The sequence below is a fragment of the Dromiciops gliroides genome, chromosome 3 (genome assembly GCF_019393635.1).
Source record: "Dromiciops gliroides isolate mDroGli1 chromosome 3, mDroGli1.pri, whole genome shotgun sequence".
Classification (NCBI taxonomy): Eukaryota; Metazoa; Chordata; class Mammalia; order Microbiotheria; family Microbiotheriidae; genus Dromiciops; species Dromiciops gliroides.
In genome coordinates this window covers 146,706,777-146,850,955 of record NC_057863.1, presented here as the reverse complement: position 1 = coordinate 146,850,955, position 144,179 = coordinate 146,706,777, and the positions used below count along the sequence as shown (strand labels likewise).

The 144,179-nt window shown below is 34.7% G+C and overlaps 1 non-coding gene and 3 pseudogenes across 1 annotated transcript; 3 read left to right on the top strand and 1 right to left on the bottom strand.

The window, feature by feature from the left end:
* Nucleotides 1-1,880, bottom strand: part of LOC122747262 — a 2,173-nt pseudogene extending 293 nt beyond the window's left edge.
* LOC122752026 lies at nucleotides 1,588-1,728 on the top strand. The gene has a single exon (XR_006355832.1). It is a non-coding gene; the product is annotated as a U4 spliceosomal RNA (small nuclear RNA).
* A 4,992-nt stretch (nucleotides 1,881-6,872) lies between the features above and the next one.
* On the top strand, nucleotides 6,873-7,336 carry LOC122745466 (annotated as a pseudogene).
* A 27,880-nt stretch (nucleotides 7,337-35,216) lies between these two features.
* LOC122747261 lies at nucleotides 35,217-111,520 on the top strand (annotated as a pseudogene).
* Nucleotides 111,521-144,179: the final 32,659 nt, after the last annotated feature.

Genomic DNA, 144,179 nt, shown 5'->3' with positions numbered 1-144,179 from the left:
GGATTTCATCCTCCGGGCTGCAGACAGTGTCTTGGTAGTTAGGAACTTCAGCTTCAAGGGCATAGTTCTCCATTTCACGCATCTGGCATTTGGGGGATTCATTAGTTCCTTTAAGTGCATCCATCTTGCAGGCGAGGGACTGTATCTGTCATTGGTATTCATTAGATTCTTGTTTAGCCTGGCATCATTGTTTCTATTAGCAGCTTCAGAGAGATCAACAAACTTGGACTTGTACCATTCCTCAGCTTCCTGATGGTTCTTGGCAGCCATACTTTCATACTGCTAAGGGACATCGCCCAGGGCTACAGTGAGGTGGGGCTTGGCAACATCCACATTGATCTGAATTTGTTGTTTTTGAATATGGGCCTGCAATTTTGGGATTTCCTTATCTTTAATTTTCTTCAAGAAAGCAATATCTGGGGCAGCTAGGTGGCGCAGTGGATAGAGCACCGGCCCTGGATTCAGGAGGACCTGGGTTCGGATCCTGCCTCAGACCCTTGACACTTACTAGCTGTGTGACCCTCGGCAAGTCACTTAACCCCAATTGCCTCACAAAAAAAAAAAAAAAAAAAAAAAAAAGCAATATCTTCTTTCAGGGATTCAATTTTAAGCTCTGGGTCTAGACATGCTAAGGAAGTGTAATCAACATCCTGTCTGAAAGACTGCAAGGTGCTCTCAGGTTCCTTTCTATGTAGCATCTCCTCTTGCAGCTTCTCAGAGCTGCATGACGTCCTACACCAGGTTGTCTCACTCCACCTCCACCTGGGCCTTGTTGTTGGTGACCTGGTGCATATCCCAGATCATCTGCTATATCTAATCCTCCTACAGGTCCCCCAGCCATGACCTGCCCTGACCTTTGGGCTACTCCAACTTGGCCAGCAAGACCTTGTTCTGCTGCTCCAGAAAATGCACCTTGTCAATGCAGTTAGTGAAGCATTCATTCAGCTCCTGCAATTCTACTTTCTCATTGGTGTGAATTTTCTTGAACTCCATGTTGATGGCATTAGCCAGGGAGAAGTCCATTGAGTCCTGGAGCAGCCTCACCCTGGGGATCTGGGCACTGCTCCTCAGGTGCCCACTGCTGAGGAGCATGTGTGATATGCAGTGCCCAGGAGAGGAAGAATACATGCTGCAGGTGGTATAGCTGGTCAAGGTCACATAGCTGCAATTGGAGCTGGGCCACCTACGATAAGTGAGGATGAGGATACTGACCAGGTAGACATAGCTGGAGGGCTGCTGAGGCTAGTAAGCAGTATCTGTTGAGTGGAGGGAGATCTATGAGGAGAGGGACAAGGGTGGCAGTGCTGGCTGCAGCTAGGAATAAAGACCTGGATGACTGGAGAAGCAGAGACTCTGATGACTCTAGGAGAGAGGCTGATAACTTCATGCAACTCTTCCTCACTTAAATCCAATTTATTCACACACATTTACAGACATCTCTACTGCAAATGTTCTTATGGATTATTTGTGCCCAACTTATGGTAGAGTCTCACAGGCTTATATTGGTCTGGTGAGCCACATTCAGACACACTGTACCTTATCTCCAACATGTCATTTTGGTCCTTTTTGAAAATGAAGGACAACAATAGCGTTGAGCAGTGGCAATATTGTAACCAATGAGGTTTAACCAAGGCATGATTATTGCTAATTGAAAACATTTCCCAATACCCCATGATGATGACATCAAATATAGTCAGCATTGGCAATTTTTGATAGTCTCTATGGAGACTGAATTTTTAAAAAGAAAAAGAAAGTGAAGGACAAGAGCCAACCAACTTGGGGTGAGATGTCCCTTGGCAGGGGTAGTGGTATAGTTTGAGGGACGGCAAATGCAATGTTTGGCCAGGCTTCGCTCTCACAGAAAGTTGGGAGCCACTCATAGCCAGAATTTCCTGATGCTATGAGATACAGGCTATAGAGAGATTCCCCAACAATTTATAACATTAGCTCTTCGCCTGTTCCATCTCATTGCCCAACTATTTTAGGCTTTTTATATGGAAGATATAAAATTGATGAGTCATAGCAATTGGAGTTGTCTATTCTGGTGCAGATTGGGGAAAATAATTTACATGGAGTCACATGAGACTGTCAGAAGGAATTTAGAAAGAATTTCCAGGAATTATGGAATCATGGGCAAGAAAATGAAGATTATAGATACAGCTGTGCTATTTGTAGCACTGCTTCCATGTGAATACAGGATCTTTTGGAAAGAATAAAGACCTGCTTAAGAGAATGGTATCTGAGAGCAGGATTTGGCTATCTCATCACTTGTCTTAAAATATGTTTACTTAGCTTGGGATGGAGTATAGCTAATGTGCACTAGTAAAAAAAAAATATATATATATATATATATATATATATGTACATTATAAGGGCCAAATTTAGTATGAGAAGAGTTAATTGGGCATCTCGCCTTAATATTGGGGTAAGAAAAGAAACAGCCTCTTTTAAAAACACAAAACACAGATTTATTAATGGTAACAAGTTTAAAACACAAGCGAGATTAATATAACTAGAAACAATGTATCAATGTCTGGTTTAAAAAGACCCCAGGCACCCGAACCTGCCTCCAGCCCAGCTATCTCCAAAGCTAGCTCTGCCTAAAAAAAAATAAAACACAAACTCACCATATCTGAAATCTGTAGCTATTAGCTATAGTCTCTTCTGTTTATCTCCTAAGGTCAAACACCAGCAGCTCCTCTAATTGTCTGCCTTCCTTCCTTCCCTGTTTCCCTAAGAACCCTCTCTAACTGCCTCTTTAACTGTCTCCAACTGAATCTAACTGACCCCCCCAAAGGAAGGGAAAGGGGCGGTTCTTAGCCATACTGAGTCTCCAATTGGCTCAGCACACCCACATGAGCTGTTCCCATTATAATTCGGCCAGACCCACCTGGGCGTGGGGAAGCTATTATAGGAGCAATTAGTTACTTAGTTTCAATAAATGTTCCCTGTGATCACAGTTCCTCTTGTTTGTTCAATTATCTCCCAAAGTAAACACATAAGCTTCCATTTTTTTTTCAGTCTGACCATAATAAAGCAAAGATAGGGTTATAAAAACCCCAAATCACAATTAATTCCTTACAACATACATATAGATAGATAGATAGATAGATAGATAGATAGATAGATAGATAGATAGATAGATAGATAGATAGATAGATATAGATAGATAGATATATATTTGTTTTCAGTTCTGCAAATCTAATCAAGAAACTTTTAAATTGAAAAGGGAGGGGGGAAGATGAAATTGCTCACATATAAAAAGAAGGCTATATATCACAGAAAGTAAGCATGACATAGGAAGAAAAATAATAACATAGATGTCCAGTAATTCACAGGAGAAAAAATCCAAGAAAGGTACCAAGGAGAAAACACATGCTATCAGATGTCTACACAAATTCACAAAATATGATTAATAACAGCAAAGTAGGGATTCTCACACAAATTTAACTTTACATGTATCACTGAGATTGATCGGGAATTTGTCTCTGAAAGATCATACTTTACTCATAATGAAAAGGAGGTTCGAGGGGCATAGTGTAGTATTTTAAATTAATAAACTATAAAAATTAAATTATCAGTTATGCAACACTTATCATTGTACTAAGTACTGTGCTATACAGATGAAATAATGCAATAATCTTTCAAGGAAGAATGAGAGAGTATTTTGGGGAAAGGTCAAAAGAGAGAAAAACAGAAATGATACTGTGCTAGAAAAAATTACAGGGCACCTGGACAGAAAGACAAAAGTAAACACATCACAAGACTGCTAGAAAAGCATTACATAGTTATAATGGGAGACTTCGATTATCTGAACATCTGCAAGGACACTCTTTGGGAAATGCTGAATAGCTTAATAAACTCACCCTTGATGGGTGAATTTATTGGCTTAGGGGGAAATAATCTTTTTTAATAGCCATATAATTTATTTGCCCTATTACAGATAATAAAAATGCAGATAAACATTTAAGCAAGATGGAGAAGATTGTGATGGGGTTTGGAGGCAGTTATCTGTTTCTCTTTTTCTACTCTCTTTAAAACCAGCCTGAGGTTTGGCTTTTGAAGAGAAAAAACTGTGATTTAAACTAAGAAATTTCCCCATTCTTCAGCACCGAGGAAACAGAAAAAAGTAAGGTGCTATTAAGTAGGTTATGATCCTATGCTTTCTAAATGTTATAATTGCAGTACATGTCTTGTCAAATCCAGTGAACTTCAGCTATCTGCCTCACTCCTCAAACCCTTCTTTCACTCTCATATGCCTCACTATCATTCACCCCTCCTTAAATCTCTTTTCAAGGCCTGTCAATTTCATCTTTGTACCACCATTCCCATATCTCTCCTCTAACCCTGCTTCCACTCTGGTGCAGCTCCTCATTGCCTTATGCCTAAACTATTGTTAATATCCTTCTGGTTGGTCAGCTTTCCATGAGCTTCTCACCAATCTATTCTGTTCTCTATTCAGTGACCAAAGTGATTTTCCTAAAAAGTAATTTTAACCATGTCAACCTCTCCCTAATAATAAACTCCAGTTGATCCCTATCATTTCTGGGAATAAATGTATAGTACTATGTTTAGTGTTCAAGGCCATTCATAACCTGTTCGCTTCTCTACTGTTTTCTATCTTAAACCCCACTCAAGTCGTCTTATATCTAATAAAACTGACCACTTACTGTTCTTTAAACAAGACACTTTATTTATCACTCCAGACGTTTTCACTACCTGTCCCCCATTCTGGGAATTACCTTCGTCCTCATCTCAATCTCTTGACCTCTCTGTCTTCTTTCAAGTCCCAGGCAGAATCCTACCTTTTATGTGGAACTTTTCCCAGTATTTCTTCCTTCTGTTGATTACTTCATTTTTGTCCTATTTAGAGCTTAATTGAATGTAGTTGTTTGTTGTCTCCCCTATTAGACTGTGAGCTCTTCTGGGGTAGGGACTTTTTTCTTTCTTCCTATGTAAGCTCCCTTCCCCCACCCCCACCCCCCAGCACTTATCATAGTGCCTTGTTTACAACAAAGTCTTAACAAATTGCTTCTTTATTGACTGTACTCTCTACTCCCTATGCTCATCTGCTTGTGGCTCACTTTCACTTGTCTCCCCTATCTGGTGCCCCCAGACTAAACAATTTAAGAAAATTCCTCAGGAAGACACAGAGTTGTTTTTTTTTTCTTTTTTTTCTGAATGGCTGAGAAACATTTAGCTCAAAGATCCAGGAAGGTCTTTGTGATCTTGTGGAAGTCTTTGAAAACCACACTGACATATTGCTACAATAATCTATTTAACAAATTTGGAGTTTTTCTTCTTCACAAAATGTCCATTTTAGGTATTGTTGGATGAAGTAAATTGAGACAGGATTAGGAATATACTTTCATTCTAATAAAAATTTTAATTGCAATAAGAGGCTAATAAATGTTCCAGGAGATGATTGATGATGGATAGATAGACAGACAGAAAGACAGACAGATAGATAGATAGACAGACAGATGATAGCTAGGCAGACAGACATACAGATAGCTAGAACAAATATTAAGTATCTGTTATGTGCCAGGCACCTAGCTAAACTCATGTAAAGCAGTAAACATGGTTTCTATCTTCATGGAACTCACATTATAAAGGGACACTAGAAAAGACATGGGGATGCTAAGTGGCACTTTATAGACAAAGTCAGGAAATGAGGGAGGTTCAGATTAAAGTAAAGTGAAAGCTCACTTATTAGAGCCTTAAGTGTTTCAGGGCACAGAATCCAAGGGAAATAGGTTGTAATGATGGCTGCAGTGGTAACAGTATAGTATGATAATTTATGGAATGACTTTCCTTGTCTATATGGCAGTTTTCTATTTATGCTAGAAGCAGAATGAGAAAGTTAAAGAGTTTGAAAGTTTAGAACATTTCTTTGTGCACCAATACACTTAAAATTTAGATATTAACAAAATGTTTGCAGTTTTCAAACAGGACATTTACTTTGTAACTGATGAAACAATATTAATATTTTTTCCCTTCTTTCCAATGAGCAAGTATTTATTCTCTCCCTCCAATGACTTCCCTTATTGCAAAAAATAATAATAACAATAATTTTCAAGACATATGAAGAGTTACATAAAACAAATTCCACATAAGCTATATTCAGAATTTCTTTTTAAAAATTAATTTAGTATTCCTCAAAACTAATTAAAAAAACTAAATCATTGTTCCATATAACTGTTTTAAAATGTTCCTCTGTTGTTAGTACCCAGACAGCACCAATGAAGGGAATTGATGCCCTTGGGCTACACCAAACAGCTGGCCTTTAGGGGACTAGCAGCTGCCATCTACAGCTGTGAAAACAGATGAATGTCTACTAGTCAGCCTGCTCCAACTGTTAGAAGGAACAAGTATTATAGAAGTCAGAATTCATCTCTCTTTCTCTGTTAGCAAGAACCACAATCTTATTATATATGTAACAATAAATCAAAGAATGTTAAGGAGACTGTTATGCTCCAAATGTATTAATTACTGGAGCTCTGAGGATCTTGGCATTTGGGAAAGTGGAGTAATGGAAAATACTATGCCTATTGAAGTAAGTCCTAGTACATAGACACATGTTAGTCATGTTATATAGAGGTAGAAATCAATCCAAATAGTATTTATTAACTAGCAATCATATGCAAGACAGTGTTGCTGATAATGGAAATGTATGACCGAGACAAAAATTGACCTCTTGCCTTAAAGTAGGGTATTGCATTGAATGTCATGGCTGGTCTAGATTTTAATATGCAATTCAGCTCAGGTGAGATGCATGGAGAATAAAAATTACATAGAATATCATGAAAAGAGTAGGCATTGAGCATATAGCCTCTTCAAGGAGGCCGGGGTGTATAAGAACTGAGGAGCAGATGGCGAGCCAGGTGAAGGACAAGGAGGCTTTTCAGAGACTCAGCTTCCTCTACCAAGCTATCCACTGCATCCTAGCCCATAATGCTGATAATCAGGAGCTGGCAAGGTTTTACTGCCACATGGAGAGAACCATTGAGAAGCAGCTCATCCTGTGACAGGACCCCTTGGTGAAGAGGACCCTCTGTCATGGCTGCTCCTCTCTCCTCATCCACGGTGTGACTGCACCCAGTGGCAGAGGCTTTGCCTAGGCCAGTGCTAGATAGTATAGACTTGTTTAACATGCCATCAAAGCCACAGATTTCTCAATGACCCCAGACACCAGCTTTGGGGGGACCGACCTGAGGCCTGGCTGGTGAACTAGGTGGACCCCAAATTGCCTAGGTCTGTAGCACACACAAGTCATCTAGTCTCAGCCCAGCCTTCTGAGGAAAAATTACAACATTAAGACCTCAAAATTCAATGACTTCAAAGGCTTAGGAAACATGAGCTGACATTCAGATAAAGTAGTCAAATAAAGTTTTGTCCTGCCTCTTAAAAAAAATAAATAAAAAAGAATATCATGAACATTTCTAGTCCAGTAAAATATTTTTAAAAAATCTATCAAGGGGCAGCTAGGTGGCATAGTGGATAGAGCACCAGCTCTAGAGTCAGGAGGACCTGAGTTCAAATCTGGCCTCAGACACTTAACACTTACTAGCTGTGTGACCCTGGGTAAGTCACTTAACCCCAATTGCCTCACTAAAAAACAAAACAAAAAAACAACAAAAAAAAAACCCTATCAAAATGAAATAATAGAATGTTAATCTAATTATCAATAGTAACCCCAAAGACAAACTACTTAAACCTTTCTAAAAGTGGAATCAGATATATTATTAATCAACACCTTTCCTAATATATGAGAGTCTCCCCATACCCTTTGCATAAAGGAAGGCATGCATGTTGTCTAGAAAAGAGAAGTTATGTAAAGTGGCAAAAAAGGACTTCTCAGGTAATGGCAAACATGCTCTTTTCTCTTGTCCTATTCTAGGCTAATCATATTAAAATTTCCTTGCTTTCTGTTCAGATCCTCTCTCAGAATTCAAAGTCTGGGAAGTGGACCAAGATGATGGAGAAAAAGGCTGGGACTCATTTGAGCTTTCCTAAATAACCCACCAAATTTCTTTAAATCATGGCTCAAAATGAATTCTGGAGTGGCAGAATCCAAAAGAGGACAGGGTAAAACAATTTTTCAGTCCAAGATAACTTACAAAATTGGCAGGAAATGTCTATCACACCCAGGTAAGACTGGAGCACAGTCCAGCATGGGCTCTGCCAGGTCAGGCCATGCCCCAGCAAATCAGCAAGGGGCCATGGGAACAAATGTATCAGCAATAGAAGTGGTGGCACAGATTATAAAGGGCTCTGACAATTAATTCGAAGATTATATAAATCACTTTCCTGGCAATTACTGTAGGATTCTTTTGCATTGCTCATTAGTATATTCAATTTTCAATCCTGTATTATAGTCTCAGGGTGACCAGGAACACTAGCACACCTGAGCTTTCAGCCACAGGAAAATGAGGATCGTTGTTATAGTTCCAGAAAAGAGGGCTTGTGGTTGCTCACAGAGCAGAATACAGAGAATAGGAAACATACTTCTTCTTAGACCATATCACTTTGGAAGAAATCAAAACCTCAAACTAACTCTAAAAATTGTTGCACAAAAAACCCTAAAACTTGGGACAGTGCCCCCTCCACCACTGGAACAGAGACTAATTTGAACATCAAGTTAAAAGTCAAGAAATTGAGTGAGAAAATGTCCAAACAACAGAAACAAAAAGAACCTAATAATAGAAAGTTACTACAGGAGCAGGGAAGATCAAAATACAAATTCAGAGGAAGGCCATAAAGGTAAAAACTGCTACACCCAAAGCCACAAAGAAAAATGTGACCTGGTTTGAGGCAAAAAAAAAAAAATCCAGAAAGATGTTTAAAAGTTTTTCAAAATCAAATTTAGAGAAGTTGAGGGAAATTCAAAGAGAAAATGAGAGTAATGCTAAAAAAAATCATGAAAAAGAGTCAATAGATTGATAAAGAGGAACAAAAATGCTAAATAAAATAACACCTTAAAAAACAAAATAGGCTCAATAGTAAAAGAGGTACAAAAGTCCACTGAAGAGAACTTCTTAAAAAGCAAAATTGACGAAATTGTGTATTGTGTGTGTGTGTGTGTGTGTGTGTGTGTGTGTGTGTGTATATATATATATATATATATATATATATATATATATATATATATATATATATATATATATATAATTTTTAACTGGACCCTAATCTGTCAACTTCTGTAAGCTTTTAATTTAATATGGGAAGAGCCAATTGGGAGGCTACCCCTCCCTCACTGCCTCTCCAAGCCTGATGAGAAAAAGATTAGGAAGCCTCTTTAAATTGAAAACAAAACAGGGTTTATTGAGGTGAAGCAATTTAGAAATAAGAATAGAAGAGAAGTAGGATAATACAACCAGACTGTGTCTTAATTTGCTCCCTGCCACTGTGAAATCTCCTCCCATGTCTCTCGCCTGTGGATGTGACTAGCCACTGCCAATGCCACTTACAACCCCAAGCCATGTCTCCTTTCTCAATCCTCCCTGCTGACCCTTCCTCAGTCTTTCCCTTTCACTTTCCATAGTGTTCCTCTTTACTCCTCCACTCTCTCCTTCACTCTTCCTCTCTCTGTGTCTGTCTCTGTAGCATCCTCCTCACTGTCTAACTTCCCCGTTATATAAAAGACCTCTCATTGGGAACCCAGGGCCAAGCCCCACCACACACCAAGCTAATTGGCTGACACCCCCAGGCTGTGTAGAGTTCCTGTGCTGGGGGTGACCTGAGGCAGCGTTCCTGAGTCCCTTCATGCACTTCCTGCTGAGCAGGGTGTGGGCATGTGAGGCTTCTGTGCCTGGGGCGTTTTCAGGGAGAGCAGTTTTCAGGGGAGGGCCAGCCTGTTTGGGAATCCTGAAGCTAATTTTAGCTGCTTTCTCTCTCTCTCTCTCTCTCTCTCTCTCTCTCTCTCTCTCTCTCTCTCTCTCTCTGTATGTGTATATATACACACACACACACACACACACACATATATATGTATATATGTATATATATGTGTATATATGTATATATATACATACACACACACACACACACACACAAATAATTGAAGAGAAGAACTCCTTTAAAAAGTAGAATTGGCCAAATTGAATATATATATACACACAAAAAATATACTGAAACAAAAAGAACTATTAAAAGCTAAAATTTGCCAAATTGAAAAAAAAAATTTCATTGAAGAAGATAATCCCTTAAAAATTAGAATTGAACAATTGGAAGATGACTCCATGAAACATCAACAACAAAAAAAGACAAAATAAAAGGAGAAAATGTGAACCATTTCATTTGAGGGGGAAAAATCATACCTAGAAAATACATCATGGATAGATAATTTAAGAATTATTGGACTATTTGAAACCCATGATCAAAACAAAAGCCTTGACATCATCTTTTAAGAAATTATCAATGAGAACTGCCATACTATTCTAGAACCAGAAATAAAATGAAATTTGAAAGAATCCACTGATCACCTCCTGAAAGAGACCCAAAAACAAAACTCCCAGGAGTATTATAACTAAATTCCACAGTTCCCAGGTATAAGGGGGTACAATTCTAGCTATACTGCCTAAAATATCTAATGAGCGGTCACCAATAAATTATAAGCTTTAGCAAGAGTTTAGACTTTTAAGCATTTATTAAGGAGAATAAAAATTTGGTGAAGAGAGAGAGAAAGGCCTAGATTCATCTATCTATCTTGGGGAGCTACAGTTCTCCTGCTTCGCTCTCCACGAGAGTCCTGGCGAAAGAGAGCGAGAGAACCAGTGTCACCCCCTCTTCCTCCCACAACAAACGTCACTTCCTGATGCCAAAGAGAAGCCTCATGGCTTGCCCTCAGATGCCTTTTCCTCATGGTGGAGCTTTCCTACAGTAAGTCTCCAGCAGGTGGCGACATTCCAATCATTACACAGGTCAAGGAGAATATATTGTAATCAGCCAGAAAGAAATAATTCAAATATAATGAAACCAAGTCAGGAGAACAGATAATTTAGGAATTTCTACATTAAAAGACCAGAGACCTTGGGATATCATATTCTGGATGGCAAAGGAGCTAGGATTCCAACCAAGAATCAGCTACTTAGCAAAACTGAGTATAATAACTCAGGGGAAAATGGATATTCAATGAAATAGCAGACTTCCAAGCACTCCTAATGTAAAAAAACAAAAACCAAAAGACAGAACTGAATAGTAAAAGAATCAAGAGAAGCATAAAAATGTAAACAGGAAAGAGAAATCATAAGGAATTCATTAATATTAAACAGTCTACATTCCTATATGGAAAGATAATACTTGTAACTCCTATGAATTTTCTCATAAGGGCAGTGAAAAGAAGTATACATAGGGCAGCTAGGTGGCACAGTGGATATAGCACTGGACCTGGAATCAGGAGGACCCGAGTTCAAATCCAGCTTCAGAAACTTAACACTTACTAGCTGTGTGACCCTAGGCAAGTCACTTAACCCCATTTGCCTCACCAAAAAAAAAAAAATGTATACATAAGCAGAGGTCACGGGTGTGAGTTGAATATGGTACTGAGAAAGAGGGATCTACTGGGAGAAGGGGGAAGGTACAGGTAGAGTGAAGTAAAATATCTCACATAAAAGAGGTTAAAAAGACTTATTATAATAGAGAGGAATGTGGGAGAATTGGAGAGAGCTCATGAACCTTATTCTCATCTGACTTGGCTCAAAGAAGGAATAACATATGCACTCAGCTGGTTATATAAATCTGTCTTTACCATATAGGGAAGTAAGAAGTTAAGGAGCAAAGAGAAGGGAATAAGACTGATAGAAGGGAGAGCAGATTGGAGGAGGTAGCAATCAGTGGCAAAAACCTTTTGAGGATCTACAGAGTGAAAGGAGAGAGAGAGTAGGATAAATGGGGAAAAGGGGATGACAGGAAATGTGCAATTAGTAATCATAACTGTGAAATGAATTTAATAGTAAGTTTATCTGATAAAGGCCTCATTTCACAAATATATAGGGAATTGAATCAAATTAATAAAAATAAGGCCCATTCTACAATTAATAAATGCTCAAAGGAAATGAACAGTTAATTTTCAGACAAATTAATCAAAGCTATGTGTACTCATTTGAAATAATTCTTTAAGTCATTATTGATTAGAGAAATGTAAATTAAAAGAATTCTGAGGTGTGATGTCGCACATATCAGGTTTACTAATTTCACAGAAAAGAGAAATTACAGTTGTTGGAGAGGATGTGGGAAAATGTAGAAATAAATTCATTTTTGGTGAAGTATTGAACTGCTTCAACTGTTATGTAATTTGAAAAAGTGGCTATTCAACCATGTATATAGCCTTTGACTTAGCAGTACTACTACCAAGTATGTAGCCAAAAAAGATAAACAAAAAAGAATACACACATATATGTGTATGTATGTATGTATGTATGTATGTATATGAATACACAAAAATTCAGAAAAGTTCTTTTATTGGTGACAAAGGTTTGGAAACTGAAGAGATCTTCATCCTTTGGGGAATGTCTGAACAAGTTATGATATATTATTGTGATGTAATGCTATTTTGCTATAAGAAATGATGAGCAAGACATTCTCCAAAAAACCTGTATTGACTTACATTAACTGAGGCAAAGTGAAATGAGCAGAACCAGAAGAACATTGTTGATCATAACAACACTATTGTACAATAATTGATATGGATGACTTAGCTTGTCTGATCAATATAATGATCTATAACAATGTTGATGAACTTGTGATGAAATTTACTATCCATCTCCAGAGAAAAAACTGATGGAGTCTGAATGAAGATAAAAGCATACTTTAAAAATTTTCTCTATTTTTCTTTTTCTTTCTTTTTTGTTTTTTTTGGTCTGTGTTTTCTTTTATAATATAACTATCGGGGCAGCTAGATGACACAGTGGATAGAGTACCGGCCCTGGAGTCAGGAGTACCTGAGTTCAAATCTGGCCTCAGACACTTAACACTTACTGGCTGTGTGACCCTGGGCAAGTCACTTAACTCCAATTGCCTCACTAAAAAAAAAAAGAAAGAAAGAAAGAAAGAAAGAAAGAAAGAAAGAAAGAAAGAAAGAAAGAAAGAAAGAAAGAAAGGAAGGAAGGAAGAAAGAAAAAAAAGATAATATAACATATATTTTGCATAATCACACATATATAACCTATATCAAATTGCTTGCCTCCTCAATAAATGGGGAGGTGAAGGAGGGAAGGAGTGAATTAAAAAAAATGAAAAGGAATGTTAAAAATTGTTTTACATGAAATTTGTTTTTGTTTGGTTTTTGTTTTTTCAACAACAAACATTTATTTTGTTTTTTCCAGTTACATGTAAGGGTAGTTTTCAACATTCATTTTCATAAGTTTTAGAATTCCAAATTTTCCCCCTCCCTCTCTCCCTTTCCTCCCCCCTCCACAAGATCACAACCAGGTTATATATGTACAATTCACAAGTGTTCTTTTACATGGAATTTGTGAAAAATCAAATATTAAAGTATTTAAAAAATAAAAAACCCTCTAAGTTCTGATTACTGAAAGAGATGGTATCAACAACCCCTTACTAACATTCCTTTAGGACATGAGTGAGTTTGGACTCAAGACAACCCAATTCTGTTAAAAATGGAAATCTACTTATTTTACCTTATTTAATCTCATTTAGCCCACTGATATCACAAGATGGGGATGATGGGCAAGTTATTTTTCTCCCCTCCCAATTATGATTAGCTACAAAGTACTTTGTTGAAAGTTGTAATTACATATTTCTAAGAATAGTCCAGCAAATGTGTCCCTAGGATAGTAAAATTTTTAAAAATGAAGGACATTTGTAGGAAATGAGGTTTTTTTCCAATATAAATATGATAATTTTACCTGTTGGAGTGGGATGTATGATGTGTACAAGTACAACTAGCACCTTTCATGTGAAGTTTTGTCAAACTCTTTTCAGAGTTGCTCATCTACTTTTGGTGTGAACCTGTCACCCAACTGTCACCTGTGACTCCAAGGATCTGTAGCATGAACAGTGGCCACACCTTGGTAAAATGATCTCATCTGTTGGCTTCAACCATGTTGAAGGTAAAAAACAGGCCTCAAACATATCAGTGAGTTAGGGGATGTCTACCCCAATTATGCAAAATTTTCTGTTGGTGGTATTAGTAGATGAGAGCAATTTGTTCCAAAAGCCCTAAAGGCAGCTGAATCAAGTAGTACAATGCACTTATAGCTTGCCCAAACATGAAAGACAGAAAAGCCATCCAGTGCATCCTGAGCCATCAACAGTCTTCTTGACTTTTGTCCTGCCATTAGATTTTGATTAATTTAGAGAGTGAGGTTGATGACTATACAACTCTGACTCATTTAAATCCAGTTCATGCACAAGTCAAGATATCACTCATCATCCACTATTTTACCCTTAAATCATGGTGTTATTGGTTGTCTTCAAAAAGGAAGGATGAACAACATCAACATGCTGAAGACCTCAGGAATTAATACTTTCTTTTCTTTCCTTTTATTAAAGCCTTGATTAGTAGAAATATTGAAAATAAATTCCAAAATGTCATCTGAATTCATAGTGCAAAGGGACAACAATAATCTCTAGAATCAAAGTTAATGATCCACTTCACACAAGAAAGTGTGAAGATGTCAAGTCAGGACCAAAGTCTACTCCTCTGTATAATTTGTCTGTGTGCCACTCCTGAGGATCCTTAGCTAATAAGGTGAATAAACCAGAGTAAATCCAGGGAAGCCACTAGGATCAACATACAACAAAATTTAGGTATTCATACTTCATGTCAACTTTAAAAAAAAAAAAGAACATTCCTAACTCCTGGTGTACTGTAGACCTTGTGCCCTCTCATAGATTGGCATAGAAGGTTACCAGACATACTTTGTCACCCATTTATTTATATATTTTACAACCAGATTATAGGCACCCCTTGATTTTAGAAAGATTATTTGACTTTTAATTAAAAGTCTTGTATTAAAGTCTCATTTTTGCTGCTTAATAACCATATGGTATTAACATTGACCTGGACCATAAACAAATTGTTGGACTTTGAATTTAGAGACCTATATTATATTCCCAACTCTGCTGCTGAAATAAACATGTGACTTTGACCAAGTCATTTTATATCTCTGAATAACATCTTGTTCTAAAGTTAAATGAGGAGGTTGGAAATTTAGTAAAAAAAAAAAAAAGAAAAAAAGTAGTACCATTCATAATGAGATTCCTTTTTTTCTCTTCTTTTCTATATTCTACTTTCCCCAATGTTGAAAAATAGGTAGTTTGGGGGCAGCTAGATGGCGCAGTGGATAGAGCACTGGCCCTGGAGTCAGGAGTACCTGAGTTCAAATCCAGCCTCAGACACTTAACACTTACTAGCTGTGTGACCCTGGGCAAGTCACTTAACCCCAATTGCCTCACTAAAAAAAATAAAAAAGGTAGTTTTTTTCATTTCCAATAATAAACCTGTACTCGAACCCTTTATTACATCCCATTATATCCCATCCTCCATAATAATTGAGCAGATCACTCCCACAATCATCCCCTTCACTCTCAAAATTCTAGTCTTTCTCAATCTACTTCTTTCCTTACCATTAATAATGTACAAGTCTCTCCAACCTTAAAAAATAGTCTATTAGGAATTCCTAACACTTTTTTAAAGCACAATGGACCCTCTTGGCAGTTAGGTTATACTTATAGATGCCTTAGAAGAACACTTTTAAGTAATTAAAATAACCCTAAATTTCAGTTAGAAATTATTGGAACTTCAATGAATTTTCTCTTCCTAGGGATCCCAGAAATACATTCATATTTCTGGGAAGTCTCTAGACCTCCCAGTTAAGAAGCCCTGGATTAGTTTATCTCTTTGGAATCCATCCACATCATTCCATAATTAATGATTGTGCCTTATAGTGTTATAATGTCCTAATACTTTAAACATAAAGACTACTCTTATCCACTGTAACAGAAGAGTCTGTCATACTGATTTCATCCAAATAGTGGCCCAAAACATTTATTTTACTTTCTATTTAATTTTCTTGGAGTTTTAGGTCTTGAATTACACTGTGTGGTGGTGAGGAATGAGTTAGGCAAGGATTCATGAAAGACTGAAGAACTGAATGGATTTTTTAAATAATAAACATTTTAATTTAAAGTTTGAGTTGCAAATTCTATCACTCATTCCCTTCCTTCCTCCCTCCCTGAGTCAATAAACAATCAGATAAAAGTTTTATATGTGTAATTATGTAAAACATTACCATATTAGTCATTGTGTACAAGAAAACTCAAAAGAAAAAAAGTGAAAGAAAGTGAAAAATATTATGCTTCAGCCTGTGTTCAATCAATATAAGTTCTTTGGAGGTGGTTAGTATGCTTCATCATTAATCCTCTGGAATTGTCTTGAATCATTTTATTGCTGAGAATAGTTGTCATTCAAAGTTCTTCATCAAACATCTTAACTGGGAGGTCATTTTCTTTTTTTGGGAGACATCTTTGTTATATAAACCTAGCAGTGACTGCTGAATCAAAGGGCATGCAAAGTTTGATAGCTCTTTGGGCACAAGAACTGAATGGATCTGCAGAAAGGTATGGGTGGACATGTTGAAAGGTGGTTTTTTTTTTTATTATTAGTAGTAGAATTTGGTTGAAGTACATGCCCAATCTAAGTAAAGGCAAATATATGGTAAATTAGTAGATAGTTATCAGTTGTCAAGCTGTGTACCCAGCAGAAAAGAAGTAAAAGCATCTATAAGTCAAAAAAAAAGCATCAGAAAGTCAACCTGCATAGTCTTTGTTAGATCTAGTATTTCCTGTTTGGTACCCCAGAGTTGGAAGAAATGTGATCCTCAAAGAGTATTCTCTTACTATCAGTGTCTATGGGTAATTCATTTTCCTTATCTAAGTCTGTCTGAGATAAGAAGAGATTTTCAAATTTTCTCTAACCTAGTGTGAAAAACTTTTCTAGGACACTCATTTACTTCAGCAACTTCACAGAGTCATATGTTGGAACTCTCTCACTTGAAGTAAAATGAGTTTGAGGGGAAGCAGAGAGGCAGAGATATGAATGAGGGATCATGAAGGACATTTCAACTATGAATACACTCAAATTGGGAAAAGGCAAAATTTGTTCCCTAGAGAAATTGACTATGGTTGAGTTGACACATTAATGAGAAGCCCCACCTCCTCTTTTTTTATTTATCTGTTTGTTTATTCATTCATCCATCCTTATTTACATCCATCCATCCATTCATTCATTCATTTGTTTATTCTGTGTAGTAACAGATACTGGTGAGAACCCCTTGAGAAGAGTCATTAGGATGGTGGATATCAAAAGCAGGAAATATACTGACATGAAGGATTGAATTCAAGAGGGGGAAATCCTATTCACCTTACAGTGGTTATGGTCATGCCTCTTCATTTAGAATTCTTAGCTCTAATGTCTTATCTCCCTCCAGAGATGGAATTAAGGAGATCTCTGCATTGCATCTTGAAAATCTACTTATACTACAGGGAAAATATATTAAATTCAGTCACTTTGAATTTGCCCTACATCTTTTCAACAACTGAAGAAGTTGTATTACATTTGGACAAACAGATTCACTGGAAAATTAAGCTAATATTCATATCTATTCTAAACAGAAATTATCCCCTTCATAATGAGTATAGTATTCACCCAACTTCAAAGAATTTTTCACTTAATACTAGCAAAGTTTAGCCTTTCCATAAAAGTTAAGCTTTTAAACTCATGGAAATAGCTGCCGAAATTAGGTTATGAAAAATCTTTGACTCAAAATCTTTGAATGTATAATGAAAATTACAAAGCTAATAAGAGACCCTCAGCAAATTAATTAAATGTCTGTGAATCTGGTTTATCAGATCCATTTGATGTAGTTTTTCTGTAAATATTACTTATTCAACTTATAAATTAGCATTTCAAATCATTTAAACACTTAAGGACCTACTATGTGAAAAATTCTGATAAAAATTCAAATTCCAAAAATAGGTCAAGATATATTGATGAAATTGTTTCAGAGCAAGTTCATTTTAATAATTTTTCAGTAAATAAACCCTTTTCAAAATAAAAATATTGCTTTAAATGGCATGTTAATTTGATGATTAGTGAATCAAAGAAATGTCTTGGGCTCAACCTTAAGATATTCCTCCTGCAAATAATCTGTATAATATGTGTCTGTCTTCAACCAAAAGAACTCTGTAGCTATGTGAATCTGAAAAAAAATCTAGTTTTGTTCTAGGGCTATTCAGTTCTCTTACAAGTACTCCAAGATAATAAGGCATAGAACCAAGAAAAAAATTAGCTACATAAAGAAAAAATAGAAATTCTCATACCTTGGTACACAGTCAATGAAATTTCTCTTTTACTGTTCTTCCTCTCGTATAAGATCGGCAGTGGGAGGATTGAGACAAATATGACAGTCTCCCCTTAAGGGAGACTGAGGCTTATGGAATCTATGCAAGGAAACTATCATTATAAGATTAGTTCTCCTGGTCTTGAGACCATCATGCTTGTCTCCTCTTAAGACATGTTGTAAGATTATGGTACCTATTTATAAAATGATGTTGACAATAGCAAGTTTTTTTTTTTTTGGCTAATTACTTTATTTTTTTTAAATGTATGAGGTATTTTATTTTTTCCATTACATGTAAAGATAGTTCTCAACTTTTGTTTATACATGCTTTACAATTTCAGATTTTTCTCCCTCCCACCCCTCCCTCCCCCCCTCCCCTAGACAGCAGGTAATCTGATATAGGTTATATCTATATATCTCTATACATATACATATAGATATATAGATATATACACACATACATATATATATATACACATAATAACATTAATCCTATTTCTGCATTAATCCTGTTACAAGAGAAAGAATCAGAGCAGTGATGCAAAACCTCAAAATAGAAAGAAAAAAAAAAACCAACAGCACCCAAAACAAAAGAAATAATATGGTTCAATCAGCATCTATACTCCACAGTTCTTTCTTTCTTTTTTTTTCCTTGGATTTGGAGATCCTCTTCTATCATGAGTTCCCTGGAACTCTTCTGTACCATTGCATTGGTGAGAAGAATATAGTCCATCACAGTAGGTCAACACCCAATGTTGATGATATTGTGTACAATGTTCTTCTGGTTCTGCTCATCTCACTCATCATCAGCTCACGTAAGACCCTCCAGGTTTCTCTGAACTCTTCCTGCTCATCATTTCTTACAGCACAATAGTATTCCATTGTATTCATATACCACAACTAGTCCAGGCATTCCCCAATTGATGGGCACCCCCTCAACTTCCAATTCCTTGCTACCACGTAAAGAGCAGCTATAAATATTTTTGTACATGTGGGTCCCTTTCCCCTTCCATGATTTCTTTGGGCAAAAGACCTAAAAGTGGGATTGCTGGGTCAGAGGGTATGCACAGCTTTATCGCCCTTTGGGCATAATTCCAAATTGCTCTCCAGAATGGTTGGATCAGCTCACAGCTCCACCAACAATGCATTAGTGTTCCAATTTTCCCACAGCCTCTCCAACATTTATTATCTTCCTTTTTTGTCATTTTAGCCAATCTGATAGGTGTCAGGTGGTACCTCAGAGTTGTTTTAATTTGCATCTCTCTAATCATTAGAGATTTAGAGCATTTTTTCATATGGGAATAGATAACTTTGGTTTCTTCATCAGAAAACTGCCTGTTCATATCCTTTGACCATTTCTCAATTGGGGAATGACTTGGATTCTTATAAATTTGATTTAATTCCCTATATATTTTAGAGATGAGGCCTTTATCAGAAGCACTGGCCTCAAAAATTGTTTCCCAGCTTTCTGCCTCCCTTCCAATTTTGATATGCATTGCTTCTGTTTGTACAAAATTTTTTTAATTTAATATAATCAAAATCATCCATTTTGCATTTTATAATATACTCTATCTCTTGTTTGGTCAAAAACTGTTTTCCTTTCCAAAGATCTGATAGGTACACTATTCCTTTCTCTCCTAATTTACCTATGGTATCACCTCTTATGTCTAAATCATGTATCCATTTTGACCTTATTTTAGTATAAGGTGTAAGATGTTGGTCTATGCCTAATTTCTGCCATACTATCTTCCAGTTTTCCCAGCAGTTTTTGTCAAATACTGAGTTCCTATTCCAGAAGCTGGAGTTTTTGGGTTTATCAAACACTACATTACTAGTATCATTTACTACTGCATTTCCTGAGCCTAGCCTATTCCATTGATCTACCGCTCTATTTTTTAGCCAGTACCAGATAGTTTTGATGACTGCCGCTTTATAGTAAAGCTCCAGGTTTGGTACCGCTAACCCACCTTCCTGTGAATTTTTTTTCATTATTTCCCTGGATATTCTTGATTTTTTGTTTTTCCAGATGAATTTTGTTATTATTTTTTCTAGCTGTATAAAATAATTTTTAGGTAGTCTGATTGATATGGCACTGAATAAGTAAATTAATTTAGGCAGTATTGTCATTTTTACTATATTAGCTCTGCCTATCCATGAGCAATTGATATCTTTCCAATTATTTAGATCTGATTTGATTTGTGTGAAGAGTGTTTGGTAGTTGTGTTCATAGAGTTCCTGGGTTTGTCTTGGCAAGTAGACTCCCAAGTATTTTATATTATCTACCGTTACTTTAAATGGAATTTCTCTTTCTATCTCTTGCTGCTGGACTTTGTTGGTCATGTATAGAAATGCTGATGATTTATGTGGATTTATTTTATATCCTGCTACTTTGCTAAAGTTGTTAATTGTTTCAAGTAATTTTTGACTTGATTCTAGAGGATTCCTTAAGTATACCATCATATCATCTGCAAAGAGTGATAGTTTTGTTTCCTTCTTGCCTATTCTAATTCCTTTAATTCCCTTCTCTTCTCTGATTGCTAAAGCTAACATTTCTAGAACAATATTAAATAATAGGGGTGATAATGGACATCCCTGTTTCACCCCTGATCTTATTGGGAAGGCCTCTAATTTATCTCCATTGCATATAATGCTTGCTGATGGCTTTAGGTAGATACTGTTTATTATTCTAAGGAAAGCTCCCCCTATTCCTAAACTCTCTAGTGTTTTTATTAGGAATGGGTGCTGTACTTTGTCAAAAGCTTTCTCTGCATCTATTGAGATAATCATATGATTTTGGTTGGTATTCTTATTGATGTGGTTGATTATGTTAATAGTTTTCCTAATGTTGAACCAGCCCTGCATTCCTGGTATAAATCCCACCTGGTCATAGTGTATTATCCTGGTGATCACTTGCTGTAATCTCCTTGCTAATATCTTATTTAAGATTTTAGCATCAATATTCATTAGGGAGATTGGTCTATAATTTTCTTTCTCTGTTTTTGCTTTGCCTGGTTTTGGTATCACCACCATATTTGTGTCATAAAACGAATTTGGTAGAACTCCTTCTTCACCTATTTTTCCAAATAATTTGTATAATATTGGAATTAATTGTTCTTTAAATGTTTGGTAAAATTCACCCGCAAACCCATCTGGCCCTGGGGATTTTTTCTTAGGGAGTTCATTAATAGCTTGTTCAATTTCTTTTTCTAATATGGGTTTATTTAAGGATTTTATTTCCTCTTCAGTTAACCTGGGCAGTTTGTATCTTTGTAAATATTCATCCATTTCATTTAGATTGTCAAATTTATTGGCATACAGTTGGGCAAAATATTTCCTAATTATTGCTTTAATTTCCACTTCATTGGTGGTAACATCACCCTTTTCATTTTTGATACTGGTAATTTGGTTTTCTTCTTTCTTTTTTTAATCAAATTAACTAATATTTTATCTATTTGATTGGTTTTTTCATAAAACCAGCTCTTAGTTTTATTGATTAATTCTATAGTTTTTTGGTTTCAATCTTATTAATTTCTCCTTTAATTTTCAGGATCTCTAATTTAGTGTCTAATTGGGGATTTCTAATTTGTTCTTTTTCTAACTTTTTAAGTTGCATGCCCAATTCATTAATCTCCTCTTTCTCTTTTTTATTCATGTAAGCATTTAGAGCTATAAATTTTCCCCTAAGCACTGCTTTGGCTGCATCCCATAGATTTTGGTATGTTGTCTCATTATTGTCATTCTCTTGGATAAAGTTATTGATTGTTTGTATGATTTCTTGTTTGGCCCATTCATTCTTTAGAATGAAATTATTAAGTTTCCAATTGATTTTCATTCTACTTTTCCCTGGCTCTTTCTTACATGTAATTTTTATTGCATCATGATCTGAGAAGGATGCATTTACTATTTCTGCCTTTCTACATTTGACTATGATGTTTTTGTGCCCTAATACATGGTCAATTTTTGAAAATGTGCTATGTACTGCTGAGAAAAAGGTATATTCCTTTCTATCCCCATTCAATTTTCTCCAGACATCTATCATGTCTAACTTTTCTAGTAATCTATTCACCTCTTTCACTTCTTTCTTATTTATTTTTTGCCTAGATTTATCTAATTCTGAGAGGGGGAGATTCAGATCCCCCACTAGTATAGTATTACTATCTAATTCCTCTTGTAACTCATTTAACTTCTCCTCTAAGAACTTGGATGCTATACCACTTGGCGCATACATATTTAATATTGATATTACTTCATTATCTATAGTACCTTTAAGTAAGATGTAATTTCCTTCCTTATCTCTTTTAATGAGATCTATTTTTGCCTGCACTGTCTGAGATAAGGATTGCTACCCCTGCCTTTTTTACTTTAGCTGAGGCATAATATATTCTGCTCCAGCCTTTTACCTTTACTATGTGTGCATCTCTCTGCTTCAAATGTGTTTCTTGTAAACAGCATATTGTAGGGTTCTGGTTTTTAATCCACTCTGCAATTCGTTTCCGTTTTATAGCAGAGTTCATCCCATTCACATTCACAGTTATTATTACTGACTGTCTATTCCCCTTAATTCTATTTACCCCCTTTGTACTTTTCCCCCCTTCTTTCACCCTATTCCTCCTCACCGACGTTTTACTTCTTACCCCTGCCTCCCCCGATCTGCCCTCCCTTTTTATCACCCCCCTCTCTTTTCTTTACCCTTTTCTCCCTTGCTTTTGTCCTCCCTTCTATCAGTCCCCCCTTTCCCTTCCCCTTTTGTTTCCCTAAAGAATGAGTTAAGTTTCTTTATCCCAATGAACGTATATGTTATTCCCTCTTTGAGTCAAATCTAATGAGAATAGGGTTGAAACCATGTTCCCCCCTCCTTTCTTTCCCTCTATTGTAATAGGTTTTTTTCCAGCTCTTCATATGATATAATTCATCCCATTCCACCTCCCCTTTCCTCTCCTCCCCATAGACTCCCTTTTTATCCCCTTAATTCTTTTGTATCATCACATCAAAGACAATTTATATTTATACCCTCTATATAAAGTCCTTCTCTCTGCCCAAATACATTTACAATTCTTAAGAGTTATGAGTATTATCTTCCTGTGTAGAGATATAAACAGTTTAACCTAATAGGGTAACTTTTTTTCCCCCTCTGTTTACCTTTTTAAACTTCTCTTGAGTCTTGTATGTTGAGATCAAATTTTCTATTCAGTTCTGGTCTTTTCACCAGGAAAGATTGAAAGTCCCCAATGTCATTAAATGTCCATCTTTTCCCCTGAAAGAAAATGCACATTTTTGCTGGGTAATAGATTCTCGGCTGCAATCCAAGCTCCTTTGCTTTCTGGAATATCATATTCCAAGCCTTGCGGGCCTTTAATGTTGAAGCTGCCAGGTCCTGAGCAATCCTGACTGTGGCTCCATGATATTTAAATTGCTTCTTTCTGGCTGCTTGGAGTATTTTCTCCTTCACCTGATAATTCTGGAATTTGGCTACAATATTCCTTGGAGTTTTCCTTTTGGGGTCTCTTTCAGGAGGTGATCGGTGGATTCTTTCAATGATGATTTTATCCTCTGATTCTATGATATCAGGGCAGTTCTCCTTAATAATTTCCTGGAATATGGTGTCTAGATTCTTTTTCTGGTCATGGCTTTCAGGCAGTCCAATGATTCTCAAATTGTCTCTCCTCGATCTGTTTTCCAGATCAGTTGTCTTTCCAATGAGGTATTTCACATTTTCTTCTATTTTTTCATTTTTTTAATTCTGCTTGACTGATTCTTGGTGTCTCATGGATTCCTTATCTTCCAACTGTCCCACTTTAATTTTTAAGGCATTGTTTTCTTCAGTGAGATTATGCACCTTTTTTTCCATTTGGCTAAGTGAATTTTTTAAGGTATTGTTTTCTTCAGTGAGATTATGCACCTTTTTTTCCACTTGGCCAAGTGAATTTTTTAAGGTATTGTTTTCTTCAGTGAGATTATGCAGCTTTTTTTCCATTTGGCCAAATGAAATTTTTAAGGCTTTGTTTTCTTCAGCTTCCTTTTCCAAGCTGCTGATTCTTTTTTCATAGTTTTTTTGTTTTGCTTTCATTTCTCTCCCCATTTTTTCTTCTACCTCTTGCAATTGATTTTTAAAATCCTTTTTGAGCTCTTCCAGGAAGGCTTTTTGTTCTTGCGACCAATTCACCTTCCCTTGTGAGGCTTCAGATGTAGCCAATTTGAGGCCATTGTCCTCATCTGAGTTTGTGTTGGCTTCTTCCCTATTGATACAGAAGCTCTCAATGGAGAGGGCTCTTTTTTGCTTCTTACTCATTATTGCAGCCTATTTATTTATTCTTTAAGTTGAGGTCTGCTCTGGGGGCACCAGGGTCCCTGTTTTGGGCTTCTTGTGCAGGTGTATAGGTGCTGTGTGACCGGGCTTTTACTCTAAGGCCTTTATGGTGTGTGGAGATCCCCCGCCCTGCACTTCCTGTCTGATTGTGCTCGGCCAGCCAGGCGCCAGACCCCGGCGTCTGATCCCGCCGTTCGTGGCCCTCTCGGCCGGAGCAGGTAGGTTTTTCCACTGTCCTTCTTGGCCACCAGATTTTTGAACCAGGTTCCGGGAGCCTCAGTTGTTCGGCTGTGGCCCACAGCTCCTGCTGACTTCCCCCGACCCCCTCGGCGCTGGGTTGCTGCCCTGCGCTGGGCCTCCCTTTTGCCCGAGTCAGACCGACCTTTTCCTGAAGTCTTCTAAATTATCTCTGGTTGGAGGACTGTGTCTCTCTGTCTCTTTGCAGGTTCTGTAGTTTCAGAATCCGTCCAGAGGCTTGATTTAATGTTCGTTTTGAGGGAACAGAAGGAGAGCTCAGGCAGCTTGCTGCTTCCTCTCCGCCATCTTGGCTCCGCCCCCCAATAGCAAGTTTTTGATGTTTAAGAATAGCTGTGACCTACAAATCATACTTTGTCTACAACCAGCTTGTTCATTTATTTTCCTTGATAAGAAGGACTCAAAATATTAATTTGCCCTGGCCTTTGACATGCAATTTAGGCAGCTCCAAGTAATCCATCCAAAACCAGGATATAAGAACCCATTCTTATAACAGAAACTTGCAGGACACCCTTTCCTCCATCAGGAGCACACCTTGTTGGAGCATCCTTTTACTGTTGAATGCATTTGTTTTTGTGGTAGCAAATGCAGACCAACCTTACACAGGTAACACTTTATGTTAGTGTATATGCTACAAGTGTATGTTGTGTACCCTTTTTATCTCATCTGTGGTAAAAAGTTTTAACAGTCGGTTAGCGATAATGGAGAGATGCCAGTTTTTTTAAGGACCATCCTTTCGGGGAGGAGACCAACGGCATGAGCTACACATGCCAGTCGGCCTGCTAAGCACTCCATTTCCGGGGTGTGAGCTTAAAAGGGAAGGAGAGAACGGAAGTGGGCTATCTCTTGCCTGCTCTCCTGGTACAATAACAGGCGCAACAGACAGACAGACACGAACTGGAGTTGGACGCGGCCCGGCTCGCCGTTAGCAGCACGCGTTTGACTTGGCTCGGCTCTCTCTCCCCAAAGGTGGCCTTGGGCTTTTGGTGAGTTTTATACGGAATATAGACTAAGCTTAGACTTAAGATGATTTGTTTTGTATTTCTACTTTCTTATCCCTCTAATCAACATCACCTGGTAACTACCACACAATAAAAGCTCTAACTAGAAAACCAGAAGCTTCTTCCATTTACTAGTCTGGGAGATAAATTAAGGGAAAGGTTAAAGAGGGGAGATTTATGATCTAATATCCAATTTTAAATCTCACACATCCCTTGACCATCTCCTCATTGTTTGCAATAAACTGCTACATTGAAATGATTCCCATTGTTTTACTTGTTATACTTAGCACACGGTGCATTAAATAATTGTTTACCACAATGTTTCTGACTGTCACAGGGGCCTTTCTTTTCATATAAAGTAAGTACCCAGATAAGGACTTAATGTATTGATAGTTACACCTACACTAGAAGAATGGATAACTGTGATTCCAGTTTTAGAATACAAGGGCCAATAGGACAATCCTAAATCCTGCCATGAGGGACTCCCTATGCCAAAGGAGTGCCACAAAACATCCAAGAACTCTTCAATATTAACTACAGACTCATAATGCCACCCAGGATTGAGGCCAAAGTGGTGAAAGTATTCAGGCTTTCCAGAAAACTATTCTCTAGATGGCAGAGAGAAGCAAGGAAGTTTCCTGAGCTTTTCCAAATTTCTCTCAGAAACAACATTAAATTAATCCACTAAACAAAATCTAGAGCTAAAAAACCTACAAAAAAGATGGAGTGAAACAATCTTCCAGCTTAAGTTAACCTAGAATGTCTTCAGGAAAGGTCTATCTCACCTGGGTAAAAGGGGAGTGCAGCTCAGTGCAGAGGCTTTCTGGGTGTGGTAAAAATTATTGGAATTTTAACTAACTCATTTGGGATGGGCCACACCTAGCCCACCCTGAAGTTATGTATGCTACTAAGGTCAGAAAGAGAACTCTCCATAGGCAGTTTTTGAAGGACCTCCCCTTTTGGAGGAGGAAGATTGAACACTCCCTGAGGGAAGGCTGAGGCACTTCCAGAATGCTAGCTCTCTCTCTCTCTGTGCCTTCTGCCTCCCAGTGGCAGGAGTAACTGTAAACATTCCAGGTTTTGGTGAGTGAATGCAAATTCCTTTGAATTAGCATAATTGGAAATGATCTGGGGATTGTATAGGCTAAGTTTAGAGTTAAGAGAATTTATCTGTATTTTCTTTTTCCTACTTCCTTATCTTTGATTTTTATTAATTTCACCTTTGTTATTTAATTAATTCCCAAGTAATAAAATCTGATCATTTTGTGGAAAAGAAGCTGTAAGGCTCCTTTCTTATTGGCATGGGAGAAATATCTAAAAGGGCAGTTGCAGAGGGGAGGGAGCTTTGAACCTAAAGGTCCCACTTTATTTCCGGGACCCCAATATTTTGGTGAGTCACCCAAATTAATGCTCCATATATTAAATTTCAGCCCTCACATGGACAAGCCAACAGAAAGCTCTTAGCTACAGCACAGATAAGCAGCTGAGAACATTTGGTCCTAGCTAAGCAAGATTATTAGACAGCAGGCCAATTGTGAGGCCCAAAGCTTCAATGCAGAAGGCAATTTGCCAACTGGGGTATCCACTACCCAATAGGTAAAACTAGGCTGAGCCACACCAACACAATGAGCAAGTTGCAAGCTGCTGAGACTTCAGAGCAGAAAGCCACTGACTGGGTCTCTGGACCTCTGGGCCTCTGGGCCTCTGGCCCCCAGTCAAATAATCTGGGGCAGTGCATGCCCCATAAGCAGAGCTCAACTTTAAAAGGCATAAAATAGGGTAAAATAAAAATAAGAAACAGAAAAGAACCCTCACCATAGAAAATTATTATGGTGGCAGGGAAGACCGATACAAACTCAGAGGATAGTGGATTAAAAATCAGAATCCTACAATATGTTGTTTACAAGAAACACATTTAAAATAGAGAATTAGAAAGAGCAGGGGTAATGATCCTTACCTCAGGCAAAGAAAAACAAAAAAATAGATCTAATTTAAAAAAATAAGTAAGTAAACTACATCTTGCTAACAGGTATCACTTTTTTTTCTTTTTCTTTTTTCTTTTTTTTAGTGAGGCAATTGGGGTTAAGTGACTTGCCCAGGGTCACACGGCTAGTAAGTGTCAAGTGTCTGAGGCTAGATTTGAACTCAGGTCCTCCTGAATCTAGGGCTGGTGATCTATCCACTGTGCCACCTAGCTGCCCCAGGTACCATTTTCAATGAAGTAATATTAATACCAAACATATATGCACCAAGTGGTACAGCATCCAAATTCTTAGAGAAGTTAAGTGAGTTACAGGAAGAAATAGACAGCAAAACTATATAAGTGGGAGACCTCAATCACCCCTGCTCAGCATTGAATAAATCTAACCACAAAACAAATAAGACAGAAGTTAAGGCGAATAGACTTTTAGAAAAAAAATATGATAGACCTCTGGAGAAAACTGAGTAGGGATGAAAGGAATATAACTCTTTCTCAGTGGTACAGGGCACATTAACAGAAATTACCATGCATTAGGGTATACAAACCTCACAGTCAAATGCAAAAAGGCAGAAATAGTAAATGCATCCTTTTTAGATCTTGATGCAATAAAAATCATGTGTAATAAAAAGCCATAGAAAAATAGACCAAAAGATAATTGGAAAATTGAGTCATAATAAGGAATGAGTGGGCCAATCAACAAATCATAGAAACAATAATTTCAACAAAGAAAATGAAAATAACAAGATAACATACAAAAATTTATGGGATGCAGCCAAAGCAGTTCTTAGGGGACATTTTATATTTCTAATTGCCTACATAAATAAAATAGGGAAAGATGTGATCAATGAATTGGGCATGCAACTAAAAATGCTAGAAAAAAAGAACAAATAAAAATCTCCAATTAAATACCAAGGGAGAAATATTGAATATCAACGGAGAGATTTACAAAATTTAAAGTAAGAAAACTGTAGAATTAATAAATAAAACTAAGAGCTGGTTCTATGAATAAAATCAATAAAATAAATAAACCTTTGGGTAATTTGATTTTAAAAAAAGAAAGTAGAAAACAAAATTACCATTATCAAGAATGAAAAGAGTGAATTCACTACCAATGAAGAGGAAATTAAAACAATAATTAGGAGCTATTTTACCCAGTTATATGCCAATAAATTTAACAATCTAAATGAAATGGATAAACATATAAAAATTGAAATTGCCCAGATTAATAGAGGAGGAAATAAAATCCTGAAATAAGTCAGTTTTCGAAAAAGAAATTGAACAAGCCACCAATGAACTCCCTATGAAAAAAAATTAAAGGGACAAATAGGTTTACAAATGAATTCTAGTAAACATTTAAAGAACAATTAATTCCAGTACTATACAAACTATTTGGAAAAAAATTGGTGAAAAAGGAATTCTACCAAATTTCTTTTATGAGACAAATATATTGCTGATATGTAATGATTGGAATGATGCCACCGGCTAGAGACTTACTGTAGTAAAGCTCCTCCATGAGGAGAAGGTCTCTGAGGACTAGCCATGTGGTCAAGGTCCTTAGCATCAGGAAGTGATGTTTGCTCATGGGTACTGTCTATCAAGGCTACCAGGCAATCAACTTGAGGAGCCTCCCATTTTGGGGAGGAGGATACATAGTAGGAAGCAGACACTGGTGGAGGGGTTCTGTCTCTTTTTTGGTTCCTGACCTCGCCATGGTGGGTCAGATGATAGGATCTCTTAGAAATAGTTAGATTTTTACCTTTCTTTCTGATCCTAATGCTCTTTAATAAATACTTAAACATTTAAATACTCTTGCTAAGGCTTATAATTTATTGGCGACCACTCATTAGATTTTAGATAGTTTAGCTAGAATTTTAGCCCCTTACAGATACAATAGAGAAAGAAAATTATAGACCAATTTCCCTAATGAATATTGATGGAAGAACTCTAAATAAAATATTAGGAAATTACAACAATTTATTACCAAGATAGTACACTATGACCAGGTGGGATTTGTACCAGGAATTCAGGGCTGGTTCAATATTAGGAAAACTATCAAGATAATCAACCAAATCAATAATAAAACTAATCAAAATCATATGATTATCTCAATAGATGCAGGAAAAATCTTTTGACAAATTATAGCACCTGTTTCTATTAAAAACATTAAAGTCTCAAATACATAAGATTATGTCATTCCTCAATTGAGAAATGGTCAAAGGATATGAATAGACATTTTCCAGATGAAGAAACTAAAACTATCTAAAGGCATATTTTAAAAAATGTTCTCAATGACTATTGACTAGAAAAATTCAAAATAAAACTACTCCTAAAACCCACCTCATATCTATCTCATTGGCTAATATGACAAAAAAATAAAATAGGAAATATTGAAGGAGATCTGGGGAAAATCGGCACACTAATGCATTATTCATGGAATTCTGAACTGATTCAGCCATTCTGGAAAGTAATTTGGAAACATGCCCAAAAGAGAATAAAAGTATGCATACCTTTTTATTCAGTAATACTATTACTAGGTCTATATCCCAAAGAAATCATGAAAAAGGGAAAAGGACCCACATATACAAAAATATTTGTAGCTGCTCTTTTGATAGTAGAAAAGAATTGGAAATTGAGGAGATGCCCATCAATTGGGGAATGGCCAAATAAATTGTGGTATAAGAATGAATGTGCTATAAAAAATGATGAGCAGGCAGGTTCCATAAAAAACTTGGAAAGGCTTACATGAATTTATGCTGATTGAAATGAGAAGAACCAAGAGAACATTGTACACAGTATCAACAACATTGTGTGATGATCAGCTGCGATAGATTTAGCTTTTCTAATCAATACAATGATCCAAGATAATGCCAAAAGACTAATGGTAGAAAATGCTTTCCACATGCATAAAAGAACTATGAAGTCTGAATTCATATTGAAGCATACTATTTCACTTCGGTTATTATTTCTTCTTTCTTGTGTTTTTTTCTCTTTTTTTCTGATTCTTCTGTTACAACATGACTAATGAGGAAATACATTTAATATGATTGTAATGTATAAGCTATAGGGAAGGAGAGGGAGAAAATTTTGGAACTCAAAATCTTACAACAATGAATGTTGAAAACTATCTTTATATATAATTGGAAAAAAATAAAATACTATTTTAAAAACATAAAGTTATTCTCCATAGATACCATAACGGTTTATATAGCTCATAATAGTAAACGAGGTCTTGGCCTAGATTTGTGACTCCACATTAGTGTATTATGTATCCTTGGCCTTATGTACAAATCCCTCCTTTTCAATGGAATTTAGGTCTAGCCTTCCCTTTTGAGGTTTTTGGTTTTTTTTTTTTTTGGTCCCTTTTGAGTTTAACTTTTTCTTCTCTTTAGTTCTCTAATATTCTTCTGATGCTGCCACTTAGGCATAACTTTCTTTCTACCCTATGTGTGGCTTGACATTATCTTTTTTTTCTTTTTCTCATGCAAGGCTTAGAGTCTCCATTTTTCTGCTACATTACTGCTGCCATTTATTCCCTTCTGTGATTGCTGTCTGCTTTCCCTTATTCATAAAATGTTAGAGCTCTCACCATGAGAAATTCAGAGCCAACATATCATTGGACACATCAACAATCGCTTTAGTTTTGTTCAGTCCCATAGCCTTGCTTAATCAAATAGGGTTTCTCATACAGCTATGGAAATCTTCTGAATCAATTGTTTTATTAATAATCCCCTGTAGCTACCTAAGGGTTAATGAATTCTGTTCACATTTTTTGAGTTCTATCTTTTCATCGCCTGTGTATGAGTTCCTTCTCTGTAAAATGGTGATGATAAAACCATCCTACTTCACAAAGTTGCTGTGATGATCAATTGAGTTAATAAAGCACTTTGCAAACCTTAAAGACTTTTATAAATGCTAGTTATTACTATTTTTATGTTTTAAAGATTATAAACATGGAAGGATGAATGGATAGAAAAATAGATAAACAAATTGATGATAGATAAATGATTAAACAAGATAATATGTTTAAAATGCTGTGTAAAACTTAAAACTATATAAATTTGACCCAGGATTATTATTGTAGATTTAGAGATAAGTATATGTTTTTTTTATTTTTTTTTGGGGGGGGGATGAGGCAATTGCGGTTAAGTGACTTGCCTAGGGTCACATAGCTAGTAATTGTTAAGTGTCTGAGGTCACATCTGAACTCAGGTCCTCCTGAATCAAGGGCCGATGTTCTATCCACTGCGCCACCTAGCTGCCCCCAAGATAAGTACATATTTATTAGAATTTTCATGATGTAAAATATTAGAACTGGTTCCAGTACTTTCTTTGTTCATGTCATGTTCTGGTTTTAATTTGTCTTTCATCAGAAGTCTCCACTGGGGGAAAAATTGTCTTTTTTGTAGTGACCCTACCTTCTCTTCGGAATATTTTTTATCATACAGTAGGGAGTTCTGTCAGGTTGAACAACTGTTTTAAATATAAGATCACTTGAAATCTTATTCAACCTCAGAAACTATCATTATAGCAAATCTGTGAATATGGTTACTTGAAGGAGAGGAAGGCATCTTTAAATGCTTTATATATAAAAGTCCATTGGAGAGTTGGGTTATACTTTTAACCTTGAAAGAGAACTTTGAGTTCATCTGGTCTAATTCTGTTTTGTTTTTGTTTTTGTTTTTCAGATTAGAAAATTTACAAAGGACATACACCTTGCCTTCTAGAGTTCTAAAAGTAATAAGATATATGAGGGAATAAGGAAATGTGACATGCACACAAATAAGCACGATGCAAGATAGAATATGATAAGGGCAAAAGAGGAAGAACAAATGTCCTAGGAAAATTTATTTAGAGAATACTTTATGTGTGTGTGTGTGTGTGTGTGTGTGTGTGTGTGTGTGTGTGAATCAGGGAAGGCTATCGAAGAGGTATTTTCTTAGACAGTTCTTCCAATCTTATTTAATCCATAATGTTCCTAAGTATAATAGTATGCTATTTTAACCACATCCAAGAACATTCCATAACTTTTACTTATTTATTTTTTATGGTCAAAATTGCTTGTCACCTTAGGTTCCAATATACAATTGTTACCATGTCTAGCTGAAGGGAAGAAAGGAGAAGGTATATAGGAGGCAGTTCTGGCTTAGACCTCTAGACTTGTCTTCAGAAAGACTTTGGTTCAAATTCTTCTTTCTAAAACTTACTAGCTAGCTATATTACTCTGGACAGTGAAACAATAAGCATATATTAAACACCTTTTATATGTTACCTAGTATGCTAAATGATAGATGGACATGTAATTCAACCTGTTTAGGCCTCATTTTCCTTGACATAACAGGTAGTTGAAATAAATGATCTTAAAGGTTCTTTCAATCTTTCTATCTGTAATTTGGATCTTAATTCTAATTTTATTATTAAAGGAACTCTGGGGACTATAATAATTCTATAATTATGATTTTATTGTTTGAGGTAAGGGACTAAGAAGTGTGGCATTTAGCAAATGACAGTAATTTAAAATTATTTACCTAAGAAAATTTCTTTCCTTCCCCACATCTTTTGAAGAGGTAGGATATTATGAGTATGGAAATGCATAAAATATTAAAGTTTTTTGATGTGCCAATCAATTTTGTTGAATTTATTTATCCTTTTTATTCTTTGTCATAAAGGACAGCTTTCTGGGAGGGAAGCAAGATACATTTGGACATGTAAGTGAAATAAAAAGGAAAAATATATCAATAAAATTCATTTTAAAAATGAAAGTTGCCTCTCTAGACCAATAATTATATAGGCTTTCTTATAGAGGGGAAAATATCAGTCTTTTCAAAAATGATATCTATGCCCCTCACCTATCCCCTGAGTCAAATAATCAAAAGGAAATTATTTCTATATAAGAAAGTCTTTGCATTTTAAAAGCAATTAATTTAGAAAAAATCATTCATGAAGAATATCTAGCAATTTTGTTGTTATTGTTTAGTTATTACACACATACATTTATATATAAATGCATACATGTATATATGTATATATAAATGCATGCATAAATTATGTATGTATATAGTTGAATTGTTATTTGTTTAGTTGCTTTCAGTCATGTCTGACTATTTGAGACCCTTTTTGGAGTTTTCTTGGCAAAGATACCAGAGTGGTTTGCCATTTCCTTCTCCAGCTCATCTTACAAATAAGGAAACTGAGGCAAACAGGGTTAAATGATTGACCAGGATCACACAGCTTGTGTCTGAGGTCACATTTGAACTCAGGTCTTCCTGACTCGAAGCCCAGATATACTGTGTCACCTAAATGGCACCTTTATAATTAGGACACATAAAATCCTGAAATATATTTTCCCATGTATCCATGTAATTGTTTTAACATTGGATATCAAATTTGGGTATGTGGAGTTTTGAGATCCAAGTACATGGACATATTCACTCTGGATAGGTTAGGAAAATTGCTCAAGGTCATGCAATGAGTAAATTTAAGAACAGAACATGGTTCCCTTGATCCTCCTCTTTTTCTAAACCCCAGGTTATACTTCTTTTCTTTGAACTAGTTGGCAGAACCACAAGTTCATAAAGAGAGAAGCATATGTGAAGCTGGCTAAGCCTGAGGGAAGAAACTTCTGGCAGCTGACTAAAAGGAAGATGTTAGAGGGACCAAACCAGCTGTTCTCCTTTTCCTCTAATATTGACCCTTAGGGAAAAGCATCCAGTCTCATTGAGCTATTGCTGTCTTGCTTCTGGCCCAGCTTTTCTGGCTGTAGTAATTTCTGTTTAGAACAAGTACTGTTAGAGCAGATGAAGTTGTTGGCAGAAATGAATAGAAAAGAAAGGTGCCTCTTTTTCACATTGATGAGGAAGGTTTTGAGACCACAGGGTTAATTAGCTCATTTATGATGAGCAAATTAAACTCTCTGAACCTCAGTTTTCACATTTTAACAATGGGGATACACTACCTACTTCACAATGTGGTGGCAAGAAAATTTTGTTGTAAGTAATGTGAGGGACAAAATTTGATACACGAAGCATTGATCTCCCTTTTGAACTTTCCCTTTTATATATTCCTACCAGGCCAATCAGAAAAGGAGCCTCTGAGCTTTAGTTCATAAAGGATCAGGTTTTATTGCTTGGGAATTAATTAGACCACAAAGGTGAAACCAATTAGGGAAATAAGGAAGTAGAAATACAGATGGACAGTCTTAACTCTAAGCTTAGCCTATGCAAACCGAGAGAGTTCCCAATTAAGCTAGTTCAAAGGAATTTAGGGTTTTCCTTCATAAAACTCACCAATCCTGAACTGCCTGTCAGGCCATGAATCAACATGCCCAAGACCGAGCACAAAACACCCCACCACCTCGCCAAGCTAAGCACCACCAGATTGCTCTCCAGGCTGTAAGAGCATGAACTTTTGAATGCCCCGCCCACCAGAAGTTTCCTCCCTTCTGGTGGAGTTTTCCTCCCCCAAAAGGGGAGGTCCTTCAAAAGCTGCTCAGTAGCATGTGCAATCTCAGGGTGGGCCAGGTGTGGCCCCTCTCAAATGATTCAGCTAAAACTTTCAATATTAATCTTTACCACAAATAATTTTTACCATAGTAACAACAACAACAACAACAACAATAATAATAATAAAATCCAGTAGAATTTTTATACTGGTAACCCTAGGCATTAACAGAACCTGACACATATTAAGAGTCTAGTAATGCTATTGGTTGTCTGAGTGCTTCATCCAAATTGAAATTCAACTAATCTTGATGTCTTCAGTTTGGGAACTCTTTTTAAGGAAGCAAAAATATTTTCTATTCGAAAAGCAGAGTGATTTGTTCATGGCTACACAAAAAGTTTTAATGCAAATGTGTAGAAAGAGAAAGCATGGTAAGGGAAAGCAGGTAGACCTTGTCAACGGGAAAAAGCATTTCACCAAGAGGACTAGTTTCTAGATTCAATTAACATCTGGAAAAGTTAGTGCTTTAGACCAGCTGTTTAGATCTCTGATTCTTTTAGATTCTAACATCATGAGAGATCAAATTTATCATAAAAAATAAGACTTTTCAGCATCAAATGAATGAATTATTTTTTTCAGTTCAGTACTATGCATTTAATAATGAATACTTAATAACCAATCCCCTACAGGACCTACTTCATATGGAAGAAATAGGTTCATAGTTTGGCTTTCCTCTTTAGTGAATACAAACTCCTTTAGGTTAGGTAATATGTATTCATATTTATAATTTGTCATAATCTTGCCTGAATGTAAATATGAATATTCCATTTAAAAATTTAATATATTTTAATGACGTCATTAGTGATAATGTCATTTAATTTATTTGGTCAGGTATATATTTCATTAGATATTGATTCATAGTTTTAAAATATATACTTTTTGGATTTGGAGAGAAAAAATACCTGATTTCTTTTCCAAAAGGTTAAGCAGCATCCAAAATGATTAGAATAGCTAATTTCTTACCAGAATTAATTAAAATATGCTTGGAAAATAAAAATATGTTGTAATATAAAAACTTCACAGCCAGATAATAACAATAATGTGGAGTGATCACAAGAAAAATAATATATGCATGATTAAGGAACATGATTCAGTATTTTATCTCAACTAAAGTTTAATGTAGTTCTTTTCATGCTTTAATTATTTTCCTTTTCATTCTTGGTATTAATGAGAATGGTGTAGTAGGTAGAGTACTGGATTTGTCATCACAAAAAAAATCCTTGTAAGTTCAAATCCTGCCTCAGACATTTACTAGCTGCATGTACCTGTTATAAGTCACTTAATCATGTGGCTTTGGTTCCTCATTTGTAAAATTAGCTGGAAAAGGAAAGCAGCAAACCACTCCAGCGCTTTGCCAGAAAACCCCCAAAAGGGTCACAAAGAGTTGAATACAAATGAAACAACTAAACAACTACAAGAAGTATTTTTCAGCTAAGTGGAAATATTTGCCAGAATCTCTATGTATATATAAACAATCAACCATGAAGAATAATTAAACAAATTAATATTTTTGCTTATTTGCTATATATCCTGTCATTCTCTCTTCATGATGGAACAGATTAAATGATATGAAAAATGTTGAGATTCAGGTTTTTTTTAAGGTGATATCTATTATATATACTTTTCATGTTATATTGAATTTGAATTGTTTAGAAAGTAGATTTAATTCTATAGTACAAATGGAAACTTTCAGTTGTTCAAATGTAGTAAGAATGGGATCTGTTTCTTTGGCCTATTCTGATTTCCTTTTAAGCAGGTGGGAAGGCTGTTCTCAAGATTATCAAGAATTTGGACCTCTTAGATATCTGAAACATAAAAGACTGAGTCTATGGCAAATCAATATTAAAGAGTTTAGCAAGGTCTTCCTCTATTGGGAACATCCTTGAACTTCTATGTGTCCCAGTTGCTCTGTGAATGAAGTCGAAAGGAATAACCATGTTATATGAATTAGTATATTTTAAACCTTAGGAACCTCTATCCTTTGCTTTTAATTAAAGTTGCTTTATTGCATTTTATGGTCCACAAGTGCGTCATTGAATTCTTAACCAAGAACCTTAATCACTGGACTGACTAGTGTAAGACATGGCAAGAATATCAAAAGAGTCACAAAATCAAAAATCTTATTCCCAACCAATCTTGGTAAATAGGTATTTGTAGGAATACCGTTTACTTCATTAACAGTTATTGATATTCAAATAAAATAAAACAACAACCAATCTTCCCTAAATATATTTTTTCTTTTTCTTTTTTTTTTTTTTGAGCAATTGGGGTTAAGTGACTTGCCCAAGGTCCCACAGCTAGTAAGTGTTAAGTGTCTGAGGCCAGATTTGAACCAGGTACTCCTGAATCCAGGGCCGGTGCTCTATCCACTGCGCCATCTAGCTGCCCCCCCTAATAATTTTAATAGCAAAATCTATGTCCTTTAACAAACAAGAAGATTTTAAAGCACTAAAGTTAAAAGCAAAACTGTAACATAAAAGCAACGGCATCTTTGTATCTTTCATGATGGAAACCTAAGTACATAAAATATAATCAGGAATATCAAGAGTAGCACACATCTAATGCCAACAGAGGCATTAACATAACATTATGGGTTTAGCCGTTCAGGACAACACACATAATGACTATTTATATTGCACAGCTACCTAAAGATCTTATAGGCTTTAGCATATATATTTCTTCATGGCTATAACTTATATTTTGATATCCTACAAGTACTATTTTTTATTATTTTTTTTTTACAACGAGCTTTGTAGGACTTTTTTTAAACAAACCTGTTGATCAAGTATAATAATGATAATACTGATTGATTAGGGAGTCCTATTGATTAAAGTATTTTAAAATAGTTCTAGAATAATCTCTTTACCTATACAAGATAAGTTAACACTTTGAGGGCTTAGAAAGTATAGATACTTGTACAAATACAAGAACATTTTTACATGCATATGTATCCCAGAAAGAGACGTCAAATTGTTCCTTGATGTCAAGTATGTTCATTTATATTATGTGGTTTAGGAAAAGGACTTTGTATCCAGATCATATTTGACTCATCTGACCCAAAGATTTAGTGTGAATAGTAATGACACATATTTCAGCTTCCTGTCAGAATGTCACTAAGAAGTAAGTGAAATATGTCATAATACAGAGATATTACAGATGGACAATTATTGTCCCCTTCGAGTTACAGTTTACCAAAAAAAATGTGGCCTCAGCTTGCACCTAATAATTTGAAAAGATCACTAGAAATAGTTTTGACCCTAATACTGCCTCAGGTACGAAGAATGAGCAAATCAGTTTCTAGGGATGTAATGACTTTATCTTTCTAATAGAAAATCTGAAATTCTTGACACTTAAAGCTATAACCCCGATAATGGTGTTGCTATTTGGCTTGGAAAATTTCAATAACTCCCCCTTTATGGTCTCTTTTTTAGTTCTAGGAATGTAAAGTCCTAATGAAATAATATTCCCTATCTCCTCCTTTATAAGCACTCCTTTGCAAGAGATTTTTTTCTAACACTTATCCAATAATTTGGTAATTAATGTTCAACTTAATTCAACAAAATTTTTTTTTTAATGCTTATCTTTGGTACACTCTATACAGAGGAGAAAAGTTGAATTTTCAGTGAAAGATACTGTTTCCCTACCATCAAAATGTATTTTGGTGTGTTTTCATTATTGTGAAGTGTTCGTAAGCTAAAGTTGTTGTTGTTGAATCTTCATATTTGTTCCATTTTAATTATATATTTACTATTTATTTTACCAAGTTACAATTATAAACCAATTATTTTAACAATTTTCGTAAAATTTGGTGTTCTAATTATTTCACTCCCTACTCTCCTCATTGAGAAGCAAGCACTTTGAAATAAATTAGACGTGCAAAACATTTCCATATTAACCATATACAAGAATACAAAGACACAAAGAAAAAATCTCAAGAAAAATAGAGTAAAAAATATATGTTCATTCTGTACTTAGACTCCATCAGTTCTTTCTCTGGATATGGATCATATTTTTCATGTAAGAACTCAGAATTGTCTTGGATTATTGTATTGCTGAGAATAGCTAAGTCATTCATAGGTGATCATCTTAAGATATTGCTGTTACTATGTATGATTTTATCCTGGTTCTGCTCATTTAATTTTGCATCTGTTCACATAAGTACATGGAATTTTGAGAGCATCTAGCTTGTTATTTCTTATAGTACAACAGTATTTCATCACAATTACATACTGCAACTCTGTTTGGCTATTCCCCAACTCATAGTCATCCCCTCAATTTCTAATTCTTTTGGCCACCATAAAGAAGCTGATATAAATATTATTGTACATATAGGTCCATTTCCTTTTTTAAAGAAAATCTCTTTGGGATAGAGCCTTAGTAGTGCTATTGCTTCGTCAAAAGGTATGCATAGTTTTATAGCCCTCTGTGCATAGTTCCAAATTGCTCTATATAAAAGTTGAATCAGTTTACTACTCAACATAGTGCATTAGTGTCTCAATTTTTCCATATTTTCTCTGACATTTGTCATTACCTTTCTATTAGCAAAACCAATAGGTGTGAAGTAGTACCTCATAATGTCTTAATTTGCATTTTATACTATCAATAGTAAATTAGAGCATTTAAAAAATATAGCTTTAGATAACTTTGATTACTTCACACGAAAAATGACTTCATATCTTTAAATCATTAATTGATTGGGGAACTCCCTCTTTTTCTATAAATTTGACTCAGTTCTCTATATATTTGAGAAATGGGGACTTTATCAGAGAAAGTTGTTGCAATTTTTTTCAGTTATAGATTGCTAATGTATTTTCCTCTGTCCTATTTCCCCTGTTATATTTTTTCTCTCCTTTCACTCTGTCTGTCTTCAAAAATGTTTTGCTTCTAAGTACACCTCCCCCAAATCAACCTTCCCTTCTTGTATGCAATTTCCCAATCACCTATTTTCCTATAAGGTAAATAGATTTAAATTCTCAACTGGGTGTATATGTATATTCCCGATTTCAGCCAATTCCTATGAAATTAAAGTTCAAGCATTCCCTACCACCTCCCCCATCTTCCTCTACAGTATAAAAATATTTTTCTCGCCTCTTCTATGTGAAATAATTTACCTTGTTTTACTTCTTGCTTTGCTTTTCCTCCCATATGTATTCTTTCTCACTCTTTATTATTTTATGATATTATTCCATCATATTCAACTGAGAACTGTGACCTGTCTCCCTCTGCCTCTCTTCTATCTTTCTGTCTCTGTCTCTCTCTGTATGTATACATTCATTTACATGCATTTATTGCATGCATAGGGTTATATATACAGATGCACACATATGCATAGATACGTTCATGTCTCTATATACATGTACACATGCATATATATACTCACACATGCATGTGCATATACACATATTTATTTTATATATGTGGTGTATGCATGTGTATATACATATATATGAGACTTTTTATGAGTTTACATATATTGTCTTTCTATATAGAAATATAAACAGTTTAACTTATTAAGTCCCTTATGATTTCCTCTTTCCTGGTTACCTTTTTTACTTTTCTTGAGTCTTGTATTTGAAAGTCAAATTTCAATTCAATTCTGATTGTTTCATTAGGAATGTTTAAAATTTCCTCAATTTCACTGAATGTCCATTTTTTCTCCATGAAGTATAATCCTCAGTTTTCTGGTAGGGTATTTTTGGTTATAACCCTAGCTCCTTTGCCCCCCCCAAAATAACATATTCCAACCCTTTCAATTATTTAATGTAGAACCTACAAATCTTGTGTTATCTTGACTGTGACTCCATAATATTTCAATTTTGTTTGTTTGTTTGCATTTTGGCTACTTGTAGCATATTCTTGATCTTGGAGCTTTGGAATTTGGCTATAATATTTTGGTAGTTTTCATTTTTGGATATCTTTCAGTAGATGATTGGTAGATTCTTCAATTTCTAGTAGTTCTAGAATATCAGGGCATTTTTTTGATAATTACTTGAAAGATGGTATCTTGTCTCTTTTTTTGATCATGCTTTCACGTAGTCCAATAATTCTTAATTATTTCTCCTGTATCTATTTTCGCAGGTCAATTGTCCTTCTCATTGGCTACTTCAGGAAAAAAAAAAATCAGATGTAATCTAAATCAGACAATTTGATGTTCTTTCTCTCTCTCTAGGTTCTTTTATCCTTGGCTAATATATAGTTTCCCCAGATTTAGTAATATAGTTTGTCATGTTGTTGTTTTAGTTGTTGGTTTTGTTTGTTTGATTATTATGTTTTGGTGGATACAAAGCAGAAGGGATATTATTTTCTCAACTTACTAGTTTCCTTACACACATCTCTCCTGGGTTACTATTTTTTATTCTGATATTTTCTTTTGGTTTTAAAAAATTCTTAAGTAAGAAAGAAAGCAGGAATTGCTTCATAGTGACTTACAGTATTGCACTTGCTTAAATAATATAAATAAGACTTAGATTGCAAAATGAGCATAATAATTATCCTCTAGGATTTGAGAACATTTCATGTTGATGAGAGAAAAAAAAAGTTACTTCTTCTTTTTAATATAGGAGATCAAACCAGGAACAGTGAATAGAAGAGTTGAATGAAGACATATCTAAGTTGAATATGAGAGAAAACAAACAAAATGAAACAAAACTTCCTAACAATAAGAATCATGCAAAAGTGAGATCGCTTTCAAAAATATCCTAGTTGTTGGGGCAGCTAGGTGGCACAGTAGATAAAGCAACTGCCCTGGATTCAGGAGAACCTGAGTTCAAATCTGTCTCATACACTTGACACTTACTTATCCGTGGACCTGGGCAAGTGACCTAAACCCTCGTTGCCCTGCAAAAAAAAAAAAAAATCCTAGTTGTCTACTTGTTAGGTCTGCTACTGAGGGGCTCTATGTTAGGCATAGATTAGTTTAGATGACCACTGAGACCCCTGCCACTTCTGAGATTATTTGATTTTATGAAGTGAAATTTTTGTTTCTTCTATGAGAACAAGCTCTTTAACAGTTATTATGAAGGGGACAACAATCATTTATTGATAATCATTTACTATGTGTTAGACACTATGCCAAGTGCTTTACAAATATTCTCACATTTAATCATTACAACAACCCAGTGATATAGATGTCATTATAGTTGCTGTTTTATAGTCTGGAAACTGAGGGAGATAGTGATTAGTCATTGCTCAAAGTCACATAGTTAGAAAGTTTCTGAGGCTATATTTGAAGTCCTGATTACTTATTCTATATTGAATTCCGTATTTCAGGTCTATCATTCTATCAATTATTATACCTAGCTCCTTATATATAATAGTTTATAAATTTATATATTACTTCACAATACACATACATATATATGTGTGTAATGTGTGTATATGTATATAGATATATACATAGCTACAGATATATATGTATATATGTGATGTATATATGTATATAAATGTGTATATACTAATAGATTGAGCTGACTCTATATTTTAAATGAAAATGAATAGCTTACTTATAAAAATGTTATTGTTGAGACATAATCAAGGCTTCTCAATATAAAAAATACAAAAAAATATTTAAATACATAAACTAAACCACTCTACTAAAAGTTTATATCAGCATCCTTCATGCTAGTCCCTCATATCATTACAAACAAATGAACAGATACAGAACTTCCCTGTAGAAATGATCTGACAGAAAATTGATGTTAGGATGGGTGGTAGGAACAATACTTAACTCCTTTTCAGATGGAAGTTAAATGAATTTTCCTTAAAACATATTGAAATCATTCTCAAAACTTAATTAGATGGAATACTAAAAGATAAGTCTGTTAATATACCTTGATGATTTCCTGATAACAAAACAATTGTGAAGCCCTCCAGAGAATTTCTCTGATGCTTGAAGGACTACTTTGAACAGCTCAGACAAGGGTAGTTTGCTCAGCTGAATCATCGTGAGGTGATTTCAATGCATCCTTGTTGAATATTCTCCTGCTATGGGTAACTCTACTTTTGTTAACTGTTTTAATGACTTAAGCATTTCTCATTTATTCTAATATTCAACCTAAACTTCCAGGAGACTAGATACCTTGGGTATGTCTCATGACAGGATGATTAGGTACAGTGTTATGTTTATATGTATAGAGATAGAGCCTCAGTGGCTGGTTTCAGAATGTAAATATCCAAGGGAATCATTAACATCAGAAAAGATATACATTCTTTTAAGATAGATATTCAATAATGATTCATTTCCTGTTTATTTGGAAAAAAAATCACTTCTAAATTTGGAGGAGAGTGGTTAGAAGTCTCTGCTTGAACTGGACTTTGGATAATCCACCACACATTAGAAAGTGGGGTAAATTGGTACTCTCATCTTGGTCTTTTTAATTACCTAGCTCTATCCAATGATTGATCAGGAGTTCTATATGAGGCTTTTCCTAATCTCTCAAGTTATTAACCCTTTATTCATACCCAAATGACTGTGTATGTGTATGTGCATGTATGTGTGCACACATACATGCATTATATACATATATGGGTATATACAAATATACCCACATATACATATGCACATACACATACATACACATATATGCACATATATACATGCATGCATACGTGTATATCAATTTGCTATATTAAAATTGTTGGTGCTGCCACAAGCAAGTACAGGACCAGTATAAAACACCAATACCCTCAGACCACAGCCTAAATCCAAACTATAAATTTAACAGTCAATGAAGATTTATGAGTTCTCATAAAAGGGAGCCCTACCAACAGAACTGATGACTCTCTGAATGAAAAAAAGCACAACACTTCTATAGGTTTCATTGAGGCTTAAGGTGAATTGGTTGTGTAGTACCTTAGGATTCTCTCTCTCTCTCTGTCTCAAGCAACTGTGTATTTGTCTTCAGTTCTTTTTTAGGTATATGTGTGTATATGCATGTGTATGTATATGTATAAATGTACCTCTATGTATATGGTGTATATGTATATTGTGTATTTGTATATAACTCATACATACATGTATGTATAAATAATACATAAATGTTATAAATTACACATGCATTCATATGTGTGAACATTTATGTATACACACCATATATTTGTGGGGGTTTTATGTATTTACTTTACTCCATGTTCATATTTTTGCTTGTATGTAGAATCTAAGCTCCTTGAGGTATGAGGGCAATATTAATTTTTGTTTTTGTATTCCAGACTGTAGCACAGTGATTTTGTGTGTAGCATTTAATGAATTCTTGGTTAATTATTGTATTTTTTGCAGGGCAATTATGGTTAAGTTACTTGCCCAGGGTTACACAGCTAGTAAGTGTCAAAATTTCTGAGGCTGGATTTGAACTCAGGTCCTCCTGAATCCAGGGTGGGTGCTCTATCCACTGTGTTACCTAGCTGCCCCGGTTCATTAAATTTTTAAAAAGATCAAATAAGGAGGTGTGTTTTTAGCATGATATTCTAGACAATCAAACTTCCCTAAAAAGGTTAGTCTTAATTTTACCTCTTGTACTGTATCCACATACTTGACTCTTTTGACAAGAAAATTGTGGGGTCAGATAGAATGTATGGAGAAAAGTCTTTACTAAACGTCTGGGGATTTAGATGACCCTCTTTTAAAGTAATTACATATTTAAATATGCATTTGCATTTCAATATAATCATATATCAAATATTGAAGAGCATATTAAATTTAAGATGCAAATGCATGAATATATTAAGGACATATGATTTTGATAGCATATGAAATTCATAACATGTAAATTTCCTCCAGCAATTCAGGTCAAAATTCAATATGTGACTTAATATATAAATCCTAAGTAGGTATACCTGATGCATAGAAAGATTAAGTAGCTTGTTTGGTCACACAAGTAATGTCAGAAGTCAGTAGTCATAAAAAATATCATTAAATGCCTAAAAAGTTCTAGACACTTTGCCATCTGCTAAGCACAAGGAATACAAATAATAATAATAAAAAAAAAGACAATCCCTGTGCCTCAAAGAATTTTCAACCTAATGGGGGTGGGGGCATATAAAAAAGGAAGTTGCAAAGTAGTGGAAAAGACAGAGGAAGAAGATACCTGACCAGGGCATGGTGGAACAGAAAAATCTCAGAGTAGTGGTTCCAGGTGAGAAATGAGAGATACCTGAGCTGAATTCCTTCCTTTTTGAAGGAAGTTTTGGAGTTCATGGCTCTAACCCTCTAATCAGAGAGGCAGAAAACGTTGTTGTTGTTTGTCCTTTGTTTTTGAGGTCAAACAACATCATGGGTGATGTCTAAATTTTCTTATGAATTAGATTTAAGTTAGGTAACGTTTCACAAAATTGTCAGTCTCATTCTATTTACCCAGGTTGGTCATTGAATTCATCCTGGTAGGACAAAAGTCAAGATGACTGGTGATGTCTGGGATGCAGTGGATGACCCTGTCATCTTCGATGTCTGACCAAGCTCTAAATGTTTTATAATTCTTGCTTCAGCCTCCTTCTTGGACATTGGAACCAAAATGTTCTCATCGAACCACTCTTCTAGGGAAGCCTTCACATGCTTGAAGTAGACATCCCCCTAATACTTTGACAATTTTGAGGCCTGTCAGCTACCCTCCACCTAGTTTAGCCTGTCTGCCAAGATGATTTTACTATGGTGTGGGCTCCTATGCATGTTATAGCTTGTTGGAGCCACATATGAGGGTTGCGTGAAGGTAGACACCAAAAAGTGGATGAGCAGCCCTGAAAAGGTCTTGGGAAGCCCTTACCCCAGAGCTGCTAGTCCTCTCTGAATATCCCATACTCCACAAATAGCTAAAATTCATGTACAACTTCTCAGTAAGGCACTGTACTAAGAACTTTAAAAGTATCTCATTTGAGCCTCACATCAACTCTGTAAGGTACATGCTGTTATTAGGCTCATGTTATAGATTAGGATACTGAGGCAAAGACAGTTGAGTTGATTTGCCCAAAGTAACCCAGATGGTAAATGTCTGAGTGGATTTGAACTCAAGTCTTCCTGACTCTAGGATATCTACTTTCTCAAGGTTGATGGGATCATGTAGGATGATGAGATTTTCAATATAATGGGCTTCCTGGTGCATGGTGGAGAAGGAGAGAATGTTCCAAGAGAAGTATTTACTAAAAAGAAATAAGAAGCAAGTTTAAATTCAGGTTATCTTAACTCCAAAGCAATCTATGCTATTCTTCTATTCCCTGTGACATTCAAAATTGATGTTATTATAACATTAATACTCCTAAAATTAAACAAAAGAAAAATCTGTCCTATCAGATAGATGCATACATTTTCTACAATATGTGTTTCATACAGAAAGCAAGCACAGAGACTTATATATGTATAAGGTGCATATATAAACATATACACACACATAATACATCTATACACATACATCTATATATATACACACATATACATCTATACACATACATCGATATATATATACACACATATATCCATATGTATATAAACATATACACATGCACATACATATGCACCTATACATACATACATGCATGCATACATATCCTGAACCCTTAAATACCAGTAATATGTTTTCAGATACCCAGCTAAGGTGGGTCAGTGTGAAACTTCATTCTTAAATAATGTGACTTTTGTTTTCCCATCATGAAAAATTGGGTTAGATTAATTTCAATGACAAATCATTTCAGAGCTGGAGTCACAGTGCCTCTTTCCCATGTAACCATCCTTGTAGAAGTTGCCCTTATTCAGAAAATCAATTTTCCCATTATTCCTAATTTATATATTCTTTGAATAGTACCTTGGATAATTAATTTGGGATGAGATATTGATTTTTTTTTCTCTATGTGGATTTCTATTATCTGAGTTTTTGGGTAATTTCAGTCTTTTTTACTTCTTGTGTCCTTCCTATCTCTTTTTATTGGGATGGGGGTGGCGGAGAGTAGTGGATCAAGCCATCAGGCTTGGATCAAGGAAGACTCATCTTCCTGAGTTCAAATCTGGCCTCAAACATTTGTTAGCTGGGTGACCCTGTTTGCCTCAGTGTCTCATCTATAAAGTGAATTGGAAAAGGAAATGGCAATCCACTCCATTATCTTTGACAAGGAAACTCCAAATGAGGTCAAGAAGAGTCAGATATGACTGAACAATAGTTATTTCTTGATCTTTCCTCTTTAATTGTGGTTGCCCACGAGGGCTGAATTTCAAAGCAATATCAGCCTACTTTAAAAGTGGACAATTTATTTTCCACTGTCTTCAATCTTTGCCCCAAGTGACTTTTAAGGAACTGACCTCATCTATTTTGGATGCTGGGTGCATTGCTTCAGACAGGCCCTGGCAAATTCACTCTGACATCCTATCCCAGGTTCCCTATTTTCCTCAGTTTTCCATTTGCAAAGTGATGTAATTCAGTCAGGAGCAGGCTTCTACATTTTTGTTTTTTCCAAGCACTGGCAGGGTGATGGGAAAATTAGGTGCTGTTGATTGTGGTTAAAACTTGTACATAGGGGGGCAGCTCGGTGGTGCAGTGGATAGAGCACTGGCCCTGGAGTCAGGAGGAACTGAGTTCAAATCGGCCTCAGACACTTAATACTTACTAGCTGTGTGACCCTGGGCAAGTCACTTAACCCCAATTGCCTCACAAAACAAAACAAAACTTGTGCATAGGCTTATGCAGCGCAAAGTGTAGACTGGGCTATGGGTTAGAGGGTGCTTCACCTAGGGTGAAGAATTAACCTTCTCTGCAGTTGGTTTAGCTGGTTTTTACCTTGTTAGTGTTTTAGATACTAGCTTCTTAAACTCTGGGTCGTGACCCCAGATGGTGTCACATAATGAATGTGGGGGTCACAAAAATGTTGGCAACAAGGGCGGCTAGGTGGCGCAGTGGATAAAGCACTGGCCCTGGATTCAGGAGTACCTGAATTCAAATCCTGCCTCAGACACTTGACAGTTCCTAGCTGTGTGACCCTGGGCAAGTCACTTAACCCCCTATTGCCCCCGCAAAAAAAAAAAAAAAAAAAGAAAAAAAAAAGAAAAGAAAAAAATGTTGCAACAGTAAAAGGTATGCATACCTATTTATATCCTATATATCTGGGTTTGTGTAGAAATTTATCATGCAAAAAGGGGTTGGGAGTGGAAAAAAAGTTTAAGAAGCCCGTTCTAGATCATGGAGGGAGATGAAATTGCTTTGTCTATTGAACATTTTGCTATTTTGGAGAGATTTGAGAGGTCATGAATCATCCATCTTGTTGGCCATTTGACCTTGAACTTTTTAGAATATCTTGAAGGAGTGTTTTGTTCTTTTCCTTTCTATTCCATTGCTATTGACATAGCATGTATCCCTTCCAACTATAATCCCTATTCACTTTAGAGTTTCCTTTAGTCTTGCTTTTATATAGTTAAAGGAGACAGGAACTAAGTAGTTTCCATGGCTCAGGTCTTATTCCATTTTGGGTACTTTATGCTCAGTAGCAATTGCAGTCATTGTTTCTTTTGCTTATGTTTAGCTATCTATATTTTTTTCTTTTTTCTGAAGAAATTATTAATTATTTGTTCATTTTGTATATAAGTTGTAGACAAGCCTATAAAAAAACAACCTACTTGTGTACCTACATTTATGGAAAAGAATGCAAAATTTTCATGTAGCTTTTTGTAAGTTTTGCTATTGCTTTGGAAGTGATATTTTTATTTTTTAAAGATCAGTTATTACAGCAAAACAATAAACTCCACTTGGAATAAAGAAAATATCAACAAAGCATTACTAGTGTAGCTATGGGTACAAAGGAACTGCATCTATTACAATAAAGTAAGATGTTAAATAAAAGTGAGTAGACATAAGGGTCAATAATATTCAAGGACTCTTTTTAGGATGAAGTCCAGGACTAGGTGTCATAATCTAAAAAAACAAGCCAACTGAACATTGTTTTCCTAGCAGTATGAAGTACTTAAACAGTGTGTTGATTAGTTATGCCAAATAAAAGAAATAAAAAGATAAAAAGTGATTCTAACACTACTGCACATTTTCTTGTTAGGAAGACACATCTATGTTCCAGCAAGTCAACTTGCACTAGGAATGCCTAGAAGGAAGTTAATCATCTCTTTTCTATATGTCAGATATGCCATAATGGTATAGTCTGTCTTTATTTGGATTGAAATTCACTTTAATGTCAGTGTTTAATATTCCTTACAGTGACATAGGTAAATCAAAATAGAATAAGATTCCCAGTATGCCTCCAAATACAGACAATGTGTCTCCACTGGGCAAGCTAATTCAATATAAATGTTTTTAGTTATATATTCTTATATAGTGTATATACACCTATGTGTGTATACATATAAAAATACGAGAGAGGGAAGAGACAGAGACAGAGACCAGAGACAGAGAAAGAGATGGATTTAAAGAAATAAGAAAGCATAAAGGATCCCAAAATAATTTCGCCTTATTGGTGACGTCCTTCAGTAGACAGATTTCAGATTGGTAAATAAAATGTCTATAGTCGAGGGTTTCCTATAGCATTTGAAACATGAAATGATGCCAGTGACTAAAAACCAGACTGATCCAGTATATTAATATACACGCATGCATACACACACCAACATACCTTAGATTGATTTATGTCTGTTAAATCTAGGAAACATCAACAAATTCATTAAATTTTTACCAGTTAATTTTAAGTCAGTAATCACCACAATGTATATTTATATGTTTATTGATGAATACCAAAAAAATTAATTTTAATTTCTGCCAGCACCATGTTTAGACTTTGAGCCTAAAATCAAACTTGAAATGTGCATGGAGGGAGTAAAGATGGGGAAGAGGAGAGGCATACCTCAACAAATCCTGCCATGAATTATTTTTTAACATGTTTCTCCCATACTTTATACATTCATAATTCCCTTTATCAGTGAACACTCACTACTGTAAGTTGGTTCAACTTTAGAAATTTAGCCATCATCGTGTACAGTAAACATCTGTAATTTTAGTTTGTTTTTTGTATTTTTTTCAGAATTGTGTAGTTAAAAAATTGTGTGCTATAAAATAATATCACACACACACATCTTCAACTCATAAGAGATTATAATATATATTTTCTTTCACTTTTAACTACCATATGTTTTAATTGAATGCCAAAAAATCTGCTCTTGACCTTTGCCACTGGACTCTGATGACTCTGGAGGAAAGAGTGAGGCTGATGACTTTGAGCAGCTATGCCTCAATCAATTCCAATTTACATGAAAGTGAACACATCACACTTGTGCTATCGTTTGCTCCTCTTTGAGAATGAATGATGGGGGGCAGCTAGATGGTGCAGTGGATAGAGCACCGGCCCTGGAGTCAGGAGTACCTGAGTTTCAAATCTGCATCAGACACTTATCACTTACTAGCTGTGTGACCCTGGGCAAGTCACTTAACCCCAATTGCCTCACTAAAAAAAAAGAAAGAAAGAAAGAGAATGAAAGATGAACAAAGGATAGGAAATTTTCAAATGAAATAATCAAAGCTACTATAGCCATATGAAAAAAAATTGTTCTAACTCTATTGATTGGAGAGATTGTAGATCAAAACAATTCTGGAGAGAATTAAAAAATCCAATGAAGAAGTATAACAACAACAAAAGAAAAACATTTGTTCTAGAAAAGGCGATTTTAGTATAATTGACATATAATTGTATTTTATTTAAGGTAAGGAATGGTAATGAACCAATATTTTGATGCTTCTCTGATCCACACAATAAGTTTTTTTTTTTTTGAAGAAATGAGGGTTAAATGAATTGAAGGGAGTCAGCACAACTAGCAAGTGTCAAGTGTGCTGAGGCCTGATTTGAACTCATGTCCTCCTGAATCCAGGGCCAGGTGCTTATTCACTGTACCACCCAGCTGTCCCTATGTAATTATTTAGAAAAAGTGAGTCTTAACTGACTGTATGCAGCAAACTCACATTCACATACTTACAACTTCAGGAAACAGGAATATAAATTTATTAAATATATAAAACCTAAATATGCATTGATTAATTTGGGAAAATTTAAGATGAAAGAATATAGACATCAGCTTTCATCATAATTATCATCAAAAATCAGATCACTACTTGAAAGGAGATCTTACTTTAGTTAACTTTTAAGAAGTTATACATAATTGTATTCAGCTTCAGAAAACTTAAGTTATCTATGCAACTATTATGTCATTAAATGGAGAATATCTAGACAGAAAAAGAGAAGTGGAAAAAGGTATTGTGGAGACTTTAAATATAGGATATATATATACCTGAGAAGACAGGAAAATAATATCTCTTTCTGAGGATCCTATCAAAAGAAAGTATACAATAATGCCCCTTCAAATTCCTTAGAGCCTCTGATTATCTAGTTATGCATATGAATTATGTATGTGAGGACATAAATAGGTGTCCAAAGCCTAAAAGTTTCCATTTTGTGAGTCACTCAATCTTGTTGTCTTAGATAAAATTAATTTTACTGGATTGGAGGCATTTCATATGTACAAAAGATAATGTATGAGTAGTTGACATTATATTAAATAATATGCTATATTCAGAAAATAAGATAAAATATGAAACTCTACATAAAATCTTTAAAAAGCTAACAAGTTAAACTAACAATTGTAAAGTCATTTAATAAATCACTTGGCCTTTCTGTGTATTACATTACATTTGTTAAATGGGCTTGAATGGAGAAGGGTGACAAAAACATGAAAGATTTTTGAAGGCTAAGATGATGAACCATCAAAATTTCCTCTTCAAAGACTTTGTGAGCTTTTCACATTAATAGAGAAGTCATAAAATAAGGGGATGGGGAAACACCATAAGGAATAATAAAGAAGAAAAAAAGAAGAATTTCACATCAGTTAAAGAGAATATCTGTATGGTTATTTCTTTACGGATGAAACATCTGGGATTGAAACACATCAGCATCCATCCTAAACATTATGTAAAAAAAAAATTGAGAGTAAAAGTAATGAGGTTACCATAAAGTAATGTTTTATATCAGAGGAAATAGAGGAAAATATTCTAATAATTTGTGATGATAAGAAGAGGAGAGGCCTGAGATACTCGTCATCCATGATTGTCATGCAGTCCACTTTTATATAAAGCATATGGTATGAAAACAATTATATTGTTTCATTGGACAATAACTTAAATTTTGTTCATTGCTTTATAATTTCACTTTTAATTTTCCCCTCTCATATCACAACAACCATTTGACTTGCTCTCCGTTGCTCAGTTTGTGAGTTGCAAAGGCAGAATTCAAATTGTTAATTAAAATTGGTCCACTGGGGCAGTTAGGGTGGCACAGTAGATAAAGCACCGGCACTGGATTCAGGAGGACCTTAGTTCAAATTCTGTCTACGACACATGACACTGACTAGCTATGTGACCCTGGGCAAGTTGACTTAATCCTCATTGTAGAGCCCCCTGGCCCCCCCCAAAAAAAAAAATTGGTTCACCTAGCTTTTAGGCAAATAACCTTTCTCTTTGTGATATCCTGGAATGAGGAATGACTCTATAAAGGTTTTCACCATTCATTCATTTTTCCTTTAAAAAAAACACACAGAGTATTGCTGGATGGGAAAGGTAAAACATGTGCTTCCAGAACTGGAATAAATTATTAACATAATAAAATGACTTGATTACAGCACTTGTAAACATACCCACACTATAATACTATAGGGCATTTTGAGAATAAGCATGTGAAAATCATGTTTCTCTTAACCTATATATTTTGGGGGGGAGGGGCAGGGCATGAGGGTTAAGTCACTTTCTAGGATCATACAGCAAGTAATTGTCAAGTGTCTGAGGCCCCATTTGAACTCAGGTTTCTCCTGAATCCAGGGCTGGTGCTTTTATCCATTGTGCCACCTGGATGACCTCTAACCTACATAATTTTAAAGAGAATCTCATTTGAATTAGTGTTTCAGCAATACCAATTGCAATGGAAGACATTATAAAGAGAAATAAAAATTGCTGTCAAGGGTGTGGATAAGATAATGTTTTATGCCCATTAGTAAGTGGCCAAGTTATGTAACTTCTTAGTCTTACATTCCTTATATGTAAACTGGGGATAAAATATTAGCAGTAATAACTACATTGAGATGTTTTTGAAGCTCAAAGGAAAGAATAAATCTTAAATGCATCTAAATTTTAAAACCCCATAAACTGTGTATTGTTTTTATATTGTAGAAGTGTGGGGTATGGAGTTTGGCAGGATAATCTCTGAGTACTTGTACAACCCTAAAAATTATGTAACTATGCTCAAACAACTGGGTAAAATTTAGTTTCATTTTCTCATTAATATTGTTATTATTTTTCTTTATCATATTATTTCCTCATAATAAATCAACAAGCATGAATTAAGTTCTTTCTAAATGCCAGGTACTATGTTAGATACTAGGGATACAAAGCAATGAACAAAACAATCCCCAATCAGAAGGGGCTATAATTCTTCAGGGGAAAAATAAGTACATATATAAGTGTATGTTGTATGAACATAACATAATAAGCATAATGAAGTCAGTTTATGAGACTCTTCACCCTGAATCAGTGACCCACTTTAAGAAGGATTTAAAAGTCAAGAAATCGGCTGGGAAAATGAGCAAATATAAAAAAAATGCTCACCCTAGAATGTTTTCTATGGTGACAAGAAAGATCAAAATACACCCTTAGAAGAAGATAACAAAGGTCAAAGCTCCTATAGTCAGGCTTCCAAGAAAATTAGTAAATTGATCTTCAAGCATAGAATTACTAAAAAGAACTTTGAAAATAAAGTAAGAGAAGTAGAGGAAAAATGGAAAGAGAAATGAAAGCGATGCAAGAAATCATGAAAAAAAAGGTCAAGAACTTGCAAAGCTAAATTGGCCAAATGGAAAAGGAGGTACATACAAAAAGCCTCTCTGAAGAAAATAATTCCTTAACAATTAGTATTGAGCAAATGGAAGCTAGTAAATTTATGAAAAATCAAGACACAATAAAACAAAACCAAAAGAATGAAAAAATAGAAGGAAATGTGAAATATTTCCTTGGAAAACAACTGACTTGGAAATAAATCAAGGAAAGATAATATTAAAAATTTTTTTTTAGATTTCAAAAACATTTTATTTTATTTTTTTCCAGTTCCATTTAAAGGTAGTTTTCAACATCATTTTCATAAGATTTAGAGTTCCCAATCTTTCTACCTCCATCCCTTTCTTCCCCTCTCCACAAGATATCAACCAAGTTTTAGTATATGTAAAATCCACAAGTGCTCTTTTTATCAGTTCTTTCTATGGGGGGTGGATAATATGCTTCATCATTAGTCCCTTGATATTGTCTTGATCATTGGTGAGAGTAGTTAAGTCATGTCACAATTGCTCATCAAAAACTACTGCTGTCACTCTGTACAATGTCCTCCCAGTTCTTCTCACTTCACTATACGTCTGTTCATATGAGTCTTTCCAGGTTTGTCTGGTATTCTGTTTGTCATTTCCTATAGCACAATACCATTCCACTACAATCATATACCACACCTTCTTCAGTCATTCATCAATTGATGGACTTTCCCTTGATTCCCAGTTCTTAGCCACCACAAAGAGTTGCTATAAATATTTTTTGTACAATTTCCCCCTTTGCTATTTTTCATGATTACTATTGTTAACTGTTTCCCTCCATCCTATTGCTTTCCCCATGATATTTACTCTAATCTATCTGCTTTCACCCTATCCCTCTTCAAAAGGGATTTGTTTCTGTCTGTCCCCTCCCCCTATCTGCCCTCCCTTCTTTTGCCCTCCCTCTTTATCCCCTTCCCCTCCTATTTTCCTACATGATTAGAGCTTGTATTTGAAAGTCAAATTTACCATTCAGTTCAGGTCTTTTCATCACGAATACCTGAAAGTCCTCTTTTTCATTGAAGTCCCATTTTTCCTCTGAAAGATTATGTTGAGTTTTGTGGATATGCGATTCTTGGTTGTAATCCCAATTCCTTTGCCTTCTGGAATATCATATTCCATGCCCTCCAGTCTTTTAATATAGAAGCTGCTAGATCTTGTGCTATCCTGAATGGGGCTCTACAGTACATGAATTCTTTCTTTCTGGCAGCTTGCAATATTTTCTCCTTGAATTGAGAGTTCTAGAATTTGACTATAACATTCTAAGGAGTTTTTCTTTGGGGATATCTTTCAGGAGGTGATCAATAGATTCTTTCAATTTCTAGTTTACCTTCTGGTTCTAGAATATTTTCCCTGAAAATTTCTTGGAAGATGATGTCTAAGCTCTTTCCTTGATCATAGTTTTCAGGTAGACCAATAATTTTCAAATTATCTTTCCTGGACATATTTTCCAGGTTAGTAGTTTTCCTGGAAGATAGTTCATATTGCTCTCTATTTTTTTATTCATTTCGATTTACTTTATTGTGTCTTGGTTTCTCATAATGTCACTGGCTTTCATTTGTTCAATCCTAATTCTTAGGCAATTATTTTCATCAGAGAGCTTTTGTGCCTCCTTTTCCATTTGGCCAATTTGGCTTTTGAAGCTATTGAGTTTTTTCACATGTCTTTCCTGCATCAGCCTTATTTCTCTTTCCATTTTTTCCTCTACCTCTCTAATTTTATCTTCAAAGTCCTTTTTGAGCACCTCTATGGCTGAGATCAATTCATATTTTTCTTGGAAGCATTAGACACAGGGGACCTGATGTTGACATCTTCCTCTGAGGGTGCACCTCGATCTTCCTTGTCACTAAAAACCTTTGTATGGTCCTCTCCTTTCTCTGTATGCTCATCTTGCCTTTCTTTTACTTGCCTTTTAACTCCTTAAAGTGGGACACTGTTTCCAGGCTGCAGTATCCCAAGCTTCAGAAGTACCAGGTGTTATGATTTAAGGAGAACAGCTTCTTCACTCCTGACCTGTTCCCTGATCCATAGATGAACCCAGACCAAATTGCTAATCAACCAACTTTGTGTGTTGTGGTTGTCAGCTCCTACAAGCTTGTGCCCCTCTCCCACCTTGGCCACTGCTACTTAAGTCTACCTTCTTGTTCCCAGCAGGGGTGAAAAACCCAAGTTCTACTTCACCACCAGCATAGACCCCTGTAGTCTCCTCCCTGCCAAGGGATCAACCCTCTCACCAGACTGTGATCTTATTTCCAGATGACACTGGCACTGCAGCTGATTCAGAAACTCTGGGGAGTCTCTTTCTCTGGAGAGGCTTTCCAGGGCCTGGATCTCTGTCAGGGTGACTGTGGGGTTGGGTTCCGCTCCTGTCTCAGCACAGAAGCTCCCCCCTTCTGACCTTCCAAGATGTCCTTGGTTGGAAGATGTTTTCCACCCATTCTTCTGAGGGTTTTGCTGCTCCAGGAATTGTCCTATGGCATTATGTTGATGTTTTTTGGAGTGATCGTGTCATGAGTTTGAGAGCTCACTGCCTTTTGTTTGCCATCTTGGCTCTGCCCTGGAAGTAATGAGGAAATATAATTTCTTTTAAATTATAAGACCACCTGAAAGCCAGATCAAAAAAAAGAGCCAAGACATTATCTTCCAATGGAATTATCAGGAAAAATCATCCTGATATTCTAGAAGCAGAAGGTAAACTAGAAATTGAAAGAAACTACCAATCACCTCCTTTAAAACATCCCAAAATTAAAAGTTCCAGCAATATTATAGCCAAATTTCAGAACTCCTATGTCAAGGAAAAAATATTTCAAAGAGCTAGAAAGAAATAATTCAAATGTTGTAGAGCCACAGTCAGAATAACATGAGATCTAGAAGCTTCTACATTAAATAATTGGAGGGTTTGGAATATGATATTCCAGAGGGCAAAGGAACTGGGATTAGAAACAAGAATCAACTACTTCAAAAATTGAGTATAATACTTCAGGGGAAAAATGGGAATTAAATAATAGAGAGGACTTTCAGGCATTCTTGATGAAAAGACCTGGGCTGAATAGAAAACTTGACTTTCAAATACAGGAACCTAGAGAAGCAGAAAAAGATAAACAGGAAAAAGAAATCATGAGGATTATTAAAAGGTTATATTGTTTATATCCCTACATGGGAAAATGATACTTGTAGCTCATAAGAATTATCTCATTTTTAGGGTAGCAGTATAGATTATATTTAGACAGAGGCCTCAGGTATAAGTTGAATAGGAAGGGAGAGGTGGAATGGGATAAAGTATCTCACATAAAGGAAGCAAGAAAAAGCTTATGGACTAGAGGGAACATGGGGGAGGTGTGGGGGAGAGAGTGAGCTTTACTCTCATCAGAACTGGCTCAAAGAGGGAATAACATACACACTCAGTTGGGTATATCAATTTATCTTACCCTGCAGGAATGTAGGAGGGGAAGGGGATGAGGGGGCTGGGGTGAAAGAAGGGTGGGCATATTGGAAGAGGGTATAGTCTGAAGCAAAATCCTTTTGAGGAAGAATAGGTTGAAAGAAAATAGAAAATAGAGTAAATGTCATGTAGATGCATAGGATGAAGGGAAATACAATTACAACATTAAGTGTGAGAAAAAAATTTGAACCATTTGTTTGATAGGCTCAGTTCTTAAACACATAGAGAACTGAGTATGAATTTGTTAAAATAAGAGCCATTCCCCAATTAATAGATGATCAAAAGACATTAAGTTTTCAGATGAAATAAAGCTACCTAGAGCTAGATGAAAAAAAAATGCTTTAAACTAACTATTGACTGGAGAAATTCAGGTCAAAATAATTCTGGGGAACTACCTCATACTCTACTGGATTGCATAATAGGATGCAGAGGAAAATTACAAATGTTTTAAGGGATGTGGGGAAATGAGACATTAATACACTATTGGTAAAATTGTAAACAGATTAGAGCAATTTGGAACTATGGCCAAAGGGCTAAAAACCATGCATACTCTTTGACATAGTATACTACTAGTAGTTCAGTATCCAAAAAGAGATAAAAAAAATTTGAACTCAAAATTGGGGAGATTATCATTAATTGGGGAATGCCTAAACAAATTGTGGGATGAAATTATGATGCAACACTATTGTGCTATAAGAAATGATGAGCAGGATGCTATCAGAAAAACCTGGAAAGACTTACATGAGCTGTTGCAAAGTGAAATGTACTGTATACAAAATAACAGCAATATCGTTAGATGGTCTGCTGTGAAAGACTTAGTTATTCTTAGCAAAACAGATCCAAGACAATTCTGAAGGACTTATTAAAAATGCAATCCATCTCCAGAGAAAGAACTGATGGTATCTGAATACAGTTTGAGGCATCAATGTTTGTTAGTTACTTTTTCTAAAGTTTTTTTTTTCTTTTACAACCTGACTAATGTGGAAATGTTTTACATGACTACACATGTATAACTTATATTGAATTGCTTAAGTTCTTAAGGGAGGGGAATTGGAAGTTGGAAGGGAGGGAGGAAGAGAATTTGGAACTCATAATCGTAAAAATATATGTTATTTTTATTTGCGGGGCAATGTGTGTTAAGTGACTTGCTGGGAGTCACATAGCTAGTAAGTGTCCAGTGTCTGCTACCAGATTCGAACTTGGGTCCTCCTGAATTAAGGGCCAGTACTTTATCCACTATGCCACCTAGCTGTCCCTCAAAAATATATGTTAAAATTTGTTTTTACATGTAATTTGGGAAAAAATAAAATTTTAAATAAAAAGGCCCAGAAAAAAAAGAAACTGAATATATTGGGGAGTTTACAGAATATTTGTGCATTGTAATGCTTTATCTTAAAGCCCTCCTTTTTTAGCCATATGAATAAATATGTTGTTATTGCTTCTTTTGCATTTTTGCTAACTAAATGGTTTTGTTACTTTAAAGTGTCGTTATTGTGACTGACAGAATTGCATAAATAGTAAAGCAGTATTCTGTAGTTTATACTAAATTGGTGAGTGGGGCTGGGTTGTTTAATCGCTCTCAATAGAATTAATTATCTCTTGAACTCTGAGACTATTTGAGTGTAACTGTATAGCAATGGCCCTTTTTTGTGGAACAAGGGCATGTAAATGTGATAGTAGAGGAGAGTGGGTAAGCCAACCCAGAGAGTAAGCTTAGATGAGAAATGATAGGACTTACAAGTGGAGACACACATATTCATGTTACACAAACACAGATACACACAAGTGTCTAGTGTCTAGACTTAAGGAATTTACTTTTCCTTTAATTCAGGAGATTAGTAAATATGAAAGCATATAAAAATGTACAAAAAATTAATAAAAGATGAGAGAGGTAGGGCAATAGCTACTGGGATAATCATGTAATCCTTCATGTATGATATAGCACTTGATCTCCATTTTTAAAGAAACAAGGGATTTCAAGGGATGGAAATGGATAGGGAATGCATCATTAGTATTAGGGATAGTCAAGTCAAAGGCACAGAGATGGGAGATGAAATATAATGTGTGAAGAATGGAAAGTTGGCCCATATAACTAAAGTACATCTTGAAAAGTATGTTGCAATAAGACTAGAAAGGGTAGTGAAAAGCCTTAAATGACAGGGGCATGTATAATTGATCATAGAGTAACAGGAAACCTTGAGTTTATTGGATAGGTGAAATGGTCAGATTTACACTTTGGAATATGGGTGGGAGTACAGAGAGTATAAGAGTGCAGGAAACATGTGATGAAAATCTAAAATAATGATAGTTCTGGGACAGCTAGGTGGTACAGTGGATAAATTACTGTCCCTGGATTCAGGAGGACTTAGTTCACATCCGGCTTCAGACACTTGACACTTACTAGCTATATGACCCTGGGCAACTCACTTAACCCTCATTGCCCTCCCCCCACCATAATAATATGATAGTTCTGTGAGTATAGAGATGTGGTAAGATGTAGTACATGGAAAATCAAGAGTTAGCAATATGATGGATATGGAAAGGGAGATAAAGAAAGGAGTCAAGGTTGAACCTAAGGTTATATCCCTGTGTAAGTGGAAAGATGGTTATGCCATGTAAAAATAAGGGAACCTGGGAGATGTTTATTTCTCTTATATATTGTTGAATCTCTACACATATTGGGAAATAGGGTAATCATATATATTATATATATTTTCTCTAAACATCAGTTTCCCTTTTTAGCTGTACTGATTTTGTTTATTCTGTGTCTTATTTCCTATTTAATTGGAATTATTAATTTTGAAATTTTATGATTGACAATATCCCTTCTTTAATAATCTCCCCATAGCCACAGCTTGAAAGATACCTTATCTCTGTTTTCTCTTGTGGCTATATAAGTAGAGAGAAGAAACAGGTGTGAGAGATGCATACATTGATATAAAAAATAGAATCTGGCAACTTATTGCATTGTGTGTGGTGAGAGTACAAAAATTGAAAATGACATCAAAGCTGCTAACTGAATGATTAGGAAGATGATATTTCTCTGAAAAGAAGTATGAGAAATTCAAAATTTTGGTGAAAAGAAAATAAATTCTCATTTTTTTGACAATCTGCATCTTTTGACAAGGACAATCATACTTTTCTCCTTGACACTTCTTTCTTTCTATTATTTCTCATCACCTCCAATATAAAAAATAAAACTCTGTTTGGAATTTTAATTCTCTTTATAATTTTCCCTCTTCCTACCTTTCCAGTTTTCTTACATATTACTTTTACCCATCCCCCATATTCTCTGGAATCCAATGCAAATGACTTCCTTGCCCTTCAAAAAATAAATAAATGAACAAATAGATAAATAGATAATTAAATAGATAAATGGATGAATAAGTAAATAAATGAACAAATCAATCAATCAATCAAAAATAAGTAAATGAGTGAGGGGGGGTGAATAAATAAATAAAACTCTATCTTCTGATTTTGGACTAAGGTAATTTTTATTCACTCACCTCCATGCTTGTGACTATCACTTTTCATTTCTATCTTTGGTTACCTAGGCTCCCTTAAGTCCTGGAGCAAACACTGCCTTCTATGTGAAGCCTTGTTCCAATTTCCCTAAATGTAAATACCCTACCTATGTGATTTTCCCCCAATTTTCCCAGGATGTATCTTTTTTCTAGTATGTATCTTAAACTACTGGGCACTCAGTGACCAAGACATACAACAACAATGAAAAAAACAAAAGAACAAAACAAAAAACAAATAAACAAATTTTAAAAAGCAACACAGAACTATCTCTTCCTTCAAGGAAATTTTATATTGCATTGGAAAACTTGACTATATACAAAAAAGGAAAACAATGTAATTTGAAAGGGGAACACATTAGTAACTAGGGAATAAATGTATGTGCCTCTGAGGTTCCCTCCAAACCTTAGATTTGATGACCCTTGAATTTCTATCTTAAAATTATAAAAATTAACCTTTTTTTCTCAGAAGCACTTGATGATACTTTCAAATGATCAGAGAAATAAATTGTTGATAGATATTTTGAAGATATATTTGGCTTCATATATAGAAATTTAAGGCACAAGCCAATGGAAACGTTGTACAGCCACCATTAAAGGAGCCAAATGAATTAGTTATGCCCACATTATTACAATGAATACTAAATGTAGATAAAATGATGGGGCACTTACAATGTAAATAGAGAAGTAATAAAATGAGAAGTCCCAACTTATAAATTCATGTGGTATCAGCCTGATAACATGATCATAATTAAGTCAGTTTGTAATCCTATGAATGTAATACACATGCATTTCTGGGAGTTAAATAATACAGTATCCTGTTATGAATGTCCTATTTTGGTGGTAGAAAAATTTTATTCCTGTTGTGTTTCATTCCTTTTCTGTAGGCAAAATATGAAAAGAGTAATTGATTTTTTTCTAATGAAATTTTCTTTGCAGAGAATCTGTATTCATTTCCATTGGTCCTTTTGTTTTGACCAGAAAATGTCAAAGTATCTACATGGAGCCACTTAATGAACAATTTATTTTAAAGTATTTTTGTAGTTTTAAAAGAGGAAGAGAAACCTAAAAAGGAAATTTGCCTGGCAGCCAGAAAGGTGCAGAAAAGGAGGCATCCCACCAATTCCTCCTGAGAGAAATGAAGGTTGAATAGAATTATGATAAAAGGTGAATTAATGAAAATTTAAAGGGCACCATCTCCTTCTATTCTTTCACATGCATGCATTATTCATATCTTTGAATTAGAAAAATGAAGAATAGAAATTCTGTTCTTCAACATGGTTATGAGAATGTTGCTGGATAGTAAATAAAGATGACAATAACCCAAGATGCATAAATGTTACTTTTTGTTGTTCAGTTGTTTTTTTCAGCCATGTTCAGCAATTTGTGACCCCATTTGGGTTTTCTTGTCAAAGATACTGAAGATTGCAGTTTTCCTTTTCCAGCTCATTTTTATGGTAAGGAAGATGAGCTAAAAAGGGTTAAGTGACTTGCTCAGGGTCACACAGCTAGTAAGTGTCTGAGGCCAGATTGTAACTCAAGAAGAGTCTTACCTGAGTCCAAACCTGGTACTTTTATCCACTGTACCACCTAGAGCCCATAAATGTTAATTACATCTGATAGTTATATAGCATTATGATTTTCAAATTACTTTACATATTATCAATACAACTCTCCTCTCATGCTTCATTGAGAGATGCATGTGACATATTTTCTCCCCTCCTTTATCAAATAACAGGAATATTTTCCTTCCCTCCCTCATAAAGCAAACAAACTACCAAACAAAAATAATCATATAGCTTGTAGATATAGTCAAGCAAAATAGATACCTATAGCTACCTTAATGCAAAATTTCATTCTTTTCTTGCATATTGAGTACATTACTTCTCTGCTAGGCCAATAGAGTTCCAGGATAGGTAAATTATCTTAGTGAAATGGTAAATATTTTAGTGGGAAGTGTGGGAGTCAAATGTAGTACAAGTTCTAATACGCTTATTACTTCTGTTCTTCTTCCCACTGTATAAAACTTTAACTTTCAGGATTTTAAATAGGCTGTTGTTGACCCATTGATCCAAATTTCTTTTCTCAGATATAATTTCAATGACATATTTTAGTTTCCCCAAATAAAATCACTTTGATTTTAGTGACCAATTTTAAAGGGAGAGCTTCCCATTGATTCTATTGCCAGTATTATGAACTCTATTACACGACCTGTGGATTATGTCAACTTCAGAGATAATATTATTGTCTTTCTAAATTTTAGGGCTGAAAGGATTATTCTTTCCTCTTAGAGCAAGAATAACTATGTTTCTTCTTTTCTCTATATAGAAAGCTTATTTCAATGCTTTACCCAGATATTCATAACTTTGGAGAAATTTAAGCACTTTCTATTCCTTTTAAAATGAATCTCATCTCTCTGTTACTCCTAGGACTGTCTATTTCCTATTTTTAGCCATATTTTCTCCATCTCCATGCCCCACTTCCCTTTGTTCCCAGCAAAATTGCCATTTCAGCAGCCTGAGAAATAATTCGTGGTTTTGGTCTCTCACCAATTGCCTGATTCTCCCAAAGGATTCTAAAGTAGAATTGATCAATTCTCATCAATTTTTCCAACTTTTACCTTGTGTCAGCTTTAGCCTATGTCCATTTATTATAGGGCCTGAACTTATTAGCTGCAAATTCCACAGAAACCTGACCCTCTTGTGGCTTGAGGCTTTGGAACTTCTGCCTAAAGAAATCCCAACTCAGACCCTAAATCTTTATTAATTGAATCTCTATATACTCAGTATGATACTAGATCCCAATCTAGCCTGCAGTAATAGATATATATGTGTTCTCCAGTCAGCCAACCAGAAGGAATTTCATATTTTTGTCATCTATTTAGTTCTACTCTTACCCTACAATCTTGTAGGTGGATAGGAAAATGTACAAGTATCCTCTAGATAATATAGGTGGTCATGTCTGGGAATGTAACTTGGGGACACTATGTTCTTCATAAGTTCTAATTGTCATCTTCTATTGAGTTTTCTTCATACCTGTCTTTTAGTTTTAGTTCAAAAGTCATCTGTTCCAGGACCCCAGGTTTCTGAACTAATTATTTTTGACATATCTCACATGAGATGGATACCTAGGATTCTGGTGACTCTGGATAGATTCAGTTCTGTGCATCTCTACTCCAAACTTTATAAAGAGGGGCTTGAAGCTAAGAATAACTTGCTCATTGAAATGTTAACTGTAACATGGAATCTTTCAATCAATTGTTTTCATATATTAAAGTAAGCTCCCCTCATTCACTCACTAACAACCCTGAATGAAAAAACAACAACATACAACAAGAACACAGACATGTATTCCATTGGTGTGGAATCCCATCCTGAGTCAATTTGGTTTTAGAATTTAATAAGTTTAATTTTTAATGGCATACACATAAAGAATACCAGAAAGGCCATAAAGGGGTTATGGAGGGTGGGGTACATGACCCCATGGCAGTTAGGTGGTATGCAGATAGATTGCTGCATGTGAAGTTAGGAAGATTCTTTTCCTGAGTTCAAATCTGGTTTCAGACACTTACTAGCTGTGTAACCCTAGACAATTCACTGAAATCTTGTTTGCATCACTGCCCTCAGTTGTCAAATGAGCTAGAGAAGGAAATGGAAAACCACTCCCTATTTTGCCAAGACAACTGCAAAAAATGGGTCATAAACAGTTAGACACAACTGAACTCAGAAACAACAACAACAACAACAACAACAACAACAACAACAACAACAACCTATCTGGTAAAGATGCATTTTTTACTTTTTTTTTTTTTTACTAATATTTTCAAGTATTCAAAAAAAAAGAGGATAAATTCTCAATTTAAAAACATACTTTAAAAAATTTTTTGGTAGCATGCTATTTCTCTCATCCTGGCAGCTGTCTTCCTTCTTCAACAACACCCTTATACATTTGTTTCAAATTAATAAATAAAAGTTTCTTAATTTATGATACTATTTCATTGTACAAAACTTGCACACTACTCAACTGCTCAAATGTGTCTATGATCCCTTCAATCAACTATTCCTCTAATGAGTCAGTACACAAGCTTTCCATGGCTGTCTGACCTGCCAAACTTGTCTATAATTCTCTCATAATTTCAAAAGATGAATTCAATCCAATATGCCAGAGTGACTTTGTTTTTTTCTTTTCTTTTTTTTTGGTTTGTTGTTTTTTTTTTAACTTCTCTCATGATATAATGAAGATACCAGTAAAACACTTGGGCTCTTCTACTCTAGTTGTTAGTGGCTTCCATCATGTATATCTCTTCATGATCCCCTTTGGTGTTTCTTTGGCAAAAATACTTAAGTGATTTTCCATTTCCTTTTCCAACTCATTTTACAATTGAGGGAACTGAGGCAAATTGGGTTAAATGAATGCCCAGGGTCACACAGTAATTTTCTGAGGTCAGATATCAACTAAGGAAGATGAATCTTCCTAAAATCCAGGCCTGACACTCTATCCACTGTGCCACCCTAGCTGCCCTCCTCCACCTATACTCACTCGCAAATCTTGATCAGCTCATCATTTTAATAACAAATGCCCCAGATGATACGGTTTGTCTTTTTATTTGATTGCTTTGTTTTAAAAAACTATATGGCATAATTAATAGAGTGATGGACTTAAAGTAATAGAGACCTGAATTAAAATATGGTCTCAGATAATTACTAGCACTTCCTGCCTTGGTTTTCACATCAGAAAAAATGGAAATAATAGTAGTACCTACCTCCTACAGTTTTCATAAGATAAAATTAGATAAAATTTATAAGGCAATTGAAAAATATTAAGGTAATTTATAAATTTCACTATTATTATACCACCATCATAACATAGCAGATATTTATGGAATGGACTTCTACTATAATCTTCTGAAAGAATTATCTCCCTTAATAAAATACTGAAAGGAATTATCTCCCTTATAAAATAAAATGAAAGCAAAAAGAAAAAGGAAAAGCAACTAAACAAACAAAAATAAATAAAAGTTCAGCTAAATTTTCTAACATAATTAATTACACATGAAAATAAATGTAGTATTTTTATACCTGCAGCTCCTCACCTCAAAAATGAAAAAGCAAAAGAAAAGAGGGAGATATAATTTCCTCATTCATTGAAAATGTTTGCTCTTCACAATACCGTGCGTGTTCCTTTCCCCCCTTGTTCTCTTCATTTACATTGTTTTAGTCATGTAAATTGTTTTCTGTTGTTGTTGTTGTTTATTATTGTGTTACCATAGTTTTGACTTGCTTTGGGGAATGGCCTATGCCAATTAACAGCTCTACAAATACAATATCCCTGTGCCTGTTTTCCACAAGCTCTCCAATATTACTATTCCAATCCTTTTTTTTTCCATGTTTTCTAATTTTCAGGAGGATGTAATATCCTCAGAGTTCTATGATTTCTATTTCTCTTATGATGGTTTATTTGTAACATTGTTTCATGGGTTTTATAGCAGCTTTAATTTTTTTTAATAAAATAATTCTTTATATGCTATTTTAATTATTATTCATTAGCCAAAAGTTACATTTTTACTTTTACAATAATATTTGTTCTTCATAAAACTTGCACATAAGAACCTTATAAAAAAGATATGTTTTCACCTTCCTCAGTCACCTTTATTCATTCTTATTTCATGGGAGAAATGGTTGTAGTGAGGCTCCTTAGGAATTCCATTTAAGAATTATACACTCTTATATCAATTGCTCATGGATAGGCAGAGCTAATATAGTAAAAAGGACAATACTACCTAAATTATTTTACTTATTCAGTGCCATAGCCAATCAGACTACTAAAAATTATTTTGTAGAGCTAGAAAAAAATAATAACAAAATTCATCTGGAAAAACATAAAGTCAAGAATATCCAGGGAAATAATGAAAAAAAAATTCACAGGAAGGTGGGTTTAGCGGTACCAAACCTGGAGCTTACTAATAAGCAGCGGTCATCAAAAGTATCTGGTACTGCTAAGAAATAGATTGGAGATCAATGAATAGGCTAGGCACAGGAAACACAGTAGTAAATGACACTAGTAATGTAGTGTTTGATAAACCCCAAAGACTCCAGCTTCTGGGATAGGAACTCAGTATTTGACAAAAACTGCTGGGAAAACTGGAAGATAGTATGGCAGAAATTAGGCCTAGACCAACATCTTAAAACTTTTACTAAAATAAGGTCAAAATGGATACATGATTTAGACATTAGATGTGACACCATAGGTAAAATTAGGAGAGAAAGGAATAGTCTACCTTCAGATCTTTGGAAAATGAGAACAATTTACGACCAAAGAAGTGATAGAGAATATATGAAATGCAAAATGGATGATTTTGATTACATAAATTTAAAAGGTTTTGTATAAACAGAGCAATGCATGCCAAAATTAGAAGGTGAGGCAGACAGCTGGGAAACAATTTTATGGCCAGTACTCTGATTAAGGCCTCATTTCTAAATATATAGGGAACTAAATCAAATTTATAAAGAATCCAAGTCATTTCCCACTGGGAAATGGTCTCAAAGGATATGAACAGCAGTTTTTCTGATCAAGAAATCAAAGCTATCTATTCCCATTTGAAAAAGTGTTCTAAATCACTATTGATTAGAGAGATGCAAATTAAAACAACTCTGAGGTACCACCTGACACCCTATCAGATTGGGTAAAATGACAAAAAAGGAAAATAATAAGTGTTGGAGAAGCCTGTGGAAAAATTGGAACACTAATGCATTGTTGGTGGAGCTGTGAACTGATCCAACCATTTTGTAGGAGCAATCTGTAATTATGCCCAAAGGCTATAAAACTGTGTATACCCTTTGTCTCAGCAATACCACTTTTGGGTCTTTTTCCCAAAGAGATCATGGAAAAGGGAAAAGGACCCACATGTACAAAAATATTTATAGCTGCTCGTTATGTGGTGGCAAGGAATTGGAAGTTGAGGGATGCCCATCAACTGCGGAATGGCTGGACGAGGTGTGGTATATTGAATGTAATGGAATACTATTGTGCTGTAAGAAATGATGAGCAGGAGGAGTTCAGAGAAACCTGGAGGGTCTTGCAAGAGATGAGTGATGTAACGATTGGAATAACGCCACCTGCTGTATACTTTACTGTAGAAGAGTTCTGCCCATGAAGGGAAGGTCTTTGAGGGCAAGACCAGGAGTCAGGAAGTGACGCGGACTAGTGGGAGGAGGAAGGAAGAGACTGGCGCTCAGTCTGGGCTCTTTCCTCTGGACTCTGGTGGAGACGGGAGCTAAAAATGTGCTCTCCCTTTAATAGATAGAAATCTAGGCCTTTCTCCTCTCTCTTTACCAAATTCTTATTCTCCTTAATAAATGCTTAAAAGTCTAACTCTTGCTAAAGCTTATAATTTATTGGCGACCACTCATTAGATAATTTTAGACAGTTTAGCTAGAATTTTAGCCCTTAACAGATGTAACCACGAAGAGGAAAGCTAACCTTCAGTCTTCTTCTGATCTTCTAGTTGGGTAAGAAATTTCCCCTCCCTCTCCCTTTAACTGCAAAGTACTGGCGTACTGGCTGTGTTTTCCTTTAAATTTTTTCGAATGGACCTTTTAAACTCCCAATTACCCTATTTTTGATTTTAGTCTGTTTAACCAGACAAATGGGAGATAAGATCATGTTAATGCTTTGTTTTTGTGGATTTTCTATTTTTCTTTTTATTTTTGTTAAAAAGAGCCAGCAACTTACTCACACAAGGAAATATCTCTCCCTCTCCCAACCATGCTTTTTTCAGGAGAAAGGCCTAGATTTCTATCTATTAAAGGGAGAGCACATTTTTAGCTCCTTCTCCACCAGAGTCCAGAGGAAAGAGCCCACAGACTGAGCGCCAGTCTCTTCCTTCCTCCTCCCCATCTAGTCCGCGTCACTTCCTGACCTCCTGGTCTTGCCCTCAAGACCTTCCCTTCATGGCAGAACTCTCTACAGTAAGTATACAGCAATAGTTTATTATATTTCTTTTTACTGTTCCGTCAAGGAAACATTTTGTTTCTTGAGGAACAACAGGGGGGACTGTAACGATTGGAATAACGCCACCTGCAGTATACTTACTGTAGAGGAGTTCTGCCCATGAAGGGAAGGTCTTTGAGGGCAAGACCAGGAGTCAGGAAGTGACGCGGACTAGTGGGAGGAGGAAGGAAGAGACTGGCGCTCAGTCTGGGGCTCTTTCCTCTGGACTCTGGTGGAGAAGGGAGCTAAAATGTGCTCTCCCTTTAATAGATAGAAATCTAGGCCTTTCTCTCTCTCTTTACCAAATTCTTATTCTCCTTAATAAATGCTTAAAAGTCTAACTCTTGCTAAAGCTTATAATTTATTGGCGACACACTCATTAGATATTTTAGACAGTTTACTAGAATTTTAGCCCTTAACAGTGAGATGAGCAGAACCAGACGAACATTGTACACAGGATCTACTGTGGTTGGACTATATTCTTCTCACCAATGCAATGGTACAGAAGAGTTCCAGGGAACTCATGATAGAAGAGGATCTCCAAATCCAGGAAAAAAAAAAAAAAAGAAAAGAACTGTGGAGTATAAATGCTGAATGAACCATACTATTTCTTTTTTCTTTGGTGCTGTTGTTTTTCTATTTTGAGGTTTTTTTCGTCATTGCCCTGATTTTTTCTCTTATTACATGACTAATGCAGAAATATGTTTAATTTATTATGTATATATATTTATATATACATCTAATATACAATATAACCTATATCAGATTATCTGCTGTCTAGGGGAGGGGGGAGAGAGGGGAGGGAGGGAGAAAAATCTGAAATAGGAAACTTGTATAAAAAAAAGTTTGAGAACTATCTTTACATGTAATGGGGAAAAAATAAAATACTTTATTTAAAAAAAAAGAATTATACCCTCTAACACACAAATCCAATTTGAATAAATAATTTTTTATTTAGGCGCTAGAGAAAGGAAACCTTTCAGACAAGTCTCAAGGGAGATAGCTCCAGAGATGTGGTTCTCTGAGATACCTATCTCCCTGAACAGGAGAAAGGTCATAGCTTTTATAGAGGATGAAATGTGGAGGGACAGATAGTGTGATCATCTGACTATGGAAAGTTCTCATATTGCAGGTGAACACCCAAGGGTAGAATGTTCCCCTCTGGTGGTGGACTGAGAGAAGTTTTTGAGAAGGGGCTTCAATCTCAAGCTGTTTCTGTCTCCCTGGCACCACACAAGCAGAAGCCATGCCAAATAGGCTTATCTCACTTGCTTCAAGGTATGTCTGCTTTCTCAAGGAAAGTTACATCAGACCCATGTCCTAAACCAGTAACACTTATGCAAGTTTCATTCATATTGTGACATTCTTTTCCATATGAAGACTATTCCCTTCCTTCTTATTTAAATTGTTATATTTTCTTTTTTTTACAACTTTAGTTATCTATATCCCTTTTTTAGTCCCAGCGTCTGCTTCCACTTTCTTAGTGATTACTTTTTCTTTACTTCTTCCCATTTAAAACTCCTATTTTTCAGTCAATAACTTTCTTTTATTCCCAGAAGATTTTTTCCCCTTTGATTTGTTGTCTTCATTACTTTTCTTCACTTCTAATCTACTCTGAAATTCATTTTCTGATTTATATGCTATCCTTTGTTGTTCCTTCACCAATGAACTCCCAGTTGTTAAATAGAAGGCGCTCCCTTTTTTGCACCTCAACAGCATTTGATATTTTAGCCATATTTGTAGATATTCTCTCTTCTCTGTTTTTTTCCTCCATTTTTTATCTACATGTTTGACTCCTTTACCAAATTATTTTCTATATCCTTTTCCCTAACCTAAGCTGAAACCAAAATCTTTGTCTATGATCTTTTCTTTCTATAATCTTTCTCTCTCACACTCTGTCTCTGTCTCTGCTCTGTCTTTGTCTGTTGGTCTCTGTCTCTGCCTCTGCCTCTCCTCTCTGTCACTGTCTCTGTCTCACCATCTCTCTCTGTTTCTCCCTGTGTGTGTCTCATTTATAATACCAATTTCCATAGGTTCAGTTATCATTACTTTGTGGTAGACTTTAAGAAGATCTAGATTCTGGGTGGCACTTGAGACTGGGGAAGGCTGTCCAGTTGTAAAGTGCTCTCATTCTTTAGGACCAGAGTGCTCTTTCTATTGTGACATCTAGCTGACTTGCCATCAATCAGAACTCCATTATTTTTTTTTTGCAGGACAATGAGGGTTTAAGTGACTTGCCCAGGGTCACACAGCTAGTAAGTGTCAAGTGTCTGAGGCCAGGGTTTGAACTCAGGTCCTCTTGAATCAAAGGTCAGAGCTTTAATCCACTGTGCCACCTAGCTGCCCCCAGAACTCCATTCTTAAACAGGATTTATTCCCTCTGTAACCAAGGTTTACTAATTAGTTTTAATTTGGTTTCTTGACTGTAAAAAATAAGGTATGCCAGGGGGCAGAGCCAAGATGGCAGAGGAAAGACATTAAATACACAGAACTCCTGATACAATCACTGAAAAAACAGCAATAAAAGAACCTCTGGTGCAGAAAAAATCCACAAAAATACAGGCTGAGATTATTTTCCATCCATAGGCAGATTAAAGGGGTGCATGCTGGGCTGTGAGTAAAGTCCAACCCCACAATTGCACATAGAATATGATATTCCAGAGGGAAAAAGGAACTGGGACTATAGACAAGAATCATGTACCCAGCAAAACTGAGTATAATCTTTCATGGGAAAAAATGGGACTTCAATGGAAAATAGGACTTTCAGGCATTTGTGATGAAAATACCTGAACTGAATAGAAAATTTGACTTTCAAATACAAGACCCCGGAGAATCATTAAAGGTAAATAGGAAAAAGAAATCATGAGGAACTTAAAAGGTAAACTGTTTACATTCATACATGAGAAAATAATATTTCCAACTCATAGAAGAACTTTTTTCCGTAAGAATATACAGAGGACACAGGTCTGAACTGAATATGAAGGATGGTGTTTGTAAAGCATTTATTTTTTGTGTATCCTTATTCTTTGTGAAGCAAGCAGGGGGGGCTGTCTTATGTCTGGGGCTCTGGCCTCCTGGGCCCAAGTCTAGTGCCTTGTCCACTGTGCCACCTAGCTAACCCAGGATGACATCTTTAAAATAGGGTTGAGGGGTAGGAGGAATAGACTGGTGGAGGGGAAAGGGGAGAGACAAACTGGGAGAGGTTAGCTCCAATGAAGGAAAAAAAAAAGCTTATGGAGGGGAGGGGAGAGGGGGAAAGGAGTAGGGAGGTGAGGGCACCTTACTATCATCAGAATTGGCTCAAAGAGGGAACAACATACATACTCAAGCTGGTATAGTAATTTATTTTTGCCCTGAGGAAAAGTGGGAGGAGAAGGAGATTGTGGGGGGGAGAGAAGAAGGTAAGGAGGGAAGGGAAGTTTCAGGGAGGGAGCTGTAAAAAGCAAAACACTTGAGGAAGGTGAAGATGTTCCACATAACAGCACATGTATGACATATATTGAACTGCTTGATTCATAGGGAGAGTTGAGAGGGCTGGAGGAAGAAAAATTAGATAGAAAACTGAATTAACTCAAAGGCCTTAACCTCATCAGAGTGGGCTCAAGGAAGGATTAAAATACACACCCAATTGGGAGGAGTAATCTATTTAACCCTGGGGGCAGTCAGTAACAAACACTTTTGAGGAGGAATAGGGCAAAATGAGATAGAAAAAAGAGTAAATATCATTGGAAGGGAATAGGATGGAGGGAAATAGTTTAAGATGATTGACTACAATGGTAAAATGTATGGTACCTACTCTGCTGGGCTATTGTGAAGAAAATTCTTGTCAAGTTTAAGGTACTGTATAAAAGTTATGATGGACAGGATGCTATCAGAAAAACCTGGAAAGACCCACATGAATGGAAGCAGAGAGAAATGTACTGTATACAAAATAGCAACATTACTGTAAGATGATCTGCTGGGAAGCACGTGGTAATTTTCAGCAAGGCAATGATCCAATATAACTCTGAAGAACTTATGAAAATTGCAATCCTTCTTTTTTTTTTTTTTTTTTGCCAGGCAATGAGGGTTAAGTGACTTGCCCAAGGTCACACAGCTAGTAAATGTAAAGTGTCTGAGACCGGATTTGAACTCAGGTCTTCCTGAATCCAGGGCTGGTGCTTTATACACTGTGCCACCTAGCTGCCCCTGCAATCCTTCTACAGAGAAACAACTGATAGTATCTGAAAACAGAATGAAACACATTTTTTGACACTTTCTTAATCTTAAGTTTTGTTTTAATCTGTTTTCTCTCACAACCTAGCTAATGTATAGATGATGTTTTCAATGAGTACTCATGTATAATTTATATTGAATTGCCTGAGTTCTTGGGGTGGGAGTTGGGAAGGGAGGGAGGAAGAGAAGTTGGAACACAAAGAAAGTTTTTTTTTTTAATTATAAAAAAGAAGTATAGATCTATAAATCAATCTCCCCAATAATTTTGCCTTATACTGCAAAATGAATTTTGAACATTTTCATTAAATATTTTATAGATATGTGAAATTCACCATTTCCAATACAGTATGCATTATCTTTTCTTCATATCCACACCCTCTTCCTAAGTTTCCTATTTCTATCAAATGTCCCACAATGCTTCTTGTTATTCAGGTTCCAAAACCTTTTGTTTTGGTTTAGTCATTTCAGTCATGTCCAACTCTCCATGATCCCATTTGGAGTTTTCTTGGCAAAGATACTAGAGTGATGTATCATGTCCTTCTTTAGCTCATTTTACAGATGAGGCATGAGGAAACATAGTTAGGTGACTTTCCCAGGCTCCCACAGGTAGTAAATGTCTGAGGAAATATTTCAACTAAGGAAGATGAGTATTCCTGTTTTGCAGCCCAGTGCTCGAACCATTCTGCCACCTAGGAGGTATCAATTTTCCCTTCTCCTTTAGTGCCTAGTTCAATCATTTGCCAATTGTGTGTTAGTTAACTCTGTAAAAACCTTAATTTCTATCCCCTTATCTCCATTCACAAAGCCACAACCTCTGGTTTTGGTCTTCAGTACCTATTGACTGATATTCTATGATAGCCTCATAATTGTGCTCCTTGTCCCCTCTCTCTCTGCTATGTAATCCATGAACCACTTAGCTGCCAAAGTGTTATTCCCTAAAACAGAATTCTCAGCAAGTTGCAATTTTGTTAAAGGAAATCCAGTGGCTCATTATTCCATCTAGAATATAAAACAAACTCTTTTGTTCGTATTGATTCCCTCACAATCTGAGTGCAGTCCCCTTTGTAATCTAATTACATTGGTTTAGCAAACTGATGCTCCCATATAGTAGTGACTCCTACCTTCCCAATCATATATATGTTCATATACTTATATGCCTACATGTTGTTTGTCCCAACAAGAAGAAAGCTTCTTAAGAACAGATAGGTTTTTTAAAAAATATTCTAGCATCAGTACCTATTATGTGATTAATAAATGTTTTTAATTGATTAAGTTTTAGTTGATAATGGCAGTTGTCACATATTGAGTACCAGTAGTTAAATTAATATTATAACAGGGACCATGTTTTAAAACCTTTATACTTTGGTAATACCAGTGTTAGAGTACTTAGTAACATTGCCTTAAATCTTCAGAGTCAACCCCACAACAACTAAGAAGACTGACTGTGAATTTTGTGGGGATGGGAAAATGATCAAAAATTCAAAAAGGAAATGAAACAGGAAATAGAGGAAGATGATCTTTGCAAACTCCCAAAGATTTTATAAAACAAAATCATGGCAATATCAGAAATGAGAATATAGAAAACAAAAGGCCACATTTGTATCGTATGTGAAACCAATAAAGTCCAGATTTATACAGGAAAAGTCTTAATGGTTGATATGTTAGGAAAGTGAGAAACATACACAGTAACTTGAACCCTAATGACTTCCAAAGAGGTCTAAGAACCTATCCTGCTAATGATCCATGAACTGAGAAGTCTTTATGTCATTCTTGGCAGTACAAACTAACAAAACATTATCACCAAAATTATCTTTCTTGTTAAAATATAATAAAAAGTTCTGAGAATATATTAATCTTCAACTGCACGATGAGGTGACAATTACAAAAAAAAGCATTGTTTGTTATTATTTATGGTCTAACAAAAATTTTTAAAAAGTGTTTCTAAGTCTTTACATAAGTAGACAATGGTAAAATAGTGGCTATGGTTCACACTAGTGTTTCATATGAGCAGTGGTTTAGTTTCAATTAAAAAATACACTTTACTGTGTGCCAACTACTGTTTAAATTGTCCAATAATTGGTCATGTTTTATTCAGGCCCACATTTTAAAAAATGAATGATTTTTGTTTGTGGTTTTTTTGTGGGAGGGGAACAGGGCAAGTGAGGGTAAGTGACTTGCCCAAGGTCACACAGCTAGTAAGTGTCTGAATCCAGATTTGAACTCAGTGTCCTCCTGAATCCAGGGCCATTGCTCTATCCAATGTGCCACCTAGTTGCCCCAAATGAAGGATTTTAAAAGAGGGTTTTATTATTAATTTATTATCATATATTATTATTATTTTTTAGAAAGGGCTATTGTATTTTACTAACTCCAACACTGAAGCAATATCAGCTCTCAGTAACAGAACTAAGAAATCGTGTAAAGGAAAATATGAGGGAAGGCATGGAAACTCAGCAGAACAAGAAACAGAGGAGAGAATAAAACTGCCTATGATAATTACTTAATCATGTAAGTAATTGTTTTAGCATTAAGAAGAAAATGCCATAGGACTGGATGGGATTTACAAACCCAATGGCAAGAAAAAATCCCTCTTGCATTTCTACCCAGTTTTCTGTTTTGACTTAGAAGAAGTGATCAAGACATAGGAGCTGGAAGGGAGACACTTGGCCAGGAAACAGCATGAATAAGGTAGCTCTCCTTGAACCTTATTTGAACTATCCAAAAGCAATATAGATAAAGGTGATTGCTAAATCTTTAGGGAGTTCACTCATTAACCACTTGGAGTATAGGAGAAATAGGCTGAATCATTAATTTAGGGCGCTTTAGCAGATGCATGGAGCAAGCCCAGAAGCAAAAATACTTTAAAAGTCTCAAAGAGCCAAAATAATTTAATTGAAAAGGCGCTAGACTTTTAGTAAGAATATTTGGGTCTTCTAGCTGTATGGCATTGGGCAAGTCGCTTTACTTTTCTGATCCATCATTTCCTCATTCATAAATGAATAAAAATCTCTTCAGTCTACTTAGAACCATAAATATGTGATCCTATGCTCTTGAGTTTTCAAAGATGATCGAGATCATGGGACTCAGAAATCTTTTATTCTACACAAATCCAGGGTTTCCAGTTTTAATCATGAAGAATTTCAGAGATGGAAGGAGCTATGGGGTGAACTGCTATAGCCTATTCTTTTTTTTTTTTTGGGGTGAGGCAACTGGGTTAAGTGACTTGCCCAGGGTCACACAGCTAGTAAGTGTCAAGTATCCGAGGTTGGATTTGAAATCAATGCATGGTCTACATAAATACTCAAAAAGTCATAATCGAATCTTTCTTCACAGGTTTCCATTTCCCAGTTTCTCACAAGAAATCTCATCTCACATTTGCATAGCTATGATTGGTAGGAAATACATCCTTACACAGAATCTAATTCTCTTTTCTCTAATTTATTATCATCAAGCTTAGGTCTGGCTTTGGGGATCAAACAAACAAACAAACAAACTTTCATCTTTCCATCTAACTCTTTTTAAATAGTTGTAGAAAAAAACAGTATAGACTTCTTTAATCCATGAATATTTTATGGGGCCCCTCGATACTTTCCCAGGTTTAGGATGTTATGTTGGGTTAGCAACTAGTTAAACCTCTGTTTTAAGTCCCTTTTCAGACTATTTCTCTCATTCAACAATTGATTTGACATTTTTAATAAGCAGTAAAAGACAAATAATCGAAAATATCGCCATTAAGGCTACCACCATAGGACCAACAGGGTCTTCACAATAATCCCTCCTTTCATTACAATTTAATATAAATAGAACATATCTAGTACAAATTCATACTAAGGATAAGAATAATCTGTAATCTCTTCTGGGGAATTTCCCATTTCCATTGAAACAACAAATCTTTTGGGAATATTGTACTCTCAGCAATGGCAAACAGCTTACCAGCCAATCAGCCAATCAGCTAATCAATTGATCAATAAACATTAAGAAGTGTTATATGTGCTTGACATTATGCTATGGACTGGGATTCAAAAAGAGGCTGTGCATAGCTCCTGCCCTTAAGGAGTTCACCATAAAAGCTATATACAATCAAATTATAAACATAAACATGATAAACATTAATATAATTAATGAAAAAAAAAACACTAGAATTAAGAGGGGTTTTGGAAAGTCTTCCTGCTGAAAATAGGATTTTAAAAGAAGTCAGGGGAGGCAGTAGATGGACATGAGAAGATGGAATATTACACACATTGGGGGAAGCCAGAGAAATGCCCAGAGTCAAAACATAAATTGTCCTGTTCCTAGAACAGTAAGGAGACCAGTTTCACTGGTTTGAAGAGTACATGACATGGATAAAGTATAAAAAAGGCTGGAAAGGTAGGAGGGAGCTAAGGTTATGAGGGGTTTTGAATTCTGAGAGGAAGGTTTTGGACCTGATCATTGAAGCAATAGGGAGCCACTAGATTTTATTTAATTAAGTGGTAAAATTACCAGACTTGCACTTTAGAAAAATCACTTTAGTGGCTGAATGAAGGATGAATTGGAAGTGGGGACAGACTTGAGACAGGCAAAACAACTAGCAGGCTTTTACAATAGTCAAGGCTTAAGGTGATTTGGGCCGCACCAGAATACTGGCAATTTCAAAGGATAGAATGGATCTTTTTGGGGACCTCTGTAAAGTTGAAATAGATAGGTTTTGCAATAGATTGAATACAGGGAATGGCAGAGAATGAGTAGTTGAGGATGACTCCTAGGTTGCTAGTTTCAGGGACTGGGACATTGTTTTGCTCTTCTACAACATTAGGGGAATGTATGAAGGGGTAGGGTTAGGAGGAAAAAGAAATAATTCTGTTTTGGATATGTTTGCTTTGAGATGTCTACTGAACATATAATTTGAGACATCTGAACGGCACTTAAAGGTGTCAAACTGGAGATCAGAAAAAAGATTGGGGCAGGTAGGTAGATTTAACACAAGAGTAACTCCTTGAATCTCATCACTCAGATAAATCTTTCTTGGAAAAGCAATTGTATTGTGGATAACACTGCTACACTTTTTTTCAAGTGATACCTATCAGGGTATAGATGGCTCAGTCCCTCTTACACCTACTCTCCTTCTCACACTCCTTGTCTCACCTTTCACAAAATTTCTTTTCCTATGCTGTTGCAGAAGCTACTTATACTGTGAATTAATGCATAATCTTTTAGGGAATTCTTGCCCAGACACAAAGCCTTAAACTACCCTTCTCCCCTCCTGGTTTTTGTCAGTACATTCAAATTTTAGTAGAAACTTAGGTCACATACAGAAACAGGACAACACCAGCATGTGTAGACATACACACATATGCATATATATAACCATAATACATGTGTGTATATATACACATATATATGTGTTTTACATACAACAAAACTACAAACTTAAAATCAAGTTGTTGGAGCAAATGCATGAAATTAAAATAAAGGTCACAAGTGTGTATTTTAAAATGCTAAATGTGGGTTGTAAATCTGTCCCCCAGATTTTTTGGGGAAACTGGCTAAAATCACTGATAAATTCACCAGAGTTTAGGCTTTTTAAGGGTTTATTAAAAGATATAAGATAGTAAAGAGAAATATTGAGAATCAGATTCCTTATAGCATGGAAATCCTAGCCTTCCTAATCACCCACTTGAAGTCCTGCTGCCAAGCAGATGTCTCGAACACAAGAGAAGAAGTCCTCCACCAGCATCAACGTCTTCCTTCATGGTTCTCCTCCCCAGAAATGGGAGGTTCTTCAAGCTGATTGGCTATGGTCATTCAAATACATTGGTTCACTGGACTCAATTTAAGTTCAATTTAAGGTGGTCTCAATTTAAGTTCAAAGTTTTTAAGCTTCTGAGAACAGTACCTTCTTAAGGGCTAGCCAGATGTGCTTACAAATCTACTTAACTTGAAGTAGATTAATCAGCAGTCAATCACTCTGACTTAATTCAATCAGTTTAGATAATCTCCAGGTGGGCCTTTGAGTATCTGCTAATCCCCGTATCTAACCACATTCCATTTTCTTGGACACACAAGCAATGTAACCAAATACAGCAACACATTATATTCAAACAAATAGAGAGCTTGAATGTTAAATATAATATCTCAGGTTGAGGTTACATTCCAGAAGCAAAGTTTAAGAATTCACCCTATGAATAGGAGTGATCTGGGTACCTGTATAATCTTCACTCCTTTTAGCCTTAAAAAATTATAGATCACCTTGGTCAACACTGAACATTTTTTATCTGAGGTACTGACACTTCTTTGTCCTCACTATCTTACGGCTTAGAGACCTGGAATCTTAATTCCCTAAGATCCCACAAATAAACAGTATCTTCAGGCCCACTGGTTCACAGTCTTACTCATGAGTTCATGGTTGGCCTAGGTTAGCTGTTGAAAATTCCAGACATTAACAAAACTATCTTTTTAGGTGCCCTCCATTTCCTTAATCATAGATAATGGTAATATTAAGATGTTTTCTGAAGGTTGCCCTCTATATTCTGAGGGTAGAGAGATACCTCAGGTTGAGACAGTCTTGGTAAGTCCCTCAGTTTCCAGAGAGAGCCTAAATTTTATTTTTTTCTTAAAATCCTATCCTAGATTCTTTCCTGTGAAAAATCATGCAGCTCCAACTGCCTCTGTAATTAGTAATAGAGGTTGCCTGGCAGACTTTCTGTTGCTTTTATCCTTTCTGATGTTTCATCTGTAGGCAGCAAGTGTCACTGTACATTCATCTTTGGAGGGTGGCAGTGGGTATCAGGGGTAAATTTAGAGACTGGCAGATTTCTCTCCTCTTTCAACTATATAGTTGATGGAATGAGTTTCTATTCATCTACTGCCTTGTTTCTTCCTTGTACTTATTTTCTTAATTTCAGTTTATCTTCTGAAATTTTTGACACTGAACTAGAGCAAATCTTCTTGAACTATGGGTCAGATTGCATAAACTAAATGGGGTCGTTGCAAAATTTGCCAATAGTAAAGAGATTATATACCTATTTTATATACCTATATACTCAGGATTGCATAAAAATTTCTTGGAGAAAGGGATCATGGGTTGGAAAAATTAAAAGAAATCCTGAACTAGAGAAGTGTGCTTATCATTTGCTCCCAAAGAGTTTTTGTTTGTTTGTTTGTTTTGTTTCTGAACTGATTCTATTGCTAAGTTTTGTTTTGTTTTGTTTTGTTTTGTTTTTTTTGGTGGCGGCAATGAAGGTTAAGTGACTTGCCCAAGGTCACACAGCTAGTAAGTGTCAAATGTCTGAGGCTGAACTTGAACTCAGGTACTCCTGAATCCAGGGCTTGGTGCTTTATCCACTGTGCCACCTAGCTGCCCCTATTGCTAAATTTTAATGGCTGATTACAGTAGGTCTCCTTTGCCCAATCTTTCAGCTCTTGAGATTGACTAGAGTAAAATCTACATATTCTCCTCTTTCTGAGACTACACACAATATTTTATTAAGGTTAAGAGTTTTTGACTTAGATTTTATTATAGACCTGGCCACAAATAACTTAGCGTTTTCCTCCCATCTGCTTTCTCATTTCAAATGTATATAGTAATGATTAATTCTATTTATTAACACTCTTGAAGTAAGGCTAACATGTGTAAAGCATAAACCACTATGTGAAGGTGAATTTTTAATTTTGCTCCATAGAAATTTACTTATAAATTCTTTATAAGTCTTATTTTATCACTGAATCTCACCTAGAGGAATTATGATATAGGACATCAGCTTAGTCTCTAAAGTCAGTGATTTACTGCATACGATCTCTAATTACTTTTGCCTTTATGTGGTAGTGCAACTAAACCTTAATAACAGATGTGAAGACCATCCTTCCTCTGATTTTACATACCTAGAGTGTGAAAAAGAAATATAGTCTAGGGTTTTAGGAAAGGTGCCATATACAATTTTTTGGCATAATGCATCAAGATAGAGTAAGTAAAAATGTGGCTCTCTTTTTTTTTCCTTTTTTTTTTTTTGTGGGGCAATGGGGGTTAAGTGACTTGCCCAGGTCACCACAGCTAGTAAGTGTCAACTGTCTGAGGCCGGATTTGAACTCAGGTACTTCTGAATCCAGGGCCAGTGCTTTATCCACTGTGCCACCTAGCTGCCCCAAAAAATGTGACTCTTAAATTTAATGAAAAATTATTCTAAACTATTTTATTCAGCTCTAGTTTCTATGGCCCAATGTTCCCACTACCATTACTAAAGTTTTTAATACATACCCCTATGACTCCCACAAAAAAAATGTATCTTGTACAGAATAGAACAGAGAGGTTTAGCTTATTTTTCCAGTGATCTCAGAATCAGTCATTAAATTTCCTGATGACATGGTGGTATTTTTTGATGCTGCAAACAATATTATTACATAATCATCTGCCCATCCTACTTGTCCATGACTCCTGTGCATTGGGTGGGTGAGTAGGAAATAAATAGCTCCAGGTATGAACAGGGCTCTCTCACTTAAAAAATCACAATAATTTAACCCAATTAACAGAATTCTCCATATAGTTCAATAGTTCAATAAATAAAATTACCTTTCTTTATAGAGAAAAAAAAGGAATCTACTCACTCTCTTTTAAATATGGTAATACTTTTTTACATACATGCATTTGCTTATCGCATTAACCCCCTATCCTGCAATGCCTTCCTCATACCTAACCAATCCTAATCATTCTTTAAGTCTACCTTATGTTCCTCACTCAGATTTGTCACTTAGTACTTATGCATAAATTGATGATTACCATTATCAAATGTTAGTTCTATGACACTATATCCAGAATATAATTATACAACTATAATTGTATCATTTTTAGACACTCTGTGTCTTCCATAGGTTTTTTGTTGTTTTTTTTTTTTCTCCATTAGGTTTTCAAAGTGCCATATTGGTATTTTTTTTATAAATTAAGCCCTGAAAATTTTTTTCATTTTATTTAGAACCATAAAATTCTCTATGGCTTTATACGGGACAAGAAAAAAACAAGCAAACAAACAAATAACAACAACAGCAAAAAAAAAAACACCTTCCTCTAAATGTTTGGCATTATTAAAGCATGTTGCTTATTTTTTGCAATTTGACAATGTTCAGATCTGCAATTATTTAATGTGATTATTTGTGGAATACATTTTTAATATTAATGTTCCTTTTTTATACTGAGGCAAATCCTTATAGAAATTATCTATCTCTTTCTCTCTACCTCTATCTATCTATCATCTATCTATCTATCTATCTATCTATCTATCATCTATCTATCTATCTACTGTGTTTTAACAATTATTTGCTAAACTTTACTTCCTAAAATTAATGCTACTTATATATTAATGGCTATTGCACCCATTTTGGCAGTAAGTATTTATTATTAATTAATATCATATAAACCAGTAAAGAATTGCCCATGTGGCAGGTAGCTAATGTAGGAGAAAAGACCCATTAGACCCATGCTGTCTCTCAGAGAGACCATACATGGTCTCAAGGAAAGTTCAGAAGCCACTACAATAACTACACTAATCCTTGAGAGGGAGGACGATGCATCCGATAGTGACAGCATTCTGAGCCAAGAGAATGGATCCAAGAAGACAAGATATGACCTCTCACATGGCCAGGCGTTTTATACTATTTGATCAATAGCGAATTGGTTAGCAATATTCAGTTCCATCCGTTAACAAGACCTGAGAGTGGTCCAAATTAAAAATGAGCTCTACCATGATTTCAGTGGGAATGTGCAAAAGACTGTTCTGAAGGGTAAAGAAAAAGTACAGGTGGTGGTATAATCCCATCAGCTCAATTTAGTCTAAACAAAAGAATCAATCTCCAATCTCTATTGTATCCTTGGGGCTGGTCCCCATAACAAGATTAGATACTTCCTCAAAGAATTTGGACTTTCTGGGGTGTAGGGAGAGAAAATTGGATCTAGGTTCCTCCCAAGAAACTCATTATTAAAAATTATTTTCTCACAATACATATGTGTGTGTATATATATACATACACGCATATAAATATATATACACACATATGTATGTATAAATATTTACATATATTTATACACATGTAAAATATATGGGTATGTATGTATATGTGTGTACACATGCATACATATGTATATAGTGGAGATTCCCTAAGAGTAGATTTACAATCCACATACATACATGCACATATGTATAGAAATACATATATGCATATATAAATATATTTGTGTGTAAATAAATATAAATGTACATAGACACATATAGACATACACACACAAACATAATACCCACTCTCTTGGGGGGAAAATTACTTTTTTTTCAGCCTGCCATTAATTGTATAGTCTTTGGTAAAAATAACTGATGGGATTGAGAAAAGATGGATGGGAAAGAAAGAGTTCTTTTGTATGTCATTTTTCTTTCCTTAAAGGCCACAAAAACCCACTTTCCCTTGCCCCCCACCACAGGAATAGTGAAAACTTTATAGATAGACAACAAATTAAGTTAATTGGCAATAAGCTCATGTTTATTAATTTATTTTCTTATAAAACAGTTCATCAGGTCATTTATTATCTGTTAATTTTTGTAGATAAAATACAAAGTTTATCCTCAAAAAATGCTCATTATACATAATTATCTTAATCCTCTAATACTCTGACAAACTTGCTATCATGATCCCTACATCCTGCATCCTTGGCCAAAGAGTATTTTGTTTGTTTGTTTCCTTTTTTATTTTGTTTTGTTTTCTTCTTTTCATTTTGTCTTGGGTTAACAGAGAAACATCAAAAGATTTTCAGGCACCTATATAGTACTACATTAGTAAGAGATATATGCTTTCTAAGTGAATGTTGAGAAGAGCTCATCAGTCCTTATGTTCAGTATTAATTTATATACATACATATATATACATATACATATATATATATATACATACATACATACACACACACACACACACACACATATATATATATATATATATATATATATATATATATATATATATATATATATATATATATATATATATATATATATAATATTATTCTTAACCACAAACTTCACTATTAGCTACAAGTGAGGAAAAAAGATAAAATTCAAAGCATTAGTTTAACCCCAATTCCTTTGATTAATCTAGCCCTTAAGCCATACTTTCAAAAAGGTCTTGCTTTCTATGCATCATTCACCATGTGTATTCCCAAGGACAGACACATTGCATTTAGTTGTTGAATGTTCAAAAATATTTTGATCAAATAAAATCAGTCACTGCTAAAGAGAACTTAAATTCTCATCTGTACCTGTGTATGGTTTTGCATATAGGCCTTTTAGAGAAATAAATGCTATAAAAAACAATCTGTTTTTCAGTTCTTCAGAAAAGTAAGGTGTGGAACAGTGTAAGTTTTGAAAGTTGGAGAACTGACTCAAAAACTTTTGCAAACTATTTGGTTTGTTCAGGGATTGTTTATTGATGCCACAAGAAGAAAACTGGACTGTGGGTCCTCTAATGATGTTTATTGTGGCTAACAATTTATAGTTGTAAAACTGTTTCTCATATTTTAGTCCACACTAAAGTTGTTTAAAGATAAAGACAATTGCTGTTCCTCTAATAGGGGAGTATATCTTCCTTAACTATCCTTTAAACTGGCTTATACCCTATCCCTGAGTTGTTCTTTTCCTTCCCCTATGACAACATTTATATCTTCAAGATAAACATTAAACATAATTTTCAGGTAGAGGACTTTTTATGCCCTCACATGCTGACTCTTCCTATATAAAGGTGGCCTTTCTTTTACTGTGCATGTATCATGTAAGTAGTTATTTACAATTTGTCTCACACATTAGTCTTTTTCATTATATTCATAAGGGAAGGGGACTGTTGTTTGTTTTGTGGATGTGGTGTATTTTTATATATTTTTTGTTTTGTTTTGGTGTTTTTCCTTTCTTGGCATTCTCAGTTCAAGAGGATAACATGATGCCCATAACATAGTGAGTGCTCAAAATGATTTTTGATTAGATTCAAAAAATAAAAATATTGATGTTTGATAAAAGCTGAAGTAAGAATTAGGGGTAGTATAACTGGAAAGTGATATGGATATTTTTGTTATTTGTCCTTTGTTTTCAAAGAGAATCAATGCCATCCCTATGTGATGGCAATACCTTGACTAGCACATGAATTGGATCTAAGTGAGGCAGAGTTGCAGAAAGTCAGCAGACTCATGCTCTCTCACAGAGCCATTGAAGTCCAGAGTCAAGACAAAAGCCAAGATGACTGGTAAATTCCCAGGATGCATTGTGGACGGGCCCTTGGCATCTTCAATGTCTGACCAGACTCTAAGTGTTCTACAGCACCTAATTTTATCACCTACATGGCCTTTGCAACAATTGTTATCTGCCTCCATCCTTCAGGTGAAGTCTTAACATCCTTATGGTATAATATATCCCTAACTCACTGAAGATTTAAGGCCTTTGAGTTATTCACAGTCTGCATTTAGCCCATCTGCTAAAATGGTTTTTTGCCAGTATATGGTTCCTGCAAATGCTACCGTTTCTTGGAGCTACAGGGGAAGTTGGGTGACATAGAGACACCAAAGATGGAGAAGCAGTCCTGAAAAAGACTCAGCTCCCACGGTAGATAGATGTACTTATACTGAGGAAGCAGGATATTGTTAGCCCAGTTGTAGAAAGAAAAAGGAAGAAGGAAGAATGAAAAGAAGGGGAAAAAGGGGAAAAAAAAGGGGGGAAAAAGGAAGGAAAATGAAGAAGGGGCAGCAGGAAGCCATAAATGGGAACTTCCTTATGTACAGCGGATTTTCACATAACAAAAATTTTAAAAGAGAGGGAAAGATTAGGGAGAATGAAACCCATTTTGTTTAGTGGACAAAAATTGTACTGTATTTCATGTGGTATACTAAAATATATGGTATTTGTAAGGACCATCCATGAGTCATCTACAAAACCTAAAAATTATGTTCAGTATATTTTTGTTTAAGAAGGAAGGGAATGTGTAGTGTAGTTTAGAAGGACTACTTTTGAAAAAAAATCATTTAATTTAAAAATGGATTTTTTGAGTTTCAAATGGGGCCACATTTCTTTTATCTTGAAGCCTGGTGTTAGAAATAGAAGAGGTTCTTAGAGATCAGTTCAAATAACCCTCCCTTTACACTTGAGAAAATTGAGTTTCAGAAGAATAATGAGAATCTATCAAGGTCATATCACTAATAAAGACCCTAGTAAGGATCCCTAATCTTGGTCTGCTGAATTCAGTCCAAAAACACTTTTCACTACACTACTTTTCCTCACAATGGAGGCAGCTTAGTTGACATAGTATTTAGCCTTGTTGTGCCTGGATTCAAGAAAAAAAACTGAATTATATGTTCCCTTAGACACTAGGTGTGTGACCCTGGGCAAGTAACTTATATTCTGCCTCAGTTTCAATCATCTATAAAATAAGATAATAATAATACAACATTTTCCAGGGTGATTTTATGAATCAAATCAGATATCTGTAATTTCTTTAAACACAGTACCCAATATATGAAGAGCTCTTAATAAGTCTTCTTTCCATTGTTTTTTAATCCACCTTCCCTTCTTCTCTCCCTTCCCTCCATTTCCTCCCACATTCCCTCCCTTTCTTTTTTTTGTCCCTATTCTTGGTCCCCAATATCTTCCCTCTTCTTTTCCTTCCTTCCTTCCTTCCTAGCCTTCCTTCCTTCCTTCCTTCCTTCCTTCCTTCCTTCCTTCCTTCCTTCCTGCCTGCCTGCCTGCCTGCCTGCCTGCCTGCCTGCCTGCCTGCCTGCCTGCCTGCCTTCTTGTCTGCTTTCCTGCCTTTCTTCCTAATATTGCTGGCATAGAATACTTTGGTCCTGACAACTGAAATGTATTTTTCCCTCCCCAACTACCTTTTGCCTTTTCATTCTGCCTTCTTTCATTTTTTTTCTCTCTTCACCTTTCAGTTTATATAAACCAAGCTAAACATCTTGATTTATGTGAAGGAGGGAATGTTTTAAGTTAATATAAAAAGTTCATATATTAACTTATATTTGTAAGTAATAAAACATTTAGGCATATAGATGTTTTCTTTAATGTGAATCAAACATTTCTAAGAACTAAGAAAATCCAAAGAAGCCAGGAATGAAAGCCTCTGAAAACTTGTTTTTTCTTCTTAGTGTCATCATTGCCTTGATAAATATTCAACATAACACTTACCAGAGACTAATACTCATATTCTGACACTTTTATGCTTATAATACCAACAAAGTAACTTCTTTGTGAACTCCAAAACAACAAAGAGTATGTATTTTGCATCTCTTTCAGGTTCCTTTTGGTCACTCTACCTTCTTATGCAATCCCCCATACATAAACTTCAAATATGACCTCCTAAAGTTCTTTAGACCCATAAGATTCTAAAAAATGTTTTCTGCAGAAGTGTTGGATTTTCATATTTGGGGAAAATGAAACTCTAATACTATTTCCCAAAAAACTAAGAATGAATAAAGACACACACACATATATATGTTGTATATATGTATGTATATATGTATGAATATATGTGTATATATATGTATATATGTATGTATGTATGTGTGTGTGTGTGTATATATATATGTATAAAGAGACAGAGACAGAGAGAATGTGTGTGAGACAGAGAGAGAGAAGAGGATGGGGAGAAATTTTAACTGATAAATTAATTTATTTGGCAAGCAGGGGAAACAAACAAAAATTGCTCTATACATTTATAGCAAGTAAACATCTATCTTTCTTTTATGATTTAAATTAATATTTAACTTTTTAAAAGTTCCCTTAAGTTATTAGGTATTTCAAATTTGCTCATTCACTTTTAATCTGTTTAAGTGATTAGTGGACATTACACAGTCTTAGTTTAAGTTTATCTGAGTAATTTGTTGACATATCTTCATTTAGCTTATCGTCACTTGTGTTACTATTATTTTATCTGTCTTCCAGCATTATTGTTTCACTGAAGATTTATCTGCAGTTATTTTTTTAAGAGCAGCTATCCTGTAATAAGGAAATCCTCTTTATGAATTACCCTAAATTTGAATATTTGAATATCTTTTCTGCCATTCATTGGGCACAAAGGACGAACAACTTCTATTCATGACACTGACTTGTAATTAATTTTCCTCATGAGTCATCTTAATGTCAACTGAAGAAACCATTAGCAAGTCTGTATCTAGCATTTTGTTAAAAGGAAGTTGCCCTCCTCCCTTGTCTGACCCAGATAAACTATACTTTTGAAGATGATTCATTTGAATATTATTTGATTTAGATCATTTTATTTGTTGCTAATACATTCAGAAGTCTTCCATGTCATATTCTTAGTTTACAAAAAACTCAGTCTGGAAGCTATGCAGCTATTCTTTGGTCCAAAATAGGACATCAATATTGTAGGATTTATCTGTGTATTATAAACTCCATTTGTTTCCACACATGTGCGTGTGTGTGTGTGTGTGTGTATAAGGACGTTTTCAGTTAGGGGTCAATAAATGTAGATATTCATCTGCAGTAATGAAGTACATGTATTTCAATCAGTTTTCCTTTTGCTACCACCAAAATATATATTCGCTGCAGTTGAAGTAAGAGAATCCTCTTTATTTCCACATTCTTGAGGCCTGAATTCAGAAGAGAAGCATTTTCTTCCATATCTAAGAATGCTGAAGCTTTTAAAATCCATTTCCCCAAATATTATAAATGGCTTGTCTATTCAAGAAGAAGATTATGTGAGCAATTTTGTCACTTTTTGACAAACATGGATACATATTTAAGAATTTTTAACAGAGGCCTAAATTGTTTCAATGCCATACCTTACAAAATATATTCGATTAAAGGTATTCATGAGCTTAATCTCTGGTTTACAAGAGGTATATATGGCTCATAAAATTTTATTTCAAAATAAATAGTATAGTCAAAATTTCCTCTTGGTATTTTCTCTTTTCATCAAACAATTTTTAAGAAATGGGAACTAATTTTTTTGAGGAGGTCAGTTTATTTTGTCAATAATTTTACACTATTGTAAATTTATATTAATTTTTAAAAATATGGAATCTACACACTTAGTCAGGCTCTGTAAGATAACAATTAGGAAAGCTACCATGTAGAAAGACATGTGTTTATAAAATTAGAGCTAAGAATAACCTTCCTAATCTATACAGAGATCCTTACTCTACTACCCACTGCTGAATGCCAATATATGTTTGAATTTACTCATAATTCAGCTTCTGTAATATATTTCTTGAGACCATTCCAAACATTTTCTTTTTCCTCTATCATCAAGGCAAGATGTTTTCAATACTAAAGTCGAAGAAATATTTTTGCACTGTTTACTAGCATTTTAGTTTTAGAGATATATTTTTATACAACATATTTCTAAAAAAATGACATAAAACCAAAACATAGATGGAAAGGAAGTTCATTTTTTTTTCATTTTGAACATAAGTGAATCAACATCAAAAGTTCTCAAAATTATGTTTGTGCAGCATCTTTTCATCCCTTCCCTTGCACACTATTAAGCATTTCAAAAGATACTGAATTCTCAGTTACCTTGAGAAAAACTGAACAATTTTTTTTCCTATCATTTATTTAGTGGCAATGTTCTCAGGTCCTTCCTTTAATCTGAAAAAGTGAACATTAATTCCCCATCTCTCATTTAAGTTTGAGTATTATTTTCACAACCAGGCTATTGACAATATCTTTTTATCCTATAACATTTATTTTTCTTCACATGAAATACATTTTGACTATCTTTCATTGATTTAAGATGATTGTCTCAAGGTATTTTGAAGAACCTCACTTTTTCTCTTTCTATGTAAAATGTATACACATATTTTCTCTTCATTTGATCAAGTACTCAAAAATAGTGTCTACACATAAAGATCATTAGGTCCATTAGATAAAAATTAATTTTAAGAATAATATCTTGATGGTGGGGAAAACTAAAATAAATATTAGTTGTCTTTAGACCTTAAAGATTCTACTATTTTGTTAAATTGGATATGATATAACTTTTTTTGGAGGGGGGCAATGAGGGTTAAGTGACTTGTCCAGAGTCATACAGCTAGTGTCAAGTGTCTGAGGTCGGATTTGAACTCAGATCCCCCTGAATCCAGGGCCAGTGTTTTATCTACTGTGCCATCTAGCTGCCCCAATATAACTTTTTAAAAGTATAATTTATACCATATATATATATATTATATTGTAATTTACCAATACAATATACCAATATATATTTTATAGTTTTTCAAATATATACATTTTAAATTAGAGTATATATTTTACTATTTACAAAAATGATTTTCTTTACTATTACCCACTGGAAATGAAGTATTTTTCAACAAATATACATAATTAAGAAACACAATTTTTTGCATTTGCTACATATGAAAATATATGTCTAATTCTTGTTATCTTTGGCAGTTGGTAGGTAGAAAGATTTATCAGCAGCCCTGTAGAATCATGGTTGTTCTATAAGACCTAGTTTGATAGAAATTTCATATTACAATGATGTACTTTATTGCCAAAATCTTTGTTACTGGAAGAATGGATAACAGAAAATTGAGAGATGCATTATTGGCTATGTCTTTCCTCAGTACATTCATTCCATAGAGCACTTTCTCCTATTTTTTAATATAATTGGATAAAGTGGAATGTGATGTCCTTGCCTGCATATCCCAATCAAGCAACATTCTTGCCTCTTTCAGAATAATTTCCTGCTATGTAACACTTTAGAAGTCCTGTAGATACTTATATACATATACATGCAGTTATTTAAAAATATTAACATATTAGTCATTTTGTATAAGAAAATTTGAATAAAGAAAAGTGAAAAATAGCATTCTTCAGACTTTTCAATTGATATCACTTCTTTCTTTGGAGATGGAGAGTAAGCTTCATCTTTAGTCAATGGTTTTATGGTCAATTGTTAGCTTTCCCTATACTGAAATAACACTGAATTCTTGGTATAGATCCCACTTGCTCTTAGTGTATGATCTTTGTGATTTATTGTCATACATGCATGCATGCATGCATGCACACATATGTACGTATGTGTGTGTATATATATATATTTCCCTTGATAGTATATTAAAAATATTTACATCATTTTCCATTAGGAAAATTGGTTTATAGTTTCTGTTTTTTCATTTTGTGGTTTAGCTATTAGCAAAATATTTGTGTCATGAGAGGAATTTGTTAGAATTCCTTTCTTTTTTTTTAGTTTTCATTTTTGAATCAATCTGTTTCTGGAGGGTTTTTCTTAAGGAACTCACTGATGGCTTGTTCAATTTCTTTTCCTAAAATAAGGTAGTTAAAGTGTGCTTATTCCTTTTCTGTTAATATTTGAAGTTTATATTTTTGGAAATATTCATCCATTTAATTTAGATTGTCAGATTTATTAGTATCTATTTGGCCAAAATACCTCATTTACCACTACCCTTCACCTTCTCTCTGCATTCTCTTTCTCACCCATTATTTTTTAAATCATCTTATCATTCTCAACTTACACCCTTGCCATCTGTCTATGTCTACGCCTTCTAACTGCCCTTATAATATAAAGTTCATAAGATTTTCAATAATCATTTTACCATAGTATAAATGTAAACACTTTCATCACATAATTCCCTTGTCATTTCTCTTCACATTTATCATTTTATGCTTCTCTTGTAGTCTTGTTTTTGAAAGAAAATTTTCTATTCAGCTCTGGTCTTTTCATGAGGGATATTTATAGTCCTTTCATTAATATCCATTTCCCTTCTAAAGGAATATACTCAGTTTTACTTTGTAGGTTTTTCTTATTTGTTATCCTAGCTACTTTGCCTTCTGGAATATCATAATCTTAAGCTCTCCAATTCTTTAATTTGAAAACTGCTAAATTTTGTGTGATCCTGAATGTAGCTCAACAATATTTGACTATGTTCTGGTTGCTTACAATATTTTCTTCTTGACCATTGAGTCCTGGAATTTGGCTATAATCATTCCTGGGAATTTTGATTTTGTGATACTTTTTTCAGAAGGTGATCAGTAGATTCTTTCCGTGTTTGTGTGTGTGTGTGGTGTGTGTGTGTGTGGTGTGGTGTGTGTGTTTTAACTATCTGATTCTAGGACAACGAGCTGTTTTCCTTGATAATTTCTTGAAAGATGCTGTCAAAGCTCTTTTTAGACTAGGACTTCCAATAAAATCCAAGAATTCTCAAAGGATCTCCCTCAATTTTTTTAGCCTATTATTTTCCCAATGAAATATTTCATTTTTCTTAATTTCCCTGATTAAAAAAAATTCTTTTATTGCCTCTTAGTTTCTTATGTCTCTTAGTTTCATAGCTTTCACTTGCCTAATTCTACATTTTAAAGAATTATTTTCTTCACTGAGCTTTTGTACCCCTTTATTTTACATTTGGCAAAATCTGTTTTTTATGATGTTATTTTCTTTAGCATTGTTATGCATTCATCTACTGAGCTATTGACCCTCTTCATAATTTTTCAGCATTCCTATTTCTTTTTTTGCAGTTGTCCATCTAGTTCTCTTATTGATTTTAAAAATCCTTTTTTTTTTTGAGCTCTTCTAGGAATTCTTCTTAGGCTTGTACCCAATTCACCCCCTTTCCACCTTTTAGGCTTTGTTTATAGCTTCTTTTACATCAGTTTTTCCCTGAGTTTGTGTCTTGATCTTCTCTGTCAACATATAAACTTGTTATTGTCTGATCATTTTTGTCATTTGCTTATTTTTCTATCCTATTCCTTGGACTTTTATTTCTTTTAAAGCTGGGCTCTGGTCACTTGGGAATGGGAAGGCACTGTGTTAAGCTTTAGGCTTTTTGCTCTGTTTTCAGAGCTAGTTCTGGGACACTACAAATTTTTCATGCTACCAAGTTGGTATGATTCATGGAAAGGTGTGATCATTGGTTTTCTGCTCTAGCACCTTGTTTCCCTTGTATACCACCTATGCTAGCACTCCTCTTGTCTCTAGGAGTGTAACTAGGTCCCCTGCTCTCATTCACTCATAATTATTAGTGTACTCCTTTGTCTTGGAATTGAAATAAGGGTCCTCTACTCCCTTCCTAAGTAATCACAAGCACTCCTCTGTGCCCCAGAACTATGACCTAGGCCCCTAATCTCTGTGGGGCCTCAAGTGTTACAACTGTTTTTGGCCCTGAGACTTACCCAGAACTGTATATTAGAAATGCACCAGATTCTTGAACGCAGTACCAAGAAAATGATCGTCTGTTATTTTCTTAGGGCCAGTTGTGGAATTCTCCTTCACCATCCATGGGTAGACAGGCTCTTGAAGCTGCTACTGCTAATAATCCCCCTACTTCTAAGGCCTGTTGCTGGTGCCATGGCATAGCCTTCACTTCAAGATTTGCTCTGTGCTCTAGGGCCCAACCATTACTCTGGGGAAACAGACCTTTTTGGCCTTCTACCTAAGTTTTTTGGACTGGAAAATTGTTTGTTTGGGCATTATATTGGTTCATGCTGTTCCACAATTAAATTTGAGGCATTATTTTATTGGTGTTTGAGGATAGTGCTCAATTGTATATTTCTCTCCTCTGCCATTTTGATTCATAATGTGAGGAGTTGGATATCGCCCCTTGCTGGGAGGAACATTTTGTGAGCTCTGGCTTGAGGACAAGCTATGTGGCCTTGGTGTTTAGAAAGTTATGTTTGCTCGTGGGCACTGTCATTCAAAGCTACAAGCCAATTAACTTAGAGGTGTGTGTGTGGTGTGTGTGTGTGTGTGTGTGTGTTGTGTGTGTGTGTGTATGTGTGGACGGCCCTGTTTCCATTTTTCGTGGGAGCTTCTGCAACAAAGAAGGGCAACAGACTCTTTCTTTGCCAGGGACCTCGGCTTGGTTGGAGCAGAGATGCTGACTTCCTTACATAGGTAGATGAAGGAACTTGCCCTCTTTCTCTCCTCCTCACCAAATTCTTATGCTACTTAATAAATACTTAAAAGTCTAAACTCTTGCTAAAGCTATAATATATGGTGACCACTCATTAGATTTTAGACAGTCTAGCTAGAATTTTAGCCATTACAGATAGCAACTTTACAATAACAATACTTTCTGAATCTCTCTTTTGCATATGATCAAGAGACAGATGCATTCTGTCATCTAATGGTCCTGTACCTAAAATTGAGGTTTTTAAAACCTGTGGTTCAATCAGGAAATATTTTTAGCCCTGACTACATAAGGTAATAATATATTCAAATCATTTTATGTTGACTAATTTGCTCACTCACCTTCCTGAAGATCAAAAAGCAGTTCTTTAATGAGTAATCTGATTCATTATATTTTCACCATTTAAATAGGTTTACCCATAATAATATTCACTTGAATATTTGAATATTTGAAAATATTTCCCCTAGCCTTGTAAAAAATGACTAATAACAAATAAGCAAACAAACACAAGACAAGGCACACAAAAATAACACAAAACAAAACCAAAATGATAAAAGCATTTGAATGGAATGGGCAATATAGACAAAATCCAACAAGCCCCTAAAAATGCTATTGAAGTGGATTAGAGAGCAATTCTTTTTAGATAAATACTAATTATAAAATACTTATAAATGTAAGGGCTTTTGTTTTGTTTTATCTTGTTTTTGTTTTTGAGGGGGGTTGAAAGGTAGCGTGACATAGGCTAGCCTTCTTATTGTTTCTGGGTAGAGAACTCTTAGTGTGAGAACTTAATAAACTAATGTGGATAAGCAACTCATCTCTGTCTTATATGCTTAGAGGCTTATGGAATTGTTGAGATGCTTAGAAGTTTGATAATTTGTCCATGTTAGCACAGCTAGCATGTTACAGAGATGGGAATCAAATGGTCTCCCTCATTCTAAGGCTATCCAATATGTAACCACAGCTCTCTTATTTAAGGGGAGGTATTTTGAAAATACTAGTATTATTATATGCCTTGGTAAATAGGGAAGTCCCAGTTATTGGACTGTTCTAAGTGAAAGCTAGATAAATAATTGCAGAAAGGGTACAGAGATGATTTGATTCAAGTATGTGTTGCACTGGTTGTTTTTTCAGGTGTATCTAACTCCTGAGAAGTGAAATTTTATAGTTATTTTAATGTAGAGGAGAAAATTAATAATACATCAGAAACTAAAATAACTCCTGAATACAAACATAAAATTCTATAAATTGAATTTATATTTACTTTTATTTTGAGGTTATATTTTTGTTATTATAGATATCAAATAATACTATTTCTACTAATTTACTAATTACTATTTCTGTTAATACAAGAAATTGAAGGGGGAAAAAGCTTGAAATTTAATGTGTGTTCTAAAATGAAATTTTAACCTCTAACTTAAAGATTATAATATGAGTGAGATTTTCCCTTCCCCCTAGATATATATATGTATTCCCTCCCCCCTAGATACATATATGTAATTTAACTGTGAAAACAATCAGTATAATATGAGATAAATGGTGATTCAATATGTTTAAGTATTCTGTAGATATAGAAATAGTTTCTCTCTGTGCATATTTCAATCTTGTCCTTCCATGCACCATAAACTATGTTCTTTGATTCTGTTTCAACTATTCAATATGGGTTATGTACCAGCTTTGTTATAATGTCTCTTAGTCCATTGTGGTTAAACAACAACACCAAAAATAGTATTTTATAAGTTTAAGGGACAAATCAACATTGAGATTAATATCAGTGTTACTGTAGAAATGTAATGTTTATAAGAATTGCCAGGTTTTACCCTATTTGTGGGGAGTTGGCAAGCTTCCAGTCAAGATGAGACACCCCTAAAAATTAGGTTCATGTGTTGTTAGGTGTTAATTATGTTTCCTTATATCCTTTTTTTTTTGTACCATTGGCAATATGCTCTATAAGGGTTGGTCCTAAAGGGTTAGGGTGTATTGCTTTAAAGTATATTGTGAGGGGGCATCTAGATAGCACAGTGGATAAAACACCGGCCCTGGATTCAGAAGTACCTGAGTTCAAATCCGGCCTCGGACACTTGACACTTACTAGCTGTGTGACCCTGGGCAAGTCACTTAACCCCCATTGCCCCACAAAAAAAAAAAAGTATATTGTGAGACAGGTACCCTCTCTCAATAAACCTATCTTTCTATGGCTTGGAGACTTCACTGTTTCTTATCCTTCATAGGACTTAGAAATTTTTTGCAACAAATCTAACCTATAAAGCTTGTAAATATGCCAAATTTATAATTTTCTGATCTCTGAAAACTCTACTTGGCATTGGAGGACATTTGGAATGATGATCCAAAATGTATTTGGTGGTTTAGTTCATTTTTAAGAACAAATTGTGCATTTTTCATTCTTCACTAATTAACGTTAAGAGAATATTTTCACTTCTAATTATCGTACTTATTTAGGGAGTTTATAATTATTCTTTTTAAATGAGACATATGGATGTGATTCAGATAGCTATTTAAGATTATTGTACTAGCCTCTGACTTTAAGGGAAGAAAAGATTTGCATTTTATTGAAAAGCTATACAATTTCACCAATTTAACCATCCATGAATTGTTTGACATTTCAATTGTCAGAGTCTTACTTTATATTTTTTATAACCTAGCTATATATGGATTTGATCTGAGTCAATTTTAGACTATTTTTCAACTAACACAATTTTCATGCCTTTCTTTAAGCCACAGGACTTCGTGAAGATTCATCACTAAGCTATGGAAAAGTTAAAATTTACATTCGTGGAGAGAATGCCAATATCATAGAAATCATACATCTTGGATGCATTAGAGTAGTATTTTGTCAATAATTTTGAGGTTGCTGGACTAGGTGACTTCTAAGTTCTCTTGTAACTCTAAATATATGAATTTATGAAGAATAATCATCTTTATTATTTACTTGCACATACTTATTGAAATATATCATATATACTTATTTGAATATGTCATATATATAATATATAAAACCATTTATATTTCTATAGGTGAAGAAAATTATTTCTTTGATTTTCTCCACTAATTATCTAACCATTCAAAGTTTTCCACTAGAGTGTAATGCCAAAATTATGTTAAGGTGTTGTAAGGTACCTAGAGATCTTCATCAACAATGAATGAGACTAAATAAGGACAAATTTTTCTTACCAGTAATGAAATTAATTTAGTGGAGTCTATCAAGCACAAAACTCATGGTTTATCAGTATAATAATACATTAAAAACATCCATATATAATTAAATCAATAATCATAATAGCATTCATAAAAAAGGAGATTTACAAGTATTTCTGAAAGGGGAATAGTAATGAACACTCCTTGTGAAATCAATAAGGACCACCTTGACATCAACTCCAATGTTTTTCCTGATTTTTAGAAGATTAAGAGAAAATAATTTAAAAAATAATCTGTCAATACAAAAGGTAGCCTTTAAAATTTTATTGTCTACAAAGTAGGGAGCAAATGATTCTTCCTCCACCATCATATACTGTAGGAAAAGAGAATTATAAAAGCCACAACAGCACAAGTAACAAGAACTTTATCAGCAACCCAGGCAACATGGCAAGGTTATAAAACATGTAGGCTTCTTTCAGAGGGAAGAAGCAGCCTCATTTACTCATTTCTTCTTCTTTCCCCTTTCTCACACAGTAGCTCATCATCAGATTTGCAACTAATGTGACAAAAGAACTTGGAATTGTACTGAAATCATTGGGTCAAAATCCAACAGGAATGGAATTACAGGCTAGGAGGTAGGTACTGTTGGTAGTGGTACTGTGGTCTGTTATACTTTTTTTTTTTACCATGATTGCTAGAAAAATTAAAGATATCAAAAATGAAAAAGAAATCTGCGTTTCATATTGAATCCTTGATAAGCATGTCAGTGGTTACATCAGTGAAAAGAGCTATCTTACCTAATGAAAAAAAATTAATAGAAAAAAAGATGAATACATGGTTGTACCTTTCAGAAAATCAGATAGTGATGAAGAGATAAAAGTCAATCTTAAAGAATTGGTTAAGATGACTGCAAACAGATGACCTCTTCTGACGTTTTTTCCATCTTTGTGAACCACAAAGGTGTTTTTAACTTTATATAGGTCATTTATTATTACAGCTTCTCTATAGCAAAATTGAATGTCAAAATCTGCAAGGATTGTTTAGGCTTCTTGTCCCAAAAGATGAAGTCAGACATGAGTTCAACAATATAATTACTCATACTACCTCAAATAGCAAAGAAAAACTTAACGAACTCCTTAAAATACATCTTTACACTTTGAACACTGAGCATAGTAAGGTATAATTTTTATTAAAAATAAATAAAATAAAACATTTTATAGCTTTTGTATTTCAAATTGTTAGTATAAAATGGTCATGCTTGTTTACTCAAGAAGGGAAAAATAAATTAATCCAATAAAGTAAAATTAGTTCACCTTAGAATGGTATGTAGAAAAATGGCTGAAAGTTGAAAAAAACAAAACAAAACAATACCCTCTACATATAATCCTAATCACTCTTCTTTTGTACTTGTGATCTCTGAAACTAATGATGATCTCACACTCTGGTACAGTTGTCTAATCTTGTATTGGTTTAGCATTGCCTGCATTGTGCTATAATAAATTGTATTTCCCAAACATCCACCTACTGAAGTACTAAAACATCAGGAACGTCAAGAAATTTCATATATTTTGATTCTAAATTATTATTGCAAGTTTTCTTCCTTTAAAAACCATTAAATTAGTAGAGACAAGGGGAAAAAGAGAAGAGAGGGAAGGAGGAGAGACAGAGAGAGAGAGAGAGAGAGAGAGAGAAGAGGAGAGAGAGAGAGAGACGAGAGAGAGAGAGAAAGAAGAAAGAGAAAGGAGTAAACAAAACAGAACAAAATCCTACTCTCCTGCCACATAGAGTAATATATATTTTTCTCCTCAAGAAGCTCCATTGACCCCCAGTTGCATTTACTATTAAAAAAACACTCAAACAAAAAACCCTCTTTTTTTTGCATTTAAAGCCCTTCACAATATAATCCCAGACTTCTTTTTCAGACTTATTCTTTCCTGTTCTCCTTAAAGCGTTCCATATTCCATCTAAACTGAACACTTGCTTTCTCCGTTTACAATATTTGAATGATCATCTTTGCACTTCCATAAGGCTGTTCTCCCAAGACTAAAAAGCACTATCTCCTAACCTTGGCCACATAGTTTTAAGGGCTAAAATTCTAGCTAAACCGTCTAAAATCTCTAATGAGTGGTCACCAATAAATTATAAGCTTTAGCAAGAGTTAGACTTTTAAGCATTTATTAAGGAGAATAAGAATTTGGTAAAGAGAGAAAAAAAGGCCTAGATTCCTATCTATTAAAGGGAGAGCGCAATTCTTGCTCCCTTCTCCACCAGCGTCCCCAGGAAAAGAGCGAAGAGGCAGAGCACCCGGCTCCCCCTTCTTCCTCCCACCAGCAAAACGTCACTTCCTGACACCAAAGAAAAGACAATGGTCCTGCCTTCAAAGACCTTCCTTCATGGTGGAGCTTTTCTACAGTAAGTCTTCAGCAGGTGGCGTCATTCCAATCATTACAATAGTATCCTAAGGTCTTTTCAACATCTATTTTTAGTGTCACTCCCTATATAAGCCACTCCTCCCCAAAATTACATTGTATATATTTTGTATTTACTTTTCTATGTTTGTTGCTTAATAGACTGTAAGGTCTTTGAGGATAGTATCTGGCTGTTTCTTTTTGGGGAAAGGCTATAGTGTGTGTGTGTGTGGGGGGGGCACAGTACAGTGTCTGGAATTTGCTTATTAAATGCTTACTGATAAATTAAAGCAAGCAGGCATTTTAAGGCTCTTCTATACTACCTATAGTCAAACTAGGTGTCATAATCACATGCTACTGAACTAATAAAAACATGTAATATTCTTTCCATGTTTTGAAATATATATAAATGCTAGCAGATCCTTCCCACCCCCCCCATATGCATATACACAAATTACTGAGTCAAATGCATTGTTGATACCTTCATCAGGCTTATCTGATTGGACCACCCTTCCTATGGCCAATTGTTCTGAGTGAAGCCAAGGGAAAAGGATGGAGTACTGAATTTCATCCCCTATTCCAACTCAAAGGTATGTGTATTTTAGAAATTAATTTACACATTTCTAAATATTTATAAGTAAGCAGACTGATATCATTTAAGAACCTTGTGTCAGAAAGTGTCCTAAATGCTAGGGTAAAAAGAAAACAATAGAAAAATTTCTACTCACAAGTATCATATTCTATCATTCCCCTAACACTGACTATAGTATACATGTATAAAATTTGCAATATGGGATAGCTTGTGTGAGGGCCAAAATTGGATATATTAATCTCCCCCTTTGAACTTTCCCTTTTATATATATATCTCCCACTCCAATCAGAAAAGAAGCCTCTGAGCTTTAGTTCATAAAGGATCAGGTTTTATTGCTTGGGAATTAATTAGACCACCAAGGTGAAACCAATTAGGGAAATAAGGAAGTAGAAGTACAGATGAATAGTCTTAGCTCTAATATTAGTCTATGTGAACCCAGAGATTAAGCTACTTCAGAGGAATTTAGATTTTCCTTTATAAAACTCACCAAATCCCAAACTGCCTGCCAGGCTGAGAACCAGCACACCCAAGACTGAGCATGAAACACGTGCTCCCGAACTGCCACCACAAGCCGAGTACTGCCAGTGACTCCTCTCTAGGCTGAAAGAGCCCGACGTTTTGGATGCCCCGCCCACCGGAAGTTGCCTTGCCTTCTGGTGGAGTTTTCCTCCCACAAAAGGGGATATCTTGCATTTTTTTCCTCCCCAAAAGGGGAGGTTCTTCAAAAGCTGCTTAATAGCAGTCTCAGGGTGAGCCAGGTGTGGTACCTCCCAAATTATTCAGCTAAAATTTTTGATATTAATCTTTACCACAAATAATTTTTACCACACTTGTTTGAAATCTTATGTGAAAACTAGACTTTCACATATCAATGAATTCCAGTAGCAAGAATCAGAAAATAACATATGGGGGTTAGAGTTTTAAAAAGTCCATAGGAAACACATAATCTTAACAGAATAAGGTTATGAAAGGGAAGACAGATAATGAATGACCCTTTATGAAAATAAAAAATAAACATTTATATAATTAGACACAATAATAAACAAAATAAAATATAAAGTAATCAATCCCAACACCCCCATTTGACAAAGGATGAAACTAAGATCTAGAAGATTTGTCCATTATTCACGGTCATAAAACAAATAATACAGCTATAACTAGACACCTTTTTCCTTAATACCTAGGACAATGATTTCCCAATATATTGAATGAATGAATAATATAGTATTACTCAGAAAAAAAATATGCTGACTTTAACTAGCTCTATGATATTGCATATTATGTTATTTTATTTATTTATTCATTTATTCATTTGTTCATTCATTAGTTCATTTATCTATCTCTATATATCTTTCTGTCTGTGTCTTTCTGTCTATTTATTCATTTAATTAATTAATTCATTTCTTATTTGTTTTTTTAAATTTATTTAAGTATCTATCAATTTCTTCATTTATTTATTTGTTTGTTTGTGGTAATGGAGGTAGGTTTCAGTAACAAACCTCCCTCTACCAACATAGATCAGTAACTATGAGTAGATGTAGCCAACCCTATTCTGAGTTCATATGATATTCAATTTTCAAGCATGCTAGATTGATTGATCCCCATCTTGCAACCACTTTATTTTGCAAGCAAAAATTTATTGGTAAATAGAATGTGCTGATAATTCAGACTAAAAAAAAACCCTATGCTAGTCAAAATCTGATCTTATAGGTTTCAAAATTGTACTGTTAGACACTGCACGGGTTGTAAATTGGAAACCAAACCATAAGGTTTTCTGAAGTAACTGCCTATGCACACATCTCAGTGACCACATAGCTAAAAAAAACCCAAGGACTGTGACTAAGTGCAATGACATCTTAGAGTCACTGGCTTCATACATATTGGCTCCATAGAAAATAGAAGCTAGGGCTCAGCTAGGTGGTGCAGTGGATAAAGCACCTACCCTGGATTCAGGAAGACCTGAGTTCAAATCCGCCCTCAGACACTTGACAATTACTAGCTGTGTGACCCTGGGCAAGACATTTAACCCCCATTGCTCTGCAAAAAAAAAAAAAAAAAATTGAAGTTAATAGATTAGAGAAGTGAAGGGTAGTTACCCTTAGAAGCAAGAAAGGCTTACAGCAGAGCAATTTATAAAACCATAATTTTGACTTCAGCCTTTTTAAGAGGCATAGATGAGGCAAAATATATCCATATAAAAATATCATGATGATACATTGTCATTCAAATAAATTCAAACCATTTCTTAAATAATCATAGTTTTCTGTATTTTTTTTGTTATAAAAAACTGATTCGAATGTAGGAAAACATATCTCATGTTTTAATGCTAATTCAGACAACAATGACCATGCAGTCCACAAGTGCAAAAAAGGTAATAAAAGTGGGAAAAATTGAGAAAATGAACAATAAATAATCATTTACAAGTGTTGGCTTGGAAATACACTTTAGTTCTCTAATAGCATTAAAGGTACAATGAAGCTTAGGCTAGACACTAATGGGCCTCTTGTAAAAACCTTCTAATAAAATCTAAAAAATCTCCATAGGCATCACAAATAATGATTTAAAAGTAGAAATATTATTAACACTAGAAAATACATTTAGTTTTTGATTAAGTAATAAACCTTCTTCAGGTGGCATTTAAGAGATACTTAATTCTTACCTTAATACAGCTTTATAGATTTTCTTTTAGCTGATATAATTCATAGAATTACACTCTCCATCTTACTGAAAGTTCTCAAAGGATTAAAAGTAAAGACCCATGAAATTCTTTCAAATTCCTCTTCATTTCAACAACAGCTTGCCAAGTCTTTGTTACATTATTAGTAAGAGTTATAGGTCAATATAATTGTCCAAATATGAAAGGAAACATTTTGTCTCACACCATATTAATACAAAAGGCAAAAGTAATATAAACAGAGGTATACTATATCACTCTGTTCAAATCCTATGTCAGACCTTTCAGGCCAAGATTCTGGGATGAATTTAAAAAAAAAAAAAGGAAAACGTCCCATGTAGAATGCAAAAAAGAGTTCACTGAGGGTACAAAGTTGTTTTTTTGTTTGTTTTTTTTTTCCCCCAGTACATCAACTATTCAAGCTGTAAAGTGGTTGTTTTGTTTTTCTCGGTCACAAATTGATTTTTTTTCTTGCTTTCATTTTATGAAGACTTGTTCAATGCAACATGTTTCAACATTACTTTGTAAACACATTTTTAATTTACTATTAAAAAAGCAACATAAGCTATAGCAAGTAAATATAGCTTTGGAACATAGATTTTAGCACTTGAAGGCTGAGTACCACCCCATTGTTTTACATATGAAAGAAACTGAGGCACATAAATGTTAAATTACTTTATCTAAGGTCTCATAGTGTCTGGGACAGGATTGGAATTCACATCCTCTAACTCTAAAGGCAGTGTTCTTTCCACTTCACCAAACTTTTTCTCTAATCTGTAACATGCTGACAAAAATAAATATAGAGAGAAAGCCTCAGTAATACAGTTTTCAATTTTGTTTAATTAATTTCATTAGCTCCAGCATTACTCAAGAGTGAAAGAAAAACCAGATCTATTCTGTTTCTGAATGATATATAATGATAATGATCAATATAAATAATAAATGTAAGATTTATATAGTCATAAACAATATTTGACTATAGATCATTTTATGTTGAAAGTATTTGTTTAATATTAGTGTGTGAATAAAGGCATTTAAATTTTTCTTTCCTTTTATAGAGAGATACAGAGAGAGACAGTGAAAGTGATAGAGAGTCAGAGACACAGAGACTCAATCCCTATCTATTAATATAATATAGCTTGATTCACAATTCATATTACCAGACTACAGAGAATAATATATGCAGAACTCTTATTCATAGTTCATTATTCTCATTTAGCTAAATTAATTTATGCTTATATTTGTAAATACTTGAATAGCAGTATAGTTTATACATCTTTATTCATCTCAGACCATGTTAAGAGATTGAATATTTCACGATCCATTGGCTATATTTTGCTAATACATGATTGAAAAATTCACATTGAGTGATTTCTCTCTGTCTATTCACTGTTTCCCACATGAATTAAAGATGTATTCTTAAGCCAAATGCTTAAGGATTTGGATGCAGCAGGCAGCCCAGTCATAACTTTTGGCAATGTGCCTTTTGGCTTCCATTGTGGCACTTGTTGGCGATTAGATGAAATGCCCTGTCAATAAGACAGATTCAGTTAAATACTTATTTGACTTTTTTGGAATTAGCATTTGGTTAAGGGCAATAGAATAATGAATGTAGAAATTTGGAAACTTGTATAATTCATAAAGACATAAAATAGAAATTAAAGATGTAAATCACTTACCCTTTCAAGTAAATGAATATTACCCTACTGTTCTTTTTCTTTCAGATATGACTGAAAACTAATCACATGAAAATTTTCAACCATTTTGTGACCTGAAGTTTGAAGTACTTCAATAGACCTGTGCTCTCATAAATGTGAGTCCTTTTTCTATAGATGAATATCACAACCCATTCATGGCTTCATATACAATGGGATTCTTCTCCATGTAACTGCTATTAGAGTTTCACCCACCATATTGGGCCTTCATCACACACTCTTGGCATTGCATGGGTAACACTAGAGCATAAAACCTAAGTATTTGTTAATCCTTGCTCTAGTTGTAACTTTCTTTGATGAGATTCTTTTCATTGCTTCCAATTTTTATAATATTCAATTCATCGTTGGAAATGTGCTAAGTCCTGTGAACACTTAACATGATTGTCTCCTTTGTCCTTTGACCACACTAAAATATTAAGTCTTTGATTCATGAAATAGTACTATTTACACAGCCATATAACATCACTGTAAAAAGATCTTAGTTTTAAAAAGCAGCTTTTTGTTGGAAGGAAAACTTAAGGCGTGATTAAAAGTACTTTCCAATTTTGTACACACTTCATTGTCTGTAGTGATGGACCATCATTATGAACTTTTCATCTAAATGCAGATTTTATGTATCCTGTGTAGACAGGTGGACTGACTCTTTAGACTGATCATGAATCTAATTTCATAGGATCATAAATTGAGATTTAGAAAAAACCTTACATTTAATTGAATCCAAACTTATTTACAGATGATAAACATGCAGATAGGTAAAGTGACTTGTCCATGTGGCATGTAATATGGAATGTAAGTGTTTCAGGAAAGATTTGGTATCATGTCTATATAATTCAAATTCCAACACTCTATCCACTATAATACTTTTTTTTTCCCCAAGGGACTAAAGTATGTATGTTCCTTAGACTTGATACAATCTATACAATGTGAAACATTAGAAGGAATATCTGAAAATCCTCATTTTCTACAGAAAATCTTTCTTTTACTTGTACTCTGCATTGGGCTTCCTTAATGTCAGTGCCAGAGAATACCAGACTCCACCATGCTGCTCATTTATTTAATTCAATGATTATTTATTAAGTGACTACTATATGCCCAGGAATATGTTTTAAATGCTAGTATAAAAATAAGAGACAGTCCCTGCCCTCAAAGAGCATAAAATCTAATTGGGAAAGACAATCCACAAAAAGAAACTTAAAATTGGGGATGAATACTAGGGGTACCCTCCAGTGTTGTATGATATTTTCTGGAGTTAAAACTAAACGGTTCTGATGATGGAAAATGGAGAGTTAACCTGAAGGTTTCTGAAAGTTCAGAGTCTTATATGAAGGTTGGATTTCGGAAGAGTTTTTTTTCTACCTTGCAGTCCTCCAATCAAAGAAGACTGGCAAAAGAAGTAATAGAGAATGTGTCCAGTATAAAAAACAAAACAAGGAAACAGCTGGGTGGCAAAGTGGATAAGCACCAGCCCTGGATTTAGGAGGACTTGAATTTAAAACCGGCCTCTGACACTTGACACTTACTTGCTGTGTGACCCTGGGCAAGTCATTTAACCCTCATTGCCCCACCAAAAACAAAACTAAACCAAAAACAAACACACACACACACACACACACACACACACACACACACACAGACAAGCAAAAAACAAAAAAACAAACAAAACCAAAACCAAAACAAACAGAAAACCCCAAAAACTAAACAAAAGAAAAACTTCATTAATCTTCACGGTGATGAGATTTCAGATAATAAGCTTATCCTGGAGGGGGCACATTGTTCTTTATATTGAAAACTAAGCAGAGCTGGTGATGGAAAAATGGAGAGAACACTGTAAAGGTTGGCTATTAAATAAACATTCACATGCACATTTCCTTTGCTTTGACAGAAAAAAAAAGTAAAGGTTTTCTTTCTTTCTTTCTTTCTTTCTTTCTTTCTTTCTTTCTTTCTTTCTTTCTTTCTTTCTTTCTATTCTTTCTTTCTTTCTTTCTTCCTTTCTTTCTCTTCTTTCTCTTTTCTTTTTCTTTTTTTCTTTCTTTTTTTGTGAGGGCAATTCGGGTAAGTAACTTGCCCAGGGTCACACAGCTAGTAAGTGCTCAAGTGTCTGAGGACAGATTTGAACTCAGCTCCCTCCTGAACTCCAGGGACTGGTGTTCTATCCATTGCACCACTAGGTTCCCCCAAGGTTCTCTTTTAACATATAAAGCCCATGGTTACCTTAGTTTTATACAAGATTTCATTTAAAAAATCTCTTTGGTTCATTGACTATCTGATTAGTAAACATCAGGAGCGTCATAAACCAGGAAGATGGATACTGGTCACTCTGTGACATAGAATTGAAAATACAAATCAATATAAACCATGAATAATGTATATTTATAATAATAAAAATTTTAGTGTGCTATAAACAGATATAATATTTAATATAAACTTGCAAATAATATTTAAGTGAATTAACATTCTAGATTATTGATGTAATCTTTACTTATGTTTTATATCTTTTTCTGAAAGCTGCAATAAAGCCTGTAAGGGGTTTAGCAGACATCAAATAAATATTTAGAACACATAAGGCACTTATTAATACTAGAACATATTGAAATGAAGGGACAAAATTCATTGTATTTAGTGCCTTAGAGTTCAGTTTGAAACAGGTACACAAATGACAATAATTCAAGGGGAAAATGTTGATTAGGTATTTAAAAGGTATTTAAAGGTATTTAAACAAGGTGCCCTGAGAATCTGAGATCTGAGAGACTTCACATCTAATTGTAGGGATAGCAAAAGGCATCATCAAAGAGGTGAGACTTGAATTGGACAGTAAAGAAGTATTTCAAGAGGTAGAGACGATCGAGACATCTTTTGATTTAATTCCCATATAGGCATCCATTCAGAAAGAATGGACATATCAGCATGCACTGGGAGAATCTTAACTCCCAAGTGCTTCTGCTCTCTCTCTTTGCTGGTTTGTATGTGTGTGTGTATACATATATAGATGTATATATGTGTACATGTGTGTATATATATACACACACATATATACATCTATATATGTATACACACACAGATATATTCACAGATATACATATTCATATATAGAATTATATATATATATAGACATAGACATAGACACACACATTTATACATACTTTTTTGAGTTTTTCATGGAAATGACATTGCTTGACAGCATGGAGAAAAGTCTGTGGTTATAGTTGGGTATTATGGCGATACTTTTAAAAATAATCATCCCATTTCATTCATCTTCAGTAGTTCAGAATTTGTGAAAAGTTAAGGTTGGATCTGGGCTAAAGTTTACCTATGCACTATCTATGACAAAAGTATTTGCTTAAAAAATTAATAATGCTAAATGAGATTACTAGAGGGCTATTTACCTACTTAAGAGAGCAATACTGTTTCCAAGCACTCATGGAAATACCCATTTGCATTGCAAATTAATGTAATTGACATGCAAGCAGAGGTTATCTAGTTGGAAATACTTGACTAGCCTAGTTGAAATTATGGAAGGTATTTAAAAGTAATAAAACTGCATTTCATTAAAATGCTATATAATTTGGGCTTTTCACTAATATTTATTAGTCTGAATTAATACAGTTATATTGTATGTATAGGAGGTAATTGTTTTCGGTAATCCTTAAATTTAAAACACCTTGCTTTTAGCAAGCTTTGAGAAGTCTGAAGAGGGTGAAAAAGAGAATGAAAGAGAAAAGTGTTGTTGTTGTTATTTTCTACCTATATTTCTATATTTCTTGAGGTGCCTTTACTCCATCTTTAACAGGTGGGCAAGGATTCATACTCACATTTTATTCTCTAAAATAAATAGAAAGAACAGACATTTCAATGTATTATATTTGTTAAGAAACAGCAGAATTTAAACTCTGTTTATTATAATATTTAGATTTTTAACTCCAAGATATTGTAGCATAAAAAAAGTTGTGATATAGTAGATAGAAAATTAGCTTCAGAGTTAGAAATACTAGGGTTAAATTCTCATCTCTGACATTTATAGTCCGTGTGACCTGAGAAAAGGCACCTAGATCTAAGAACTCTGTGGACCTCCAATTGCAGAGGAAGTCCTTCCCAAATCCAGGCGTTCCTTATGTCAAATTAGATCACAGGTTTAGGCCCTATCCCTAATGGTCTGGACTTAAATAGAACCTGGTGCCCCACAATTCATGGAAAGGGATGTCAGGAAATATTAATAGTATTAAATGTGATGTTATCTATTTTTATTTTATTTGTATTTATTTTGTTAAATATTTACCAATCACATTTTAATCAGGTTCAGGAGGCAGTTTGGGGTGTAAAATCCATGTTTTTGCCCACCACTGCCCTTTACTGAACTAATAGCACGAAAGCACGTTCTAACCTATTTTAATTACTCTGTGAATTCCTAAGGGGTAAAGGACAACTTACAAGAATGGATTGTTGAAGGATAAATTTCTCTGTGAACCTGTGACTAAGACTGATAGTACTTACCCCCAGCCCTGTCTGCTTAAAAAAAAGAGAGAGAGAGATTTAATTTATTTAACAAAAACCTATTCAGTAACCACTCTTTTTAAAGCTTAAAAGCAATCCAGCAGTATAGAAGGGTATATGAGAGAAAATTACCTAGGGTCACAGGAGAACTCTGATAGAGGTTTCTGTTTGTTTGTTTGTTTGATTGTTTTAAATTTTCAATTCAAAATTCTCTCCCTCTCAGCAGCCCCTTCTGTACCTTTTTGAGGAGGCAAGCAAATCAATACCCACTAGGCATGTGAATTCATGAAAAAAGATTTCCATAGAAAGCAAGAAAAATGAAGTGAAAAAAATATGTTTCAATTAAAACAGATTTCATCAATTCTATTTCTAGAAGTGGGTAGCATTCAGTGTTGTGAATACTTTGGAACTGTCGTAGGTCATTTTATTAATCAAAGTAGTTAAGTTTTTCACAATTCATTATTGTCACAATTTTGATATTATTCTATATAATGTTCTTGTGGTTCTACATCACTTTCTATGAGTTCATATAAGACTTCCCAGGTTTTTCTGCTACCATCCATCCGCTTTGTAAATTCTTACAACACAATAGTATTTCATCACTAAGATATAACACAATTTTTCTCAGTTATTCCTCAATTGATGGACATCACTTCAATTTACAATCCTTTTCTACCAAAAAAAATGAGATTCTACAAATATTTTTGTATATATGAATTCCCTTTTATATATATATATATATATATATATATATATATATATATATATATATATATATATATATATATACACACACATATATGTATACACACACACACACACACACACACACATATATATCTTTGTGATGTAGATCTAGCTGTGAAATTGCTGGGTCAAAAGGAATACAGTTTTATAGACCTCTGGGCATAGTTTAAATACTTATGCAGAATGGTTGGACCACTTCAGAGTTGTCACATTCCTCTTCTGTCACATTAGCCAATCTGATAGTTGTGTGATGGTAGCTCATAGTTGTGGTAATTGTTTTTGTTTTTTTTTTTTTTAGGCAATGGGGGTTAAGTGACTTGCCCACGGTCACACAGCTAGTAAATGTCAAGTGTCTGAGGCCGGATTTGAACTCAGGTACTCCTGAGTCCAGGGCCGGTGCTTTAACCACTGCGCCATCTAGCTGCCCGGTAATGTTAATTTATGTAATTATTAGTGATTTAGAATATTTTAATTACCTTTTACTAGTTTCATTAAATATCTCACAATTGCCTATAAAAAAATAACATTGGGAAGGCAGTGAAGGTGAAGGTTTTAGAGGACTCTTCCTGATCTAGGCTAATTCTCTCCTGCCCCCGTCCTCAGTGCTGCTTCTCCCTTTCCCAGGAGCCCTGCTGCTGCTGTCGCTGCCACTGTCCCCACTCCCACCTGAAACTGGTCCACTATGGAGAAGACCAAGGTAATCCAGAAGGCCAAGCTGTCTGAGGTCAGCCTGGAGGGTTTCCATCACTGAGAAGAAAACTGACACCTATAACAAGAAGATGCAGCTGGTCAGGTAAAACAGGGAGGAAGTGGAATGTGTACTGAGATCCATCTGCACCACTATCCTGGAATTGTTGGATAAGTTCTTATACCCATGGCCCATTGCGACTAATACAGAGAGCAAGGTCTTCTATCTGAAAATGAAGAGAGACTACTTCCAGTACCTTGATGAAGTAGCCTGTGGTGATACCCGAAAAAACAAACAATAGATAATTCCCAAGGAGTTTATCAAGAAGCATTTGAGGGGCAGCTAGGTGGCACAGTGGATAGAGCATTGGCCCTGGAGTCAGGAGGACCTGAGTTCAAATCCGGCCTCAGACACCTAACACTCATTGGCTGTGTGACCCTGGGCAAGTCACTTAACCCCAATTGCTTCACCAAAAAAGAAAAAGAAGCAGCATTTGGCATCAGCAAGAAAGAGATGCAACCCACACATCCAATTCACCTGGGGCTAGCTCTAACTTTTCTGTATTTTAATAGTAGATCCTTAATAACCCATGTTGCCTGCACATTATCTAAAACCACTTTTGAATGAGGCTATTGCAGAACTTGATATGCTGAATGAAGATTCCTACAAAGACAGAATCCTTATCATGCAGTAGCTTAGAGACAATCTAACATTATGGACATCAGACAGTGCAGGAGAAGAATAAGATGCTGCAGAAGGTGCAGAAAATGAAAATTCATACAGGGTGTTATCTTCCTTTTTCTCAAGAAACCTTTTTGCACATCTCCATTCTTTATAGCTCTACTTGGATTTCCTATAGCAGAGAACCCATCCATGTATATGGAAATCAATCGTTTATAGTCTTTTCACACTGCAGCTTTGGGAAAACTCCATTCCTTCATTTGTGTTTGTCCTGGCCTTCCTGGTGTGTGGTTACTGCTGTAGAAAAGTATTAATAGATTCATTTCACATAAACAGAAGTAACTTCCAAACACTTTTGTAGAGGGCTAAAGTGTATCTGGTATTTAAAAATCTGAATCAATTCTGCAAGTGACTGTGTTTTGTATTACAATGAAGATATGAAAATGTAGTTAAATACAACTCAAGTGTTTTATATACCTTTTCCCCACCTCTCTCCCCTCCAACCCCCTGTCCCTCATAATCTCACCCTATTTTTCAAGGTTTTCCTTTCAGCAAAAAACTTTCACATGCTCTTGCATATTCCTTTAAGGAGGAATTTGGAAGTGCTGGGTCAAATGGAAATAAGCTTGGTAATTTAGAGTTAGGGATCACAAGCTGAAATATTCCTACTGTAAAATAAGTCCTGTGACAGCACAGAGTTTTCTGACTCTTCAGTTGCTGCAGAATTTCCCTATATCTTGTTTGGGAATAAATTCCCAAATAATTTGACAAAAAGAGCAACATTTGTATTCTGGTAGTTACATGCTACTTCTATTACATAGTAAAGTGGACACCAGAACTACTAAAGTAGGAGTGTGAGTGAGCTTTTATTGAGCAAGGAAAATTGTCAAATGTGAATGTCACTTAACCCTCATTAATCCACCAAAAAAAAATTGTAAGGTTCAATTTAAATTCATAATCCATCAGTTCTCCCTCTGTCAATGGACAGCATTTTTCAGCATGAGTCCTTCTCTTGGAATTGTCTTGTAAAATTGTCAATCAGAGTAACTGTCTTTTTTAAAAAATTTCTATAATACTTCCTATGTCTTGTTTGGGAATAAATTCCTTATCCAAAGATCTAACAAGTACATTTTTTCTATGTTTTCCTAATTAATGATATCTGCCTTTATAAATAAAACATTTACTTATTTTGATTTGATATTATCATTTGGTATTAGATATTGGTATATGACTACTTTGTTTCAAACTGCTTCCTTTTTTTCCCCAGACATTTTTATCAATTGATGAGTTCATATAGCTAAAACTTGGAAATTTCAGCTTATGAAACACTAGATCACCATGGTTACTTACCACTATGTATTCAGTATTTAATCTATTCAAATGATTTACACTCAGTTTCTTAGCCAATACCAGATAGGTTTGATGATGACTGCTTTATAATACAGTTTGAGATCTGATATGTCTAGGCTGCTTTCATTTTTTTCCCATTAATTTCCTTGATTTTCTTTACCTTTTGTTGTTGTGATGAATTTTATTATTTTTTCTAACTCTAAAATATTTTGGGGAGTTTGGTTGGTATAACAATAAATAAGTTGATTAGTTTAGGTAGAATTGGGTTTTTTTAATTGTCTCATCCTATCACTGAGCAGTTAATATTTCTCCAGTTGTTTAGATATTTTGTTTGTTTGAAAAATATTTTGTAATTGTGTTCATTTAGTTTTTGGGTTTGTCTTGACAGGTAGACTCCTAAGTATTATATAATGTCTGCAGTAATTTTAAAGATTTTATGGATAACAAGTTTGATAGACATAGTATCTGGGTAATTAAAAATTTTATTAATAATGCTAGAATATTATATATGAAAGTATTGTCCTTTGGTCACCTTTCTTATACACATCATGGAATCTACTCAACATTTATATTCCCTCAGAAGAATGGGTGTTCCTGAGGGTTGAAATCAACTCTGATTGATAATAATTAATGGGAGAATGAATATTATAATGAGAGATGGACCTATTCTAATGAGGGGTTGGTGGTCTTAATTTGATCATTTCATTTACTTCCAAATCATCCCCTATGCCCTCCTTGGGCAATTTAATCAAATAATTTATCCTCACCTAAACCTGAGTAGGAGGAGATGAGGTTCCTTATCTGGGTGGGGTCTGATAAGGATTAAAGAGAAAGCTAATCTAGTTTTATTATTGCCCTGTCCTAGAGAGACTGGGTTGGCCCAGTTGAGAATAATGTTTCAAAGAGATAAATCCTGTATCCCCAACTATTACCAATGAATGATTTAACAATCCTTTCTCTCAAAGGTCATTTCTTTTTCTATCTTTCCTGAATGGCTTTTGTTGCTGATGATTTTTGTAGGTTTATTTTAATTCTTGAAACTGTTAAATTTTTAATTGTTTGAAATAGTTGTAGACGATTCTCTGGAATTTTTTGTTTTAAGCATACCATCATCTCATCTGCAAAGAGTGATACTTTTGTTTCCTCATTGCCTATTCTATTGCCATCAATTTATTTTTTCTTTTCATTTTGCTTTAGACAGCATTCTATATAAAAGAATGAATTTTAATCCATTACAGGTAGTTTGTTTTAGATTGAAATCACATCATTTAAGAATGACTCCATTGATTCCCATGCCTTCTATAGTATTTTTAATAGGAATGAGTATTGAATTAAAAAAAATCATTTTCTGAAATTTTGAGAAAATAATTTTTTATTTTAATTTTTATTGATTTGGTAAATTATGCTTATAGATTTTCTAATATAGAAATAGCCTTGGATTCTGTGTAGAAATCCAACTTGGTAAGAGTGTAAGATCATTTTGATATATTTTAGTAATCTCCTTGCAAATATTTCATTTAAAATTTTTGAGTGTATGCTCATCAAAGAAATTAGTCTATAGTATTATTTTGCTATTTTTGCTCTCCCTGGCTAAGCTATCAAAATCATATCTGGGTCATAAAATAGTAAGACTCCTTCTAAACCTATTTTTTCAAATAGTTTATAAAATATTTGGATTAACTTTTGTTTAAATATTTGGTAGCATATACCTGTAAATTCTTCTGGTCCTGGGAAATTTTTCTCCTTTTGGGATAAATTTGAGGGTGAGTTCTTTTCTTTTACTCTAGGCATTGTGGATTTTTGTAAATATTCATCCATTTTACATAGAATGTCAATTTTACCAATATATAAGAGGGTAGGCTCACTCTTAATTGCTTTGATTTAATTGTCAGTAATGGTTTTACATTTTTCATTTATATACTAGTAATTTGGTTTTCTTGTTTCATTTTAAAATCAAATTTACCAGTGCCTTATTTTGAATTTTTTAAATGAAATCAGCTCATTTTATTTAATAGTTCAAATTTTTTTTTACTTTCAATTTTATTATTGTCTCCTTTACTTTTCAAGATTTCCTTTTTAAAATTTAATTAGGGATACTTAATTTATTATTTTTCTCATTGTAAGTTGTATTCCCATTTTGTTAACCTATTTTTTCATTACTTTAAAATGTTTAATTTTTCCCAATTCCTTTTAAAAACATTTTAAGATTTGATTTTTAAAAAAATTTTGAGTTTGAAATTCTCTTCATCCTTTTATCCCTTCACTCCTTACTGAATCAATGAGAAATTTTATATAGGGTATATATTTTCCATCATGAAACATATTTTATATTATGCTGTGATAGAAAACACCAACCAAAAAAGAAAACACATGTACAAATAATACATTTAAAAAGAGTATTCTTTGAACTGCATTTAGATTGCAACAGTTCTTTCTCTGAAGGTGGTTAGCATTTTTCATTCAGAATTATTTACATCACTGTATTGCTGAGAGCATCTAAATCATTCATAATTCATGATCTACAATACTGCTGGTACTGTGTATAGTGTTCTTCTGGTTCTGTTCACAGCACTTCTCATCAATTCATGTAAGTCTTTCCACATGTTTTCTAAGACCATCATGTTCATCATGTCATATAGCACAATAGTTTCCCATATAATCACAGATTACAATTTATTCAGCCATTCTTTAACTGATGAATATTCCCTTAATCTTTAGTTCTTTGCTACCACAAAAAAGAGCTACTATATGTAATGTTGAACAGATAGATTCCCCCCGCACCCCCTTTTATATTCCATTGAGATGGATACCTAGTAGTAATTGTGAGAAATTTATTAATAATAGTGTGTTTTGGGGACTCAGAGACAACCTCCCCCCCCCACACACACACACCCAGAGTCAGGAGAATTACAAAGGAAATGCAGATCAACCTTCCTGACTAACTAAAGGAAGTTAACTAACCTAAGACCACCCTTAATCATGTCAATCATTGGACTTGAATGTTACCAGTCAATTAGCTTGGATATGATCCACCTCTACTGAGACAAGTTAAAAACCCTGGAGAGAGGTGTCTCACTCTCTTGCCATGCTCTTTCCTCTCCCATGCTGCTTTCTCTCTCCCCTCTATCCTAGCTATGTAGGGCTTCGGATCTTTCTGTGTCATGTGCTCTCTATCTTTACTAATATTTAATATACTATTTATTAAGTGCTTAATGCCCCCAACCTGATGTAGTAGCCTCTGACTTCCAAGTAACAATATATGAGAAACACCAGCTAATTTTCCCTAAAACTCGGGACAGTATATAGGGCAACCCCATATAATCTTTTTGTTTTGTTTTGTTTTGTTTGTTTTTAGTGAGGCAATTGGGGTTAAGTGACTTGCCCAGGGTCACACAGCTAGTAAGTGTTAAGTGTCTGAGGCCGGACTTGAACTCAGGTCCTCCTGACTCCAGGGCCGGTGCTCTATCCACTGCACCACCTAGATGCCCCTACCCCATATAATCTTAATCGACACATAATATTGCTGGGTCAAAGTGACTGAAACTTGATTACCCTTTGAAAATAGTTCTAAATTGCTCTTCAGAATGGTTGGAGCAGTTCACAATCCCATCAACAGTGCATTAGTGATATAAGGGGATGGAGCCAAGATGGCAGAGGAAAGGCAGTGACTTCTCTGAGCTCTCCCCAGGACCCCTACAAATACCTTTAAATAATGCCATAGGACAATTCCTTGAGTATCATCACCCACAAAAGGATGTGGTGAGATAATTTTCTAGCCACAGATGGCTTAGAAGGTCAGTAGGCAAGGTCTGTTGTATCAGGGAGGGAGCGTAGCACAGAGTTGTACAAGCTGGGCCAGCACAGATCGAACCCCAGGCAGGCAGCCACAGAGAAAGAGGTCTCAGGTGTCTCAAAATTAGCTGCTGCAGCAGCTACTTTTAGAACTCAGCTCATAGATGGTGAGGGGGTTGAATGGTTGGCTAGGGAAAGATTACAGGGTTCTCTGCTGACACTGAGTGGAACTCTGTTATTTTGCCTGCACTCAGACCTGGGAAGCAGTCTTGGTAGGCAGCCCAGGTGAGGGAGGTGCATAGGCACACCAGAGCTTGCAGCCACAGTGAAACAGGGTTCTGTTTTGGGTTAAAGGGCAAGCAGCCCTTTGGTTGATTGCAGACCAGAGAACAGGCCAGGGGAGTGGTCAATGTGCCTCTCCTTAAATTGTATCACCTTGAACTCCCTTGAAGCTTGGGACAGTGCATCCTGCAAGCAGTGCTCTGCCTTAAGAAGGAGTTCAAAGTCAAGAAATAGGCTAGGGAAATGATCAGACAGAAAGAAATGCTGACCCTAGAAAGTTTCTCTGGTGACAAGGAAGATCAAGGTGCACCCTCAGAAGAGGCTAGCAAGGTCAGGGATCCTACATCCAAAGCTTCAAAGAAAAATATGAATTGGTCTCAGGCCATTGAAGTGCTCAAAAAGGACTTTGGAAAAAAAGTAAACAGCTTGAAAAGCCAAATTGTCCATATGAAAAAGGAGGTAGAAAATCTCTCTAAACAAAATAATTGCTTAAAAGTTAGGATTGCTTAAATGAAAGGTAATGATTTCATGGGAAATAAAGATATAATATAACAAAAACAAAAGAATGAAAACATAGAAGGCAATGTAAAATATCTCCTTGGAAAAACAACTTACCTGTAAAATAGATCCAGGAAGGATAATTTGACAATTATTGGACTATCTGAAAACCACGATCTAAGAGTTTAGACATGGTCTTGCAAGAAATAGATGGAAAATTACCTTGATAGTCTAGAAGCAGAAGTTAAAATAGAAATTGAAAGAATCCACTGATCACTTCCTGAAAGAGATCCCAAAATGAAAACTTCCAGAATATTATAGCCAAATTCCAGAGCTGCCAGGTCAAGAAGAAAATATTGTAAGCATCCAGAAAGGAACAATTCAAGTACTGTGGAGCCATAGTCAGGATAACATAACATCTAGCAGCTTCTACCTTAAAGGATAGGAGGGCATGGAATATGATATTCCAGAGGGGAAAGGAACTGGGATTAAAGCCAAGAATAGCCTACCCAGCAAAACTGTGTATAATCTTTCAGGCGAAAAATGGGAATTCAACAAAAGGGAGGACTTTCAGGCATTTGTGATAAAAATATCTGAAATGAATAGAAAATTTAACTTTCAAATACAAGATCTAGAGAAGCATAAAAAGGTAAATAGGAAAAAGAAAATCATAAGGAATATTAAAATGTTAAACTCTTTATATTCCTTCATGGGAAGATGATACTTGTAACTCATAAGAACTTTCTCAATATTAAGGCAGCTGAATAGAGTATATTTAGACAGAGGGCACAGGTATGAGTTGAATATGAAGGGATGATATCTTTGAAAAATTAAGGGGTGAGAAGAATGCACTGGGAGAAAAGGAAAGGGAGAGGTGGAATGGGGTAAAGTATCTCATATAAAAGAAGAAAAAGCTTATGGACTGGAAGGGAAGATGGAAGGTGCAGAGGAGTGAGTGAGCCTTACTCTCATCAGAATTGGCTCAGAGGGAATAACATACTCACTCATTTGGGTATAGCAATGTATCTTGCCCTGTGGGAAAGTGGGAGGAGAAGGGGATAAGGGGGTGGGCTAACAGAAGGGAGGGCAGATTAGGGAAGGGGGCACTCAGAATAAAAAACTTTTGAGGATGGATAGGGTGAAGGAAGATAGAAAGTAGAATACATATCAACAGGAGGGAATAGGATAGAAGGAAATACAGTTAGCAATAGTAACTGTGAAAAAAACAAAATTGAAGCAAGTTTGTCTGATAGGCCTCACTTCTCAAACACAGAGAACTGAATCAAATTTGTTAAAATGAGAGCCATTCCCCAATTGATAGATGATCAAAAGACATGACATTTTCAAATGAAATAATCAAAGCCACCTATAGCCATATAAAAAAAAGTTCTCTAACTCACTATTGGAGAGATTCAGATTCAGGTCAAAACAATTCTGGGTACTACTTCATACTTATTGGATTGGATAATAGGACAGCAGAGGAAAATGACAAATATTGTGGAGGATATGGGGAAAATGGGACATTAATACACTTTTGGTAAAGTTGTAAACTGATTCAAATATTCTCTAGAGCAATTTGGAACTTTGGTCAAAGGGCTGTAAAACATGCATACTCTCTGACCTAGCAATACCACTACCAGGTTTGTATCCTAAAAGAGAATTTTTTTTTTAAAGTTGAATTTAAAATTGAGTTGAAGCCTATCAATTGGGGAATGGCTGAACCAATTGTTGGATGAGATTGGGATGAAACACTATTGTGCTGTGGGAAATGGAGTGATTGTGGCAGGAGCTCTGAGTGCTTGCTACCTTTCCTCTGCCATCTTGGCTCTGCCCTCTCCTAATTAATGAAAAACGTTGACCTACATGATCTGATATAAAGTGAAATGTACTGTAAACAAAATAACAGCAATATTGTAAGATGATTTGCTCTGAATGACATGGTTATTTTCAGCAATACAGTGATCCAGGACAACTCTTAAAAACTTTTGAAATATGCAATCCATCTACAGAGAAAAAACTGATGATATTGTTTTTCTGTTTGTTTTCTTTTACATTCTGACTAATGTGGAAATATGTTGCATGACTCTACATATATAATTTATATTGAATTGCTTGAGTTTTTAAGGGGGGTGGGGAGGGAGAGAGGAAGAGAATTTGGAACACAAAAGTTTTAAAAATTGATGTTAAATTTTGTTTTACATGTACCTCAGGGAAAAATTATAAATAAATAAAAATATAGAAAGAAAAAATCCAGTTCATTAGTGCCCTGATTTTCTCATATTTCCTCCAAAGTTTATATATTTTTTTATATTTTCTGGAAAATTATACAATCTGATAGCTATCAGGTGTTAATTCAGAGTTGTACTGATGTGTATTTCTCTAATCACTAGCAATTTAGAGCATTCTCCCATATGACTTTTGAGAGCTTTACTATCTTTCCTTATTGTCAATTGTATTTTTATTTATTTCATTGAATACTTCCCAATTAAAATTTAATAATAAACATTTTTATTTAATGTTTTGATTCCCAAATTCTATTCATCTTACTGTCTTTGACATCCCCCCTCCCTGAGGCAGTAAAGAACAAGATATAGGCTACACATGTCCAATTTTAGAACATTAACATATTAGTCCTTTTGAATAAGAAAAATCAAATAAAAGGGAAAAAATGAAACCAATAAAGTGAAAAATAGCACATTTCAGTCTTTGTTGAATCAATATCACTTCTTTCTTTGGAAGTGCTAGTATGCTTCATCATTAGACCTTTGTGATTGTCTTGGATTGCTGAAAGTTGTTACCTAATTCATAGTTCTTCATTGAATAATATTGCTGTCACTGTGCACAATGTTCTCCTTGTTCTGCTCATGTCACTATACATCAGTTCCTATAAGTCTTTCTAAAACTTTCCAAAATTGTCCTCTTTGCAATTTCTTATAACACAATAATATTCTGTTGCAATCATGTACCACAGTTTGTTTAGCCATTCCCCAATTGAAGGCATTCCTTTGATTACCAATTCTTAGACACCACAAAAAGAGCTGCTATAAATATTTTCTTTTTACAAATTTTACTCATATAGTTCATATAGTGTTTTGGCATGTATACTCTCATGTATGTTATACTGTCTTGATATGGTTTAAATGGAGAGTTGCTTACTATCTCTCCTTGCAGATTTTTATTTATGATATATAAAAATTATTATAATTTATGTGGATTTACTTTACATACTGCTACTTTGCTAAAATTATTGTTTCAAGTAATTTTCATTAAGTTTTTGAGATTTTCCAAGTATATCATCACCTTATTTGCAATATGCGATAGTTTTTTTTGCCTCATTTCTTAATAGAATTCCTTCTTTGTTTTGTTCTCTTATTGCTATTGCCACCATTTCCAATACAGTACTGTTTAACAAATGATAACAGTTTTAAGAATACTGATAACATATTTACATATAAGAAATAACCAGTTTTGCCTTGGTGATTCCATTATAATTGGCCTTTAATTTTTTTTTTTCTTATTTTTCTTCTCCATCTTATATATTGAATTTTCCATTGAGCTCTGGCCTTCTTGTCACAAATACATGAAAGTCTCGCATTTCATTAAATGCCCATTTTTTTTCATTTAGGATTATACTCATCTTTTTTGGGTAAATTCTTTTGGGTTGCAACCCCAGGTTTCTTGCTCTTTGAAATATAAATGACCTGAAAAAGAGGTTTAAAATAATAATAATAATACATGGAGCCTAAACACCCTCAGATATCTCAAGATGGGTTTATATTTCCTTTTAATGAAGAACACATAAATGTTGTCAAATCATCTGACACATAATTTATCAATTAATGTACATAATTTAAGACTTCATATATATGTATACATGTGCGCATAAATTTAGATGTGTATATATTTACACACATATATATTGTGATCAGGTAAAACTAAATGTGTGGTGGTCACCTATTTCTGTCCCAAATGTAGGGGAAAATAGCTGGGTTTTCTAATATATTTGTTACTTAGAGGCTATTGTACCAGTTTGGGGCATTAAGCATTTATTAAAGTATATTAGCTATTAGTAAAGAGAGAACATTTGCCTTGGAAAGATAGGAAAGCCTAGCTAGGATCTAAGGGAGAGAAAAGAAAAAAAAGCCCCCTTCATCTATGAGTCTCAGGCCCTCAAAGAGGAAATCCCTGTGCCTCAGAAAGCACAAGCTCCCTGTGGGTCTGGAAGAAATGTGGTTCCTACACACTTCTCCAAGCTGAATGCTGGTAGCATTCAAGTCCATTGATTGACATGACTTGAAGGTGTTCCATCTATAGAATGTGCTGAGGTCAGAGTTCAGATCCTCTGGTGGGAACAAGGTTTTGTGAGGTAACTTCCTGAAGCTGGGTTGACCTTAGAAAGGTCAGCCAGGCTCTCTCTGCAGGGGGGTCTCCTGGTAATAATTTTCTCACAATGTGTATTATACATGTATGTATATACATATAAATACACACACACACATATATATTTATCACCATAGAGTAACAATAAAAATTTAAAATAGTTCCATACCATTAAATTCATTGATTATAACCAGTAATAAATTCCCTCTAGATGGAGAATATGAAATAGCTAAGATCTCAGAACCAGTAAGACTTCTCCAGGTGAAATAAATATGAAACAACAGTATGCCAATAAAGTGGTGTCAATAAATATTTGAATCATAGGATTTTGTATATAGAAAGAAAGAAGTTTACAATAATGATATAAGACCAGGTGATTGCCACCACAAACAACAGGATGATCCTACTCAAGGAACTTAAACTTATAAATAAGTGCAGATTTTCTCAGGAAATGGTAGAAATTATATACCATGTCACTGGGGGTTGCAAAAAAAAATAGTGCATATTCAATACCTAGTAAGACACATTCCAGGTGGCTGGAATTATATATCTGAATCTCAGTATCCTTCTTAAACTAACAAATGTCAAATCCCTATAAAAGTAAGCACAAAAAATATCCTTGAGAATTACGATGATATGTGAGCCGCAACATAATTCTAGAGAGCATCATTCCTTACATAATTAAACCAATTTAATGAATACTCATAGACAGTAAACTACATGGAATGAAGAGCCATCCAACTAAAAAGACCTAATACAAGGTATTCTTTGTGTGCCTCCAATGGATGTGCTTACATTATAACCATTTTATTCAATTACTAAATTTGATTATTTTGTTCACATACATAACAGAACACAAAACATTAAATATACTAGAATACCAAAAGGATAACTTGATCTAGTACTTTTTTAGGATCTTAAATTACAATTATGAACTTCAACTTATATCATGTCAATTTTATTGAACCACTTTATAAATAAATGAATATGATCTCTATTTAAAATAAATGCATTAAGTATTATTATTATTCTGGCCAGCCTGAGCCAATATGTGTAAACATATCTTGCATAATGACTTGAAGTTCAAGTGATCTTGAGGACTTCTAGTCATTGTGGGTAGGGATCTGTCAAAGAGACAAAAAGATGCTATTTTGCTCACAGCAGGCAAGCTAGGAAACAAAATCGGAATAAATATTTTACTACCTAAAATGTGATAAACCAGATACTCTGAATCTTCAGTATGACTAGACAAGCCATGGTAATTGTATAGAAGAAACAAAGCTAAAAAAAGAGAGTATTTCTGTCCATATTTATTGAAAATGTGTTTTTTTACAAGATATTATAGTAATGTGAATGAGAGATATAAACTATAAACACCAAATAAAGTAGGACTCTTGCCCCCAAGACACTTTCAGTTGAATTGGGAAGATAAGATACTAAGGGAAATGCCAATAACATTATAAGGCAATAAATAGTAAATATTAAGGGATTTTTCTGAGTGGGGACCATTATATGAGATTTTGTGGGAGGAGTCTGACTTAACATATGCTTGTTTTGAATAGATTGAGAAAAGCAGTAAAGCATAATAGAGAATTTAAGAATTAGGAACAATATGAGCAAAGGAAAATAGGAAGGGATCCACACACTGATGAATTATGAAGGTAAATATTCTAGAGCAAGTTTTTGTTTAGAGAAACTATGAATGGTAAATTTAGTAGAATTCTGTGAAACTAGATTATTGAATTTAGAATTTTTAAATTACCAAAGGAATTTTTATTTTATTTGACATGCAATGCTAACAAGGAACCATTGTAAGCATTTGATGTCACATGATGGAAGCCATGTTTTAGGAAGATTTATCTAATGAGAGTTTATGAAGTGGATTTGATGAATAGATATCAGAAGCAATTCCTTAAAAATACTCTTTGGCATAGTCAGGAGACTCATATAAGTTCAGTGTTAAACTAATAAAGGTCTGTACTTTCATGGAGGGAGTTGTTATGAAAAGTAAGGTTCACAAAAGTGCATTTTTATGAAAGGAGAACCAATAATACCTGGTAATTAATTAGATATAAGTAATTGAGGAAAGGTCTGCTTTTTCCCTTCACAATAAATCTCATGCACATCCACTTTTCTCTCTCACAGAGCTACTACTTCAAGTTAAGACACTCTCTTGTCTTTCTAACTGGACTTTGCTAATTATTTTATAACTGGTCTTCATTCTAACATTCTCCCTTCCCTCTTCCAGTCCTATCATCACATAGCTGCCAAAATAATCTTCTAAATCACCAATCTGACCATGTTACTACCCTATTAAAAACATATTTTTTTTTAGTTCATAAAAAAAAAACTTCAGTGGTGTCATTGCTTCTAGGATAAAATACAAGTTCTCTAATATTAACTTTTAAGGTCTTCTGCCATCTCTCTGCAATCCATGCCTCAAGCCTTATTTTATTTTACTCCTCTTCATTTACTCTACATTCAAGCAAAAATAATCTACTTATTGTTCTTTGAATTTGACAATATACTTCTGACTTCCATGTATTTGTACAAGATTTTTCTTTAGAGCTCTAATATATTCTCTATCTCTGCTTCTCAGAATCTTTATGTTCCTTAAAATATCAGCTCAGATACCATCTTCTCAAATATACTTCCCTAATCCTACCTCTAAAGTATTAGTGCTTTATTGTCCCCTGTTAAATTCCAAGAAATCTAGGTCTGACTATTTGCTACCATTTTACATATCACTGTCCATATTATATGCATCATGCCCCAATAGAATGAAAATTACTTGAAAATTAGAGCTGTTACTATTTTGTCTTGATCCTCAAAAGGTAGCCCACTGCTTCAAATATTGAAGACCCTTAGGAAATGTTTTTATGAAAGTACTGGAGCTGAGTTCAAATTCTGTCTCTATCTGAGTTACCTTTAGCAAGTCACAACCTTACTGAGTCTTTTGTTTTTCATGGGTAAAATGAGTAGTTTCAACAACATGGTCCCTTTGATACCTTCCTTCCTTCTTTTTTTTTTTTTTTTGGTGAGGCAATTGGGCTTAAGTGACTTGCCTAGGGTCACATAGCTAGTAATTGTTAAGTGTCTGAGGCCAAATTTGAACTCCTGAATCTAGGGCCAGTGCTCTATCCACTGCACCACCTAGGTTCCCTCAGATACCTTCCTTTTTTACATCTATGATAATATGTTGGAACTTTATGATTTGATGAACGAAATTATAAAAATATCAAGGGGGTGGGGAGGAACTCAACTTCTTCCACTTTTCAAAGATCAGCAAAGTCACATGAACAAGTTTGAATATTACAGGAGCTGAAGACATAAGTAGAAAAGACTTGTCCTGACTCCTTTCTTTAATATTTCCTGTTTCTTTAAGTGAAGATCATTCTCTTCTATTTAGAAATTTACATTCACAAGGGAAATTTCTTGCTTTGAACTTTACTATTGTAAAATAATGACATTGTCTATTATCCAAATAATATACTAAGTAGTAAAAAGCATGAAATTAGTCAATATGCCTTGTCTTCATTGCAAGTCATTCTATAATCCTTCTTTTCACTTAAATATTTACAAGAACTTACATAGGAAAATTTAATGAATATTAAATATTATATTAATATTAAATATTAATATCCTGAATAAAAAATGAAAGTATAACTGATGCAAACAATAAGTTTTTACATTAAAATAAATTATACTTTTTCTTCTTTTTTTCTCACAATTATCTATGATACAAATAACAATGCTTTCTGACACAGATGAATCTAGTGAATGTAATTGTTTAATTTTGTCTACATTCTCAATTCATATACCATTCTATTTAAATATGTATATGTAAATACAAAAGATGAAATTTTCATATAACTACATATACACATACATAAATGAGCACACACATTTATACACAAATGCACACATATGCATTTATGTTTATATGTGTATATGCATATATCTGTAAACATCCGTGTATACATATATGCATGTATCCTGTATGTATTTCCTGTTTTTCCTAACTCAAAGAGGACCAAAAGCACATCACTATGTCAGAGTTGAGATACAATGCATCTGACTATGGCTGATCAGTCCAAATGACCTCAAAAGGGTCCACTACAGGTCTGGACATGATAGTCCATATGAATAGTTTGGGTAGAGTTTCTCTAAATTTGCAGATCTCATGTTTCTTTTGAGCTATTGCAATTCTGATTTGCTCATAGAGCATAGCCCCTTCTTTAATGTGTGCATGACAAGTTGGCTATTCCTATGTTAGTGTATCTCAAGTCACACAAAGATTCAGAAGTTCTTAAGAGAGACCTGAGAAATAACTTGAATCACTTCTTCTTACCTCCATGTAAACACTTATCTCATTTGAATTCTCTACAAAATAGTCTTTTGGCAAATATACATTTAACTTTCAAACAGTGTGTCCAGGACATTGGAGTTGCACTATCTGCAGAACAGTTTGAATGCCTGGCAGTTCAGCTCAAGGAAGGACCTTAGTGTTTGGTACCTTTCTTGCCAGGTGATGTTCATCTATCAGCATCATACTCATGTCATAAGAGGAATTTGGTAGGATTCCTTCTTTATATATTTTTACAAAATTCTTTATATATTGTTAGGATTCATTGTTCTTTAAATGTTTGTGAATCTATCTAGTCATGATAATTATTTCTTTGGGAGTTCACTTGAAGGATTGTTGAATTTATTTTTCCATGAGAAGGTTATTTAAATATTCCTTTTCCTCTTCTGTTGATCTGGGCAATTTGTATTTTTGTAATATTGAACTTGCCAGTGAGTGGTTCATTGTGTTGATTGCTGGGCTGGGAATCAGAAAAACTTGATGAGTTTGAATCCAACCTCAGACACTTATCAGATACTTGACCGTGGATAAGTCTCTTAACCCTGTGTGCCCCATTTCCTCATTTGTAAAATAAGCTGGAGAAGGAAATGACAAACCACTTCACTATGTTAGGTGAGATTACCCTGAAAGGGGTCACAGGGTTAGACATGACTGAAACAAAAAACAAGCACATAAAATCATCAACTTCACTGAGATTGTTAGATTTTCTGGCATATAATTGGGTAAAATATCTCCGAGTGCTTACTCTAATTTCATCCTATATGGTGGTGAATTCACTCAATTTTTTATAGTGGAAAGCAGGGTTTCTTTCTTCCTGTAACTAAATTTAAAATGGTTTATTTTTTTCCCCTGTAAAACTAGTTTCCACTTTATTAGTTTAATGATTTTCTTGCTTTTAATTTTATTAATTTCACATCTAATTTTCAGAGTTTTCAATTTGTTGTTTAAAGGGAAATTTTTAAATTGTTATTTTTTTCTATTTGTTTTTTAATTTGTGTGTCCAATTCACTGATTTATTCTTTCTCTAGTTTATTGATGTAAGTGTTTAAAGATATAAATTTTAATCTAAATTCTACTTTGGCTGCATCCCCAAAATTTTAAATGTTGTATAATTCTTTGTTATTCTCTTTAATGAAAATTTTGAATGTCTATGATATTTTCTTTTGATCTGCTTATTCTTTAAGATAAGATTATTTAGTTTCAAATCAATGTTTCCATAATGCTTTATAGAATGCAATTTTATCACATTATTATCTGAAAACTTTACATTTAATAGTTCCACCTTTTTTACATTTGGTTGTGACATTTTTTAAATGTACTAGTAGATGATCTTTTTGTGTAAGTGCTATGTATCACTGAGGGAAAAAACCCACAAAACTATATTCCTTTCTATTGCTATTGTTTTCTCCAGGGATTATCATGTCTTACTTTTCTTAAATTCTAGTCATTTCCTTAACTTCCTTTCTCATTTGTTTTTTTGGTTAGATTTATCTTTGTTTTGAAAGTAGAAAGATGATGGCCTTCAGTAGTACAGTTTTACACTCTACTTACTCCTATAACTCATTTAAACTTTCCCCTTTAAGAATTTGGATGCTGTGCCATTTGGTACATATATATTTATTATTGATATTGCTTCATTCTCTATGGTACCTCTTTGCAATATGTACTTTCCCTTCTTACTTTTGACTAGATAGATTTTTATTGTGCTTCATCTGAGAAAATGATTGTTATTCTGCTTTCTGTTTTGGTTTAGTTTTTACTTCAACTGAAGCATAAAGGTTCTGCTATAGTCCCTTTACTTATACTCTTTGTGTATCTCCTTGTTACAACTATATTTCTTGTCACATGTTGTGTGATTCTGTTTTTAATGCACTCTAATATCTTTGTCCCTTTTATGAATGAGTTCATCTCAATGACCTTCTTTGGTTATCTGTTGCAACATCCATACACCCAACCATACATCCTTTCATAGCCCCTTTCTGTGGTACTCATTTGTAGGCAATTGTGTTACATGTCTTTCTTACCATATAGCAACTTTGATAGGATGTTGGAATAGAAAAGATATGTTTTTTGCTTTCATGTCAAGGCTAGAGACTAATTAAGAAGTTTTTCAGGTTATGAAAATGTTAGAGAACTCAATTTTCCCTCCCTCCTTCAGCTTTGGGACAAATGTGCTATATATCTGTCCCTAGATGGTATATACAAACTTTTGGATGAGATTTCTAAAGTGCTTAACAAAAACACCTTGAAATCATTTCAATAAAGATTACTTATTCTCTTAACCTTTATTTTATGAATATACAGGTGTGGTAAAAAATTACTTGTGGTAAAGATTACTATTCCCATTTTTAGCTGAATCATTTGGGAGGGGCCACACTGGCCCCACCCTGAGGTTATAAATGCTACTGAGGTCAGAAGGAGAACCTCTCCATAGGTAGCTTTTGAAGGACCTCCCCTTTTGGGGGCGGGGACTTGAATGCTCCCTAAAGGGAGGCAGGCTGCTTCCAGAATTGCTAGGCATCTCTCTGGTACTTGTCTCTTTCGGGCTGGCCCTTGTGCTGGTGGTGTGTTTCTCTGTCTGGTGACTCCCCTTGCAGTGAGTGGCATGTTAGCTGTTCTGGCAGTGTGAGCAACTGTAGACTTTCAGGTGTGGGTGAGTTAATTATGGAAAACCCCAAACTCCTTTGAACTAGCTTAATTGGAAATGGTCTGAGGATTCAATAGGTTAAGTTTAGAGTTAAGAGCATTTATCTATATTTCTATTTTCCTATTTCCTTATCTTTGATTTTTATTAGATTCACCTTTGTTGTTTAATTAATTCCCAACTAATAAAATCTGATCTTTGTGTGAACTAAAGCATAGAGGCTCTTTCTTATTGGCCTGGGAGAAATATCTAAAAAAGGCAGTTCATAAGTGGAAGGAGAACCTGAAAGGTCCCTCATATTCCTGGGACCCTAATATTAGGCGAGTCAACCAAATAATGCTCTGTTTATCAAATTTTTGTCCCACACAGGGGAAATTATTTTTGAGTGAATACATATACCACTCTAGGAGGCTCTGTAGTACTTGTGGCTTGATGCAATCAACACAATATGATTGTCAAATGGGAGCACCTGGAGAATCTTATCATTTACAAGGAATGCCTCTTTATCTTGTATATGACTTAGATCTTCTCCATCTCCTAGTTAGTTTCACATTTATTTTTTTACCATATAATATATTCTCTTCTTTTTATGACTCACCTTATTTTATTTTTTTAATTTAATTTTTTTGTTTGTTTTTTGCAGGGCAGTGAGGATAAATGGCTTACCAGGGTCACACAGCTAGTGTCACCTTATTTTATTTTAATTTTTATGTAATGAGTCTTTTGTTTTTCCCATCTTAATTAATATTTTATTTTTTCCAGTTACATGTAAAAATAGTTTTTAACACTTGTTATTATAAGTCTTTAAAATTCCAAATTTTTTCTCTCTCTTTCCTCTTTGTCTGGCTAGCTCTCTACAAAAGAGCAACCGATCTGATATAAATTATATGTGTACAATCATGTTAAACATATTTCCTCATTAGTCATGTTGGACCTCACTTTATTTTAATTGTTAGAGACTAATTAGATAGGATCATTTCTTTTTTTTGTGGTGCATTCCAAGGAAATGTGAATGATTTTGATATGTGGATGAGACGTGTTCATATGAATGATCCTTTAAGGTGACATTTTATTTTAGCAATTCAAATGATTGTTTCATATTCAGCAAATCAGCAAATGGGTTCCTGCATTTTATACATCTTTCAGTTAATTTGAAATGGTAACATGTGGTTCTCACTGTTGAATTTGTTTCCAAAACCTTGTTTACTACTTACTAAAACTTTTATTTGGTATGTCTTTGAATCAAGTGCTGATGAATTTCATAAGGATTTTGTATAGATGGTAGAATAGGTATAGGTGTTTTTAGTAATTGATTTAATCATAGTCCCTTTTTTGCATATTCACATAGAACAAGATCTTTTCCTTCCATGTCCTACCATCGATATTACTCTCTCGATGCCCCTAATCATTCTATTTCTTCCACTATAAATCTCTTCTGTATATTTGACCTGATATGTTAGCCTTCTCATCCTTTTCTCTTTTGGATCATTTTTACCTCCTCTATAACCAATTCTGGACTATGATATTAAAGAGACCAAATGTGACAGTTCCCGTTAATCTTGATAGAGAAATAATTCTGGAAATTTTACTTTTTAAAAAATATTTTCAATCTTTCTTCTCTGTGTAGTTCTTCGATTATAAGATTTGAATACCTTTGAACAGCATAACATATTTAGTTATTTTTTCTAGTTTTTCATGAAAATTTTACTATCCACTGTTTATATATTTGAGGCAAGTGTTCAGTATCTATTAGTCTTCTTCACAGGATTTTTAAAATGACGTATATTTTAAATCCAGTAAAATAGTTTCTGAATAAAATATTATCTGGACCTTTGGGGCTCATTGTATGTGGCAATTAATTATGTTGGTAAAACTGCCTGTGATTACATTTGTTGATTTTCTATTTTAATTATTTGTTTAAATTGTTAAAGTGTATGTTATTTTTGTGGTATGCTATTTGTTGTTCTCACTATTGTTCATGCTTTCTTACTAATGTTGGTCTTAACTGTCTGATTATACATAGATGACTAACACCTTTAATGTACATCAATAAGAAATCTTTTCCTACATATGAAATACATGTTCTATTCTAGTGTTAATTAGAACTCATCATGTACAATTCACTGAAGATCATAATACAATTGTATCTTTAATTTCATAATCTACAAGCTTTTGGTATCTCTTTGAGATTTTTTTGGTATTGTTTTTCTCCTCACATTTTTTCCAGTTTTGCATTTGAAATCACAAAGTATCAGAGCCTATATTAATTTGATGTAGTCTTTCAAATTCTCCATAGAAATCCTCTATTACTTCATCTTCAAACAAAAAATTTGGAAATAAAGTATAATTATTTCATGATAAGATTTTTCCAACATATTTATTTTATGTAATATATGTGAACTTAATATCTCAGGATATAATATTTTGGTTTTTTGTTGTTGTTATTGCTTGTGGGCATATGATAAAATACTTCCCTCATTATTTATTTGCTTCTTCAAGGAATACCTTTAGCCTGTCTTTACATTTCTTTTTAACTTCCTTCTTTCTTCTAATTTTGTTTATAGCAAATGTCCTAATTGATAATTTACTTTCCACAGTGTAAGATTCGCCTGCTCCCTTCATTGTTCATTTGGCAATAACCATACTTGTCCCTAACAGGAAGTCAAGGGAACATAACTCCAACAAGTTCTAACATTGCAGGAAAAGAGTTTGAGTATTGCCTCTTTAAAGGATTTAGTCAGTTTTCTAATAAATAACTATTTGCTGTCTATGGGAGGGAATAACAATAACAAACTGGCAAACTGGTGAGGATTTTAATTTTTTTTATTAGGGCAACTAAAAGAAAAAACAAACAAACAAACCAAAAAAGTATATATTGTCCTCCAGAATTTTACCTCCTGATTTTGAAAAATCCGGGGATTGAATGAGAAGAAAGACCAGACCGAGAATGCCAAGAATCACATCCATTTTAGAGCATCAATAAAATTGAATTTTCTAAGTGACTATTAGCAAGACAACTATGAAAGACTAAAATAAAATGCATATTTTTAAAGTAGAATGAATTTTATCTTATACATGGTGGTGTGATTTTTCTTATGCTGTAAGAAGGATAAGCTGTGTGCAAATAGTTTCTACTCATTGTGCTGGAAACAAAACTCTGACATTGGACCACTGATATTAATGAGTTAATTTTCTTGGTTCTTGTTTTCCAACGTCTAGCCCAAATTCACCTTGTCCAAATGGTTTAAAGCTAGGAAAAAACAAATGGATGTATACAAACAAGTGGTCTGAATAATGGACAAATTTAGTAATCCATCCTAAATAATATATAATTCATTCAAATAAGCTAAAATCTAATAGTGGTTAGATTTTTTTAAGTTTCATAGGATTATGCCAGTTCATCCAGAGATAGAACGTAGCTATTACTGGGTCAAGAGTTGAAGAAACCAGTTTGCAAGATCGGCAAACAATTGCTGAGAAATATAGAACTAGAAATCTTTATTAAAAGAAGGATATTCGGGCAGATAGGTGGCGCAGTGGATAGAGCAACGGCCCTGGATTCAGAAGGACCTGAGTTCAATCCGGCCTCAGACACTTGATACTTACTAGCTGTGTGACCCTGGGCAAGTCATTTAACCCCAACTGCCTCACCAAAAAAAAAAAAAAAAGGATATTCAATTAATTATGTAATTATGGAGGTAATTTTGAGGCCTTTCATGATGGGAATCCTAGGCATGATAGGTCAATGAAGGAGTGTACCTAGTTCAAAAAGAAATATCAGATAAAAATTGGTCATTAAATGCTTAATTCAAGGAGACATATCCACAAATAAATAGAGAAACATGGTGGAGAATATTTTAGGTAAAAGACAGAATATATATAAAATATTGCATCATAGACCAAGCATTATCATAAGGCAAGCATATTTCAGAATTTGACCAGAATGGTAAAAAAAAAAAAAAAAAAAGAAAATGAATACTGGAAACAGATTAGAAAGTTGACACAAGTTTATGATATAATCATTTTAAGAGAAGTCAACTATCAGTACATCTTTGAGAAATTGCTATTTCATTTCTTGTACACTTTTAAGTTTATTTTTAGGCTTACCTACTAAGTTAGAAGGTGGTTGTAAAGAATTAATTGTTATTTGAGGTTTTTAATGCCTCAGCACGAACTGGCCTGGGGCTCCACAAACTCATGGTGCTCCACCCACTGGTTGTAGCCTTTGCTAGGGCTCTGGCACCTCACGTCATCACACCACTCAGCAGACATCTACATGGGCCTGGCAAAATTATAATGATTGGAAGCCTAGTGAGGGCGGTCATGTGACTGTCAGAGTGGCCATCCCATTGGCTGGGGCTGTGTGGGGTGTTTCTAGGTTTGGGGGAGGAGAATTGGGCATTCTAGGTGGAAGCTGGAAAGCAACAGGTGTTCTGCTGCATATTTTCAGCTGATTCCTGGGCGGTGGTATTTTTTCAGGTATTATAATTTCCCTTTCCCCATTTTATTTCCTTTCCCTTGATCCTACAGATCCTGTTTGTGTTTTTTTTTTTTTAAGTTCGTTCTTGTTAAAATAAATCTTGTTTCTGTTTTGAGGGAGGCTGCCAGTCTCCTTCCTTGCCCCAATATTGCGGCAAGTCGCTTAGCTAGCACTCCCAATTGAAAATTGGTCCCCACAGTGGGAACACCCATAATGATGATAGTCACACATTTCTTTAGTGTTTAAGTATTCATAAATAAGCTATTCTTTATGTATAAAATGTATGCATGTATGTGTGTATATTTATTTGTCTATATACACAGATACATAGGTAAATAAACACTCAATATACTACAAAAAGGATAGTTCATATAGTGTATATATTTAGTTATTACTGTACCCTTTAAAATATACATAAGAACACAGGGACATATATAGCATATATGTGTGTGTGGTGTGCGTGTGTGTGTATATATATATATATATAATATATATATATATATATTAATATATATATACAACATATACAATTGTATCTTACTGAAGTTTAAATTTTATTCATCCTTTATACTTTTAGGACATCATCTCTCTATCTATCTTATGATCACTATGATTGGTATTATTTGTGGTATAATTAAATATTTACTTATATTCACATATATTTCTTGAGCATACTATGATGATTTTTTAAATGTTAGGAAAAATCTGACCTTTTATTTTCCCTGTTACTCAAAATAGTTAAATTTGCCATACATTGAGAGATCAGGGATTGAGCAAGACTTTGAAAAGTATTTCTTTAATCATATTGTTTGTGTGGCAATTTAAGAAAACCTTTTGGGGTATTGATTGTCCCCTAATTTATTTGCATCACTCGATAATAACATAAGCAATGATAAATTACCAATGTAACTTCCTTATGGCCATGACAAGTCATTTTGCCTCTTTGGCATAGCTTTGACAAGTTAACCTTCTTGAGCTTTCATTACCAGGGCAGGATAGCAGACAGGGGACAATGATGATAGCTAGTTCTGAAAAGGGAAAAAGGACTGAGGAGAAACTGAATAGTATATGAGTCTTTATCTGCTTCTCTATGGCTCTGGGCATAGATTTTTGACAGTCAGAAAGGGCCACATGGGCCTATTCTCTGGAGCATCTATCTGAATCCTCTTTTTAGCAATAGAGGTTCAGGGACAAATCAAAGACAATTGAAGTTTTAGATCCTAGGAGCAGCAATATCTAAAACTCTGGAACTGCAATCCTGCTGTCCTATTTGCCTATATAGCTGTGACAAGTAGAGACATCCTGAATTTTCACACTTCTTCCTGAACTAGCAGTGAATTAATTACATGTATCTAGTTCTTTCCTGTAGGCCAGACATTTAAGACCAAGAAAACATTCCCCCAAACCCAAGTCACACAGTTCTCACTATATAAGGCCACTGCTTTGGAATCTATTAAAAACTTTCCCCTCCTAAACAACAAATAGTAAAAGCTATTAAATGAAGCATAGCTTGAAAAAGAAAATGGGAGATACTTATTAGGATTGGCCAATTAATATTTTTGAGTTAATTGGCTGATATGTACAGAAATACAAATATTAGCAAAATGATCAAACACAGCTTATAAAAGGAAGCTACCCATTTTATTTTTGACAACCAAATGCTAATTACCAGAAACGTCCTTGAAACGACAATTGATATGACTGATACTCTTGTTGTTGGTAATGGTGCAATAGACACAGATATGCATCTGTCAGTCACTTACAGCTTGGGAAATTTACTTAAACATCACTTTCTTCATCTCTAAATTAAGGGGATTCGATTACATTATTTATTATAATGTTTCATATAATTATTTTTCATATAACAAGCATTTATTTGATAACTTCATATTTCTTTTTGTAAAAAGAAAAGAAAAGAAGTGACAAAAGAAAATCCTTAAAGCAAATACGTATGGGAAAAAAGGAAATTGTCTAAATTATTATACTTCATTCTGAATTTTCTGTACTACATGATGTCTAAAGTACCTTCTATCTCTACCATTCTATGAGTCATGTCTGCACAGATGTTTGGTATATTTTCTACTATGCATTTTTTACATCACATTTAATTAATATAACCATAGCCTCAAGCCTTTTCTTTAAGACTAGTTGTAACACCATAATGAATTTCATGACTTCCTATATTGTTAATAAGGTTGAGGTTATCTAAAAGGAACACCATTTTTCTCTTAAACTTGTCACTTTTTAGTATGGCCACCCATTTCTTTCTCAGTGGAGGAGCTCTGCTAAGGCTGTTCTATTTCTGCCTCTCCTTTCTCCTTTGTCTTCTTGATATACAAATAATTCTTTTTAAAAGTAATTATTGTCTCTTTTTCAGCCTTTATTGACACTTAAACAATATATACAGTCATGCTTGTGTCAATAGTTTTACTTTCAAGAAAGCCCCTCTTCTACTACATCTATTATTCAACTTCTCTATTCTACTTCATAGCCAAAATTCTCAAAAAAAAAAAAAGTCTAAGCCTTATAACTCTCTTGTGTCAGCCACACTATATTTTCAAGCCTTTGTCAACTGGATTTTATGTTTGAATACTCCATTGAAACTAATTTTTCATGGGTTTCCATACAATTAAAAAAATCTTTTTCTTAATTCTTTTCAATATCTGGTATCTTTAATACATCCTCAAATTTACCATTTCTACCTCTACTCTCTTTTGCCTTCAGTCTGCCCATTATGCTAATATATATATATATATATATATATATATAATATATATATAATATATATATATCATATAGCTAATCTTTCTTAAATGTTAAATTAGTTCAATTTATTTCCATAATTCTATATATTACACTATAATTATAATTTTATAATGTGTTCCCAGACAACACATTGCTACTTAGGCATTATCAGAACAAAATAATTCCTCTTTGAAGATAAATAAATACTATATAGCATTGGTTTCAGCTTCAACTTCAAAACACATTATTCCAAACTCTTTTTAGATCCCTAAATTTTCACCGTTTGCCTAAATATGAAAGTTCTCTTCAAGGTCAATATTTAGTCATATCTGTTTCATAGATTTTCTTATTCTTAGTGATATCTTCTTTGTTAAACTTCTGTTATAATATCTGTTTTCATATAAAATCTGATATTTAAACCTACTATTTCTTTATATACCCTGTATTCTAATTTTTTGTCTAAGAAATTCAAAGGAAAAATACATTTTTTTTTACCTCATTTGATTCACCAGCCCTTAGCTCTTTTGGTTGCTCATTGGAAAATTTTGTTTTTGTTGTTGTTTTCTGGGGCAATGAGGGTTAAGTGACTTGCCCAGAGTCACACAGCTAGTAAGTGACAAGTATCTGAGGCCATATTTGTACTCAGGTCTTTCTGAATCCAGGGCTGGTGCTTTATGCACTGCACCCATGTAGCTGCCACTCATTGGATAATTTTTGATGATGATACCAATGTTTCTGATAGACTCTGAATTTCATTTGATGTTGTACAACTGACCTGAGCTTGTTTAGACAGTAGGGAAATGAGATTAATTTTGTGCAACACATTTTCATACTAAATGTTTCCATTGAAAATGTCCTACTGAACAACAATGATATCTAGAAGGGAAAAGGGGGGGAAGCAAGTTTTCTTAGCACCCTATGTGTATTCATCCAACCTCTGCATGTATGAGAAACAGTATTCTTATAGATGAAGTCTTTTAAATAAAAATTAATTAGAATATGAATATGGCACCAGGGGAATATAATGATGATAAGCATTTTTATGTAGTAGAATTATCAAATTTTATTGCAAAATACCAGTGTTTCCTGAACCTGAATATTATGTAGTTGGGAAATGTTTAAGAAAATAAAAAATGAAATACAATACAAAAAAAGAAAAGAAAAGAAAAAAGAAAATCTACTGTTGATCTACAAGATTAGAAAAGACTGGATTGATTGTCATAGCAGGTTATAAGTATTTAAACGTTTTTGCCTTCACTTAAGTTCTTTCACTGAAAAAACCAGTGGCCCTGTCTTGTGTTATCAGTATATTCACTTTTTGACAGCATGAAACTTGAAGTATCCATGTCCATTGTGTTATATCCTGTTAGATTATCCAATCAGTGTTACAAGCTACCAGGAAGTGACTAATGGAGAATATTATAATTGGGAAGTAAAGTAAGATTTATTGTAAATATACTAAGACATGGATGTTAGGCAGAAAATCCATCACATAGTCACAGAGGGCCCAAGTCAGCAAGCCACAGCCACCTCCTGAGTATTTAACTATTGACCCTGAACCAGGAAACAGGAAAACAATAGCTAACCTTAAATTCTTATTTTCTTGATTCCATGGTTCCATGCTTCATAGGAAGACTATCAGTCTGAAAGTAAACAATGGTAGTCAGAACATAATCCTGGTTATGAGAGTTTGTCAATGAACTCATGAGAAGAGAGAAAAATTTAGTTTTAATATTCTATCGTTGTTAGGTGGAAACATTTCACATGAAAATTTTCATAGTGAGTAATAATGGAAAGGGAAAAAAATATTAAGATGGGTTTTCCTGCTTCAGAAATTAAAAGGGAAAATAACATTTAGATGAGTTTAATTGATTCCTTAATTGATTGGTTTTTCCCTCATCTTCATTAGTATATGCTAATACTATTATTGAACTGAGAAAGGAATTCCTCAATTCAAATCCTCCTTAAACTGTGTTGCCTTAAACAAGATGCTTAACTTCACTGACCCTCATTTGTATCAAATAAGCTAATATATGTAACGAGTTTTATTAAATTAGGATGCTATATTAGGGATTCTTATACATTTGTTTTGTTACAGACATAATTAACAGTCTTATGAAGTCTATGTAACCCTTCTCAGAATATGTTAAATCAATAAAACAAAACCCCTATTATTACAAGGAAACCAAATGAATTAAAATACAATTATCTATCTTTCTATCTATCTATCTATCTATCTATCTATCTATCTATCTATCTATCTATCTATCTATCTATCTATCTATATATCTATCATCTCTTTTTTAAAAATAGATTAATATATTTAATTCAGGCAGAGGAGTTATAACTCATGATATACTTATAGCAAACTAGGCGTACCCAAGTATGTGTACTGGTGACAGGATTTATATAAGGTAACAGAACAGAGAAAGCTTAAAGATTGCCCTTGGGAAAAATAAGTTCTTACCAGTTTCATAAGGTAAGTTGTTTTACATAACAAGCAAAAAAAGTACATAAAGAAAGCTTGGTTATTTCTGGAGGGGAGAGTTTGAGAGATCTACAAATAATCATAAGCTAGTATTGGGAAACTCTGGTTAGGCCCAGGCAATTCATTGGCCTGGGAATGGAGAATGAGTGAGGATTAATCAGTTTTTAGTAAATTGTATTTGTCATTTTCTCCTCTTGGTTAAGAGGAATTCTGGAATTTTGTTGCTGACCAAAAAGTAGTTCCAAGAGCCCAATGTTTTTCTAGAACAAGGAGTTATCCTGCCGAAATGGACTTAATTTAGAGAGGAGGTTGGTTTTATACACATTTACCAACTGCTGTCATTTAGTACTTTTTCCAGCTTATTGGGAGATTCAGTCAGAGCTCCTCACTTCAGCTGAGAGATGTCCCTAGTTTTCTGCTTCACTTCAATTTTGTGGCAGAGGGGTTGGCCAGCAGGACTTGGTTGACCTCTTTCCACCTGTGCTGTAGGGAATGCCTTTTCAAATAGACCCAGTCTCTGGATTCCAACTTCAGGGTAGACTTATCCAGGATGAGTTTCTAGAAAATGACTGATAAAGAAGGTTGTTAAGGTCTCAAAATTTTTGAGTGAGTCTGAGCAGTAGGAAGGATAAAAGGGGAATTTTGGTGGTATGGAGTCTTTGGAGGGAGAAAGGATACTCAATGCTGATTTCAAAGGGTGAAAGGGAATTTTTACCAAAAGGGGTTGCCCTAAGTTTCAGAAGAACTAGGGGAAGGGCTTTTGGCCATGGCAAAGCCAAATTATCCATAAATTTGGCAAACTGAATCTTGATTCTATTGATATATTCTACCAGGGGATTGGGGGTACTTGGCTAGGTCTGTTGCAGTGGCTTACTTATAAGGAAAAGCGTCTATCCACAGGGAAAACAAGCAAACTGTGACTAATACACTAATGTTTATCTAGACAGAGGAGGGAGCTGAATAAAAATCAATCTGCCAGACTTGAAAGGGGGCCTCAGGGAGAGGGAAATTCCAAGAGGGGGTGGGCTCTTAGGGGCCAACATTATATTTGGGATAGATTTCACATTGTATATGAACATCATGTGTAGCTCATGTCATATTCCCCCACTAATATGGTCTCTTCCACAGTAGTAAGTAAGATCTTTTGTGGTCAATGTTAATTTGAGGGTTGGATATATATATATATATATATATATATATATATATATATATGAAAGAGAGACAACTAGGGATTGAGGGTGGGGTTCTGAGCAGCCTGCTTGGAGTGTAGGCCAGTGGGGGCATTACCTCAGACATAGGGAGAGTCTTAATGGAGGTATCCTATACCTCTGGACCTGTATCCCATTATAATGGAAATGCCAGAGAAAGTCATGAACCTTCAATATTTCTATAGCATCCTAAAAGCATATCTGATATCCATTGAAATGTTTACTTACTTTCCTTTTGCCAATTCACAAACTTGAGTCAGAGCTTCAATTGTGCTAAGGAAGGGGGTCTTGATTTGTTAGAACTTGTGACCTGTCTAAGGAGGGCTAACTCACACAAAGAATTGACTGCTCATAGAGAATCTTGTATTAGGAGAGAGGGATATATGGTTGGGAGACACAGTCACTATGGAGACTCTCTGACTAAATAAGAAAAGAGCTAATTTCTTTGTCTGTTTACATACAAAGGAAGCTGTCAAAATAACTGGGGAAGGGATTACAAACAAATGACAGGAAAATGCAAAACTGGGAAGGTAATGCCTAGAGTTTGAATAATGGGCTATCAACACCCATCCATATCTTATATATCATTTTTGTTCCTTGCAGACCAGGGTCTTCGTGCTTGGCCACAACACATTACTGAGGTGCGAGGCAGAGATGTTTTTCCCTTGGAAAAGTTTAAGGATTTCTTGAGGTTAGGGTTGTAAGGAATTAATTGTAATTTGGGGTTTTCATAACCCTATCTTTGCTTCATTATGGTCAGACTGAAAAGAAAAAAGTAAGCTTAAAAGACTAAGGGAAGATGGGTGTGTACTTTGAGAGATAATTGAACAAACAAGAGGAACTCTGACCACAGGGAACATTTATTGAAACTAAATAACTAGCCTTCCTCTAATAGCTTCCCACACCCATGTGGGCCTGACTAGATTATAATTGGGACAGCCCATGTGGGTCTGCTGAGCCAATCTGAGACTCAGCATGGCTAAGAACTGCCCCTCCCCATCCTGTGGAAAAGTCAGATACAGTTTGTTTCAGGGGGAGTTAGGAAGAAGGGCAGTTAGAGATGGTTCTGAGGGAAATGGGGAAGGAAGGCAGACATTTAGAGCAGCTGCTGGTGTTTAACCTTCAGACAAAAACAGAAGAGACTGCAAGCTGATTCTCCTTAAAGCTGAAGATTTCAGGTATTGGTGAGTTTCTGTTTTCTTTGAAGCAAAGCTAGCCCTTTGGAGCTAGCTGGGCTGGAGGCAGAATTGGGTGCCTGGGGCCTTTTTACCCCAGAAATTTATACATTGTTTCTAGTTCTATTAATCTAACTTGTGTGATTCAGATAGAGTTTTAAACTTGTTCCCATTAATAAACCTGTTTTGTTTTTGAAAGAGGCTGTTTCTTTTCTTACCTCAATATTAAGGCAAGCCACCCAATTAACTCTTCCATTACTAAATTTGGACCTTACAGGGTCTTTGGGTTTCTTTACATTCCCCAGTCACACTATACTGACTCAATGCCTCCTCAGTTGTTTAGATAACATACCAAACAGTTAATTTACCAGAATCATTTCGGAGGTAGGAACCATCAGTGTATCAGGAATAATTTGAGTTTTCTACCTCAGTTTCTTAGGAGATTTCCTTTGGGCAGGGTTGGGGGTAAAAAACAGTCAATAATTTTAATACAATCATGACCCTCAATGTGGTCAGTGTTCCCAACATCTTTGTCAGGGAGGAAATTTGCTGGGTTGAGAGCACTATACCTGGAGAAAATTATATTAGGTTTGGATAATAGAGAGATCTTTAATCAAGCAAGATGGAGACTATTGGCTAATATCCAATGTACTAAAACTTTAAACCTGAGAACAAGATACTTTATGGCTTTTTTGAACAAAGAAGGTAAGAAAAATGGAATCAGCTTTTGAAGACTGGATATCTAGGAGATAAGGAGTAAATCATCTACATACTGGAGGAAGGTGGAGTCTAATGGAAATTTAAGATCAGCAAGGTCTGTTTTCAACATTTGTGAGTATGAGAGGCTCTGGGGCAGAACAGTCCCAGTATACTGCTGACTGTCCCAGGAAAAAGAAAGAAGGAACTGGCAATTAACATCTAGGGGCACACTGAAAAAGACACTACACAAATCAATGGTGAAAACAGTGGAATCATGGAGAATGAGATTCAGGAGAGTATAGGGATTAGGGGCCACAGGTGTCCTAGGAATCCAACAAGCATTTACTGCTCAGGTCTCAGACAAGACACAACCAACAACCAAAGAGCTCACAAGCCAGAAGGATCTGAGAATTACAAGGACTAGTGCAGAAGACTAAGAGAACAGAGGATAAGTCATCCCTAATGAGATGCCTAATACCCTTAATTGCCTGTGGAGATAGGATTCTGTGAGGCCAGTGGATGAGCTTTAGAGGAATCCAACTGAATGTGGATTAGAGAGGCAATAAGAACCTTTTCTTTTTTTTTCTTTTTTCATAACAGTATTTTATTATTTTCCAGTTACAAGTAGAGATAGTTTTCAACATTAGTTTTTATAAGATTTCTAGTTTCAAGTTTTTCTCCTTCCCTCCCCTCATTCTCCCTTTCCCAAGACAGCATGTAATCTGATATAGGTTATGTATGTACAATCACAATAAACATATTTCTGCATTAGTCATGCTGTGAAAGAAGAGTTACAGCAAAAGGGAAAAACCTCAAAAAAAAAAATAGAAACAGTCTGGTTCAATATGCATCTAAATGCCACAGTTCTTTTTTTTCTGGATTTGGAGACCATTTTCCATCATAAGTCCTTTTGAACTATCCGGACCATTGTTTTTCTTTATTTCTTTTTGGTGGAGGTAATGAGTGTTAAGTCAGTTGCTCAGGGTCACACAGCTAGTAGGTGTCAAGTGTCTGAGACCCGATTTGAACTCAGGTCCTCCTGAATCCAAGGGTGGTGCTTTATCTACTGCACCACCTAGCTGCCCTGAACCATTGTATTTCTTAGAAGATTCAAGTCTATCATGGTTGATAAACACACAATGTTGTTGATACTGTGTACAATGTTTTCCAGCATCGATTCATGTAAATCCTTCCAGGTTTCTCTGAAATCTACCTGCTCATCATTTCTTAAAGCACAATGGGATTCCATTACATTCATATACCACAATGTGTTCAGGTGATCCGCAATAGATAGGCATCCCCTCAATTTCCAATTCATTGTCACCACAAAGAGAGTTGCTATAAATAGTTTTGTACATATGCGTCCTTTCCCCTTTTTATGATCTCTTTGGGGAAAAGACCTAATAGTGGTATTTGCAGGTCAAAGGGTATGCATAGATTTATAGCCCTTTGGGCATAGTTCCAAATTGCTATGCAGAATGGCAGGATCAGTTCACAGCTCCACCAACAATGCATTAGTGTTCCAATTTTTCCACAGCTTCTCCAACATTTATTATTTCCTTTTTTTTTTTGTCATATTAGCCAATCTGATAGGGGTGAGGTGGTGCCTCAGAGTTGTTTTAATTTGCATTTATATAATCAATAGTGATTTAGAGCATTTTTTCATTTAGCAATAGATAGCTTTGATTTTTTTCATCAGAAAACTGCCTGCCTTTGACCATTTCTCATTTGGGGAATGACTTGGATTCTTATAAATTTGATTTAGTTCCCTATATATTTCAGAAATGAGGCCTTTATCAGAAGTATTGGCTATAAAAATTATTTCCCAGCTTTCTGCCTCTCTTCTAATTTTGGATGCATTGATACTGTTTGTATAAAACTTTTTAATTTAATGTAGTCAAAATCATCCATTTTGCATTTCATAAGATTATCTATCCCTCCTTTGGTCATAAACTATTCTCCTTTCTACAAATCTGAGAGGTAAACTATTCCTTCCTCTCCTAATTTATGTATGGTATCACCTCTTATGTCTAAATCATGTACCCATTTTGACCTTATTTTAGTATAAGGTGTCAGATGTTGGTGTATGCCTAGTTTCTGCCATACTCTCTTCCAGTTTTCCCAGCAGTTTTTGTGAAATACAGAGTTCCTATCCTAGAAGCTGGAGACTTTGGGTTTGTCAAACAGTACATTACAAAAGTCATTTTACTACTGTGTCTCCTGTGCCTAACCTATTCCTTTGATACACCACTCTATTTCTTTTTGTTGTTGTTTTGTTTTTGTAGGGCAATGAGGGTTAAGTGACTTGCCCAGGGTCACACAGCTAGCAAGTGTCAAGTGTCTGAGACCGGATTTAAACTTAGGTCCTCCTGAAACCAGGGCCGGTGCTTTATCTACTGCGCCATCTAGCTGCGACCCCACCACTCTATTTCTTAACCAGCACCAAATAGTTTTGATGATTGCCTCTTTAGAGTAAAGCTTCAGATTTGGTACAGCTAGCCCACCTTCCTGTAAAGTTTTTTTCATTAGTTACCTTGATATTCTTGACCATTTGTTTTACCAGATGAATTTTGTTATTATTTTTTCTAGCTTTATAAAATAATGTCTAGGTTGTCT